The sequence below is a fragment of the Gorilla gorilla genome, chromosome 10, assembly GCF_029281585.2.
Source record: "Gorilla gorilla gorilla isolate KB3781 chromosome 10, NHGRI_mGorGor1-v2.1_pri, whole genome shotgun sequence".
In the NCBI taxonomy this organism is placed as follows: Eukaryota; Metazoa; Chordata; class Mammalia; order Primates; family Hominidae; genus Gorilla; species Gorilla gorilla.
In genome coordinates this window covers 47979988-48101077 of record NC_073234.2, presented here as the reverse complement: position 1 = coordinate 48101077, position 121090 = coordinate 47979988, and the positions used below count along the sequence as shown (strand labels likewise).

Genomic DNA, 121090 nt, shown 5'->3' with positions numbered 1-121090 from the left:
CTACTTTCCGCTAGTTTGCCAGCTAGGGATGAAAGCACTTTGGAACTTGTAGGGTGTAAATCAGCTGTTTTATCATAAGAAAGTACTTCCTCCAGGCTGGACGCGGTGGCTCATGCCTGTAATCCCAGCACTTTGGGAGGCCAAGGAGGGTGGATCCCTTAAGGCCAGAAGTTCAAGACTTTTTTGGGACAGGGTCTTACTCTGTCCCCCAGGCTGGAGTGCAGTGGCGTGATCTCGGCTCACTGCAACCTCTGCCTCCTGAGTTCAAGAGATTCTCCTGCCTCAGCCTCCCAAGTAGCTGGGATTACAGGTGTGTGCCACTATCGCCCAGCTTTTTGTATTTTTAGTAGTGATGGGGTTTCACCATGTTGGCCAGGCTGGTCTGGAACTCCTGACTTCAAATAATCCACCCACGTTGGCCTCCCAAAGTGCTCGGATTACAGGCGTAAGCCACCATGCCTGGCCAAAAGAAAGTATTTCTCCAGATGTAATCCCAAACCCTCCTACCCTATCTCTAAGCTTTAGTATTAAAAAAAAAAAAAACCAACAGGCCGGGCGCGGATCCCCTAAGGTTGGGAGTTCGAGACCCCCCTGACCAACATGGAGAAACCCTGTCTCTAAAAAATACAAAATTAGCCGGGGGTGGTGGCGCATGCCTGTAATCCCAGCTACTTGGGAGGCTGAGACAGGAGAATCGCTTGAACCCGGGAGCCGGAGGTTGCAGTGAGCTGAGATCATGCCATTGCACTCCAGCCTGGGCAACAAGAGTGAAACTCCGTCTCAAATAAAAAAAAAAAAAAAAGACTGATCTGCTGCGCAGGTAGGTGAACTAGTATAATTGCAGAAACTATGTGAGCTTGGAACTGGAAAGATTGGGTCCTGCTTCTGTCTTTTACTATGTAACTCTAAACATGTTAACTAACCTTTCCAACTCTGGTTAGTACCTACTGTATGGATTGTTTTCAGTCAGATGAGATAATTCACCTACAGCAGTTGGACTAAACCTTCTTAAAACTCCTTAGGTACATAATAACTGATAAGTGTTATTATGTTAATATGGGCCAGTACTTTTGATAGTAATTTACATAACTTATTCATTTATTCATAGACTACTTATGGAATATTTATGATTAATACTTATCAATGACTGCTTTAAGTATTGGGAATACAGGTGAACAAAACAGATAAAAATCTGTAGGGAAAAGAGATAGTAAATATTTACTTATTTACTTAGAGACAAAGTCTTGCTCTGTCCCCCAGGCTGGAGTGCAGTGGTGTAATCTTGGCTCACTGCAGCCTCCGCTTCCCAGGTTCAAGCAATTCTCGTCCCTCAGCCTCCTGAGTAGGTGGGATTACAAGCGCGCACTACCAGGCCCAGCTAATTTTTTTGTTTGTTTTGAGACGGAGTCCTGCTCTGTTGCCCAGGCTGGAGTGCAGTGGTGCGATCTCGGCTTACCGCAACCTCTGCCTCCCAGGTTGAAGCAATTCTCCTGCCTCAGCCTCCAAAGTAGCTGGAATTACAGGTGCACGCCACCATGCCCAGCAAATTTTTTTGTATTTTTAGTAGAGACGGGGTTTCGCCATATTGGCCAGGCTAGTCTTGAACTCCTGACCTCATGATACGCCCGCCTCAGCTTCCCAAAGTGCTGGGATTACAGGTGTGAGCCACTGCGCCCAGCAATTTTTTGTATTATTAGTAGTCATGGGGTTTCGACACGTTTGGCCAGACTGGTCTTAAATTCCCGGCCTCACGTGATTCACCCACCTTGGCCTCTCAAAGTGTTGAGATTACAGGTGTGAGCCACCACACCTGGCCAAGATAGTAAATAAATAAACAAGGAAAATACATAGTGTACCGTAGAGTAAAAGCAGCAGAGAGAATAGAAAATTGGAAGGAAAGTAGGTAGATTGCTGTGCTGGAGGTGGTGGTGTTGCTATTTTAAACAGGAGGGCCATGGAAGGCCCCTCTGATCAAGTGACATTTTTTAAAATTTTATTTTATTTTTTATTTTTTTGTGAGACAGAGTCTCGCTCTGTCACCCAGGCTGGAGTGCAGTGGCGTGATCTTGGCTCACTGCAACCTCTGCCTCCCTGGTTCAAGCTATTCTCCTGCCTCAGCCTCCCGAGTAGGTGGGATTACAGGTGCCCACCACCATGCCTGGCTAATTTTTATATTTTTTTAGTAGCGACGGGGTTTCACCATGTTGGCCAGGCTGATCTTGAACTCCTGACCTCAACTGATCGGCCTGTCTCGGCCTCCTAAACTGCTGGGATTACAGGCATGAGCCACCAGGCCCAGCCAAGATCAGGTGACATTTGAACAGAGAACTGGAGGAGGTGGGGGGGAACCACGTGGATATCTTGGAGAAGAACTGTACAGGGAACAGTGTGCAAAAGCCCTGGTGGTAGCCAACATAGATGGGAGGGAGAGGAGCAGGGGATGAAGTCAGAGGAGTGGCAGAGGGTCAGAGGACAGAGGGTCTTGTAGGCCATTATAAATATTTCGGCTTTTACCCTTAGTGAGATGGGAAGTCATTGGAGGCTCTTGAGGAGATAATACGGAAGCTGTAGAGAGGTTAAATAGTTTTTCCAAGGTAAAACAGCTTGTAAGTGGCAGAAGGTAGGGAGTTAAGCTCCAAGGCTGAAGTTCTTAACCCCATGCTGCCACTGAACTTTAGCCTTCTTTATTTGGGCATTGCTCTCCTGTGACTTCAAAGAAACTGGGACACTGGGAAGTTATGCGGCTTGCCCAAGGCCACACAGCTGGTAAGTGACAGGGGCAGGACTGCGCCTTAGTCTGTCTGCAGCCCGACTCCAAGTTCTTTACACCACACCGCCTCCCTCAGGTGTCTGGACCATACTGGCTTCTCTTGCATGGAGGTCACTGCAGTGGGAGAGGAGGCAAACCGAGGAGACCGTCTCGGCTTCGGGCAGCGGTGCTGTTCCTTAAGAAGCTCCAACCCTTGGCTCTACCGGACTGCGGGCATCTTTCCCGAGCACTGCACGGAAGAAAAGAAAATTGGCCCTTATTTCAGGGTGGCCCCTCAGGCATCCAAGAGCCAGAGGAGCAGGTGTCACGGGAGGGCAGCGAGCGAGGCCAGGCCAGGAGAAGCAACCGCAGCCGCCTATGGTCGCCCCTTCCCGACCCACCCCAGGCGTCAGGAGTTCCGCGCCCGGGTAAGGGAAGGAGGGCGGGCGGGCGGGGCGGGGTTTTGGCGCCGCGCCCCCGTCACGTGACGAAGCCATCATGGCGGCGGCCAGGGGCCTGCCCGGCTCCCGGAAGCAGGCTGTGAGGGGCGGGAGCGCTGCTGGAACCCGAGCCGGAGCCGGAGCCACAGCGGGGAGGGTGGCCTGGCGGCCTGGAGCCGGACGTGTCCGGGGCGTCCCCGCAGACCGGGGCAGCAGGTGAGGCGGAGTCTGGGCGAGGTGCAAGTGGATGTGGCAGGGCTGGGCAGGGGCTAGGGGGCGCAGTGGGGTGCCAGTGACCTGGAGGAGTGGGCATCTGAGATGCACACGCATGACCCTGAAGCAACTCGAGAGGCCTGCGCGGGTGGGAGGGATGCCCGGGACAGAGGATGAGACACTGAGGGCAAAAAGAGGCTCCGCAGCGAGGATGGGAGGTAATAGAAGGAAGTGTGCGGGAGCTGCTGTGGGAAAGGGCAGTAGAATTTGCAGGAGCGGGATTATTGAAAGGGACTCCCTCTTCACAGGCAAGGATGGGGTGAGTGTCCAGCCCTCTCCCCTGTCTTCTTACCCCTCCCTGCCCCACAGTGTCCTAGGAGACAGCTTTGGCGTGGCCACTCCTCCCACCCACCCAACTGGTCCCTCCGGTCTGAGATCTTGGGGAGTGGAGTTGGCAGCGGGGTTGGGTGGAGCTGCCATCTGCTTAAGACAGTCAGCCCCTTGACCGTGCTGCCCGAAGGATGGATATGGCTCTGACTCCCACCTCTCTTCCCAGGTCGTCCGGGGGCCCACCATGCTGGTGACTGCCTACCTTGCTTTTGTAGGCCTCCTGGCCTCCTGCCTGGGGCTGGAACTGTCAAGATGCCGGGCTAAACCCCCTGGAAGGGCCTGCAGCAATCCCTCCTTCCTTCGGTTTCAACTGGACTTCTATCAGGTCTACTTCCTGGCCCTGGCAGCTGATTGGCTCCAGGCCCCCTACCTCTATAAACTCTACCAGCATTACTACTTCCTGGAAGGTCAAATTGCCATCCTCTATGTCTGTGGCCTTGCCTCTACAGTCCTCTTTGGCCTAGTGGCCTCCTCCCTTGTGGATTGGCTGGGTCGCAAGAATTCTTGTGTCCTCTTCTCCCTGACTTACTCACTATGCTGCTTAACCAAACTCTCTCAAGACTACTTTGTGCTGCTAGTGGGGCGAGCACTTGGTGGGCTGTCCACAGCCCTGCTCTTCTCAGCCTTCGAGGCCTGGTATATCCATGAGCACGTGGAACGGCATGACTTCCCTGCTGAGTGGATCCCAGCTACCTTTGCTCGAGCTGCCTTCTGGAACCATGTGCTGGCTGTAGTGGCAGGTGTGGCAGCTGAGGCTGTAGCCAGCTGGATAGGGCTGGGGCCTGTAGCGCCCTTTGTGGCTGCCATCCCTCTCCTGGCTCTGGCAGGGGCCTTGGCCCTTCGAAACTGGGGGGAGAACTATGACCGGCAGCGTGCCTTCTCAAGGACCTGTGCTGGAGGCCTGCGCTGCCTCCTGTCGGACCGCCGCGTGCTGCTGTTGGGCACCATACAAGCTCTATTTGAGAGTGTCATCTTCATCTTTGTCTTCCTCTGGACACCTGTGCTGGACCCACACGGGGCCCCTCTGGGCATTATCTTCTCCAGCTTCATGGCAGCCAGCCTGCTTGGCTCTTCCCTGTACCGTATCGCCACCTCCAAGAGGTACCACCTTCAGCCCATGCACCTGCTGTCCCTTGCTGTGCTCATCGTCGTCTTCTCTCTCTTCATGTTGACTTTCTCTACCAGCCCAGGCCAGGAGAGTCCGGTGGAGTCCTTCATAGCCTTTCTACTTATTGAGTTGGCTTGTGGATTATACTTTCCCAGCATGAGCTTCCTACGGAGAAAGGTGATCCCTGAGACAGAGCAGGCTGGTGTACTCAACTGGTTCCGGGTACCTCTGCACTTACTGGCTTGCCTAGGGCTCCTTGTCCTCCATGACAGTGATCGAAAAACAGGCACTCGGAATATGTTCAGCATTTGCTCTGCTGTCATGGTGATGGCTCTGCTGGCAGTGGTGGGACTCTTCACCGTGGTAAGGCATGATGCTGAGCTGCGGGTACCCTCACCTACTGAGGAGCCCTATGCCCCTGAGCTGTAACCCCACTCCAGGACAAGATAGCTGGGACAGACTCTTGAATTCCAGCTATCCAGGATTGTACAGATCTCTCTGTGACTGACTTTGTGACTTTCCTGTGGTTTCTCCTGCCATTGCTTTGTGTTTGGGAGGACATGATGGGGGTGATGGACTGGAAAGAAGGTGCCAAAAGTTCCCTCTGTGTTACTCCCATTTAGAAAATAAACACTTTTAAATGATCATTGATTTGATTTACTCATCCTTACCTGTAGCCTTATCAGTAGTTTCTGGTGAGTGGGCAGCTAGAGGTTTTTTTTTTAGTTTTTTTTTGTTTTGTTTTTGTTTTGAGACGGAGTCTTGCTCTGTCGCCCAGGCTGGAGTGCAATGGCGCGATCTTGGCTCACTGCAACCTCCGCCTCCCGGATTCAAGTAATTCTCCTGCTTCAGCCTCCCAAGTAGCTGGGATTACATGTGCCTGCTACCACGCCCAGCTAATTTTTGTATTTTTAATAGAGATGGGGTTTCACCATGTTGACCAGGCTGGTCTCGAACTCCTCACTTCAGGTGATCCACCCACCTCGGCCTCCCAAAGTGTTGGGATTACAGGCATGAGCCACCACGCCCAGCCCAGCTAGAGGTTTTGAGGTGGGATTATCAGCAAAAGTTTTGTTTCTAACTTCTCCAAGGCTGTCTCCAGTTCAAACTGAGAACTATGGAATTGCTCTCAGCAGAGCTGTGTGGGAAGGGCCTGAGGCTTCTAGGTCCTCCACATTCCTCTGTTGTGGGACAGGCACTCCCCCCAGTTGTCAAGCAGAACCCTTGCTTACATGCAGGGTAAGATGATCTCCAGAGCACATGGAGTAGATGCCCAATATGCCAGGCCACTGAGCAAAGATTCCAGGGGCTTGGGCTGCTGCTGTGACCACTCCTTGGGCAAAGCCAGGGCCCTTCCTACCAAAGTAAGCTTGCAGCGCAGCACAGGCCTGCTGCCTCCCTTTTGCCTCTGTGGCTATGAATGCACCATTTGTCCAACATCATCTGGGTCTACCAGATCCTGTATCTCTGTGTGAAACCGAAGTGAAAGGCTGCCAAGGGGACAGAGTGGTGCATGGCTGAGGGACTAGGATGTCTTATCTGTACCTGACTCTCCCCAACCCAGCCTGAATGAGGGTGAGGGAGCCATCAGGGCAGGAAACAGTACTAGTGAGCCAGTTCTATGGGTGCCTCCCTGCCTCACCTCTGATTGTATCTGCCTTTCCTCCTCCCACCAAAACCTGGGCTTCTCAGGGGAAGCACAGCCAGCTTTAAGAAGGGAGGGGAGGGAAGGAGGGTAGGCTCAAGGATGTGTCCTGGAATGTGCTTGAGATGGGCATGGGGGACACGTACCCTTTCTGGAAAGGGGTTAATGACCTTTCCTTGGGTCCCAGACTACTCAGAAAGATGCAGGATGTTCCAAGACCTGCAGGTCCCAACCTGTGTGGAGAGATAGCATCAGCAGGTGCTGGTGGAATGCAGGGTGGAAGGGCTTCTGCAGGGTGAGGCCAAGGGGAGGAATGGGTGGTGGTCTCAGGTCCCTACTCAGACTAGGAAAAAACATATTACCCCACCCAGGCTTCAGGGAATAGAGGTTGAGGTTAAGTAAGAAAAACACGTATCAGCCAGGTGTGGTGGCTTACACCTGTAATCCCAGCACTTTGGGAGGCCCAGGAGTTTGAGACCAGCCTGGGCAACACGGCAAAACCCCGTCTTTACAAAAAATACAAAAATTAGCTGTGCGTAGTGGCATGTGCCCATGGTCTGAGTTACCTGGGAGGCTGAGGTGGGAGGATCAATTGAGCCTGGGAGATCGAGGCTGCAGTGAGTGATGATTGAGACACGCCACTGCACTCCAGCCTAGGCAACAGAATGAGACTGTCTCAAAAAACAAAAAAAAAGAAAAGGCATCTTTTCTACTACCCCCCTACTCCTGCCACCCATCATCTCAAGACTAAAGACAGTCTTGCAATAACTCCACTTCCTCTTTCTGCCCTGTTGGGCTAGACCTAGATATACTTTATAGTTATTTGTAGATGTTCCGTCTCTTTCTATCATGCTATGATCTTGAGGGGAAGAGGAAACAGTCTTACTCACCTTTATCTCCTGCATATATACACACAATCGGATGCTTTCCCCATGGCTGTGCTCAGTACATATCTGGAGAGGAGACAGGCTAGCTCACGCCTGGCTTTTCAGGAGACACTTGGTGATTTGTTGTTTTGGATGACAATATCATTATTATCGGTTTATGTTTTATTTTGTTTTTGAGATAGGGTCTTGCTCTGTCGCCTAGGCCAGAGTGTAGTGGCAGGATCATGGCTCACTGCAGCCTCGACCTCCTGGGCTCAAGCGATCCTCCCACCTTAGCCTCCCAAGTAGTAGGGACTACAGGCAGCACCACCATACCCAGCTAATTTTTTAAAAATTTTTGTAGAGACAAGGGTCTATGTTGCCCAGGCTCATCTGAAACTCCTGGGTTCAAGCCATCCTCCCTTCTCAGCCTCCCAAAGTGCTGGGATTACAGGTGTGAGCCACCACAACTGGCCTGACAGTAATTATTAGTGGCCCTCACATTCCTAAGTGATATGGAAATAGAGGGGTAGGGGAGACTAATGAGATTCCTTTAGCTTTGTCCCTGATGAGCTTGCTTCAAAGGGGCTGGTGGCAAATAGAGTGGAGAGTGTTCTTTCCTGTCAGACTCACAGCGTGTTAACAGCTGGAAGGCATCTTAGAGATTATCTATTTGGCCTTAAACATTTTTTATTGAGCACCTGCTATGCCATGTGTTTTACCGCTAGGTACTGGTGATATTTTTATTTATTATTTATTTTATTTTATTTTATTTTTTAAGATGGAGTTTCGCTCTTGTCACCCAGGCTGGAGTGCAGTGGCACAATCTCGGCTCACCACAACCTCTACCTCCCAGGTTCAAGCAATTCTCCTGCCTCAGCCTCCCAAGTAGGTGGGACTACAGGCGTGCACCACCACGCCTAGCTAATTTTTGTATTTTTAGTAGAGACAGGGTTTCACCATCTTGGCCAGGCTGGTCTCAAACTCCTGACCTCATGATCCACCCGCCTTGGCCTCCCAAAGTGCTGGGATTACAGGCATGAGCAACCGTGCCCGGCCTATTTATTTTTTTGAGATGGAGTCTCGCTGTATTGCCAGGCTGGAGTGCAGTGGCACCATCTCGGCTCCGAGGTTCAAGTGATTCTCCTGCCTCAGCCTCCCGAGTAGCTGGGACTACAGGCACACCCCACCACACCCAGTTAATTTTTAGTAGAGACGAGATTTCACCATGTTGGCCAGAATGGTCTTGATTTCTTGACCTTGTGATCCACCCGCCTCAGGCTCCCAAAGTGCTGGGATTACAGGCGTGAGCCACCACACCTGGCCTTATTTATTTATTCATTCATTTATTTATTTATTTATTTATTTATTTATTTATTTATTTATTTATTTTACCCAAGAGGAAAATCCACTTAAAGAAAGCAAATAACTTGCCTAAGGGCATGTAGCAAGTGAGTGATAAAACTAAGACTAAACCTTGCCTCTTGTTGCCAACCCAGTGCCCCCTCTATGACACATGCTGCCTCTGTCCCATGGGCCTTCACTAACCTGTTTTTTTAGCCTCCGGCCCTGCTTCCCCACCCAAAGCTCTGTCCCTGGAGAACAGCAAGAGAGTAGGAGCATTTGGCTGTCTGATCCACTTAGGGGTATCTATCCAGATTATTCAAATGAGGGACTGGTTCACCAGGTGCATACTCCCTGCGAAATGCTGCTCATGATGCTCCACCAAGAGGCCCCATAGGAAAGTGATTAAAAATGTGGATCTGAGGGCTGGGTGCGGTGGCTCACGCCTGTAATCCCAGCACTTTGGGAGGCCAAGGCGGGCGGATCATGAGGTCAGGAGATCAAGACTATCCTGGCTAACACGGTGAAACCCTGTCTTTACTAAAAATACAAAAAATTAGCCGGGAGTGGTGGTGGGCGCCTGTAGTCCCAGCTACTCGGGAGGCTGAGGGAGAAGAATGGCATGAACCCGGGAGGTGGAGCTTGCAGTGAGCCAAGGTCGCACCACTGCACTCCAGCCTGGGCGACAGAGGGAGACTCCATCTGGAAAAAAAAAATGTGGATCTGGCCGGGCACAGTGGCTCACTCCTGTAATCCCAGCACTCTGGGAGGCCAAGGCAGGTGGATCACCAGAGGTCAGGAGTCGAGACCAGCCTGGCCAACATGGTGAAACCCGTCTCTATGATAATACAAAAATTAGCCAGGCATGGTGGTGGGCGCCTGTAATCCCAGCTACTCGGGAGGCTGAAGCAGGATAATCGCTTGAATCCTGGAGGCGAAGGTTGCAGTGAGCCGAGATCATGCCATCATGCCATTCATTGCACTCCAGCCTGGGCAACAAGAGTGAAACTCCATCTCAAAAAAAAAAAAAAAAAAAAGCCCAACTGCCTGGTTTGAATCTGGCTCCACAACTCTGTGCCTCAGTTTCCTCATCTGTGAAATGGGGAGGATAGTATAGTTTCAACCCCTAAGGGTTCTTGTGAGGATTAAATGCATCATTGTACTTAAGTGCTTAGAACAGTATTTGGCCCACAGTATAAGCACTACATAAGTGTTTGCTTTTATATTTTATTTTTTAACTTCTCCAATCCAGCTGAGCCTATCTAGATTTGAGTGTGGGAATGAGTGGACAGGACTGTAATGGGGTGTAGAACTTTCCAATGCATCTTAGTGATTGGGGGATTCCCAGCAGCGTTTATCCTCAGTACTGGCCCAGATGGAATTATCGAGCTATTTGAGAAGGCTTCTACTCTGGGATATGTGAGCATCTGAGCTGGGTGTCAATGTGTTCCACTTGAACTCATTTCCTCTTCCTCTAGTGGGAAGGTCAGCTTGGGGTTAGACTGGATACAACCACCATCCTTCACTAAGAGGCTCCTGATTTTCTGAATTTCCATCCAGCTGGAAACATGATTATTTGATCTGGAGCTTTTAAGCGATCCTGAGGAGAAAAGAGAAACATCCCGGGGACCCAGGAGCCAATGAACGAGGAGGCAGGAGGACTGGGGCAGGAAGACAGTACAGGGTTCTGAGGCCTGGAGGATGACCTCTTCCTGGAAATTCAGTCCCTGCCCTGGGAGGGGAGGGGGCTGTTCCCAGCTAATGGTCAGCTGAGTCTAGGTCCTCTCCTCATTGCTCTTCTCCTAACCCCAATCCTGTGGTTCTCCCTGCCCTTTTTATTATTTGCTGCCACTACCTCCCCATAGAACCACAGATTGGAAATGTAACACAAACAAATGTCGTGCTTGAGATCAGATCTGATGTTATAAAAATACCTCACATTTACTTTAGCTGTTTTTTTCATAAAGTTATATGGTCTCATTGTAAAATGGTCAAATGCAAATACAGAAATCCATATTTTATATACATATGTGAATATCAGTATGTGCTAATTACGTTATAGTATATTAAAATACATATATTTGTATTGCTATATAAATATATAGTTGACGCTTGAACAACAGCAAGCCACTGACCCATGGCGCAGTTCAAAATCTGAGTATGGCTTTTTCTTTTTTTTTTTTTTTTTTGGGACACGGCCTCCCTCTTTCACCCAGGCTGGAGGGCAGTGGCACAATTTTGGCTCACTGCAGCCTCAGCCTCCTGGATTCAAGCAATTCTCCTACCTCTGCCTCCCCAGTAGCTGGGACTACAAGGTGTGCGCCATCATGCCTGACTAATTTTTGCATTTTTAGTACAGACGGTGTTTCACCATGTTGGCCAGGCTGGTCTCAAACTCCTGATCTCAAGTGAGCCGCCTGCCTTGGCCTCCCAAAGTGCTGGGGTTACGGGAGTGAGCCACCATGCCCGGCTTTTTCTTGAGACTGAATCTTGCTATGTCACCCAGGCTGGCCTCCAACTCCTGAGCTCAAGTGATCCTCCCACCTCCACCTCAGCCTCCAGACTAGCTGGGACTACTCAAACACCACCGTGCTTGTCATTTTTTTTTTTTTTTTTTTGCCTTCTGTTGCTGCCTCTGAAAATAATTCATTTTTTTTCTTTTTCTTTTTAAGACAAGGTCTTATGTCACCCAGGCTAGAGTGCAGTGGCACGATAACAGTTCACTGCAGCCTCAACCTCCTGGGCTCAAGCAGTCCTCCCACCTCTGAGTAGTTGGGACTACAGGTGCACACCACCACACCTAGCTAATTTTTTTTTTTTGTAGAGAAGATGGTCTCTCTATGTGGCCCAGGCTAGTCTCAAACCCTTGAGCTCAAGCAGTCCTCCCACCTCAGCCTCACAAAATGTTGGAATTACAGGTGTGAGCCACTGTGCCTGGCCTGAAGATAATTCTTTAAACTTACTTTAATTTTTCACTTTTTTTTTTTTTTTTTTTTTTTTGAGATGGAGTCTTGCTCTGTCGCCCAGGCTGGAGTACAGTGGCCCGATCTTGGCTCACTGCAAGCTCCGCCTCCTGGGTTCACACCATTCTCCTGCCTCAGCCTCCCAAGTAGCTGGGACTAAAGGCGCCCGCCACCATGCCCGGCTAATTTTTTATATTTTTAGTAGAGACGGGGTTTCACCGTATTAGCCAGGATGGTCTCGATCTCCTGACCTCATGATTCACCCGCCTCAGCCTCCCAAAGTGCTGGGATTACAGGCTAATTTTTACATTTAAAAAATTTATTTATTTATTTTTTTTTTTGAGACAGTCTCAACCTGTCACCCAGGCTGGAGTGCAATGGCATGATCTCAGCTCACTGCAACCTTCGCCTCCTGTGTTCAAGCAATTCTTCTGTCTCATCCTACCAAGTAGCTGGGACTACAGGTGCACACCACCATGCCCAGCAAAATTTTTGTATTTTTAGTAGAGATGGGGTTTCACCATGTTGGTCAGGCTGGTCTCGAACTCCTGACCTCAGGTGATCTACCTGCCTCAGCCTCCCAAAGTGCTGGGATTACAGGTGCGAGCCACCGTGCTCAGCCACTTTAATTTTTTTAGAGATGGAGTCTCATTCTGTTGCCCAGACTGGAGTGCAGTGGCAAGGTCATAGCTCATGGGAGTCTTAAACTCCTGGGCTCAAGCAATCCTCCCACCTCAGCCTCCTGAGTAGCTATGACTACAGGCATTGGAGCAACCATGCCTAGCTAAGTTTTAAATTTTTTATAGAGATGGAGTCTTGCTATGTTGCTTAGGTCTAACTTCTGGCCTCAAGTGATCCTCCTGCCTCTGCTTCCCAGGTAGCTGGGATTATAGATGCAAGCCACCATGCCCAGTGATTGTGTATAACTTTTTTTTTTCTAAGACACAATCTCTCTCTGTTGCCCAGCTGGAGTGCAACGGTGTGATCCTGACTCACTACAACCTCCACCTCCCAGGTTCAAGCGATTCTTCTGCCTCAGCCTCCCGAGTAGCTGGGATTACAGGTGTGTGCCACCACGCCCGGCTAATTTTTGTATTTTTAGTAGAGACGGGGTTTTGGCAAGTTGGCCAAGTGATCCACCTGCCTCAGTCTCCAAAGAGCTGGGCTTACAGGCGTGAGCCACCGTGCCTGGCCTTTTTTTTTTTTTTTTTTTTTTTTGAGAGGGAGTTTCACTCTGTCGTCCAGTGGCACAATCTTGGCTCACTGCAACCTCCGCCTCCTGGGTTCAAGCGATTCTCCTGCCTCAGCCTCCCGAGTAGCTGGGATTACAGGCATGCACCACCACACCTGGCTATTTTTGTATTTTTAGTAGAGATGGGGTTTCAGCATGTTGGCCAGGCTAGTCATGAACCCCTGACCTCAGGTGATATGCCCACCTCGGCCTCCCAAAGTACTGGGATTACAGGCGTGAGCCACCATGAGCCTGACCACGTATAACTTTTGACTTCCCAAAAACCTAGCTACTAATAGCCTACTGTTGACCTGAAGCCTTACCAATAAATCATATAAACAGCCAATTAATACATATTCCGTAATATGTATGATATTCTATATCCTTACAATATATATTTTTTTCTTTTTTTGAGACGGAGTCTTGCTCTGTCGCCCAGGCTGGAGTGCAGTGGCGCGACCTCGGCTCTCTGCAAGCTCCGCCTCCCGGGTTCATGCCATTCTCCTGCCTCAGCCTCCCGAGTAGCTGGGACTACAGGCCCCTGCCACCATGCCCGGCTATTTTTTTTGTATTTTTTAGTAGAGATGGGGTTTCACCATGTTAGCCAGGATGGTCTCGATCTCCTGACCTCGTGATCCGCCTGCCTCGACCTCCCAAAGTGCTGGGATTACAGGCGTGAGCCACCGCGCCCGGCCTTATATATATATTTTCGAGACGGAGTCTTGCTGTCACCCAGGCTGGAGGGCAGTGGTGTGATCTCGGCTCACTACAACCTCCGCCTCCCAGGTTCAAGCAATTCTCCTGCCTCAGCCTGCCGAGTAGCTGGGATTACAGGTGCCCACCACCAAGCCTGGCTAATTTTTGTATTTTTAGTAGAGACAGGTTTCACCATGTTGGCCAGGCTGGTCTTGCACTCCTAACCTCGTGATCCGTCCACCTCAGCCTCCCAACGTGCTGGGATTACAGGCGTGAGCCACTGCACCTGGCCAAGAACATGTTATTAAGAAAATCATATGCCAGGCAAGGTGGCTCATGCCTGCAATCCCAGCTCTTTGGGAGGCCAAGGTGAGCGGATCACTCAAGGGCAGGAGTTCGAGACTGGCCAACGTGACAAAACTCCATCTCTATAAAAAATACCAAAAAAATTAGCTGGGCATGGTGGCTGATGCCTGTAATCCCAACTACTTGGGAGGCTGAGGCAGCTGAATTGCTTGAGCCCAGGAGGCAGAGGTTACAGTGTGCCGAGATCGTGTGTGCCACTGCCCTCGAGCCTAGAAAAAAGAGTGAGACTCTGTCTCAAAAAAGAAAAAAGAAAATCATAAGGACTCTTATCATAAGGAAAATATGTTTACTACTCATTAAGTGGAAGCAGATCATCTTCGTTGCCTTCACATTGAGTAGAATGAGGAGGAGGAAGAGGAAGGGTTGGTCTTATTATCGCAGCAGTGGCAGAAGTGGAAGAAAATCCTCACATAAGTTCACCTGTGCAGTTCAAGCCCATATTGTTCAAGAGTCAACTGTACTTTAAATATACATATATGCATGTAGAAATATAAAACGTAAAAAATGACAGGCTCCCTTAATCCTGCTCATCAGAGATTACTACTATTAAATGTTTTGGGTCTAGACCAGCAGCAGATTTAATATCAAAGCTTTTTTTTTAGACAGAATCTCATTCTACTCACTCTATCACTCAGGCGGAGTGCAGTGGTGTGTTCTCGGCTCACTGCAACCTCTGCCTCCCGGGATGAAGAAATTCTTGTGCCTCAGCCTCCCAAGTAGCTGGGATTATAGGCATAAGCTACTACACCCAGTTCATTTTTGTATTTTTAGTAGAGATAGGGTTTTGCCATGATGGCCAGGCTGGTCTTGAACTCCTGACTTCCAGTGATCCGCCTGCCTTGGCCTCCCAAAGTCCTGAGATTACAGGTGCGAGCCACTACACCTGGCTAGTCTTTTTTCTTTTTTCTTTCTTTTTTTTTTTTAACAAAAATTGGATCATACCATTCATATTTTTCTGCAACTTGTTTTTTATATATCTTATTTTTCTTTCCTTAAAAGTCCACAGGAAGACTGTAACAGTCATTCATGCATCTCTGACATCTTTATATGATGATATGCTTGATATAGGACATGCTTTTTTATTTTATTATTATTTTATTATACTTTAAGTTCTGGGATACACGTGCAGAACGTGCAGGTTTGTTACATAGGTATACACGTAACATGGTGGTTTGCTGCACCCATCAACCCGTCATTTACATTAGGTATTTCTCCTAATGCTATCCCTTCCCTAGCCACCCATCCCTCAACAGGACCCTGCGTGCGATGCTCTCCTCCCTGTGTCCATGTGTTCATTGTTCAACTCCCACTATGAGTGAGAACATGCGGTGTTTGGTTTTCTGTTCTTGTGTTAGTTTACTAAGAATGATCGTTTCCAGCTTCATCCATGTCCCTGCAAAGGATGTGAACTCATCCTTTCTTATGGCTGCATAGTAGTCCATGGTGTATATTTGCTATTATTTATTTATTTATTTATTTATTTATTTATTTATTTATTTTTGAGATGGAGTCTTGCTCTGTCGCCCAGGCTGGAGTGCAGTGGCACGATGGCCCTTGGCTCACTGCAAGCTCCGCCTCCCAGGTTCACGCCATTCTCCTGCCTCAGCCTCCCAAGTAGCTGGGACCACAGGCGCCCGCCACCATGTCCGGCTAATTTTTTGTATTTTTAGTAGAGATGGGATTTCACCGTGTTAGCCAGGATGGTCTCAATCTCCTGACCTCGTGATCCACCCACCTTGGCCTCCCAAAGTGCTGGGATTACAGGCGTGACCCACCGCGCCTGGCCAATTTTTTTTTTTTTTTGAGATGGAGTCTCGCTCTTGTCACACAGGCTAGAGTGTAATGGCACAATCGCAACTCATTGCAACCTCCCCCTCTGGGTTCAAGCGATTCTCCTGCCTCAACCTCCCAAGTAGCTGGGATTACAGGCGCCCACCACCATGCCTGGCTAATTTTTTTTTTTTTGAGACGGGGTCTCACTCTGTTGCCCAGGCTGGAGTACAATGGCATGATCTCGGCTCACTGCAACCTCTGCCTCCCGGGTTCAAGCGATTCTCCTGCCTCAGCCTCTGAAGTAGCTGGGATTATAGGTGCCCACCACTACACCCGGCTAATTTTTTTGTATTTTTATTAGAGACGGGGTTTCACCATGTTAGTCAGGCAGGTCTCAAACTCCTGACCTCAGGTGATCCACCCGCCTCGGCCTCCCAAAGTGCTGGGATTACAGGCATGAGCCACCGCGCTTGGCCTCATGCTTTATTTTTTTTGAGCTGGGTTCCTGCTATGTTGGCCAGCCTGGAGTGCAGTGGCTATTCTCAAGTGAGATCATAGCTCACTACATCCTTGAAGTCCTGGGCTCAAGCAATCCTCCTGCCTCAGCCTCCTCGCAGCCTCAGCCTCCTGAGTAGCTGGGATGTTAGGCATGCACCATCACATCCAGCTATTATTTATTTATTTATTTATTTTTGGTAGAGACAGGGTCTCACTATGTTGCCCAGGCTGGTCTCAAACTCCTGGGCTCAAAGGATCCTCTCACCTCGGCCTCCCAAAGCGTTGGGATTATAGGTGTAAGCCACTATTCCTGGCCAAAACATGTTTTTTTTTGTTTTTTTGTTTTTTTTTTAAGACGGAGTCTCGGTCTATCGCCCAGGCTGGAGTGCAGTGGCACAATCTCAGTTCACTGCAAACTCTGCCTCCCAGGTTCACGCCATTCTCCTGCCTCAGCCTCCCAAGTAGCTGGGACTACAGGCGCCCACCACTGCGCCCGGCTAATTTTTTTGTATTTTTAGTAGAGACGGGGTTTCACCGTGTTAGCCAGGATGGTCTCAATCTTCTGACCTCGTGATCCACCCGCCTCAGTCTCCCAAAGTGCTGGGATTACAGACCTGAGTCACCGCGCCACACGTTTTTTAATGACTGCCATGCATTGTTAGGGTCTTCAAGCCTATCTGAGGCCTTCTTCTATTTGAGGCTAAAAGAACTCCTGGAGGTAGTGAGGCTTGATGTTACTGTCCCCATTTCACTGAGAAGGAACAAATTAGAACTGGCACTGGAACCCGGCTCCTCTGTCCTGTCTCATTTTCAAAGCTCTTTCCATCATCCTGTGCTGCCTCTATAAGTTTGTGATTCACATGAGGAAATAATGTGACTCGAGTTCGTATTAGTCAGCATTTATTGATCTGTTGATACTTAAAGTACTTCTTGTAAGAAGTAGAAAATAAAAAAGAAAAAAGAAAACAAAAGCAAAACAAAAAACAAACAAAAAAGAAATAAAAAATAATAAGCTCTCTGCCCTTGAGGAGTTTAGAATTAAGTAGGTATGATAGGCTGGGCATGGCCAGGCACGGTGGCTCATGCTTGTAATCCCGGCATTTTGGGAGGCTGAGGCAGGTAGATCACTCGAGGTCAGGAGTTTGAGACCAGCCTGGCCAACATGGTGAAACTCCGTCCCTACTAAAAACACAAAACATTAGCTGGGCGTGGTGATGGGTGCCTGTAATCCCAGCTACTTGGGAGGCTGAGGCAGGAGAATCACTTGAACCCGGGAGGCAGAGGTTGCAGTGAGCCGAGATCACGCCATTGCACTCTAGCCTGGGTGACAAGAGCGAAACTCCGTCTCAAAAAAAAAAAAAAAAAAAAAAGGCTGGGCATAGTGGCTCACGCCTGTAATTGTAGCACATTGAGAGGCTAAGGCCGGAGGATCACTTGAGCTCAGGAGTTCGAGATCAACCTGGGCTTCATAGTGAGACCTCGTTTCTATCTTAAAAAAAGAAGAAAAAAAGTAGGTATAATAAAATACGTTGGGAAAAAGTCCTAGAATGCTTGCTAAACAATAGGTAAATGAACACTGATAGCTAAGGTGTAAGCAAGAGGAATTGAGTACTGTGATGAATAATTTTCTTTTGGGTTTTTGTTTGTTTGTTTGTTTTTTGAGACAGAGTCGTCTCGCTCTGTAGCCCAGGCTGGAGTGCAGTGGCGCGATCTTGGCTCACTGCAAGCTCCGCTTCCCGGGTTCACGCCGTTCTCCTGGCGCAGCCTCCCGAGTAGCTGGGACTACAGGAGCCTGCAACCACGCCCGGCTAATTTTTTGTATGTTTAGTAGAGACGGGGTTTCACCATGCTGGCCAGGATTGTCTCGATCTCCTGACCTCGTGATCCGCCCGCCTCGGCCTCTCAAAGTGCTAGGATTACAGGCGTGAGCCACCGCACCTGGCCTTTTTTTTGGTTTTCTTTTTTGAGACAGTCTTGCTCTGTCACCCAGACTGCAGTACAGTGGCGGGATCTCAGCTCACTGCAACCTCCGCTTCCCGGGTTCAAGCGATCCTCCCAAGTAGCTGGGACTACAGGCCCCCGATGCCACAGCAGCTAATTTTTGTATTTTTAGTAGAGATGGGGTTTCACCATGTTGGTCAGGCTGGTTCTCAAGTGATCCACCCACCTCGGCCTCCTAAAGTGCTGGGATTATAGGCGTGAGCCACCGCGCCCGGCCTTCTTTTCTTTCTTTTTACAAAAATAATCTTCCCTGCTAGATTCTCAACTCATAAAAGAGCTCTGTGATGATGGAGAAGGATGAGTTATCCAGTAGAGTTCATCAGTGACAAGATGATAACCATTTTTGAGCTGAATTCTTTGGTGGAGGAAGGAAAGAGACAGCTGAATCTGTGTTTGGGGAAGTGGTTAGTACTTAAAAACATAAGCCACTAAAGACTGAAATATCCCAGGGAATGAATTTCCATAGTTCTTCCTGCTACTCACAACTCCCACCCCACCCCACTACCCGCTCTCCCCCATCGAAGAGCACCAGATCTTGTCTTTCTCATACAACCAATAGAAGGAGTAAGGCTGGAAGGCAGAGAGAGAGCTGGAGGTCACTACGGGTACTCATTTTAGTTCCCCTAGAAAACCATCTTTAAAATAATTTCGTAGGAAGTTGGGCGTGGCGGTGCACGCCCGTAGTCAGCACTTTGGGAGGCTGAGGTGGGAGGATCACTTAAGCCCGGGAGTTTGAGGCTGCAGTGAGCTGTGATCGCGCCACCGCACTCCAGCCTGTGTGTCAGAGCAAGACCCTACCAAAAAAAAAAAAATTCGTAGAAGTCTAAGCCCTTTTTTTCTAGTAACCCAAACCGCGTGAGTTCCTAAGTTCTTTTTGTTATTTCTCTTCTCTTGAAACTTAAACTCTTGCCTGAGCTCTGAAGATAAAGGAGGAAAAGGGGTGGCATTACCGATAGCGACTAAGCTACAGGTAGCTGAGAAACTGAGCTCTGACTGGAAAAAAGGGGAAAACCCGCACCCCCAAGAGGCCTTAACGCGCAGAGCAGCAAGACCCTCAGGGGCGCCGCGGGAGCGCGCAGCGCGGCGGGTAAACTACAACTCCCAGCGTGCCGCGCGCCCGGCGTTGCGCCGCGCCCGCTGATTGGCAGCCGCGGATATTTGAAAGGAGGGTCTGGCGCGGAAAACGAAGGTTACATTTTGGACCCTCGCGGAGTACTGGTCAGGCGGTTAAGTCTTGTACCTAGGAAAGAGGGCGAGCTCTGGGGCGGTAAGGCCGGAAGGGACTCGTGAGCGTGGGTACGTGCCGAAGTGAAGGGGATCCCCAGCGCTGACGCGAGGAGAGGCGTGGGTGGCTCCTGGAGGGAGTGTCGGGAGGCCTTGGGACGGCCCCGGGCCGCTGAAGGGCTGGGCCGAGGCCTCTGGGGTAGCGCGGCGAGTGGTGTGGTAGTGCGGTCGGGGATCTGCCCGGAGGAAGGAAGAGCGGAATCGTCCTTTTATAACGGGAGCACGGCGTCCTGGCGTGGGTTTTCTCCCCGATGAAATTTCTGATGTGATTCTTTGCCTCCTTCCACGACCTTCAGCCCTCTTCCCTTCCTCCAGTTAGCTTCATTAACAATCTTCTCTAATTGGTCTCCTTTTCCCTAGCTCTCCGGTGTCATGAGGAGCTTCAAAAGAGTCAACTTTGGGACTCTGCTAAGCAGCCAGAAGGAGGCTGAAGAGTTGCTGCCCGACTTGAAGGTGGGGGTGCTGCCTGGCTCGGGATACACCTGGCTTTCCAAACTGAGCTGTTTTGTGTTTGCCTTTTGAAGAGATGGATAAGTAGGCGACCCTCTCTGAGTAACCCTATTTCTAGTTACTTCCTCTACCTCTTTCCTGCCTTTGCTAGCCCCATTCATATCTTTCTCTACTCCTAGGAGTTCCTGTCCAACCCTCCAGCTGGTTTTCCCAGCAGCCGATCTGATGCTGAGAGGAGACAAGCTTGTGATGCCATCCTGAGGGCTTGCAACCAGCAGCTGACTGCTAAGCTAGCTTGCCCTAGGCATCTGGGGAGCCTGCTGGAGCTGGCAGAGCTGGCCTGTGATGGCTACTTAGTGTCTACCCCACAGCGTCCTCCCCTCTACCTGGAAAGAATTCTCTTCGTCTTACTGCGGAATGCTGCTGCACAAGGAAGCCCAGAGGCCACACTCCGCCTTGCTCAGCCCCTCCATGCCTGCTTGGTGCAGTGCTCTCGCGAGGCTGCTCCCCAGGACTATGAGGCCGTGGCTCGGGGCAGCTTTTCTCTGCTTTGGAAGGGGGCAGAAGCCCTGTTGGAACGGCGAGCTGCATTTGCAGCTCGGCTGAAGGCCTTGAGCTTCCTAGTACTCTTGGAGGATGAAAGTACCCCTTGTGAGGTTCCTCACTTTGCTTCTCCAACAGCCTGTCGAGCGGTAGCTGCCCATCAGCTATTTGATGCCAGTGGCCATGGTCTAAATGAAGCAGATGCTGATTTCCTAGATGACCTGCTCTCCAGGCATGTGATCAGAGCCTTGGTGGGTGAGAGAGGGAGCTCTTCTGGGCTTCTTTCTCCCCAGAGGGCCCTCTGCCTCTTGGAGCTCACCTTGGAACACTGCCGTCGCTTTTGCTGGAGCCGCCACCATGACAAAGCCATCAGCGCAGTGGAGAAGGCTCACAGTTACCTAAGGAACACCAATCTAGCCCCTAGCCTTCAGCTATGTCAGCTGGGGGTTAAGCTGCTGCAGGTTGGGGAGGAAGGACCTCAGGCAGTGGCCAAGCTTCTGATCAAGGCATCAGCTGTCCTGAGCAAGAGTATGGAGGCACCATCACCCCCACTTCGGGCATTGTATGAGAGCTGCCAGTTCTTCCTTTCAGGCCTGGAACGAGGCACCAAGAGGCACTATAGACTTGATGCCATTCTGAGCCTCTTTGCTTTTCTTGGAGGGTACTGCTCTCTTCTGCAGCAGCTGCGGGATGATGGTGTGAGTTAAGGACCTGGAGGTAGGGTGGGGACGTGGTCTGTGGACTCACTACCAGCCTAGGGTATTTGGCAAGATCTGGAGGTCCTGGCTCCCTCCTTGTTAAGCTGCTCTCTGGACGGTGCCTAGCGAGCCAGCAAACAGCCTAGTCTATCCTCAGAGGGCAGTGGCCCTTCTGGATGTCCTTCCTCGTGCTCCCTGGGCTCTGTCAGCTCTCCAGGACTCTGGGTCAGTCTTCAGCTTGGAGCCCTCTTTATCTCTATTCCTCATACCAACTTTCCGCTTCCTTCCTCAGGTGTATGGGGGCTCCTCCAAGCAACAGCAGTCTTTTCTTCAGATGTACTTTCAGGGACTTCACCTCTATACTGTGGTGGTTTATGACTTTGCCCAAGGCTGTCAGGTACTGTCTGGGAATCAAGGTACCTGGACTAGGCTCATAGGGTTTGGGGTTGCTCCACTGCCCTCAAACAGCTTTGGGGTTGCTTGGCTTTGGGTGTGGAGTGCGGTGGAGGTCATCTTGGACCCAGCATGACTCCTCACTCTCAAACCCTTCTTGTCCCTTCAGACAGTTGATTTGGCTGACCTGACCCAACTAGTGGACAGTTGTAAATCTACCGTTGTCTGGATGCTGGAGGCCTTAGAGGGCCTGTCGGGCCAAGAGCTGACGGACCACATGGGGATGACCGGTTAGTGCCCTGGGTCCCAGGCACAGAGTTTGTGGGAGGGTCATCACCCATTAGGCAGGTGAATAGTACTTGCTGCGTGGTTCTGACCACTGTGAGGGTTCCTTATGGTTCAAGGAGGCACTGAGAGAAATGTTTATAAGTACCAGCTACTCTGTGTTTAACACCAGTAGAGAAGTGATGAGGCTAACTTACAACAGCAGCCACTATTTCCTCGACTGGAATCTAACTTGGCATTAACAGTTGCACCTAATATGCAACCTTATGACCTTTCAACATTTTTTTATTTCTATATTTTTTAATGTTTTTTTTTCCTTTTCTTCACTTATCAGAATCCAGAAATCATTACAAATGACCTTTCTGTATATTTAAGTGGTTTTTTTTTTTTTTTTTTTTTTTTTGAGACAAGGTCTTGTTCTGTCACCTAGGCTGGAGTGCACTGGCACAATCACGGCTCAACACAGTCTCAACCTCCTAGGCTCAAGCTATCCTCCCACCTCAGCCCCCCAACGAGCTCACCTTGCAGGTTCAAGCGACTCTCCTGCCTCAGCCTCCCAAGTAGCTGGGACTGCAGGCACGCACCACTATGCCTGGCTAATTTTTGTATTTTTTGTAGAGATGATGTCTGGCCATATTGTCCAGGCTGGTCTTGAACTCCTGGACTCGAGTGATCTGCCCGCCTTGGCCTCCCTGAAACGCTGTCTCTACTAAAAATAGAAAATTAGCCAGGCAAGGTGGTGCATGCCTGTAATCCCAGCTACTTGGTAGGCTGAGGCAGGAGAGTCGCTTGAACCTGCAAGGCGGAGGTTGCAGTGAGCCAAGATTGCACCACTGCACTCCAGCCTGGGCAAGAGGGCGCTCCAGCCTGGGCAACAAGAGCGAAACTCCATCTCAAAAAAAAAGGAGAATTCTTCCCACAGAGTACTGAAGACTGACTTTATTTTCTCCCAGTCATCTATGTTGATGGCCAAGAAGCTGCATACATAAGTTATTATCATTTATTCAGCAAATATTTGTTGCCAGGTGCAGTGGCTCACGCCTGTAATCCCAGCACTTTGGGAGGCCGAGGCGGGCGGATCACGAGGTCAGGAGATCGAGACCATCCTGGCTAACAGTGAAACCCCGTCTCTACTAAAAATACAAAAAATTAGCCGGGCGTGGTGGCAGGCGCCTGTACTCCCAGCTACTCAGGAGGCTGAGGCAGGAGAATGGTGTGAACCCGGGAGGTGGAGCTTGCAGTGAGCCAAGATCGCGCCACTGCTCTCCAGTCTGAGCGACAGAGCAAGACTCTGTCTCAAAAAAAAAAAAAAAAAAATTTGTTGAGTACTCACTGTGTGCAACGCACTATTTGGAGTACTTGGATGTGTCGGTAAGCAAAACAAAGATTCCTTCCCTCATGGAGCCACGTTCTAGTTTGGGGGGAAAAGATAAACAGATTCAGTAAATAAGTGAATTATCAACATATTAGAACGTGATAAGAAATGTTGGGGAAAGGAAAAGTAGAGCAGGATAAGAAAGGGAATTGGGAATCTAAGGTGCATGACGGGGGGCAAGTTACCACCTTAAATCAGGTGGTCAGGGTAGACCTCATTGAGAGGGTGACATGAGCAAAGGCTTGGAGGATGTGAGGGAGTCAGCCATGTGGGTTCCTGGAAAAGAACATCCCTGGCAGAAGAAACAGCCAGTGCTGAGGCAGGAGGGGGTCTCGTTTGTAAAATGAGTGCAGATGGGCTGAGTAGTGTGAAGGGCATGGGCCTATTTGGGGCAGGAAGGGGAGAGCCGCCCCTTCCCCATTCCTAGCAGTAGGGGTTCCTGTCTGATCTGGAAGCTGCTGAACTGACCACAGATCCAGCTGATCTCTGCTGCCTCTCCAGGAGGAGAGGGTGGTGGGAGCCTTTCCTATGGTCAATTGTGCCTTTTCTCCCCTGCAGCTTCTTACACCAGTAATTTGGCCTACAGCTTCTATAGTCACAAGCTCTATGCCGAGGCCTGTGCCATCTCCGAGCCGCTCTGTCAGCACCTGGGTTTGGTGAAGCCAGGCACTTATCCCGAGGTGCCTCCTGGGAAGGTACAAGGGAATGAGAGATGCAGGAAAGGAGCTTATGTGGTTGGGGAGCGGGGGGAGCAGGGAAGGGCCTCACCAGCACCCTGCCTTGGAGTGGGAGGTTAATAGCAGCTTGTTGGCACCAGTATCTGGAGCAGTGTTTCCCAAACCTCACTGTACTCTTACTTACTGTTGACTCATTTTTTTTTTTTTTTTTTGAGACGAGTCTCGCTCTGTCGCCCAGGCTGGAGTGCAGTGGCACAATCTTGGCTCACTGCAACCTTTGCCTCCCAGGTTCAAGCAATTCTCCTGCCTCAGCCTCCCAAGTAGCTGGGATTACAGGTGCCCACCACCAAGCCCAGCTAATTTTTGTATTTTTTGTAGAGACGGGGTTTCACCATGTTGGTTGGCCAGGCTGGTCTCGAACTCCAGACCTCAGGTGATCCGCCTGCCTCAGCCTCCTAAAGTGCTGGGATTACAGGTGTGAGCCACCGCACCCGGCCTGACTCACTTTTTATATTTAGCCTGGTCCTAAGCTACTGGTTTCCAGCCAAGCTGCACATTAGAATCACCTGAGTGACCTTTAAGAAAATTCTAATGTCTGCCCCAAGTTAATTGCATCAGAATCTCTAGTGTTTGCTGGGCGTGATGGCTCACGCCTATAATTCCAGCACTTTGGGAGGCTGAGGCAGGTGGATCACCTGAGGTCCGGAGTTTGAGACCAGCCTGTCCAACATGGTGAAACCCTGTCTCTACTGAAAATACAAACATTAGCCAGGCGTGGTGGCATGTGCCTGTAATCCCGGCTACTTTGGAGGCTGAGGCAGGAGAAATGCCTGAACCCAGGAGGTGGAGTTTGCAGTGAGCCGAGATTGTGCTACTGTACTCCAGCCTGGGCTACAGAGCAAGACTCCATCTCATATCTGAATATTTTCAAAGATCCCCTAGATGGTCCTTTGAGCAAGGAGAGTGAGAACCTGGGTTCTTGGTTTTTTTTTTTTTTTTTTTTTTTTTTGGAGACTGAGTCTTGCTCTTGCTTTGTCACCCAGGCTGGAGTGCAGTGGCACGATCTCGGCTCACTGCAACCTCCGCCTCCTGGGTTCAAGCAATTCTCTGCCTCAGCCTCCTGAGTAGCTGGGATTATAGGCATGCGCCACCATGCCCGGCTAATTTTTGTATTTTTAGTAGAGATGGGGTTTCATCATCTTGGCCGGGCTGGTCTTGAACTCCTGACCTCATGATCCACCCGCCTCGGCCTCCCAAAGTGCTGGGATTACCGGCGCAAGCCACCGCGCTGGGCAAGAACCAGTGTTCTTAAGCAAGAATACCTGTGAACTGATGCATTGGCGGGATTGGCAAGCAAGATGGGTCATAGAGGGGCTTGGGTTTCATCTTAACTGAGATGATAAGCCTCTAAAGGGTTTAAGTGGAGGCATGACAGCAGACAGGCATTTTGGATTTCCCTGACTTCACTGTGATGAATGGAGTGCAGGAGAAAAGACTGGGTAATCAGGCTGCTATAGTATTCTAGGCAGGGAAGGGTGGGCTGAACTGAAGCAGCTGCACGAGGGATGGAATGCAGTGGATGGATGCGAGAAGCCAAGGATTAACCTGGTAGGTGACTGGCGGGAGGGAGAGCGAGAGAAGGGAACATCAGAGATGGCCCCACATTTCTTACTCAGGAGAAGGCAGTGCCATTTGCTGAGAAGGATTACAGGAGAAGCAGGTTTTCAAGGGTGTGGATGATGAACATAGGGGTGGAGTGGATTGCAGCCTCTGAGTTGAAGGCACTCAGAGTATTTCATTCTTAGGTGTCTCCTGCCTTGGGTGGGTGTGGCTCAGGAGGCCCACCTGCCAACCCCGCCCCCTCATGTGGTGTATGTACCTATTGCATGCATATCCCCTTCCACCATACACACTCACTGGTTCCTCTCCAGTTTGGTCTGTTCCCTTTCTCTGGTCAGTTGCACAGGTGCTTCCGGCTACAAGTAGAGAGTTTGAAGAAACTGGGTAAACAGGCCCAGGGCTGCAAGATGGTGATTTTGTGGCTGGCAGCCCTGCAACCCTGTAGCCCTGAACACATGGCTGAGCCAGTCACTTTCTGGGTTCGGGTCAAGATGGATGCGGCCAGGGCTGGAGACAAGGAGCTACAGCTAAAGTGAGTTGAGGGCCAGATGCAGTGGCTCATGCTTGTAATCCCAGCACTTTGGGAAGCCGAGGCGGGTGGATCACTTGAGGTCAGGAGTTTGAGACCATGGCCAACATGGTGAAACCCTGTCTCTACTACAAATACAAAAATTAGCTGGGCATTGGCCGTGCACGGTGGCTCACACATATAATCCCAGCACTTTGGGAGGCCGAGGCGGGCAGATCATGAGGTCAGGAGATTGAGACCATCCTGGCTAATACGGTGAAACCCCATCTCTACTAAAAATACAAAAATTAGCTGGGCGTGGTGGCAGGTGCCTGTGGTCCCAGCTACTCGGGAGGCTGAGGCAGGAGAATGGCGTGAACCCGGGAGACGGAGGTTGCAGTGAGCCGAGATAGTGCCACTGCACTCCAGCCTGGGTGACAGAGGGAGACTCCGTCTCAAAAAAAAAGTGAGTTGGGGAGGGGGTCAACCATGTTTCTCCCATGGATAGGGTGGCTTTTGGTACTCATGGTCATGTCCTTTCATCTTTATGTCTGAAAAAGACTAATTCCTTCATTCATTAGTTATTCATTGAGTGCCCACTGTATGCTAGCCACTGTGCTACTTGGGGGGTATAGTGGTGACAGTGGTCTTGCTTTCATGGAGCTTATATTCTACTTGGGGAGATATTTTTAAAAAGTACATTTTGCATTTTGTGTCTGTTTTTATTTATTTATTTATTTATTTTTAATAGAGACAAGGTCTCACTATGTTGCCTAGGCTGGTCTTGAACTCCTGAGCTCAAGTGATCCTTCCACCTTGGCCTCCCAAAGTGCTAGGATTACAGGCATGAGCCAGTGCGCCCAGCCTTCATGTATGCTCTATGAAGACAATTAAACTGATTTGCTAAAAGAGGGAGCAACTTGAGGTGGGTTATTTAGGAAAGCCCTTTTTGAAGAAGTGATAGATGAGACCTGAGGATGTGAAGGAATCTACTTTGTAAAGATCTCAGGGAGCCTGGGCAACAAAGCGAGACCTTGTCTCTACTTAAAAAATATTAGCCGAATGTGGTGGCATGAACCTATAGTCTATTTACACTTGGTTAGGAGGCTGAAGTGGGAGGATCACATGAGCCTGGAAGATCAAGGCTGTAGTGAACCGTGATCACGCTATTGCACTCCAGCCTGGGCAACAGAGTGAGACTGTCTAAGAAAAAACAAACAACTCAGGGAAGAGAATTCCTTGCAGAGAGAGTAGTAAATACAAAGGTTGCAAAGTGGGAACAAACTTGGGACCATGCTTGAGAAAGCCAGCATGCTGGGGGTAGTAGAATAGCGGTATAGGATGGGGAACCATATGGAATGAAGGTGGTCAAAGTGGGAAGCGGCCAGATCACACAGGGCCTTTAGGCCATGGTCAGGGCTTTGGAAATGATTCCTAGTGGGAGCCCACTGCCGTTTGTTAAACAGAGGAGCAATGCAATCTGATTTAAATTTTTAAAGCCATGACTGGAAACCTACTGAGCAAGCCAAGGCTGGGGCTCCTCAGCATGGGAGCAGGGAGCAGAGGCTTTATGCCTCCTGGGTTCCACCCTGGTGCTGAGCATGCCCTCTCTCAGGACTCTGCGAGACAGCCTCAGTGGCTGGGACCCGGAGACCCTGGCCCTCCTGCTGAGGGAGGAGCTGCAGGCCTACAAGGCGGTGCGGGCCGACACTGGACAGGAACGCTTCAACATCATCTGTGACCTCCTGGAGCTGAGCCCCGAGGAGACACCAGCCGGGGCCTGGGCACGAGCCACCCACCTGGTAGAACTGGCTCAGGTGCTCTGCTACCACGACTTTACACAGCAGACCAACTGGTAAGGAGTAGTAGCTGCGGAGGCCACTCTTGCTCCTTGCCCTAGGTCCTCTCACCCTCTTGAGAACCAGTTTCCCTCTCCACAGCCCTGAGCGCTCCCTTCATCTTGTGGCCATGGGAGCGCATGCAAAGGGCGAGGCCAGCTGTTCTACAGCTAGCCCTTCCCAGGGCGCTGTGGCAGATACTCATAGTAGGCCCAGCTTAAGCACATCTTCTCCCTGCAGCTCTGCTTTGGATGCTATCCGGGAAGCCCTGCAGCTTCTGGAGTCTGTGAGGCCTGAGGCCCAGGCCAGAGATCAGCTTCTGGACGATAAAGCACAGGCCTTGCTGTGGCTTTACATCTGTACTCTGGAAGCCAAAATGCAGGAAGTGAGTGTGGCTGCTGTGGGGCTCACCAGAACTGGGTGTAGGAATTACTGTCCCTGGGCCCCCAACAAGTTGGTATCAGCCCTTTTTTTGTTCGTTTTTATTTTTAGAGATGGGGTCTCTCTGTTGCCCAGGCTGGTCTTGAACTCCTGGGCTCCAACAATCCTCCCACCTCAGCCTGCCGAGTAGTCAGGACGATAGGCCCACACCACTGTGCCCTGTTTTATACCCCGATCTTCCCATCCAGGGTATCGAGCGGGATCGGAGAGCCCAGGCCCCTGGTAACTTGGAGGAATTTGAAGTCAATGACCTGAACTATGAAGATAAACTCCAGGAAGATCGTTTCCTATACAGTAACATTGCCTTCAACCTGGCTGCAGATGCTGGTGAGGGGTAAATGGAGTGTGGCATGGGCATCTCCATGGCTTCCTAAGAGTGGAACAGGGACCCCTGGTGAGGGAAACCCTGACCTTGTAGGGTAGGAGGTTGTGGAAGCAGTGGGAGGTTGGCGTAAAGGGCAGAGGATGTTATGGAGGAAGGGAAGTTCTCTCCAAATGGCCCATGCTGAGACAGCAGTCATTTTCTTCTGGCTTAACAGCTCAGTCCAAATGCCTGGACCAAGCCCTGGCCCTGTGGAAGGAGCTGCTTACAAAGGGGCAGGCCCCAGCTGTACGGTGTCTCCAGCAGACAGCAGCCTCACTGCAGATCCTAGCAGCCCTCTACCAGCTGGTGGCAAAGGTAATGGGGTGGGGCATTGAGGGGGACCCATATAAACAAGGACTAAACCAGAAACAGCTCCCTCGCCTTCTTTGGCCTGTGATCCTCCTGAGAAGCGATGAAAGCCAATGATGGAAGTGCAGGGCTGTATCACCAGTCTTATTTTAAATCCAAGCTCCCTCATTCATTAGTGTATGGCCTTGGGCAAGTTGCTTAACCTAAGCCCAAGTTTCCTTATCTCTAAAATAGGGGCCATGCTACTGCCTCGTGGCGTTATTATTCAGTGCAGCAGTGCATGGAAGAGGTATTGTGTAAATGGTGTGCTCAAATGTTAGCTTTAGTCTGGGCAACACGGCGAAACCCCATCTCTACAAGAAATAAAAAAAATATAGCCCGGTGCGGTGGCATGTGCGTGTAATCCCAGGTACTCAGGTGGCTGAGGCAGGAGAATCCCTTGAGCCAGGAAGTAGAGGTTGCAGTGAACCAAGATCACGCCACTGCACTCCATCCTGGGGGACGGAGCAAGATGCTGTTTCACGCTGTTTCATTAAAAAAAAAAGTTAGCTTTAATTATTAGATGATTTGTTACCTATCAGAAAAATACATAGATGCCTTTAGACACAATTTTACATTCTTACATTCTTATGTGTGCCTTCTTTTTTTCTTCAAGATGGAGTCTCGCTCTGTCGCCCAGGCTGGAGTGCAGTGGCGCAATCTGGGCTAACTGCAGCTTCTGCCACCTGGGTTCAAGTGATTCTCCTGCCTCAGCCTCCTGAGTAGCTGGGACTACAGGCGCACAACCACGCCTGGCTACTTTTTTGTATTTTTAGTATAGACAGGGTTTCACCATATTGGCCAGGCTGGTCTCGATCTCCTCAGGTGATCCACCCGCCTCAGCCTCCCAAAGTGCTCGGATTACAGGTGTGAGCCACCGCACCCAGCTTTCCACCCCGCCCCCCCGCCGAGGTAGAGTCTTGCTCTGTCACCCAGGCTGGAGTGCAGTGGCGTGATCTCAGCTCACTGCAACCTCCACCTCCTGGGTTCAAGCGATTCTCCTGGCTCACTCAGCCTCCTGAGTAGCTGGGACTACAGGCGCATACCACCACACCCTGCTAATTTTGTATTATTGGTAGAGATGGGGTTTCACTATGTTGGCCAGGCTGGTCTCGAACTCCTAATCTCAGGTGACCCGTCTGCCTCAGCCTTTCAAAGTGCTGGGGTTACAGGCATGAGCCACTGTGCCTGGCCTATAAGGCCATGTACATTCTTATTTCAGGGAGTTTCACAAAATTCCTGAAGCTCTACCCTAGACTCCACATTAGGAAACAAACAAACAAAAAGCCTTTATACATGCTGTTAACTATGAGCTATTAAACCATATTTCTAGCAGGGGAAGCTACCTCAGCCCTAGATTTGAGACTTGGTTCTGCCACATACCTGTTATGTGAACTTAGACAAGCAACTTAACCCATGTGAGTCTTAGCTTCCTGTACTGTAAAATTGGGATTAGACTTGTTATGAAGGTTAAATGCACTGATGCATGTAAGCCTGGGCACAGTGCCTGGCACATAGTAAGAACTCAGAAAATCCTGGCTATTGATGATGAATGGCATCTAGGCTTTAAAACAGTAGGGGCAGGGTGATGATTGCTTCATCTGGGTAACTACATTCCACCCAGGCCCTGAGGTCAAACTACAGTCCAAGGTCCCAAAGGGCTGGGGAGCAGAGGGTAGAAATAGAGGCTTAAGCAGGGGTGGAGTAAACTTGGCTGCTTCTGCTGACCAGCCCATGCAGGCTCTGGAAGTCCTCCTGCTGCTACGGATTGTCTCTGAGAGACTGAAGGACCACTCGAAGGCAGCTGGCTCCTCCTGCCACATCACCCAGCTCCTCCTGACCCTCGGCTGTCCCAGCTATGCGCAGGTGAGTGCCCAACCAGCCTAGTCTGGGGACTGCAGGGGCCCGTAGCTTTAGAGGCCCGCCTCTTCTCTGAGAAGACAGGATATCAAAGGGGCAGCTTCTCGGCCTTTTACCACCACAACTGACTGGAGAATTGTGGAGTGTGGAGCAGTTGGAGGCAGCTGTAAGAAGGGGAGTCATCTTTGTCCTTCCTGCAAAACCAGTTGTTCATTAAGTTTACAGACTGCTGCAGGAAACTACCGCCAGTCTTGTATTTCCTAACTGGTTCTGTTGCCCTAGTTGATGCTTCATTGCTCATGTAAAGCTATCACAGTGTCTCCTGGTTGGTCTCCTTGCCTCCAGTTTCTCCCTTTTCTACTTCGTCTTCTTAACGACCACTGGTAGGCACAGGTGTGATGTAATCTCTTTCCTGCTTAACCCTGTTCCCTTTTGCCCCAATAATACTTGCCAGCGCTTACGGCTGCAGTGTTTACCCCTGGATACTTTGCCACAAAATATCTCACTCTTACTATTTTTGCATCACTCTAGTATATTGACTTTGGAAACAGAAGACATCATTCTGTTTATAGCATTCTGTTTTTAGTGGTGTCATTTCCATTTACAAAATATAGTAATTCTTTTCTTTTTTTTTTTTTTGAGATGGAGTTTCGCTCTTGTTGCCCAGGCTGGAGTGCAATGGCGCGATCTCAGCTCACTGCAACTTCCACCTCCTGAGTTCAAGCAATTCTCCTGCCTCAGCCTCCTGAGTAGTAGCTGGGATTACAAGCATCTGCCACCATGCCTGGCTAATTTTTGTATTTTTAGTAGAGATGCAGTTTCACTACGTTGGCCAGGCTGGTCTCGAACCTCTGAGCTCAGGTGATCTGCCCGCCTTGGCCTCCCAAAGTGCTGGGATTACAGGCGTGAGCCACCGCATCCGGCCAAAATATAGTAATTCTTTTTTTTTTTTTTTTTTTTTGTGATGGACTCTCGCTCTGTCGCCCAGGCTGGAGTGCAGTGGCTCAATCTCGGCTCACTGCAACCTCCGCCTCCCGGGTTCAAGCAATTCTCTTGCCTCAGCCTCCCTAGTAGCTGGGATTACAGGCGCGTGCCACCACACCTGGCTAATTTTTGTATTTTTAGTAGAGATGGGGGTGTCACCATGTTGGCCAGGCTGGTCTTGAACTCCTGACCTCAGGTGATCCACCCACCTTGGCCTCCCAAAGTGCTGGGATTACAGGTGTGAGCCACATGGCCACCCTTATTTACTGCAGTTTTGTGTGAAGAGCCTGGCTGCCTTTCCTCATGTACCCTCTGATTGCTTCCTTAGTTACACCTGGAAGAGGCAGCATCGAGCCTGAAGCACCTTGATCAGACCACTGACACATACCTGCTCCTTTCCCTGACCTGTGATCTGCTTCGAAGTCAACTCTACTGGACTCACCAGAAGGTATTTCTCACTTTCTTAATCTCCGAAGGCCCTGGGTATTAGAAAGAATTTAGGACTTTCTTGATATTTGCCTGGCTTTTGAGATTTCCCTGGAGCTAGGCAGTATGTTCCTGACCCTGAGAGGCAGGCATATTTCCTAGCCTTGCCCTCGCCAGCGATTTGCTCACCAGTCCTCCTCTGGTAGAGATACAGTCCTTTTCCTTCTTCAGGGGCAAGGGGGAAAGTCTGTCCTGTGACGAAAAGCTGGGACAACAGTGATCCTGGGAAGGCATGGGAGCTCTGGACTAGAAATCCAGGGGATGGCAAAGACTTGAGTTTTCTCCCAAACTAGTTGTGTGACTTGGGCACGTCTTCTACCCTCTCATGCTCTAGTTTCTTCTCTACGTTTTTATCATTCCTAAATTGGGGGACAAGTCACTGGTGAGGGCAAAGCTAGGAACTGTTACTGCTTCTCAGGGTCAGGAACATTCTGCCTAGGTCCAGGGAGATCTCGAAAGCCAGGCAAATATTCAGAAAATTCTAAAATCTTTCTAATACCCAGGGCCTTCAGGGATGGGGCCACGTAATCTCCAGGGCCTCTCAAGCTCTGGAGTGCCTGACTGCCTTACTGCCTCCTCTGGCTCCTTCTCTCCTTCAGGTGACCGAGGGTGTCTCTCTGCTGCTGTCTGTGCTTCGGGATCCTGCCCTCCAGAAGTCCTCCAAGGCTTGGTACTTGCTGCGTGTCCAGGTCCTGCAGCTGGTGGCAGCTTACCTTAGCCTCCCGTCAAACAACCTCTCACACTCCCTGTGGGAGCAGCTCTGTGCCCAAGGTGAAAGAATAGGGTGGATGGCCAACCTTGGATGACATGTATGGTCTGTCTGCTGTCAGCTCTTCTCAAACCTCATCCCCTCTGCCGGCTATGTGGCCCAGCCTACCTAGAACCTGCACAGAGTAGGCCTGGGATAGCAGATGGGTTTCAGTTTGCCTGCTGACTCTAAACAATTGGTGACTGCCTGGAATACTAGGCTGAAAGGATTTTTTTTTTCTTTTTTTTTTTTTTTTCTAAGACGGAGTTTCGCTGTTGTCACCCAGGCTGGAGTGCAATGGTGCAATCTCAGCTCACTGCAACCTCTGCCTCCTGGGCTCAAACGATTCTCCTGCCTCAACCTCCTGACTAGCTGGGATTACTGGCATGCGCCACTACGCCCGGCTAATTTTTGTATTATTAGTAGAGATGGGGTTTCACCATGTTGGCCAGGCTGGTCTCAAACTCCTGACCTCCGGTGATCCGTCTGCCTCAGCCTCCCAAAATGCTGGGATTACAGGCTTGGGCCACTGCGCCCAGCCAGCTGAAAGGATTCTGAGACCCCAGGGGATCTCAGAGGGAAGGAGTTATGAGATTGATTAGCTCTGCCTGCCTTAATGCAGAAGGAAGCATGGGAAGCAGGCTTTGCTGCCTTAGTAGATGAAAGTGGTGAAGTTCTGGCTGCATCTGCTCCCTTTTTCACCCCACCCACCACAGGCTGGCAGACACCTGAGATAGCTCTCATAGACTCCCATAAGCTCCTCCGAAGCATCATCCTCCTGCTGATGGGCAGTGACATTCTCTCGACTCAGAAAGCAGCTGTGGAGACATCGTTTTTGGACTATGGTGAGTCTGGGGAGGACAGCAGGGCCCTGTTGGAATGGACAGGCTATATGAGAGGGCTGCGGTTTTTTCTCCAGAGGATCCACACTGTGGCTGAGTGATGGTGGTCTTGTCTCTTTTGCTACAGGTGAAAATCTGGTACAAAAATGGCAGGTTCTTTCAGAGGTGCTGAGCTGCTCAGAGAAGCTGGTCTGCCACCTGGGCCGCCTGGGAAGTGTGAGTGAAGCCAAGGCCTTTTGCTTGGAGGCCCTAAAACTTACAACAAAGCTGCAGATACCACGCCAGTGAGTACAGGGCCAGAGGATATGGCAATGATGGCACCAAAGTGCCATGCACCCTTGAACATGGATTCCAAACTGTTCCACAGATTACATGCTATGTTTAGATGCATTCGTGGAAAAAGGCATTCCACGGCTAAATAAGTGGGAAATGCTAAGTTAATCAAGGTTAGATGTTTTTATTTCCTGTAGGACTCTCGTGTCCTTCAGTATGCGGATGTGCCTTGCAAATCTCCAAAAGGGAGATCTAGTGTACAGTGTTTCCCTAAGAATGTTTTCCCACACGATCCTTTTGTTGAGGAATGCAGTTTGGGAAATCCTGTCCCAAGGCACAAGGAGAGTTGGGATTAGAGAGAAGTGTAGAGGGTTTTCCCCAGGGAGTCTTTAAGTCAGCTTAAGGGAGTGAATGCCTTTTGGAGGCAGGGAGGGACTCAGGTAGCTTGGCCTGGGAAAGAGGCAAAGAGAAAGACTCTCCAGGAAAACAAAGGATTCCTCTGATTGGTTCTCCTCTCCTCTCTCAACAAGGTGTGCCCTGTTCCTGGTGCTGAAGGGCGAGCTGGAGCTGGCCCGCAATGACATTGATCTCTGTCAGTCGGACCTGCAGCAGGTTCTGTTCTTGCTTGAGTCTTGCACAGGTGAGCAGCCATGTCCCCATGACCATAGGCGGTGCTGAAATGACACACACTACAGCACATCTTTCTACGTAAAGGTTTCGTTGCCTTTTTTTATTTTTGAGACAGAGTCTCACTTTATTACCCAGGCTGGAGTGCAGTGGCGTGATCTTGGCTCACTGCAACCTCTGCCTCCTGCCTCCTAGGTTCAGGTGATTCTCCTGCTTCAGCCTCCCAAGTAGCTGGGACTACAGGCATGCGCCACCACACCTGGATAATTTTTTTTATTTGTAGTAGAGACGAGGTTTCACTATGTTGGCCAGGCTGGTCTCGAACTCCTGACCTCAGGTGATCCACCCGCCTCGGCCTCCTAAAGTGCTGGGATTACAGGCATGAGCCATCGCGCCCAGCCTTTGTTCCCTTTTTAATCAGATACTGACTTCTGGTCCCAGGGCAACATTCCCTTGACTTTAGTCCAACCATTGGTCTCCCTCTTTCAGAGAGCCTGTCCCAGACTTACCCTAGTTCTAGTTTTCAGTGCTTCCTAACACATTTTGGCTATTTAAATTTGATTTAGATAATATTTAGGGCCGGGCTCGGTGGCTCATGCCTGTAATACTAGCACTTTGGGAGGCTGAGGCAGGCGGATCATGGGGTCAGGAGTTCAAGACCAGCCTGGCCAACATAGTGAAACCCCATCTCTACTAATAATACAAAAATTAGCCAGGCATGGTGGTGGGCACCTGTAATCCCAGCTACTCAGAAGGCTGAGGCAGGAGAATCGCTTGAACCTGGGAGGCGGAGGTTGCAGTGCGCAAGATCTCACCATTGCACTCCAGCCCGGGCGACAGTGTGAGACTCTGACTCAAAAAAAAAAAAAGAAAGAAAGAAAGATAATATTTAGAATTCAGTCCTCAGTCACACTAGCCACACTTCATGTGCTCAATAGCCACATGGCTAGTGGCTACTGTATTGAGTAGCACAAACATATCCTCAGGAGGGCTGAAGCTAATAATAAAACGTTGCATTGATGGCACATTTTGTCTCCCCAATCACATATACTTCTAGTACTTCATTTGCCCCACACTAGACCCCATAAAGCTGAGTGGGAGCATAGATTATTTTCATTTGTTAAATGAGAAAGTTGAGAAGTCTATGTTTGGGGCCAGCATCACAGGGTAGGAGGCAGGATTCAGGTGTGGGCCTGCTGGGGCCAGCCTGCTTTTCTCAGCCATGTGGCCTTTGAGCTGCAGGTGTGAGGGCTTTGTGGCCTGCATTTGATCCACTGTTGGATGGAAAGAAAACAAAGATTTTACCTCCAAGGCGGGCGGATCACGAGGTCAGGAGATCGAGACCATTCTGGCTAACACAGTGAAACCCCGTCTCCACTAAAAAATACAAAAAATTAGCCGGGCGTGGTGGCGGGCGCCTGTAGTCCCAGCTACTCGGGAGGCTGAGGCAGGAGAATGGCGTGAACCCGGGAGGCGGATCTTGCAGTGAGCCAAGATCGCGCCACTGCACTCCAGCCTGGGCGACAGAGAGAGACTCTGTCTCAAAAAAAAAAAGAAAAAAAGAAAAAGATTTTACCTAAAAAATAATAAGCCATACTAATATTTGATATGTTATACAGTAATACATATATATACACATATATATATACACGTACGTATATAAAACACGTATATTAGAGAATTGGGCCCCAAGGTCGCTCAGGAAGTGCTTGATGCCATTTCTCCCCGTTTTGTAATTCTTGTTCTGCCTTCTCCCCAGAGTTTGGTGGGGTGACTCAGCACCTGGACTCTGTGAAGAAGGTCCACCTGCAGAAGGGGAAGCAGCAGGCCCAGGTCCCCTGTCCTCCACAGCTCCCAGAGGAGGAGCTCTTCCTAAGAGGCCCTGCTCTAGAGCTGGTGGCCACTGTGGCCAAGGAGCCTGGCCCCATAGCACCTTCTACAAACTCCTCCCCCGTCTTGAAAACCAAGCCCCAGCCCATACCCAACTTCCTGTCCCATTCACCCACCTGTGACTGCTCGCTCTGCGCCAGCCCTGTCCTCACAGCAGTCTGTCTGCGCTGGGTATTGGTCACGGCAGGGGTGAGGCTGGCCATGGGCCACCAGGCCCAGGGTCTGGATCTGCTGCAGGTTGTGCTGAAGGGCTGTCCTGAAGCCGCTGAGCGCCTCACCCAAGCTCTCCAAGCTTCCCTGAATCATAAAACACCCCCCTCCTTGGTTCCAAGCCTCTTGGATGAGATCTTGGCTCAAGCATACACACTATTGGCACTGGAGGGCCTGAACCAGCCATCAAACGAGAGCCTGCAGAAGGTTCTACAGTCAGGGCTGAAGTTTGTAGCAGCACGGATACCCCACCTAGAGCCCTGGCGAGCCAGCCTGCTCTTGATTTGGGCCCTCACAAAACTAGGTGGCCTCAGCTGCTGTACTACCCAACTTTTTGCAAGCTCCTGGGGCTGGCAGCCACCATTAATAAAAAGTGTCCCTGGCTCAGAGCCCTCTAAGACTCAGGGCCAAAAACGTTCTGGACGAGGGCGCCAAAAGGTAGCCTCTGCTCCCCTGCGCCTCAATAATACCTCTCAGAAAGGTCTGGAAGGTAGAGGACTGCCCTGCACACCTAAACCCCCAGACCGGATCAGGCAAGCTGGCCCTCATGTCCCCTTCACGGTGTTTGAGGAAGTCTGCCCTACAGAGAGCAAGCCTGAAGTTCCCCAGGCCCCCAGGGTACAACAGAGAGTCCAGACGCGCCTCAAGGTGAGGTGGGACTGTTGCTAGGTGGTGGTGATGGTGTTGGATGGGGTTAGTCCTGGAGGAGAGTGTTTTATAGAGCAGGTGTCCCTGTGGAATAGCTCCCCAGGGCCTAGTGGAACTTTAATCTCCTGCTATCTGCAGTACCCCAATATCTTGCTTTTTTGTTTTTTGTTGTTTTTTTTGTTTTTTTGAGAAGGAGTCTCGCTCTGTCGCCCAGGTTGGAGTGCAGTGGCGCAATCTCAGCTCACTGCAAGCTCCGCCTCTTGGGTTCACGCCATTCGCATGCCTCAGCTTCCTGAGTAGCTGGGACTACAAGCGCCTGCCACCATGCCCAGCTAATTTTTTGTATTTTCAGTAGAGACGGGGTTTCACTGTGTTAACCAGGATGGTCTTGATCTCCTGACTTCGTGATCCGCCCGCCTCGGCCTCCCAAAGTGCTGGGGATTATAGGCATGAGCCACCATGCTCAGCCTCTTTTTTTTTTTTTGAGACAGAGACTCACTCTGTCGCCCAGGCTGGAGTACAATGGTGCGATCTCGGCTCACTGCAACCTCCACCTCCCGGGTTCAAGCAATTTTGCCTCAGCCTCCCGAGTAGCTGGGATTACAGGCGGGTGCCGCCACACCCAGCTTATTTATGTATTTTTAGTAAAGATGGGGTTTTACCATGATGGCCAGGCTGGTCTCGAACTCCTGACCTCAGGTGATCCGCCTGCCTCAGCCTCCCAAAGTGCTGGGATTACAGACGTGAGCCACTGCGCCAGGCCAACATCTTTCACAGCAAGACCTAGTTCCAAGTCTCCCTTTGTTTCAGACAATTTTCCTTAACTCTAATGTTTCTTTTACCTTTTCATCCCACCTTCTGTTCCCTCATTTTCTCCCTCCTTCCACACCCAAGAGTCGCTGCCCCTGATCTAGAGTGTTGGCTGTCATGTGAGAAGTTAGTTCTGAAATCTTCCAGGGTCCTGTGTGATGGTGCCTGATGGTGCCTCCACTACGCCACCTGCTGTCACAAGGTGTCTTGTCACTGAAGACCTCTTAGCCCTTCACCCTTTCACTCTGATCTCAGGTGAACTTCAGTGATGACAGTGACTTGGAAGACCCTGTCTCAGCTGAGGCCTGGCTGGCAGAGGAGCCTAAGAGACGGGGCACTGCTTCCCGGGGCCGGGGGCGAGCAAGGAAGGGCCTGAGCCTAAAGACGGATGCCGTGGTTGCCCCAGGTAGTGCCCCTGGGAACCCTGGCCTGAATGGCAGGAGCCGGAGGGCCAAGAAGGTGGCATCAAGACATTGTGAGGAGCGGCGTCCCCAGAGGGCCAGTGACCAGGCCAGGCCTCGCCCTGAGATCATGAGGACCATCCCTGAGGAAGAACTGACTGACAACTGGAGAAAAATGAGCTTTGAGATCCTCAGGGGCTCTGACGGGGAAGACTCAGCCTCAGGTAGGACAGCAAGGGTGAGGTGGAAGGTGCATGTTTTGGGGGTTTGTTCTGGGGCAAAGCACAAGCAGTAAGTGCTGCCAAGGAAGTACAGGAAGAATGTTCTTTTGCTGACTCTAAGGGAGTGGATTACAGAAAGAAGAACAAAGAGAATGGCAGGGGGAGGGAGCACTGTGAAAAAGGCCTGCTCTCTCCCCAGGTGGGAAGACTCCAGCTCCGGGCCCTGAGGCAGCTTCTGGAGAATGGGAGCTGCTGAGGCTGGATTCCAGCAAGAAGGAGCTGCCCAGCCCATGCCCAGACAAGGAGAGTGACAAAGACCTTGGTCCTCGGCTCCGGCTCCCCTCAGCCCCCGTAGCCACTGGTGAATATGCGACCCCTGATGTTGGTCACTTGGAGAGGGCTGAGCCTCTAGGGCTTTTGACCCCTCTGTCTTTCCAGGCTGGATTCGGATCTGGATCCAGTAGCCTCTGAACCTGTGTTTGAACCCCAGCACTCTGTCTGTGAGCTGTGTGCAGGTCACTTAACCTCTCCAAGCTTCTATTCCTTCTGTAAAAATGGGGTTTAGGGAGCATGGTGGAATAAGTTGATGCCTGTTAGTTGCATGGCACCCCACTTGGCACATTGCCCTTCATAAATGGTAGTTGCTGTTTGCCATGTGGGAGATGAGATAGGGACTCTTCCTTCTTGGAAAGTTCCTATCAACTGTGAAATAAGGAATTCAGCTGTACCAAGTGTCCTGACGTTCCTCTAGGTCTCTCTACCCTGGACTCCATCTGTGACTCCCTGAGTGTTGCTTTCCGGGGCATTAGTCACTGTCCTCCTAGTGGGCTCTATGCCCACCTCTGCCGCTTCCTGGCCTTGTGCCTGGGCCACCGGGATCCTTATGCCACTGCTTTCCTTGTCACCGAGTCTGTCTCCATCACCTGTCGCCACCAGCTGCTCACCCACCTCCACAGACAGCTCAGGTGGGTGCTGACCATCCCCAAGACTCCTGCTGGGGCAGACTAGAGAGAAGGTCCAGAACTTTGAAGGAATGGGACCTCACCCCTCCCCGTGTTGCTTGCAGCAAGGCCCAGAAGCACCGAGGATCACTTGAAATAGCAGACCGGCTGCAGGGGCTGAGCCTTCAGGAGACGCCTGGAGATGTCCCCCTGGCCCGCATCCAGCGCCTCTTTTCCTTCAGGGCTTTGGAATCTGGCCACTTCCCCCAGCCTGAAAAGGAGAGTTTCCAGGAGCGCCTGGCTCTGATCCCCAGTGGTACGCGGGCAGGCTTCTGGCCGGCTCCTCTGTCCTCTTCTGCATCTTCTTACTTGGGAGCTGGGTGAAGGAGTTTTAGGCATTGGTTACTTTACATAGATTTATGACCCTTATGTCATACCTTTTCACCTGTTAGCATCTTATATCAGGAAGGTTTGTTGTTTTTTTTAAACCTCAACTTTGAATTACCAGCAAATTCAGTGTCTTTCCTCAGAGGTGAGTTCAGATGACTGGGGTCTTCTGTGCTAACATGAAACATATTCACATGATTTGAGTGCCTCACTTTGTTAGTTGCTGTGAGGGACACAAAGTACAAGTCATGGTCTCTGTGCACAGGGAGCTATTAGAGCAAGGGAGAGCACCTTGACCTCTAGTGACCAGGGAAGGCTTCTTGATGCTGTCTTGAGTGATGGATAGGAATTGAGCGCCCAAGACAGGGAAGGGAATTCCTTTAACAGCTGAATGATTCTGGCTGTATCCTGTGTGTCAGGGGTGACTGTGTGTGTGTTGGCCCTGGCCACCCTCCAGCCCGGAACCGTGGGCAACACCCTCCTGCTGACCCGGCTGGAAAAGGACAGTCCCCCAGTCAGTGTGCAGATTCCCACTGGCCAGAACAAGGTAGGATTCCTGGGCCATGGAGCAAAGTTGGGCTGGATTGGGCTTCGGGTCAAGCTGCTCACATTCTGTGTTGAGGGAGGGAGAGATGGTGATCACGTGGACAAGCAGAGCTCTCACAGCCCCATCTCCCAAAGCTTCATCTGCGTTCAGTCCTGAATGAGTTCGATGCCATCCAGAAGGCACAGAAAGAGAACAGCAGCTGTACTGACAAGCGAGAATGGTGGACAGGGCGGCTGGCACTGGACCACAGGATGGAGGTGTGTGCTTCTGGGGTGGGGTCAGGCCTGCTCTAGGAATGACCTGGGGGGTCCCAGTGTCTTCTCTACCAGACGGCCTGGGTCAGTGCTAAAGCCACTTCAAATCCCTTCTGGAAGTGTAGACCTAAATTTAAAAATATGTCACCTGGGGAGAACTTCAGAGCCCAGAACTTGAACAATATATGGGAATGGATATATAAAGATACACAGAAAAAAAACGACTTAAACCCAACTATCAGCTTCCCAGTTTTAGCTTTCATTGCCACCTGTTCATATTTGTCACAACAGAGGGATAGATAATAGTCTATACTCTCCCAGTCTCAGAAAATGAAAAAAGTTTCTAGATTCTTGCCTTCTATTAGTCATAACTTCTGTTAGTCATAACTAACAGAAAGATATGTAAGACAGACATGCACATTGGAAAACACATTTTCTCATCTCCAAAATGTCAGTGCCTGTGAGAAAGAAGCTTGGTTTCCTCTCTGACTGAAGGGTCTGCCCTCTGCATTCAGGTTCTCATCGCTTCCCTAGAGAAGTCTGTGCTGGGCTGCTGGAAGGGGCTGCTGCTGCCGTCCAGTGAGGAGCCCGGCCCTGCCCAGGAGGCCTCCCGCCTACAGGAGCTGCTACAGGACTGTGGCTGGAAATATCCTGACCGCACTCTGCTGAAAGTGAGTGAGGAAAGCAGGGAAGGGGGCCAGGCCCAGTGGCTTGCACCTGTAATCCCAGCACTTTGGGAGGCCAAGGCAGGTGGATTGCTTGAGCTCAGGAGCTCGAGACCAGCCTGGCCAACATGGTGAAACCCTGTCTCTACGAAAATACAAAAATTAGCTGGGCGTGGTGGCAGGCACCTGTAATTCCAGCTTCTCGGGAGTCTGTAGCAGGAGAATTGCTTGAACCTGGGAGGCGGAGGTTGCAGTGAGCTGAGATCGCCGCACTCCAGCCTGGGTGACAGAGTGAGACTCCATCTCAAAAAAAAAAAAAAAAAAAAAAAAAGGATAGGCGCCATGGCTTACGCCTATAATCCCAGCACTTTGGGAGGCCGAGGCAGGTGGATCACAAGGTCAAGAGGTGAAGATCATCCTGGCCAACAGGGTAAAACCCCATCTCTACTAAAAATACAAAAATTAGCTGGGCTTGGTGGCACATGCCTGTAGTCCGAGCTACTCAGGAGGCTGAGGCAGGAGAATCGCTTGAACCCGGGAGTTGGAGGTTGCAGTGAGCCGAGATTGCGCCACTGCACTCCAGCCTGGGCGACAGAGCAAGACTCTGTCAAAAAAAAAGAAAGCAGGGAAAGGGAAGACAGTGGACTTAATCCTTTCCCAGCAGCCATCATGAATGAAGATGGTGCTCACCACCACTGTTTCCCTGCAGATCATGCTCAGTGGTGCCGGTGCCCTCACCCCTCAGGACATTCAGGCCCTGGCCTACGGGCTGTGCCCAACCCAGCCAGAGCGAGCCCAGGAGCTCCTGAATGAGGCAGTAGGACGTCTACAGGGCCTGACAGTACCAAGCAATAGCCACCTTGTCTTGGTCCTAGACAAGGTAAGGAGCTGGGGCAGAGGGGCAGTGTCTAGTGGGGAGTGAATACCAACTCATCCCCATGCCCCTTCTGACTTCTGCATATACCTGGCTGGGGACAGTAACCTCTTAGTGCTTTTTGCCCAGGACTTGCAGAAGCTGCCGTGGGAAAGCATGCCCAGCCTCCAGGCACTGCCTGTCACCCGGCTGCCCTCCTTCCGCTTCCTACTCAGCTACTCCATCATCAAAGAGGTGAGGTTCAGGGCGTAGTGTCTGGGGATGACTGGCGATTGGGGAAGACGTCAACAAAGAAGGGCAGAGAAACCTGAGAAGATAGGAGAGGGTCCTAGGAATGGCTCAGACATGGAAAGGGGCTGAGATTGTTAGAGCTTGGGCCTCTTGGTGAGACAAGCATCCTAATCGCCAGTGTCTCCTCCTCAGTATGGGGCCTCGCCAGTGCTGAGTCAAGGGGTGGATCCGCGAAGTACCTTCTATGTCCTGAACCCTCACAATAACTTGTCAAGCACAGAGGAGCAATTTCGAGCCAATTTCAGCAGGTCAGGGGCGCGAAGACAAGAAGACGAGTGGGGAAGGGTAGACAACATACAGGGGCAACAAGCCTTTTCTCCAGAAACAGCTGTTGCAGCCCACCTTCTATCTAATGATCCCTCTGCTGTCTTTGCCACCTGACCCCTGCCATGCATTTCCCTATTCTCACACCTGCCTTTTCCCTGCAGTGAAGCTGGCTGGAGAGGAGTGGTTGGGGAGGTGCCAAGACCTGAACAGGTGCAGGAAGCCCTGACAAAGCATGATTTGTATATGTGAGTGCTTAAGGCAGGGATGTGGGGAGAGGGGCAGTCCTGAGGATGGTATCACCATGGGTTGCTTTGGGACTTGAGAGCCTCTGGAGACACAGGCAGAGGCCAGGTACTACTAGCTCAAGACTCATCTCACCTCCTTCTGCCTTAGCTATGCAGGGCATGGGGCTGGTGCCCGCTTCCTTGACGGGCAGGCTGTCCTGCGGCTGAGCTGTCGGGCAGTGGCCCTGCTGTTTGGCTGTAGCAGTGCGGCCCTGGCTGTGCATGGAAACCTGGAGGGGGCTGGCATCGTGCTCAAGTACATCATGGCTGGTTGGTGAGTCTCCAAGGGCAAGACCCATCCTAGGGCATTAGGACTCCTGCCCTCACCCCAGGTTCTTTCCCAGGTCTGAATCTTGCCTCTCTTGTGCCCCATTTTCCTCCTATCCTAGTTCCCTGGTATGCCTGGACCATTAACTCTTAGCTCCCTTCTGTTCTTCTCTTGTAACCAAGGGCCAAAGGAGTTTCTCATTGGTTCAATCCTCTCCACTCACCCACCACCACCACCAATGGTGTTTTCCTATGTATTCTGTTTTAGAGCCCTTACTTTGTATTTCCTCCTTTTCTTTTCCCAGCCCTTTGTTTCTGGGTAATCTCTGGGATGTGACTGACCGTGACATTGACCGCTACACGGAAGCTCTGCTGCAAGGCTGGCTTGGAGCAGGCCCAGGGGCCCCCCTTCTCTACTATGTAAACCAGGCCCGCCAAGCTCCCCGACTCAAGTATCTTATTGGGGCTGCACCTATAGCCTATGGCTTGCCTGTCTCTCTGCGGTAACCCCATGGAGCTGTCTTATTGATGCTAGAAGCCTCATAACTGTTCTACCTCCAAGGTTAGATTTAATCCTTAGGATAACTCTTTTAAAGTGATTTTCCCCAGTGTTTTATATGAAACATTTCCTTTTGATTTAACCTCAGTATAATAAAGATACATTATTTAAACCCTGTTTTGCGTAGTTTATCTGAGAACATTTAAAGACACGGCATGACTGCCCCCTTCCTACTATGTGGTACTGTAAGCTGACAGGAACAGGTTACAGCAGATCAAGTTTGAGTGTCTGGGGAAGAAAGGCAAAGACACAGGACAAAGCCTGCTGGGCCTGGCTGGGCCTCAGCAGACAAATCTGGAGGAGAAAGGGGCATCAAAATGCTAAGTAGAGACAGGCCCAAGGAAGGGTAGTGATAGACCCTTTGAGAGTGTTTTGGCCAGGTACCATCCGTCCGTCCTGTCTTCCTGCCGCAGGTATCTTTGGAGTGGCACTAGTGTTTTGTTTTTTGTTTTTGTTTTTTTTTTTGAGACAGAGTCTTGCTCTGTTGCCCAGGCTGGAGTGCAGTGGCGCAATCTCGGCTCACTGCAACCTCTGCCTGCTGGGTTCAAGCGATTCTCCTGCCTCAGCCTCCTGAGTAGCTGGAACTACAGGCACATGCCGCCACGTCCCACTAATTTTTGCATTTTTAGTAGAGAGGGTTTCACCATATTGGCCAGGCTGGTCTCGAACTCCTGACCTTGTGATCCACCCTCCTCAGCCTCCCAAAGTGCTGGGATTACAGGAGTGAGCCACTGCGCCCAGCCATGGCACTAGTTTTAATGCCTCAGTTGCCCTGCCTGCCTCCTAAGTAGATGTTAAAGGCTACTGCTGTCTGCCCATGTACACCTGTTACACTTACCAATGTGTAACTTTAGCAGTAGAGTCTGTGGATCTGTGGAGTTCTAGTGTGGTTTTTCTCTCCAATTGTTAAGCTCAAGGGAAGCAAGTACCTTACACTCTCACGTATCCCTCACATACAGCACATGGTAAAACCTTTTTTTTTTTTTAAGAGACAGTCTAGCTCTGTTGCTAGTGTGCACAATCACAGCCTACTGCAGCCTCCAACTCTCCAGCTCAAGCGATCCTCCCACCTCAGCCTCCCATGTAGCTGGGACTACAGGCGTGTGCCACCAGCCCGGCTAATTTTTGTATTTTTTGTAGAGACGGGGTGTCGCCGTGTTGCCCAGGCTGGTCTCAAACTCCTGGGCTCAAGCAATCTGTCCTTCTCGGCCTCCCAAAGTGCTGGGATTGCAGGCGTGAGCCACCATGCCCGGCCAAAATATTTTATTGATTAATTTGTGCTGTACTTGGTTGACAATGGCGCTTCCTTGCTGTTCTCCCACCACCTCACTGGCAGCGGGTGATAAACCCTTTTTCAGATCCTACTACGTGTCAGCCTACTTCCTGCTGGGGGAAGATGGTTATAGCGAGCGGGGAAGAATTGGTTCAGTGATGAGAACATGGTTGGTTCCTGCCTTCGACAAGCTTTCAATCTAATGCCTGTTTTTTTCAAGGACAATTCAGAACGGTCTGACAAGGGATTTTTTTTTATTTTTTTATTTTTCCTGCCTTTCGGCCTCAGAGGCCATCTGGGAAAAAGAGTTTAGAATTTCCCTGCCATTTCCATGCCGTGCGGGGAGGAACATTTGAAATCGGGCCTGGCGGGGTACCAGCAGGCAGCAATAGCAAGCGGGGTGGAGAGGAGCAGGGCCAGGCCCCCGAGCCGTCACCATGGCAATCCAGCCTGCTTTCCAGTAGCTTATACCACCCACGTGGAGTAGCATACACTACTTTGTAATATCGTGGTTGTGTCGTGAGAACTTTAAGATTTTGCAGTTCCTTGTAGGCAGGAGTCCTGTTTGCTGCTAGTTTACAGTACTAGGCTTAAGACATTTTATGAAATGAACTCACAGAACAGTCTCTGAGAGGCTCAAGCCCCTCCTTCCCTTCCGGGACGGAGGATCATAGAGCTGTCTCTGGCGCAGCGAGGCCTCCCGGCGCCACCGAGACGCGCAGAGGACGGCTAGAGCGTTGCTCGCCGAGAGACTTCCTCTTCGTTAAGTCGTCCTTCCCAACATGGCGCAGTCTATTAACATCACGGAGCTGAATCTGCCGCAGCTAGAAATGCTCAAGAACCAGCTGGACCAGGTGGGGACGGGCCCCAGAGGCACCTCTTTCTTGCTCTACATCCCCCTTGCCCACGCGTACTTCTCGCGCCCGGTTCCAAGTTGGCAGCCTACCTTTCCCAGGCGAAACCTCTATCCGGTCCCAGGACCCGCCCCCTCCCCGGCCGCGCTCCTTTCTCCCCTTAGCCCTCTCATTGACCCGCTATTCCCGTCCTCTGTAGGAAGTGGAGTTCTTGTCCACGTCCATTGCTCAGCTCAAAGTGGTACAGACCAAGTATGTGGAAGCCAAGGACTGTCTGAACGTGCTGAACAAGAGCAACGAGGGTATGGGGTAGGCGGGTGAGGGTAACCTAAAGTGGCGAACCTGCTTCTCTCGTCCCACCTCCTAACCCAGTTTTTCTTACCTGAAACGAGAAAATCCATTACATATCGTATACCGCTTCATGAACCCTTTGCATGTTGCCTGCGTAGAATTGAAATGTACAGGACATTCCTCTGCTCCTATTGCCCCTGTTTCCGTTCTTTTCACACTGTCTGTGGGTGCTGTGCCCTGTTGGAACTCTCTTTAACGTCTTACGTTGGAGCCGCTAACCTTCCCCAGGTGTTTGTCTTCATTGCTTTCACAGGGAAAGAATTACTCGTCCCACTGACGAGTTCTGTATCCTTTCCACAGGAACGGCTACCTGCTGCCTTCTCCCTTTCTCCTTCACTCCCCCAAAAAGCGGGGAGGGGGATTGTTTTGATTATTTCAGATTACCCTCTCCCCGCAATGATTTTGAGGATACCTTTTTTTTTTTCTTTCATTTTTGAGACGGAATTTCGCTCTGTCGCCCAGGCTGGAGCGCAGTGGTGAGATCTTGGCTTACTGCAACCTCCGCCTCCCGAGTTCAAGAGATTCTTCTGCCTCAGTGTCCCGAGTAGCTGGGACTTTAGGTACGCGCCACCACGACCGGCTAATTTTTGTATTAATAGTAGAGTTGGGGGTTTCACCGTATTGGCCAGGCTAGTCTCGAACTCCTGACCTCGTGATCCGCCTGCCTCGGTCTCCCAAAGTGCTAGGATTACATTACAGGTGTGAGCCACTGCCCCCGGCCAAGAATACTCTTATTACACACTTTGTAGCTCTTTTATCTAACTTCACACCAACATCCAGCTAATGTCTTGTGAACACCAAGGAGTATGTATGGCTGAGATGTAATATTTCCCTTTGCTGTTTGAGAACATTAATATGGAGATAAAGCTGGTGGTTTACACTTTGCTAATATCTTAGAAAATACAGGCAATAGACAAAAATAGGAGGATATAGAAACAGGGAGCTTGGCTCTGTTAATTAATCTTCACCTTCAGCTTAATTGTGGCTCATTTCTAAACTGTCACTAAGAAACCTGGATTGTGTTCACTTGTTCAATGTTTTATTTGAATGAGCAAGTTATGGCAGTAGGGCATCTTTAATCTGTAGTCTCAGAACTGACAGGCTAAAAGGAACACAGGAATAGTAGTGTGTAGTAGGGAATGGTTTAAAAAAAAAAAAAAATTAGCCAGGCACAGTAGTTCACGCCTGTAATCCCAGCACTTTGGGAGGCCAAGGCTGGCAGATCACCTGAGGTCAGGAGTTAGAGATCGGTCTGGCCAACATGGTGAAACCCTGTCTCTACTAAATATACAAAAATTAGCCAGGCGTGGTGGCGCATGCTTGTAATCCCAGCTACTCCGGCGACTGAGACAGGAGAATCGCTTTAACCTGGGAGGCAGAGGTTGCAGTGAGCCGATAGCGGGCCATTGCACTCCAACCTGGGCGATAGAGCGAGACTCTGTCTCAGAAAACAAAAAACAAACAAAACATTGACTTTGTCAGGAATTAGCTACTTCATGATTGAGGGCATTAAGGGAAATGAGGCTGGCTTTTTACTTGTAGTACTCTACAACAGTAGGAAAACATTATATCTAGTCTTTCTGGAGGGGCTAATGGGAAGAATTGCAAGAACTGCTTAGAGAGTGAGAGATGGGATGAGGCAGGACAAGAGGGTGTTCCAGCATACATCATTTTCTCCTTAAAGAACCAACTTCTCTGTCTTCTTTCCATTTGGAGTTATAGGTATTGTTCTAAGGCCTCCAGATTATTCAGTCCTTATGCCTTGTAGCTTTTTGGAAAAGGAGGGTCTTTGGAGGCCAAGCAGGCTGGCTGGCGGAATCATGGCTCATGCTGGGCTAGTTTTTCCCTTAATTCTTGCTTCTCAGATGTATGTCCCTGGGAAGCTGCATGATGTGGAACACGTGCTCATTGATGTGGGAACTGGGTACTATGTAGAGAAGGTGAGTGAGAGCATGTGGATGCCCCTCTGAACAGGGAAGGGAAATTCAGGGGAAGCTCTAGAGTGCAGCATGGCCAGAGGGAGTCTCCTTTTAGCCCCTTATTCACCTCTGATCTTGTAGACAGCTGAGGATGCCAAGGACTTCTTCAAGAGGAAGATAGATTTTCTAACCAAGCAGATGGAGAAAATCCAACCAGCTCTTCAGGAGAAGCACGCCATGAAACAGGGTAAGTTTTTCCTGGGGCACCTCTTGACCCTATCTCCATAATAAAGAACATGGATTGCAGTGTGAACCACGGGGGTGTCCCCTTTGCTGGAGTAAAACTATGTCTTAGTTTCTCTTTGGCATCTTTAGAATCTGTGTATTGCATAATCACTATCTGTAGATTCCTGGGTTGAGCGTTTGAGAAATTTAGAGGAAGGAAATCATGTTTGTGCTTTGGTGGAGCTCCTATTTAATGACGATGGAATGGGGGAATGAGATGAACACACAGGAAGGAATCATGATCCAAACGAACTAAATACCCGACTGCACATGAGAATCACTCAGGAAGTTTAAAAAGAAAGCTTGGGCCCATTCCAGATTGACTAAATCAACTTGGAAGTCAAAGGAGGGGAAGTTGTACCAAGGTCTGTTTTTTTTTAAAAAAGCTCCCCTCTGTTATAATCAGGATTCAGAACCAGTGTTCCAAAGGTAAAAATCTTTCCCCATCATAGTTTTCTGATTATGTCAGACTCATTTAATACCATATTGTGTTCGTTTTTGTATCTTTGGTTAGCAGGTTTCTTTTTTTCCGAGAAGAGTCTCATTCTCACCACACCCAGCTGTGTTAGCATATTGACTGATGCATTGTAGACCCTAAATTTGTGTTAGTGACCCCACAGTGGATCACTGAGTTAAAGTTTTATTAACAATGCCAGGCGCAGTGGCTGACGCCTGTAATCCCAGCACTTTGGGAGGCCAAGGCAGGTGGATCACCTGAGGTTAGGAGTTCAAGACCAGCCTGGCCACCATGGTGAAACCCCATCTCTACTAAAAATACAAAGTTAGCCCGGGCATGGTGGTGCATGCCTGTAATCCCAGCTGTTCGGGAGGATGAGGCAGGAGAATCGCTTGAACCCGGGAGACGGAGGTTGCAGTGAGCCAAGATCGTGCCACTGCACTCCAGCCTCGGTGACAAGAGCAAGATTCTGTCTCAAAAGAAAAAAAAAAGGTTATTAACAAACTGTAGTTAGTTGGTCGCCTGTCCTTAAACTTGCCTGTCACTTCTCCTTAACTCTAGGTTCTCCTTTTTGCTTCTAACCTTTGACTCTTATTTTTTTCCACAGCCGTCATGGAAATGATGAGTCAGAAGATTCAGCAGCTCACAGCCCTGGGGGCAGCTCAGGCTACTGCTAAGGCCTGAGTTTTTTTGCAGAAATGGAGCAGAGGGACACCCTTTGGGCGTGGCTTCCTGGTGATGGGAAGGGTCTTGTGTTTTAATGCCAATAAATGTGCCAGCTGGGCAGAATGTTGGTCTTTTCTTGGATTAAGCAAGGGACTGGTGATGAGATGGGGGTGTGGTCGAGAGTGTGGGCCCCGTCTCAGAGCCTGATGCGCAGGGGTGATGCGATGCGCCTCTTGGAGGCTCCACCGCAGGGCCCTTTGACCAGCTGGAAGAAATCCTAGGCTGGGAGTGTGCTGCTGCTCACTCTGCGGAGCTGGTTGCCAAGGGAACGGTTGGCAAGCGGAAGTGGAGCTGCGCTGGCGCTTCCTCTTCCGGGTCGGCGCTCCTGCTTCCCTGCGGGGAGCTGCTTATGGGACACCGCTTCCTGCGCAGCCTCTTAATGCTGCTGCTGCCGCCGCCACCGCTGTATACCCGGCACCGCATGCTCGGTCCAGACCCCGTCCCGCCCCCAAAACGACCCCGCAGCAAACTCATGGCACCGCCCCGAATCGGGACGCACAATGGCACCTTCCACTGCGACGAGGCACTGGCATGCGCACTGCTTCGCCTCCTGCCGGAGTACCGGGTACGGTCCGCGAAAAGTGACCCTGGGACTGCGTGCATGCATGCCTCCGGGGTGGATGGCATTCCGCCAACAGGGTCCCTCCGATAGCGCCCGGCAGCCCAAGCACCCTTCCTACCCTTCCTGCCTCCCTGAAGTCCAGCATTAATCCCCTACCTGGCGACACCCGGCAGCCCCTTCACCCCTGTGTACCTCGCAGGATGCAGAGATTGTGCGGACCCGGGATCCCGAAAAACTCGCTTCCTGTGACATCGTGGTGGACGTGGGGGGCGAGTACGACCCTCGGAGACACCGATATGACCATCACCAGAGGTAGGTTCTCAGATACCGTTTATTTAACTTTCTTGACCTCAGCTTTCCTCTGTGCTCCAATTCAGCCATCCACTGCCGTAGTCCGCGTCAGCGAAAAGAACTGCGTCATCACTGAAATCAAACTCCCACTAGGACTACACCATCCTTCCGGCCCTGCCTGTTCTTCACCCATCTCCCTAGCCTGGGACCTCCTTTGGTTCCCAGGGAGTCCCTCAGGCCCCTTATCTCATCTCCTTCCTTAGCCAAGGCTTTTTTTCCATCAGCAACTTCATCACCCCAACTAAATAAACCCATCTGTGATTAATCCATTCTGGTGCCCTTGCTGCTGCACCTAACTGCTGGGCCCACATGATTGTGGCAGTTGGTGACAGTTCAGATGTGTGAAGTTTTCTGCTTCATTTACACCCTTCCAAAGGGAAATCCTTCTTGCTCAAGGGTAGCCCATTCCAATCCTTTTCTTCTCCTTCAAGCCTCTACCGCATCAAACTGAGTGTCCCTGCCTCTTCTCAAAAGAAGTTGAGCATTTCCTCAGTCTCCCACCTCAAACATCCTCAGCTCCCTCCTACCAACTAAGGGAAATTTCTTCCCTTCTATTGGAGGTTAATCCTCTGTCCTGTTTCCAGTCTATTACTTTCTTCTCTGGGATTTTTTCTTTTTTTTTTTTTGAGACGGAGTCTCCCTCTGTTGCCCAAGCTGGAGTGTAGTGGCACGATCTCGGCTCACTGCAACCTCTGTCTCCCAGGTTCAAGCGATTCTCCTGTCTCAGCCTCCCGAGTAGCTGGGACTACAGGCACCCACCACCACACCCGGCTAATTTTTGTATTTTTAGTTGGCCAGAGTGGTCTCGAACTCCTGGCCTTGTGATCTGCCCCGCCTTGGCCTCCCAAAGTGCTGGGATTACAGGTGTGAGCCACTGTCGGCCTATCCTCTGGGATTTCATGTCACAGTTCCACTAGTGTCTCTGCCTCTCCTTCCCTACAGCCTAAAACCCTTCTCAAGTATCTTCCATCTTGAAAAGAAACAAAGGTATAAAAACAAAACCCTCTAATGCTAGATGACGAGTTAGTGGGTGCAGCGCACCAGCATGGCACATGTATACATATGTAACTAACCTGCACAATGTGCACATGTACCCTAAAACTTAAAGTATAATTAAAAAATAAATAAATAAATAAATAACCCTCCCTCAATTATACCACACCACGAGAAGTAATTATCTTGGAGAGAGGGATTATGATGTTTTAAGTCTCTCTCCTTTTTTCTTTTTTTAGCACACATATTATAAATGATGTCAGGAAGAAACCCTCCCAATATTTACAGCCTAAGCTCTCACCTTGCTTCTCAGCCACCCTTCAAAAAACAGCTGACCGTGGCTTCACCTGTTTCTTTCCAGTTCATTCCCCTCAAGCCCACTGTCCCAGTGTCTTCTCTGGAACTGCTCGGCAGAAGGGCACCGGTTACCTCAGCACCAAACCAGGGAGCTGGTAAAGAGTCTCAACTGATCTCTTTAGCACTTGGCATTATTGACCACTTCCTTTTATCAAATTGTTTTTAAGATGGAGTCTCGTCTGTCACCCAGGCTGGAGTGCAGTGATGTGATCTCGGCTCACTGCAACCTCCGTCTGCTGGGTTCAAGTGATTCTCCTGCCTCAGCCTCCCAAGTAGCTGAGACTACAGGTGCCTGCCACCACGCCCAGCTAATTTTTGTATTTTTAGGAGAGACAGTGTTTCACTATGTTGGCCAGTCTGGTCTTGAACTCCTAACCTCAGGTGATCCACCCGCCTCAGTCTCCCAAAGTGCTAGGATTACAGGTGTGAGCCACCATGCCCAGCCTCATTTTTTTTTATTTTTACTTTTTTTGAGATGGAGTTTCGCTCTTGTTGCCCAGGCTGGAGTGCAGTGGCACTCAGCTCACTTCAACCTCCACCTCCCAGATTCAAGTAATTCTCCTGCCTCAGCTTCCCAAGAAGCTGGGACTACGGGCGTGTGCCACCACATCTGGCTAATTTTTGCATTCTTAGTAGAAACAGAGTTTCACCATGTTGGCCAGGCTGGTCTCAAACTACTGACCTCAAGTGATCATGCCTTGGCCTCCCAAAGTGTTGGGATTAGAGGTGTGAGCCACTGAGCCCAGCCTGTATTTACTCAATATTTAATAATAAAAGTCAGTTAACAAATGGAGCTCCCTAGGTAATTCTGAGATGGACTGGTATTTAGAAATCATGGCTGTAGTTTCTGCTTCCCTAACATCTGTTATATCTTTTCTCTATTTTCTGCCCCACTGCTGTTCAAATTCTTGCCTTCTTTATTCACCTGAACCATTGCAGGTAATCTCCTTGCATCTGTTCTCCATGCTGGCTGGTGCAGTGCTGTAACATGCATCTGCCTGCTTAAAATCCCCCAATGACTTCGATTACCCACAGATAAAGTCCGATGGTCTGGCCCTGCCTGCCCTTCCAGCTTTTTCTTTTGCCATTCACTTCTCACACCTGAGCTGCCTTTCCTGAAGTTCCATCAAGACACTTGTCTCTCAGCCATCATTCATGTTGTTCTCTCTGCTTGGAATGCTTTTTCTCTTTCACCCCTTGTCTATCTGGTGGACACCCACTAATTCATCTTTCAGAACTGACCTGAAGGCTCTCCTCTGAACCCTTTCCTCATCCCTTCCTTCCTTTCCCTTGTCTCGTCTAGTGAGAGTACTCAGGGGGTTGTGTTTGTCGGCCTCCGGCAGATGAATCTGAAAGCGAGGACAGTGTCTTGGTTTTTTATCCTTAATGTCTAATAAAACATAAAATGTGGCAGATAGGAAGCATTGAGTTAACCATTGAATGAATGCATGGAGACTCTAGCCAAGGTCCCTCACCTCAGCCCCACCTCCCTATGCTCCTCAGGTCTTTCACAGAGACCATGAGCTCCCTGTCCCCTGGGAAGCCGTGGCAGACCAAGCTGAGCAGTGCGGGACTCATCTATCTGCACTTCGGGCACAAGCTACTGGCCCAGTTGCTGGGCACTAGTGAAGAGGACAGCATGGTGGGCACCCTCTATGACAAGGTGGGGACCTGAGGACAGAGATGCCCCCCACATGCATTTCCAGCAGGCCGCCTGGGAGCAGTGCTCACACAGCACTCAGCACTGGGCCTCGGGTCAGGGTTCCTGGCCTATAGCAGGCCCAACACTCATCCTCTCCCTCAGTCAGGCTCATCTCACAAGGGAATGGTGATACCTCCCCTGTCTACATCCTGGGGTGGTTGTGAGAAGTGGATGCTGTAATATATGGGGAAGGGCTTTGAAAACCATAAAGCAGCATGGCCCCATCTTTTTATTGACACACACAAACAGCAATTGCTCAGCACCTTTGGGTAAACAGAGGGGAGGCTGCTTATGTGTGGAAGCAGATGGCTCAGAGGTTCTGGCTGCCCTGAAGGTTGAGGGGAGTGTATGTTAGGCACCACTGTAGTTCACTAGTGGCACATAAATTGGGAAGCTCAGCTGAGAAGAGTTTTATTATGAAACTGTCTTTGGATTCCACCAGTGTCCCCTGCAAGCAGCTTCCTGCTCTTAGGGAAGGAATATGGCTAGTGGCCCTGGCATGCAAGTCAGCTCGCACAGTACTGAGGACACTTACTTGTTTACAAGTCAAAGCCCAGGTTCAGTCAGCTGTATTTCTTGCAGGTAGGCTGTTGAATTCAGTTCTCAGTTTTTTTTTTGTTTTTTTTTTTTGAGACGGAGTCTTGCTCTGTCGCCCAGGCTGGAGTGCAGTGGCGCAATCTTGGCTCACTGCAAGCTCCGCCTCCCGGGTTCAAGCGATTCTCCTGCCTCAGCCTCCCGAGTAGCTGGGACTACAGGCGCCCACCAGCATGCCCGGCTAATTTTTTGTATTTTTAGTAGAGGTGGGGTTTCACCGTGTTAGCCAGGATGGTCTTGATCTCCTGACCTCGTGATCTGCCCACCTCAGCCTCCCAAAGTGCTGGGATTACAGGTGTGAGCCACTGCGCCCGGCCCATCAGTTCTCAGTTTTAGCTTGCCCATTTTCTGCCCTCTGTAACTATAGAGTTTTTGGAATATCAAGATTTTAGACTGCCTGGGTCAGTTTTCCCTTCCACTGCTGAAGGGTTTCTAAACAACTGACTAAATTTTTGTTGTTGTTTTTTTTGTTTTTTTTGAGACGGGGTCTTGCTCTGTCATCCAGGCTGGAGTGCAGTGGCACGATCTCAGCTCACTGCTACCTCCGCCTCCTGGGTTCAAGCGATTCTCCTGCCTCAGCCTCCCGAGTAGGTGAGATTACAGGCGCCTGCCACCACGCCTGGCTAATTTTTTATTTTTAGTAGAAACGGGGTTTCACCATGTTAGCCAGGCTGGTCTCAAACTCCTGACCTCAAGTAACGCACCCACCTTGGCCTCCCAAAGTGCTGGGATTACAGGCGTGAGCCACTAATCCCAGCAACAATTGACTAAATTTAACCCGTATTTTTTTTTTTGAGAGACTGTTGCCCAGGTTGGAGTCCAGTGGTGCCATCATGGCTTGCTGCTGCTTTGAACTCCTGGGCTCAAGCAGTCTTCCCACCTCAGCCCCCCAAGTAGCTGAGACTACAGGTGCATGCCACCATGCCTGGCTAATTATATATCTTAATTTTTTTGTAGAGAGGGTCTTGCTATGCTGCCCAGGCTGGATTCAAACTCCTGGGCTCAAGTGATCCTCCCACCTCAGCCTAAACCCATGTTTTAACTGAGCATCAGGTTGGGGTCCAAACCAAGAAGAGCTGGGCATAGGAGTTACTTTCTCAGTGCTCTGAGAGTAGCACTTTTCTACATACCACAGGTGTACTGTTATGGAGGCCTATTTTGTAGGGTAATTTTGCATAAAGTTTCTGCCCTGAGACTCTTGAGGCATTATCCTACCATTTATTCAGACCCAGGAGACAACTGCTGATGTCATGAGGCACATTATGGGCTTCCCTGGAACCCTAACCCAGCAACCAGCTTTTGGTGTCTAGTCTCACACTCATTTTCTCCCACTTGACTTGTGTTCTCAACCAGAGCCCCTCCTGCACCTCATTAACCGTGTCACTGAATACCTACTCACCCCACCTGGAGATTTACCAGCCTTCAGCCACAGGGACCCACTCCCACAGAGAGCCTCTAGCACCTAGAGACCTTCCTTGTTCAAAAGTTAGCAGTCCCCTCCCTACACGTATTGGCTTTGGTTTGGGCTTTGTGCAGCAGAATAAGCATGGATTAGAAATCAGGTGATCTGAATTCCAGTCACAGCACAACGAGCTGTCTGAGCTTCAGCGAGCTGCTGAACTTGCCAATTCTCCCTTTTCTCATCCAGTTAATGTTGAGAGATCCTCACAGGGCTGATAGAGTGTGTATGAACATACTTTGAATCATGTAAGATTTCACATAAGTAGCAGGTAGCCTCAAGAAGGTTTCCCCTGCTGCTGCCTTAGATGTATGAGAACTTTGTGGAGGAGGTGGATGCCGTGGACAATGGGATCTCCCAGTGGGCAGAGGGGGAGCCTCGATATGCACTGACCACTACCCTGAGTGCACGAGTTGCTCGACTTAATCCTACCTGGAACCACCCCGACCAAGACACTGAGGTAAGGTGGCCTGGGAGGAGACCCGGAGACCTGTAAGAACCTTGGGTGGGGGGAAAATGGGAGCATTTGCTCCTCCTAAGCCCTAGCAAATTCCAAGTTTGGGCCAGCATCATGGTTCTAATTCTCATCATTCCCAGGCAGGGTTCAAGCGTGCAATGGATCTGGTTCAAGAGGAGTTTCTGCAGAGATTAGATTTCTACCAACACAGCTGGCTGCCAGCCCGGGCCTTGGTGGAAGAGGCCCTTGCCCAGCGATTCCAGGTATAGGCCTTGGAGGAGGCATTATGGCTTGAGGATTACTGACTGCCGATCAACAGGAACTCCTGCTTCTTCTACCCTAAAGCCTGGAGTGCAGTGGCAGACAACCTCAACCTCTTGGGCTCAAGCAGTCCTCCCACCTCAGCCTCCTGAGTAGCTGGGACTACAGGCACACACCACCTCACCCAGCTAATTTTTGTATTTTTTGTAGAGACAGGGTCTTACTTTGTTGCCTAGGCTAGTCTCAAATTCCTGGGCTCAATTGATCCTCCCACCTCAGCCTCCCAAAATGTTGTGACTACAAACATGATCACCGTGCCCAGCCTACCTTAAACCTTCTAGCTATGCTCTCCCTCTTTCAGGTGGACCCAAGTGGGGAGATTGTGGAACTGGCGAAAGGTGCATGTCCCTGGAAGGAGCATCTCTACCACCTGGAATCTGGGCTGTCCCCTCCAGTGGCCATCTTCTTTGTTATCTACACTGACCAGGCTGGACAGTGGCGAATACAGTGTGTGCCCAAGGAGCCCCACTCATTCCAAAGCCGGTGAGGCCCTAGGGAACCACTCTGCAGACCTTCAGGCTTGTCTCAGCCTTGTTAAGAGAAGGCTGCCAACTCTGACCCCTGCTGTACTCCCTCTTTCTGCCCACTTATAGGCTGCCCCTGCCAGAGCCATGGCGGGGTCTTCGGGACGAGGCCCTGGACCAGGTCAGTGGGATCCCTGGCTGCATCTTCGTCCATGCAAGCGGCTTCATTGGCGGTCACCGCACCCGAGAGGGTGCCTTGAGCATGGCCCGTGCCACCTTGGCCCAGCGCTCATACCTCCCACAAATCTCCTAGTCTAATAAAACCTTCCATCTCATACTGACCCAGTCCTTGACTTATTCTTGCCCTACGCCATTCCAGAAACTTGTGAAAAGTGAAACAACTATTTATGTGTAAGACCCTGTGCTAGATATATTTTCTTCACAGTAACCTCTCAGCCTTGCTTCCCAAATCATTTGAAACCATAGTTTCTAGGATTAAATAACGTGACCAAATTCACAAGTGGCTAAAAAGTGACAGAACAGGGCCTTAACCCAAAGTCCATGCTTTTTTCCCCTACTGTACCCCACTGCAACTCCCTGGAAAAGACAGACTGGTAACTGAGTGGAAAACAAAAGGAAAACTTATTTATTATTAGAGGTGGGAATGTGGGGAGTGGGGCAGAACAGGTGGTGGCCCTGGGAGAGGGTCCCAAGGGGCAGAGGTTGGGGATGTCTCAGTAAAGAGGGGCAGGTCATGAATAGAGCCTCCACCCCCAGCGGGGGGTTCCTGGGCCCGCCCAAGCACTGGGCTAAAACGTGGAAACTGGGCATTGACAAAGTACAGCGGGATGTGGGCAATTCGGCCTGTGGACCAGCCCTGCAGAGAAGGGAAAGAAAAGGATCACAGTCTGGGCCCAAAGAAGGGCCACCTGGCAGAGCCATATAGCAGCCAAGCCCCTCAGCTTCTCCATCCAACTCCTGGAAGCCCCAGCAGCCTGGCGCACTCACCACACTGAGCAGGGCCCCTTTGTTGAAGGAAGGATGGAAAGTGATGAGCTGGGGCTGGGCTCCTGGCTCCCCCTGGATAATGCCACTAGAAGAAAAGGTGAGCAGGCAACCGGAGGCGAGAAGGGAGGGGAATGTAGTGGGATGTGGGTTTGTGCAGGAAGGCTGGTGAGAAGTCCAGACCTAAGGGCCCACATGGCACTTACCAGGGAAGGAGCTCAAACACAGGGCTGTTTCGAGTGCGAAAAAGGAGGATGACTGGTTTACCATCCTGTACCCTTGGGTTTCCTGTAAGAAATGGATCCAGGGATAGGGGAGGAACTCTGAAGGCAGAGTCCCAGGACAGGGGCAGAGGAGGACTCCAGGCCAGGGCATGGCCTCATAAGATTAACTGGGAAGATGGCTGTGGGCTGAGCCCTTCATCCTTCCCTCTTACCTTTCATAAGCACAGCCAGACGTTCCCCACTGGGGTCCCAGACCATGGAGTGAGCCTCTCCCCCAAGCCTGTGGGTAAGGACAGGTTAGGAGAGTTTCAGTGTGGTCCCTCCCACCTGCTTTTCACTGCCACTCCCTCAACCACTCAGCTCACCTCTCCTCACCATCTGGTGTCTGTATTGTTGTCTCAGACAGATCTGCCACAATCGTTGCTGACTTTGCACCTCCAACGCACCCCTTTCCCTCACCTGTGGACAAATAAGAGCAGAGAGGTTCTTGCAAGAAACAGGCCTCTCACTGGTCCCCCGCCAGCTCACCAAAGGCATCAATACCTCGAAATCTCCTAAGCTTCTATATTTCCCTTTATCCCTCAGAGCTGCATCTTACCAAAGGTTGCTGCCTCCCTCTGACCACCCCAAATACTGAAGTGTTGCCCTAACTCACCACAACGTTCTGGAAAAGACAGGGAGTAAATCAGTGGCTCTCCCAATACAGTGAACAGCAGTCGGCTGCCATCTGGGCTCCAGCAGCCAGTCTGGGGTCAGGGAGCAAAAGGCAGGAGAAGGTATGTCTATAGTAGAATGAGGATGGAAAGTAGAGGTGGCCAGGTTTGGGAGCATCAGGGGCCCATTGGAATCATCTCCTCCCCAGTGTCTGTGAATCAGAGTCCCCTCTTACCTGACAGCGCCCTGATAGAGTAGGCCACCTCTCACAAGTCCACATCTGGGCCTCCCAGACTCTGAGCCAGAGAAAAGCAAATTACAGCTCAGGACCTCTAAGTTCTAAAAGTTGGACCTACCTCCCTTGACAGAGCTTCCAGGAGCTAAGTGCCTTTCTCTAGGTCCTTGCCCTCCCTCCATCCTTCTCCCACTCACCGAAAGACAGCTGAAGGAGTGGTAGCCAGGATTTTGCTGCCGTCTGGGGACCAGAGCAGGTTGGTCACCCCACCTCCTCGAAACCAGGGAAGGGGGACACAGGTCTCTGTTGAGACATCCCATACCTAGGAGAGTGGGGCAGGAGATAAGGGAAAACTCAAGCACCCCATCATCTCACAGTGGGCTGGCCTCTCTAATGTACAAAGAGCCAGAAACGAGAGGAAGCGGGAGAGGGACTGTGAAACATGAGGCACGGGTTCATGCTGACAATTACAGACAGCGGAATTTTAAACCTCATGAGTCTGATGGCAAAGCTCCTCTCGGGGTAAGTTTAAGACTGAATGGACCAAGGTCCCTCCTCCTTCCCCGAAGATGTTTCCACCACCGAGTGAGGAACACTTTTGCCAGGACTGAAATGTGCATGAGGGGCAGGGACCCACTCACCCGGATAGCAGCATCCACAGGTGAAGCTGAGAGCAGCCGCCCCCCACTGGGGGCCCAGGCCAAGCTGGTAACAGGTGTATGCCCAGGGTGAGACAGCACTTGGGCACAGCCAGAAGAGGGTCTGGAGGGGAACACAGAGGATGTGGAGTCAGAAGATGACAAGAAGCCATCCCCAAAATTCTATTTCTTTGCCTCCTGCTAAAACCTCCTATCCTGATGGCCCACTCTGGGCTCAAATCCAGGTTGTGAAAAAGGAATAAGGATTGTGAAAGTTAAAAGAAAAAAACAGCGAAGGGGAAAAACGACCAAGTCACCACGAGCAGGTCAACAGAGAAGAGGTAATCTGCAAGGTCTCAGGCCAGGGTGAAAGAGAGTGCTTTCACGAGATAGGCCATGAGGCAAAACCTAACCAGTAACCTAGAAGGTACTGCCCTGGGGCGATATCAGGCCCTACCCCAGAACACAGCTCTCCGCCCACAGGCCATCCAGCCTGGCCATCCATCCATCCAGGATTAATAATCTATGACATTACTTCAAGGTTCCAACCTTTTCTCTCCAGTTATCTAACACTTCTCAGAACACATCCTGTGCTCCCAAACAGCCCTCCTGCCTTGCCTTATCAAAGTACCTCCCAACTCTGCAGCTCCCGCGTTTGCTGCTTATCATAAAGATGCTGCAGGCCGGGCGCAGTGGCTCACGCCTGTAATCCCAGCACTTTGGGAGGCCGAGGTGGGTGGATCACGAGGTCAAGAGATCGAGACCATTCTGGCCAACATGGTGAAACCCCGTCTCTACTAAAAGTACAAAAAAATTAGCTGGGCGTGGTGGTGCTCACCTGTAGTCCCAGCTACTTGGGAGGCTGAGGCAGGAGAATTGCTTGAACCCGGGAGGCGGAGGTTGCAGTGAGCCGAGATCGCACCACTGCACTCCAGCCTGGCGACAGAGCGAGACTCCATCTCAAAAAAAAAAAAAAAAGATGCGGCATGTGGCTCGGCCTCCATCACCAGCAGGGAACTACCTGAGGGCACCTGCCATGTGTCTGCAGCTGTGTATTTCCAGAGCCATGTGCCTGGCCTGACAGACGAAGGCTACTACCTGAATTAATGCCACCTTCTCTTTCCACCTAACTATAACCACCTTCAGCTCCAGTGAAGTCTTAGTCATGGATGTACAATTTAATTCTCTTGAACTTTATGATAAATCACAGCTGCCTTTGCAGGTGGGTTCAGATTCATCTCATTCTTTTCAGTGGCTCCATTGTATACCACTCAATAGATGAACTATAATTTATTCAGTCATGCCTCTACAAATGGACATTTGACTTGTTTGTAATTTTTTATTATACATAATGCTGTAAAAAATATTTCCTGGGCCAGGCATGGTGGTTCACACTCCAGGCTGGAGTGCAGTGACACAGTCATAGCACACTGCAGCCTCAAAGTCCTGAGGCTCCTGCCTCAGCCTCTAAAGTAGCTAGGACTACAGGCGTACACCCCACGCCCAGCTAGTTTTTTTATTTTTATTTTTTGTATAGACAGCATCTATGTTGACCAAGCTAGTCTCAAACTGCTAGGCTCAAGTGATCCATCTGCCTCAGCCTCCCAAAGTGCTGGAATTACATGCATGAGCCATCACGCCTGGCCTTGTTTTTTGTTCATTTATTTTAAAAAAATTTTTCAAATCGAGTTTCGCTCTTGTCACCCAGGCTAGAGTACAATGGCATTATCTCAGCTCACTGAAACTTCCACCTCCTGGGTTCAAGTGAATTCTCCTGCCTCAGCCTCCTGAGTAGCTGGGATTATAGGCACACGCCACCACACCCAGCTAATTTTTGTATTTTTAGTAGAAACAAAAACAAAAAACCAACAATCTTCCAGGCGTGGTGTACGCACCTATAGTCCCAGCTACTTGGCAAGGGGCTCACTTGAGCCCAGGTGTTCAAGGCTGTAGTGTGCAATGACTGAGTCTGTGAAGAGCCACTGTATTCCAGCCTGGGCAACATAACGAAACCCCATATCTAAAAAAACCAAAAAACAGGCCAGTTGCAGTGGCTCATGCCTGTAATCTCAGCACTTCGGGAGGCCGAGGCAGGCGGATCACCTGAGGTCAAGAGTTTGAGACCAGCCTGGCCAATATGGTGAAACCCGTCTCTACTAAAAATAAAAAATTAGCCGATGTGGTGGCACACACCTGTAGTCCCACCTACTTGGGAGGCTGAGGCAGGAGAATCGCTTGAACCCAGGAGGCAGAGGTTGTTGCAGTGAGCTGAGATGGCGCCACTGCACTCCAGCCTGGGCGACAGAGTGAGATTCCATCACAAAAAAAAAAAAAATCTGTGATCACGTGTTTTTTTCTTATAGTACCTATTGTCAAGGTTTAGGTATCAGGGTTACATTAGCTTTATAAAAATAAATCAGGAAGATCCTGCAACAAAAGAAAGGGAGGACAGGCCGGGCGTGGTGGCTCACGCCTGTAATCCCAGCACTCTGGGATGCTGAGGCGGGCGGATCACGAGGTCAAGAGGAGAATCACTTGAACCCGGGAGGCAGAGGTTGCAGTGAGCCGAGATTGCACCACTGCACTCCATCCAGCCTGGGCAACAAGAGTGGAACTCCATCTCAAAAAAAAAAAAAAAAAAACTCATTATTTTCTTCTACAATCCACTTTGGTAACTTATATTTTGCTAGAAAAACAAACATTTCTACAGGGCACGGTGGCTCACTTCTATAATCCCAGCACTTTGGGAAGCCAAGGCGGGCGGATCACAAGGTCAGGAGTTCAAGACCAGCCTGGCCAATATGGTGAAACCCTATCTCTACTAAAAATACAAAAATTAGCTAGTACGTGCCTGTAGTCCCAGCTACTTGGGAGGCTGAGGCAGAAGAATCACTTGAACCCGGGAGGCTGAGGTTGCAGTGAGTTGAGATCGTGCCACTGCACTCCAGCCTGGGCAACAAGAGTGAAATTCCTTCTCAAAAAAAAAAAAGAAATCAAACATTTCCTTCAGATTTTCAAATCTGTTGGCCTAAACAAGTCCACAATATTCTTTTATAATTCTTCTATTTTCTCCCGTATCTATATCTTTCCACTTCTGAAAATAGTATACTTTGGTTTTCTTTTTCTCCTTAATTAGGCTGACCAAGAGGTTTTCTTCTTTATTCATATATATACGTATATACATGTATACATACACGTATATATACATATATATACGTGTATATATGTATATATATATAACGTGTGTGTGTGTGTGTGTGTGTGTGTGTGTGTGTGTGTGTATATATGTTTTTTTTTTTTTTTTTGAGACAGAGTCTTGCTTTGTCGCCCAGGCTGGAGTACAGTGGCGTGATCTCAGCTCACTGCAACCTCCGCCTCCCAGGTTCAAGTGACTCTCCTGCCTCAGCCTGCCGAGTAGCTGAGACTACAGGCGAGCACCACCGCGCCCAGCTGATTTTTTGTATTTTTAGTAAAGATGGGGTTTCACCGTGTTAGCCAGGATGGTCTCTATCTCCTGACCTCATGATCCACCCGCCTCAGCCTCCCAAAGTGCTGGGATTACAGGCGTGAGCCACCGCGCCTGGCCTTTTTTTTTTTTTTTTTGAGACAGGGTCTCACTCTGTTGCCCAGACCAGAGTACAGCTGTAGTGGCATGATGTCAACTCACTGCAACCTCTGCTTCCCGGGTTCAAGTGATTCTTGTGTCTCAGCCTCCCAAGTAGCTGGGATCACAGGCACGCACCACCACGTCCAGCTAATTTTTTTGTATTTTTAGTAGAGATGGGGTTTCGCCATGTTGGCCAGGCTGGTTTCGAACTCCTGGCCTCAAGAAATCCACCCACCTTGGTCTCCCAAAGTGCTGAGATTACAGGCATGTGCCACCAAGCCTGGCCTAATTTTTGTATTTTTAGCAGAGATGGGTTTTACCATGTTGGCCAGGCTGGTCTCAAACTCCTGACCTCAGGTGATCCTCATGCCTTGGCCTCCCAAAATGCTGGGATTACAGGTGTGAGCCACTGTCCCCAGCCTTTATTCACTTTTTTTTTTTTTTTTGAGACAGAGTCTGGCTCTGTTGCCCAGGCTGGAGTACAGTGGCATGATCTTGGCTCACTGCAACCTCCGCCTCCCAGATTCAAGCGATTCTCCTGCCTCAGCTTCCCAAGTAGCTGGGACTACAGGTGTGTACCACCATGCCCAGCTAATTTTCATATTTTTAGTAGAGACAAGGTTTTGCTATGTTGGCCAGGCTGGTCTCGAACTCCTGACCTCAGGTGATCCAACCGCCTCCACATCCCAAAGTGTTGGAATTACAGGCATGAGCCACCGCGCCCAGCTTATTCATAATTTAAAGAACCAGTTTCTGGTTTTATTTTTAGTTAGTTCTCACAGGTATTCTTTTTCTAATTTTATTAGTTTCTGATCTTATTAGTACTAATTTTCTTTACACTTCCTTTAGTCTTTCCACCCCGTAACCCACAGACACATTGTCCCCACAATCCAAAAAGCCCCTAGTTCTCTTTCTCCAGATTAGAGTATTCTCAGCAACCCACCTTGATCTTACATCTGCTTTTCCCATAGCCCTGGGAAGTGCTGTGAGGACAAAGAACTTCTCCTTTCAGACCTCCTCACCACCCACCATGCCTAGCATTGCACAACTTTCAGGCCAAGGTAAGGCAGGCTACTAGGACTTACCGGGTAGACAAGGAGGTAGGGTCCAGGGTCCAGATAAGAATGCAGCTCTGGCAGGCCACAGCCAAGACAGAGGCACTAAGGGGCTTCCAGGCCAGAGCCGCCACATTTCGCTGCAGCCGGTGCTTCAGGGAGGGGACTATGGTGCTAGGGTGAAGGGGCAGGAAACTGAGTCAAGGCAGGAACACTAAGGCTCCAGGGACCAGAGTGCAGTTAAGGAGGGAAAGCCACAAAGAAGGATGATCCGTCCAGGGGCCAGGGGCACCATAGGACAGGAGGGGATAAAGGTTAGGTCTAGAAGAAGCACACATCCAGTTATGGAGCTTCCCTGACCCCAGTTCTGGAAGGAGCCCCATGAATCAGGTTCAAGAACTACAGGACTCCCCGGAACCAAGGCTGGCAAGCGAAGGTGATATTGACAAGTCAGAGCCCACCTGGTGTCCCCACACACACCTGCTGGCATTATACACACGGACTGAGTCATCTAGCAGGGCCACTGCAAACTTGTTGGTGTGGGGGTGCCATGCAAAGACACGCAAGCAGCAGCTGGACCTAAGGAAGGAGTTAACATGAAGAGTTCCTGCACCTATCCCTACCCTAGCCCAGAAGCTCACATTCATTTCCAGTAAGGACATGGTTTTTTCCTACTTTTTCTTGTATTCTTTTTTGGGGGAACAGGAGGAATGAGAATATGGTGAGCAATCAGAAAAGGAGTAGGAGTCTTTGCCTTCTCCCCAAAGGGAGTTTCGAGGTTCAGGACTTCCTTTCCACAAAGCTCCAGGGCTTGTGCACTCACCAATTTGTGACTTGGGCAAATTCAGCGATCAGATCTTCACTCCTGAGCTGTAAGAACAAGATAGACACAGGACACACTGGGGCAAAAGGAGCTCATCTCCTCAATATTCCAACAGGGGAGCTGGACCACTCCTACCCTCTGAAGTCATCACACCCAACCCTGACGTGCAAGGATAGGAATGAGGGCAGAGTAGGATGGGGACACAGCAAATGCAGAGGGCTGGGGAGGAAGCCAAACTTACAGACAGATGGGGGAACAGGGACCCATGGAGAGAAGAGGCCCATCGACAGAGTGCCAGGGCCCAGCCAGATGCCGTCTTCACCCACTCAAACACTGTAGGGTTGAGGAAGCAGCTCTGATTAAACCATTCACAGGCCTCTTACCAGGTACCTTCTAGGTGAAAGACAAGGAAGGACAGGCACTCCCCAGGTCCTTCTGCCCAGTAAGTGCTCTCAACACCACACTCTGGACACCCACTCTGGACACCCACTCTGGGTTATTTGGGTAGGTAGAGGAGAGGACAGGAAAAATAGGGCTAAAAGAGGCTGAGCCAACAGGTGTCGGGTGAGTTCAAGAATATGGAGAGAAGATAACCACAAAACTAGGGAAGGCTGGAGGGAAAAATACTTACCCTCTTCTTCTGAGTTTGCAATTTCATTTAGCACCCCAAAAAGGCCCACATCACGCCTGATAAGGGAGGAAAATGTGGGTCAGCTTACTCTGATCCCCTCTGTCCCTCTCTACCAGTTTCATTCATTCATTCAATATACATGTATTAAAAATATGGGCACTCACATTTAATGAGTGCCAACTATGTACCAGGCACTCTACATGCTGTCCTTTCATTTACATATCTCACAAATCTGAATGAGATTCTACCCATTTACGGATGAGACAACCAAGGCTCAGAGGACTTTTGGGGCTTTGTGAGCAGGTTAAGGAGTTGGGACTTGCTCTAAGACAATGAATGGAAAGCCATGGAAGGGTTCTAAGGAGAAGAATAAACAGATCACACAGCACCATTTTAGAAAGAGCAGTCTGGCTGCAGATTAGAGAGTGATAAGAATAGAAAAGGCCAGGCTGGCTGCGGTGGCTCACGCCTATAATCCCAGCACGTTGGGAGGCCGAGGTGGGCGGATCATGAGGTCAGGAAACTGAGACCATCCTGGCCAACATGGTAAAACCCCGTCTCTACTAAAAATGCAGAAATTAGCCAGGCGTGGTGGTGCGTACCTGTAGTCCCAGCTACTCAGGAGGCTGAGGCAGGGCAGGAGAATCACTTGAACCCAGGAGGCGGAGGCTGCAGTAAGCCGAGATCGTGCCACTGCACTCCAGCCTGGGCGACAGAGTGAGACTCTGCCTCAAAAAAGAAGAAAAAAAAAAAAAAAGAATAGAAAAGGCCAGGCGCGGTGGCTCACACCCGTAATCACAGCACTTTGGGAGGCCAAGGTGGGCGGATCACGAGGTCAGGAGATCAAGACCATCCTGGCCAACATGGTGAAACATGTTGAAAAATATGAAAATTAGCCAGGTGTGGTGGTCCATGCCTATAATCCCAGCTACTCCGTAGGCTGAGGCAGGAGAATCGCCTGAACCCGGGAGGCAGGGGTTGCAGTGAGCCGACATCGCGCCACCACACTCCAGCCTGGGCAACAGAGCAAGACTCCATCTCAGACAAAAAAAAAAAAAAAGAAGAAGAGAAAAAATAGAAAAAGTCCAGGTGCAGTGGCTCAACCCTAGCACTTTGGGAGGCCAAGGCAGGTGGATCGCCTGAGCTCAAGAGCTTGAGACCAGCCTAGGCAACATAGGGAAATGCTGTCTCTACAAAAAAAATACAAAACTTAGGCAGGTGTGGTGGCACATGCCTGTAGTCCCAGCTACTTGGGAGGCTGAGGAAGGAGCATCACTTGAGCCCTGGGGGCTGACAATGCAGTGAGCCGTGTTCCATGTTTGCGCCACTGCACTCCACACTGGCCAACAGAGCAAGATACTGTCTCAAAAAATAATAATAATAATAGAGAAAAATAAATCAGTTAAGAATCTACTTCAGGGCCGGGCGCGGTGGCTCACACCTGTAATCCCAGCACGCTGGGAGGCCAAGGCAGGTGGATCACGAGGTCAGGAGTTCGAGACCAGCCTGGTCAAGATGGTGAAACCCCATCTCTATTAAAAATACAAAAATTGGCCAGGTGCGGTGGCTCACACCTGTAATCCCAGCACTTTGGGAGGCTGAGGCGGGCGGATCACAAGTTCAAGAGATCAAGACCATCCTGGCTAACACGGTGAAACCCCGTCTCTACTAAAAATACAAAAAATTAGCCAGGTGTGGCAGTGGGCGCCTGTAGTCCCAGCTACTCAGGAGGCTGAGGCAGGAGAATGGAGTGAACTCGGGAGGCGAAGCTTGCAGTGAGCCGAGATCGTGCCACTGCACTCCAGCCTGGGCAACAGAGCGAGACTCTGTCTCAAAAAAAAAAACCAAAAAAATAAAACAAAACAAAAATTAACCAGGCGTGGTGGTGTGCACCTGTAGTCCCAGCTACTCAGAGGCTGAGGCAGAAGAATTGCTTGAACCCAGGAGGCGGAGGTTGCAGCGAGCTGAGATCACGCCACTGCACTCCAGCCTTGGTGACAAAGTGAGACTCTGTCTCAAAAAAAAAAAAAAAAAGAATCTACTTCAGGAACCTAGGAAAAAGGTGAAAGTGGCCTGAACTGGTGGGGATGAAGAAAAAGAGACAGATTTGAGAGATTTAGGAATTAGCATAAACAAGATGTGAAGACTAATCAGACATTAGTAAAGGAAAGAGCAATACAACAGAAACACCTAGGTAATAATTACATCAGCTAATATGCTTACAATGTGCCAGCTCTGGACTAGGTGCCTCACATTAACTAATCAAGCCATTATGACAATCCTACAAGATAGGTATTGTTATCACTGCATTTATTTTTATTTTATTGAGACAGGGTCTTGCTCTGTGACCCAGGCTGGAGTGCAATATCACCATCACGGCTCACTGCAGCCTCAATCTCCTGAGCTCAGGTATTCTTGCCTCGGCCTCCCGAGGAGCTGAGACTACGGGCGCACACCATCATGCCCAGCTAATTTTTAAATTTTTTGTAGAGATGGGGTTTCAGAGTGTGTGTGTGTGTGTGTGTGTGTGTGTGTGTGTGTGTGTGTGTGTGTGTGTGTTTTAAGACGGAGTCTCACTCTGTCACCCAGGCTGGAGTGCAGTGGTGTGAACTCGGCTCACTGCAACCTCTACCTCCTGGGTGCAAACAATTCTTGCGCCTCAGCCTCCTGAGTAATTAGGATTACACACGGAGTTTCACCACATTGGCCAGGCTGGTCTCGAACTCCTGACCTCAAGTGATACACCCGCCTTGGCCTCCCAAAGTGCTGGGATTACAGGCATGAGCTTCCGCGCCCAGACTATCACTGCATTTTTAGATGAGAGAACAAAGGTGTGAAGAGGCTAATTAATATGAACAAGGTAATCTAAGTAGAAAGTAGCAGTCAGGATTCAACCATCTATCTACCCCAGAACCTATACTCAAACCACTTTTTCCTGAATGAGTAATATGATCATTCCTTAAAGTGAACCATCCAGAGAAGCAGATTTGGAGAGAGAAATAAAGAGACTGGATTTGAGCATGCTGAATATATGAAGTCTGCGAAATATTCAAGCAGGATAATTTGGCAAACACGTGAACACCAGGTCTGATGCATCGGCTGGAAATCTAGCCCCAAGAACACCAACATTTAAGGGACACCAGGAAGAGGAGCCACCAAAAAGCCTGAGAAGCAGCAGCCACAGAAGTAGGAGACAAGGAGCCTGGGAATGAATGGCTTTTCAACAAACTGATATTCAACTTCACACACACAGGCATGCCCATTAAACTGTACTGAAGTACCAAAGATCAAAGCTTGACAGCACATGTGTTGGAAAACAGGCACTCCCATACACTGCTGGTGGGACCATATACATGTACGACTTTGACAGAGGGCTATTTGGAACAGCTCACAAAATTACAGATGAACATACCCTCTGAGCCAACAACTTAATTTCTAGGAATTTATCCTACAAATGGTAATGGTATTAATAAAAATATTAAGTAACCCTTTTTTTTTTTTTGAGACAAGGTCTCACTCAGTGCCACTGCACTGGCACAATCTTGGCTCACTACAACCTCCACCTCCCAGGCTCAAGTGATCCTCCTATACATAAGCCTCCCAAGTAGCTGGGAATAAAGGTGCATGCCACCATACCCAGCTAATTTTTGTACTTTTCTTGTAGAGAAAAGAACATGGTTACGCCATGTTCCCCAGGCTAGTCTCGAACTACTAAGCTCAAGCAATCTGCCGGCCTCAGCCTACCAAAGCGCTGGGATTATAGGCGTGAGTCACTGTGCCTGGCATAAATAACCCTTAAAGGAATTAATATGTGCCATTAATAGGTCCAGGTGCAGTAGCTGTAATCTCAGCACTTTGGGAGGCCAAGGCAGGCAGATTACCTGAGGTCAGGAGGCCAGACCACCCTGGCCAACATGGTGAAATCTCATCTCTACTAAAATACGAAAAGTTAGCTGGGCGTGGTGGCACATGCCTATAGTACCAGCTACTCGGGAGGCTGAGTCAGGGGAACTGCTTGAACCCGAGAGGCGGAGGCTGCAGTGAGCCGAGATCGCACCTCTGCACTCCAGCCTGGCAACACAGCAAGACTCTGTCTCCAAAAAAAAAAAAAAGAAAGAAAATGAGCCGGGCGCGGTGGCTCACACCTGTAATCCCAGCACTTTGGGAGGCCAAGGCGGGCACATCATCTGAGGTCGGAAGTTCAAGACCAGCCTGACCAACATGGAGAAACCCTGTCTCTACTAAAAATACAAAATTAGCTGGGCGTGGTGGCGCATGCCTGTAATCCTAGCTACTCGGGAGACTGAGGCAGAAGAATCGCTTGAACCTGGGAGGTGGAAGTTGCAGTGAGCTGAGCACGCCACTGCACTCCAGCCTGGGCGACAAGAGTGAAACTCCATCTCAAAAAAAAAAAAAAAAGAAAATGAAACCAGGTAGTGTAGCTCCACTCCTACAAGTGCAAAGTGGATGACCTATGTAGGAGATTATTCAGTGCAACCTTATATCTGATCTTGCTGAGCTTTAGGTAAAAGCTCAGAAGTGGTAATGACATGAGGTGGGGGCAGGGAACAGGTTCACCTAATCAAGCCAGAAAGCAAGGCAAGTTAGTAGAGATGAAATGGAAGTACTTTTTCCATAGTGTTCCTGGGAAGGGCAAGGAAGGGAACCTGACATTTATTGAGCATTTGAGTTCTATAATAAGGACTAAAAATTTCATATGATTTAGGATATACAGCTCTCATGGAGACAGCCTGAATAAAAGTCTTTTGAAGAACACCCCAAGGTAAAGGGGTGGTGACTCATTTTCCAGGATCTGCAGACTGCGACCCAGGAAACCCTTTGCCATGCCTCACCAAATGTTGATGCATCTCTTCCACACTTGCTCCCGGTGATGGATGAAGGCAGTTCTTGTGCCATGGTCCAGCCTTCCAGGGGTCTTTAGGGGATCCTTGGTCAGTTGTAGGACAGGAAGATTGATCCACTATAGCACAAAAGTGAGGGGTGTGACGGTGAGTCAGTCTCTTCCCAAATCTTTAATTCCGTGCCATCTCCAACCCACCGCTGGGCTAAGTATAAGAGATTCCAGAGGTCTGTTTCCCATTTCCACAAAGCTAACACTTGTGAGAATGGGAAACAAGTCTTAGCTCCCGTATCTGTGTAACTAGAATAATATTTCATAGGGTTGCTCTGATTATGAAACCATATAACATTTTTAGAAAACACCTGACTCAGCCTCTTTCTTACATAGCAAACGCTCAATAAATGTCAGTTTCCCTTCCTTGTCCTTCCCAGGAACACCATGGAAAAAAGTTCCATGTTGTATCCTTCTGATCCTCCCCAGATACTGTCCCCACCTTTTAGATAGTTCTCCCGCATCCTCACACTCCCTAGATTCTCCCTCATTCTCTCCATTCCCTCTAGGCCTCCTCCACAGCTCCTTAACCGTTCCCCCATTATACTCCAATCCCAGTCCTAAAACAGATTCCAGCCCTTCTAGTCTCCTGCCGGGGCCAAGCTGTTTCCACTCCGCCAGATTCTGTGACCCTGCCCCTGTCACACTGCCTCCCTTCCCCAGTAGTCCCCGACTCCGCCCCCATGCCTGTAGGTCCCCTCCCTCCTCGCCCTGGCCACCTGGCCCCGGAAGTCGGGGGGCGGGCTCTCATATCTACCGCCCGTCACCAGCTCGTTATTGTGCTCATATAGGGTGACTTGATCCCGAGGCGGTGGAGGAGGGAACAACCCCAGAGAGCACATCTTGCCGGTTCGCAGGACGTCTGCAGTCGGCAAACTCCTGGCCGGAACGGCACAGACCGCACTCCCGCAACTCGGTTCCCGGGCTAGATTCGTATGCGGACGGGTAGCCGCAAGGGACAAACGGCGAGGCGGAACTCAACGGAAGTGAAGAAAAGACTAACGGGAAAGAAGGACGAGTACGCGGTCCCGGGACAGACCTCCAAAGCTTCTTCTTGCGCCCCCTGGCGGCCGGAGGGGGAGCAGCGCGGACACGTCTCCCGGCCAACCGTTGGTTACCAGGCTGGAGTGGGGTTTTTTTCTGTTGTTTTCCATGAGACTACTGTTTTTCCCAGCTCCGAATTCCCGAACACCTTCTCCCACTCACTATCTTAGCGCTTAGAAAGCCCGAAATAAGCCACATTCAGGGAAGTACCAAATTAACCCTCCCAGGCCTGTGGATCACCCAGAGGAAAATACAGGCTATGTCACAGGCAGCTGGCTGGAAAGCTGAGGGAAAAGCCTCAGAGAGGAGGAACAGTGCTGCACCCACACGGTTAGGCGTCCTGGAAAGGGAGGTGGGGACGGTTGGAAAACTAACATTTCCTGCCAGGTGCGGTGGCTCACGCCTGTAATCCCAGCACTTTGGGAGGCCGAGGTAGGTGGATCATCTGAAAGTCAGGAGTTCGCAGACCAGCCTGGCCAACATGCTGAAAACCCCATCTATACTAAAAATACAAAAATTAGTCGGGCGTGGTGGCGGGCACCTGTAATCCCAGCTAATCGGGAGGCTGAGGCAGGAGAATCTCTTGAACTCCGGAGGGGGAGGTTGCAGTGAGCCAAGATCGCACCATTGCACTCCAGCCTGGGTAACAAGAGGGAAACTTCGTCTCAAAAAGGAAAACTTTATTTATTTATTTATTTTTTGAGAGACAGGGTCTCGCTCTATTGCCCAGGATGAAGGCAGTGGTGCTATCTCAGCTCACTGCAACCTCTGCCTCCCCGGTTCAAGCAATTATCCTGCCTCAACCTCTGGAGTAGCTGGGATTACAGGCATGCTTCACCACGCCCAGCTAAGTTTGTATTTTTAGTAGAGACGAGGTTTTACCATGTTGGCCAGGCTGGTCTCAAACTCCTGACCTCAAGTGATCTGCCTGCTTTGGCCTCCCAAAGTGCTGGGATTACAGGCCTGAGCCACCTTGCCGGGCTGCAAAACTATTTCCTGAGCACTTGTTACGATAAGTGCTTTTATAATCTTTACAACCCCGTAAGGTGAGTGCTGTTCTGTCACCATGAGGAAAGTGAGTCACAGAGAGATTGGACCTAGATACACCCAAACCAGTTATTCTCACTTAAGAATAAAAGTGAGGCTGGGTGTGGTAGCTCACACCTGTAATCCCAGCACTTTGGGAGGCCGAGGCTGATCTCTTGAACCCAGGAGTTCAAGACCAGCTTGGGCAAAATAGCAAGACCCTGTATCTACAAAAAATTCAAAAGTTAGCCAGCGTGGTGGTGGCAAGCGTCTTTAGTCCAGCTACTCAGAAGGCTGAGATAGGAGAATCCAGACTACAATGATCCAAGATAGCACCACTGCACTCCAGCCTGGGTCAAAGAGCGAGACCCTGTCAAGCAAGCGAGAGAGAAAGAGCCGGGCGCGGTGGCTCACGCCTGTAATCCCAGCACTTTGGGAAGCTGAGGTGGGCTGATCCCCTGAGGTCGGGATTTCGAGACCAGCCTGACCAACATGGAGAAACCCCATCTCTATTAAAAAATACAAAACTAGCCGGGCATTGTGGTGCATGCCTGTAATCCCAGCTACTCAGGAGGCTGAGGCAGAATCCCTTGAACCTGGAAGGCGGAGGTTGCAGTGAGCAGAGATCGCGCCACTGCACTCCATCCAACCTGGGCAACAAGAGCGAAACTCTGTCTCAAAAAAAAAAACAAAAAACAAAACAAAACAAAACAAAAAAAACGGGAGGGAAGGGAGAGGGAGAAAGGAAAGAAAGAGAATGGGGGCCCCTCTTACAGACTTTGGAAAAAACATTGAATTCTTTGAGTCTCACTTTTCTCATTTGCAGTGTCCTAATTATTTCATATGGTTGTTTTCCATACAAAATAATAAAATGAAGCTATTTAATAAATTTTAAAGTGCTAAACAAATGTCAGAGGTTAATAGCTATAACTGTGCCATCAACTAGGTGACCTTGGTCAGAGTTCATTAACAAATGTTAAGTGATTTGAAGATGTAGAAGGCTGCCCCCACTCCCAAGAGCTACCAGTCTCATTGAATAATCTAGGGGGCATTTAGTTCTAGTATTCTGGATTCCGTGTCTGCCCTTCTTTTTCACCTGAAAAATTCCCCCCAAGAGAGTTATTACCAGGTCAGAAAACAAAGGGCTCCAGAGTCTCCTGAAAATGCACTTCACCTGAGAAGGCAAGTGGATCTCCTCTAATCTACTTCTCAACTGTTAAGGGACATAGGAATCACCTGAGCATCTCCTAAGGTGGCGCTCAGAGGCTATAGTTCCAAAGAAACCCCAGCTGATACTGCACAGACCACATTTTAAGTAGCAAGGCTCTAACCTAGCGGTCCCCAACTTTTTGGCACCAGGTTTAGTGGAAGACAGTTTTTCCAGGGGGAGCGGGGGAGGGAATGGTTTTGGGATGAAACTGTTACACCTGAGATCATCAGGCATTAGTTGGATTCTCATAAAAAGCGGGCAACCTAGGTCCTCCACGTGCGCAGTTCACAACAGAGTTCGCGCTACTATGAGAATCTAATGCCGCTGATCTGACAGGAGGCGGAGCTCAGCTTGCTCAGCTCGTCTCCGGCTGTGCGGTTCCTTTACAGGCCACCGACACGACGGGCCGTGGCACGACCCCTGCTCTAACCTTTTGCCATAGCCCCATTTAATTTCCTATGTGAGTTCACCGTCACCTGGGAAGTCACAGAAAGCTTGAAGAACATAAGGTATACACTGGGGATGGTTTGGGGAACCTGGCTGGGAAAGCCTCCCTGAGAAGGGGAAGTGGGCAGGTTTGAGGGAGAGGAAGTCGGTGACTGACAGATTAGTGGAGAGCACTGAGGACCCACGATAGTTTCCGTTTGTACCTTAGTCGTAACACCATCCAAACCCAGATACCCCTAGGAAAAATCACTCCGGCCTGCAACTTGCATCCTTCGATGAAACCTCGATTTTCACCAACAGGTTATAATGATCGGTTAGGTGCCTGCATCTTACCCTGTAAGGTGAACTGGAGAGAAGGAACAGTGCTGTTCCGCCCGCTGCCCCCGCCCTGGCCTGGCACAAGTACTGTCCCCTCCTCCATACTGCATATTTAACGTTTGTGGAACGCTTTTCACCATTTGCGGGTTCTAGAAAGGCCCAAGTCCAGGCCCAGCGCGCTCACCCAGTAACTTCACCAGGGGGCGCGGCTAGCCCGGCAACGCAGCGACCGTGACCCACGCCCTATGGGCTCCGAGCGCTTAGCGGGCGGTCTCCGCCGGCCCCTCCCTACGACCTGGGCGGGAACCGAGAGAGCGCGCAGGCCGCTTCTAAAAGGGGCCCCCTACTTTGGGAGTCGTCACCGGAGCCTGGGTGCCCGGAGCTCCGCCCGCTGCCCCTTCCCGGGCCCGCTGGAGCCCGGCGTCCCGACCCGGGGCCGGTAACCAGGCGCACATGGCCCGCCCGGCCCTGTTTGTCCTGGCAGCGCGCCTCCGCTATTTGAAGCGGTTTTTATCTCCCAGAAACCAGCAAAACCCCAAGCGGAGTCTAGGGAAGATGAAAGGGGCCGAAGGGTTGGGGAGGGGAGGACCGCGAGGCTGCGGCGGGCGGGAACTGGCACCGGACAGGCGGAGACCGGGAGGCGAGAGGGCCAGACTCTGGGGGGTCCGGAGGAGCCCGCCCGGCGGGGTTGAGGCGGGATCCCGGGGGTCCACTCCAGGCCGCCGCCTCGCTCAGACCAGCTCCAAGGCGCCCCCCGCCTTTCCTCTGCCCCAGCCCCCTCTCCCGGGTCTCTTCCGTCACAGCCCCCAGCCCACTAAAGAAGTCTTCGGAACTCGGATTTCTTCAAAGCGCCTTTGAAGTCGCGCTCCCAGCCGGAGGGCAGGAGATTTCGCACCTGGGCGGGGGCGGGAGTGGCGTCAGGGTGGGGAAGGGGCTCGTAACCCGAGCCCCCCCAGGATCGCCGGCCCCCTCCCACCCGTAGCAGCTCCTCTTGCGACCCGTGCGGTGGACAGTCCGACGCGGGGCGCAGCTGGGAGTCGGGCCCAGGCCGGGGGGAGCGGCCTGTGAGCCCCCTCAGCCCAGCGGGGTAACCTTGGGGGGCGGGGGCCGCACAAAGCCCTATTGTGGCTCGGGGATGCTGCCACAGAGTGGTTTTTGTTCTTCGGCTAACTCCGTGGCGGGCACGACTGATTGCAGACCCAGGGCAGGGGGCGGGTTACGTGCCAGGCCCAGTCTGCCCGCCGGGAGCCGCACCACCGCCCGACTGGGGCCGCGCAGGAGTCCGCACTGCAACCGCGGTGCCCGCGCTCGGGTCGCGTCACTGCCCTGACCAGGGTCAGTTGGTGCAGTCCAGAAAGGGCCAGGGTAGAAACCAGTGAGTCTTCCCAACTCTGCAGAAAGCACTGCACGCCCAAAAACTGAACACCGCTGGAGGATTTGACCGAGAAACAATTTTGTTTTGTGTTTTGTTTTGAGACGGAGTCTTGCTCTGCCGCCCACGCTGGAGTGCAGTGGCGCGATCTCAGCTCACTGCAACCTCCACCTCCCAGGTTCCACGATTCTTCTGCCTCAGCCTCCCAAGCAGCTGGCATTACAGGCACCTGCCACCACGCCCGGCTGATTTTTGTATTTTTTAGTACAGACAGGGTTTCATCATGTTAGCGAGGATGGTCTCGAACTCCTGACCTCAGGTGATCCGCCCTTCTGGGCCTCCCGAAGTGCTGGGATTACATGTGTGAGCTACCACGCCCGGCCAATAAACTATTTTACCGCGAGCATAGGTGAGCAAACGTGCACAATAGAATATTCGCCCATGAGTAGTCCCCAATTTGCTAAGGAAAAAAAACCATTGGCCCTCGCTTCACCCTTCCTCTTCTCCTTTTCTCACCAGGACAAAATTTCAAATCCAACTTTTATTTATTAAATTAAAAAAAAAAGACTCCACAAAGGGCATGATCCCTTCCATTCCACAATGTTCTCTCCCCAAGCTCCAGCGGCTTTAACCCTTTAACTTGGGGCCTTGAGACAGCAGGGGACAGAAAAGGAGGATCCAACGTTACAGGAAAGGCACGAAGCGGCTTTAAAAGTCACTGGAGGTGGAGATGGGAGCATCCAAAGTCCCAGGGTGGGGGTGCGTGGATGCACCACCAGATCAGCTTGGGGGCCTCTGTCCTCCTAGCTCTTTAAGTTCTTTCTCAGGGCTTCTAGGCACCAGATCTAGCATAGTGCCTTGCACAGAGTAGGCACTCAATACATACTTGATTTATTTGAATCTGATCCTAGAGAAAGCCTTCCCCACCCATTCTTCAGGAGGTGCACCCCCAAACCAATGTCCTCCTGTTAGATGGGCTTCCCCAAAGAGCACATCTAAGATGGCAGCTGCAAGCTCTCCATAACCATGGCAACAGGGGATTAACCTGATAGGGTCATGGTGTCTAAGGGGAGGGGCAGTGGAGGAACCTGCTCTGTGGTCAAGGGAGATGGGGTACATTCCAGTCCTTCTCCCCTCCATAGGACTTGAGGTTTCACAGCTTCTGGCTGGGGCTGGGGATATTAGGGATCCCCCTAATCAAGAGATACCCCATCAACTGTTTAGCAGAGATGTAGCTAACCCAATTTGTAGAGACTTCATTACAAGAGAAACCCTATCAACTGAGATTCTGATGATAGACATTCTATTAACAAGATCTTCTCCACTAACATTTTGTCTATACAGAGATGCATTTGACTAGAATTTCCTTAGCAGAAATGGATCCACTTCCCTCCCCAGCTCACTCTACCTGACCCGTCATCATAACTTACATAAATAGAATTATTACTATTCATTACTACTGGTACATAGGGGTTAAATATACAGGCCTGGGGGCAGCCTCCCTGACCCTGGGGTCACCCCATCTTTGGGATCAGATCCCCACTGGTCTGCCCCCCTCTTGGCACCCTCTGGCCAGGTCACTAACCCCAATACCCCTAACCATGGTCCCTGATGAAGAGGCCACCAGGGGGCAATAAATTATCATTATCATTGTGTTTGTAAAAAGGAAAAAGAGTTCTGCAGAATGGAAAGCAATGGTGTAAGAAGTTGGGAAGACTGAAGCCTGGAGGCTGAGGGACAGCAGGAAATAAGCTTGAGAAGCAGAAAGGGTACATGTCAAGGAGTGAGATGGAGAAATAGTGTTGGGAGCCCAAATAGAAAGTGTGTTGGTGTGGCAGGGCCAGAGTCTAGGAAGCCGGAGTGCAGGTATCAGGCAAAAGGGCAGGGCCTGAGATGAGAGTTTGTGGAAAGCCAGTCTCCTGGTGAAGAGAGAAGGTGAGCTGAGGAGGCATGCAAGGAGATACCCAAGCCCAGAATGGCCAGGAGGGAGACAGAGGGAGAGAGCCCTGAAGGATGGCATGCATGGGGTAAAGAGAGTGATAGGCAAGCAGTGGTCTAGAGAGCCAAGAGAGACTGTCAGGGCAGCCCTGGGGTGGGAGACCTTCCACCCGGCTCAGATCTCCAGCAAGTTGCTCTGCTCAGGGCTGCCTCCAGGGGCTTTCTCTGGGGTTGCTGGTGAGGCAGAAGGTCTGGGCGTCTGACTGGCCTCCTCTTCCCCCGTGCTGCGGCCCTCCCCCAGCTCCTTGGGGCCACTGGGAGGGGGACCCGGGCCTGGTTCTCCGTGGGTGCGCTGGTGTTTGCTCAGGTGGTCGCTTCGGGTAAAGCGCTTGGAGCAGAGCAGGCAGGTGAACTTCTTCTCCCGGGTGTGAGTGCGCACATGACGCTCCAGCTCATCCGAACGAGTGAACCTCTTGCCGCAGAAGAGCCAGTTGCAGACGAAGGGCCTCTCGCCTGTGTGCCAGCGCAAGTGGGCCTTCAGGTGCGAAGCCTTGCCATACACCTTGCCGCAGCCGGGGATGTGGCAGCTGTGGATGGGCTTCTTCCGCAGCCCAGCCGCTGCTGCTCCCAGCCGCTCTAGCTCCTGGCAATTAGGGCAGTCGCAGGAGGAGCGCCCTGCCCCACTGCCCCCATATCCACCACTGCCCCCGGTGCTTGCACCCCGTGGGGGTTTGGCTCCACCACTCCCCTCTAGCTGCCCACTATTTCCCACTGCCTTGGGTTTATAGACATCTTGGGGCAAGACATGCTGGGGCCCTGGTTGCAAGAGGTGGGGAGCTGGGTAGGGGGCTGGATTAAGGGGAGCAAAGTCGGATGGGTAGGTGGGCAGCTGGGGGTTCAGTGGAGGCTGAGCTGGACCTGTGGGCAGTGTCCCTTGCAGCCCATCACCCTGGCCCTGCCCACCACCTAGCCAGTTGCCTCCAGGGTGCATATCCCACCATGGAGTAGGAGTGTTGCCTGGGCCTGGTGAAATGCCTGCATGGATGCCTGCCTTGTACCAGGAGCCATAGGGGTGTGTCATGTCCAGAGAGGTGTAGACACTGGGCAGACAGTCAGAAGAGCTGTGCCCCTTGGGCACTAGTAGCCCAGGGTCCTGGGTGCCCGTGGGCCCAGGGAATGAGTGGGAAAAGGGAGGGTAGTCATTAGCATAGCCTGAGGTGGGTGCTGGAGGACTGCCTGCAGGTGAAAGGAGCCCATTAGTGCTTGTAAAGGGGGCTGGATAAGCATCCCCCATGGTTTTGGAGGCTGAAAGGTCACTGCCCACAGAGTACGGCTTCTTTGTGCCTGCTTTGCCCAGAGTTGTTGAGTCCCGCAGAGGGCTAGAGCCACCAAATTTGCTGCACGCTGCCGTCAGCATGGCCAGGGGACTGGAGCCATAGTGAACTTCCTCCTGTGGAAAGAGGGACGCACTGCTTAGGGAGAGGGGAGGAGAGGTACAAAATGAAGGGCAACACTTTAGGACTGAGACCTAGAGACATCCACAACAGAACAGAGGGGTCAGGGAAGAGTTGAAGAGGGTGGAGAATTACAGGTAAAAGAGGTTAGCCAGTGAGAGCTGGACCTCAGGGCAGACTCTCATGGAGTCGTGGGAAGAAGAACAGAGGCCCAAAACTGCAGCTCAGTATCCCAACCCAGGAGGCAGGAAGCAGAGCTCATTCTGGAGTTGCTAGGGGTGTACTAGGGGCCTCCAAGGAACAGGAGGTTCTTTTTCTTTTTTTTTGAGATGGAGTCTCGCTGTTGTCGCCCAGGTTGGAGTGCAATGGTGTGACCTCGGCTCACTGCAACCTCCGCCTCCCGGGTTCAAGAGATTCCCCTGCCTCAGCCTCCAGAGTAGTTGGGATTACAGGCACCCACCGCCACACCTGGCTAATTTTTTTGTATTTTTAGTAGAAACAGGGTTTTGCCATGTTGACCAGACTGGTCTCAAACTCCTGACCTCAGGTGATCCACCCACCTCGGCCTCCCAAAGTGCTGGAATTACAGGCATGAGCCACTGCGCCCGGCCTTTTCTTTTTATTTAAAAAAAAAAAAAAAATTATTTTTTGAGACAAAGTCTTGTTCTGTCACCCAGGCTGGAATGCAGTGGCCCAATCTCGGCTCACTGCAAACTTTGCCTCCCAGGTTCAAGCAATTCTCCTGCCTCAGCCTCCCACATAGCTGGGATTACAGCCGCACGCCACCACATTGAGCTATTTTGTATTTTTAGTACAGACGCGGTTTCACCATGTTGGCCAGGCTGGTCTTGAACTGATGACCTCAAGTGACCCAAAACTCCTGACCTCAACCTCCCAAAGTGTTGAGATTACAGGTGTGAGCCACCGCACCCAGCCAAAAAAATATTTTTAGAGACAGGGTCTCACTCTGTCTCCCAAGCTAGATGGAGTGCAGTAGCACCATCACAGCTCACTGTAGCCTCAAACTTCTTTCTGGGCTCCAAGCGATCCTCCACCCTCAGCCTCCAGAGTAGTTAGGACTACAGGCACACGCCAGGGGCTCTTTTTAAATGGCTGTGAGAGAACTGGGGATAGAGACAGCAGCTAGGTGAAGTGAGAACTGGGGATCCTGACCCTTGGAAGTAGGTTTGGAGCAGACCGAGGCCATGGGCAGGGCCTTGGAGAGGAAAGATGAGGCTCAAAGTGCAGTGTAGGGAGAAGGTCAAAGTATTAGGGGACTATATTTGCTCCCATGACAGATTTTCCCAGCTTCATCCCATACCCCATATTCCATTTCCTGTCGCTGCTTCAGCTCCTGACTAAGGCAGTGGTCTTGTCTCCCTGAGGTCCAATCCTCATGTCCCTGCTAAGGAATCTCTTGGCAGAGACTCCGGCTGGAGAGCAAGAGGAAGTGATGGTGGAGACACTGGGACATTGAGAGGGAACAGGGCTGCCGCCAAGCCTGAACTGTGGCTGAGACAAGAATGCCTTTCAAGCAGGCAGTGAGCACCTCCTGCTTTGTGGTGCCAGCTGGTACCCCTTTGAGAGGGCTGTAAGAGCCCAAAGTCGTCATGCCCTTCCAAGGCAAGGAATGGGGTAACTAAGATACTTGCCCACAGCCACACTGCTTCATGCCTCAGTGTCCCCTAACATGTAGTCCTTCTAGCACTGTGAATGAAGGAAGACATGGATGTAGTGTATGGGAGTCTTTTAGAAATGCAAGGGTATCTTCTAGCCAGGCGCGGTGGCTCATGCCTGTAATCCCAGCACTTTGGGAAGCTAAGGTGGGTGGATCACTAGATCAGGAGTTCAAAACCAGCCTGGCCAAGATGGTGAAACCCCATCTCTACTAAAAATATAAAAAAATTATCTGGGTGTGGTGGCGGGCGCCTGTAATCCCAGCTATTCGGGAGGCTGAGGCAGAGAATTGCTTGAACCTGGGAAGTGGAGGTTGCAGTGAGCCAAGATGGTGCCACTGCACTCCAGCCTAGGCTACAGAGCAAGACTCCATCTCAAAAAAAAAAAAAAAAAAGAAATGCAAAGGTATCTTCTTAATGCCCACCATGCTGCTGCTACCAGGCCAAACCACTCTCAAGATCTTCACCTCTCAGGAACCCATGGTTCCTGATGGTGCCTCTCCCTGGGTGAGGCATCCAAGGAGGAAATGCCCTACAGCATCCCTGGCTGGCATAGATGGTCATTCATTGCTGGGAATCCCACCAAAAAAGATGCCCTCAAAATCTACCCCTATACAGTTATATGGGTATGAAAGGGCTAGAAGAACAATTTTGAGGATTGGGTTCTTCATAAACTCATATGGGCCTGATCCTTTCCCAGTAAGGCTGAGAAAAGAACTCAAGAATCCAGAGTTCTCACACCTGTCTGGTAGCTCTTAGCATGTAGTATGTGTACGATGCCAATCCAAGAGGTGGGCCTGGGGCCCTGGGGTTGCCATGCGGCATGTGTGCAGTCCCCACTCCTGCGCTGCACCCCAAGTGCAAACCTGCTGCTCTTCCTGCACAGTTGCCTCTCTCTAAGGTCCCGTTGACTCCCAAACTGAGCCACCAAAAGTTTTCTCCAGTCTAACCACAGTGAACACTCACGGTTCCCCCAGTCAGGGTTTCCCGGGAACCCCTGATCTTCCAAGCAGCGGGTGAGCTATGGCAGGGTAGCTGATGGGGAGGAGTCAAATCCTAGCAGAAAGAAGAGGTAGAAACATGGAGTTCAAAGCAGAGAGGCAGATATCCAGAGATATGGGGCACAAAGGACCTGCGTAGGGTAAGGGATTGACAAAAAAGACCCATAGCAATGGGGGAAGGAGGACCTGAGAGGAAAAATTGGCATTGAATAGCAGAAATAGCTATAATTCCAGCACTTTGGGAGGCCAAGTGGGGGAGGGTTGCTTGAGGCCAGGAGTTTGAGACCAGCCTGGGCAACATAGTGAGACCCCATTTCTATAACAGATTCTAAAATTAGCTGGGCTTGGTGGTGCATGCCTGTAGTCCTAGCTCCTCAGGAGGCTGAGATGGGAAGATCACTTGAGCTCAGTAGTTAGAGGCTGCAGTGAGCTATGATTGTGCCACTGCACTCCAGCCTGGGCAACACAGCAAGACCCTATCTCAAAAACAACAGCAACAACAAAAAAGAGGCAGAAATAGGCAGGGACCTAAAAGACCAGAAAGGTAAAAAGACACAAACTAAGAAGGAGAGATGATGGAAAAGAGACTGGGCTAGAAAAGCAAAGGAAAGCAGAGAAGAAAAGAAAGGAGTGGAAAAAAGAAAAGGGGGAGGAGGAGGAAGAAGGCGGCCTTCCTACCTAAGAGAAAACCACCATGGTGCTGGGCCCCAGAAAACCCCCAGACCAGGCCACTCCTCCCTTCTTCTCCCCCCTGACCGCCCCCTCTCCCTCTGCCCAGCCCGGCTCCGATGGTTTCCCTGCGGTCGGTTTATTTTTAAAAACGCCGACGCCGTCCCCCGCCCGGCCCTCACACTGCGGCCACAGGGGCCTCAGCCAAGCCCAGGGACCCCACCCAGCTGTGGGGAGGGAAGGAGGGGTGAAAGAAGGCAGCCAGCCCCAGGCCAACAGGAGACCCCAGCCCTGGGGAGTGGAGGCCCAGAGGGCCCTCGAGGGCAGGGAAGGGGGAGCGAGGAACCAGACCCACTCAGAATGCTCTGGGGGCTACAGGCTGAGCACGTGGCTGTTTCACCACAGCCTCAGTTTCCTTCTCTTGCTGATTGTTCTCTCCTGAGAACTTGGGGAAAGAGCACTGGTTAAGAGTTCTAAACATGTGTCCCCATACCTGATCAAATGTGTTCCCTTTCCAGGGCCCAGCAGTCCCACCTTCGAATTGTTCCCTCCCGATCTCCACCCCACCACCCTTAAAACAAGACAAACAGAATTAAAGTATTGAAGTGGGAGTGTTTGGAAAAAGAACAAGATAGGAGCTGTCCCAACTCTCCCACCCAGATGTGGAGCAGGGGAGGGGGATCCCCTCCTCCCAGGGAGCTTGTGGTGCAGTGCCCAGCCTGGCCTCCCAGTGGAAGTGCTCACTAGACATCTCAGGGCTGACTGGCCTTAGGTTTGGAGCAGTCAAGGTCCCATTTTCCAGTTCTCAACTTTCTCAGTCTTCTCCCAAGTTTCTTTGTTCTCCCAGCTTCCCAATTCTCCTTTCCCACCTAGGCCCCCAACAATTTCTTCCCCTTCCCTGTTCCCCTGAATCTCACTTGGCCGAGGTGAGCCCCGCATCAAGCAGCAGCTGCTTCCCTCTCTGAACCCCACGTTCTTCCCACTGCCAGAGAGCCCACCCATACAAGGCAGAGGGCTTCCTGGGGAGGTGGGGAGGAAGTTGAGGGCCCAGGTACTCAAAAACTAGGTGCAAGTGGTCGAGGGACAGGAGGGACTGGTGTGCCTTCGTGTTGCAGGCATCTCCAGCTCACAGGAGTGAGGGGACATGAAAGTCTAGCTTCCACAACACTCTCCTTTCGCCATGCACTATCCCAATCCCATGTCTTTCCAGCAGGCCTCTGGGCCAGTCCCTCCCAAGCCACCAGCGCCACGTTGGCAACACTGGCATGATGCCCACGCCCACTGACACTGTCCCTGCCCTGGGTGGACCCAGGATTTCCATGCATCTTATTCCTCAAGACCACAGTGTTTCAATGATGGCTCAAAATAGAGTCTGTTGGGGAGGTGGCAGGACGACAGTCTGCTCCCATTGCAGCTACGGGTAGACCCCTGGCTGGATACAGAGTGTGACAAGGGACGTGGTGTCCATCTAGTTGGCTTGCATGCTATTCCCCCAAACTCAGCCACAAACTCACTATCTCACAGCCTTGTGCACACACCATTTATCACTTGGACTCACAGCACTCAGATGGCCCAACTTACACACACACACACACACACACATATACACACACATACACACTCTCAGGGCCCGTGGCACCCTCGACTGCACCCTAACGATTACACGCAGGCCAATGAACACAGGTGTTAAAAGACTCCTGCCCCATCTCACAAACACACACCTCTCCCACAGGTTGAGTGAGTTGGCTTCCTGTTTGGCCCAGCACCCCTGGGCCTGAGCTAGGGCACTGGGAAGAGAGATGTGGGACCCAAGAATAGGGAAGAGTCAAGGCTACTGAAGGGGACTGACTTCCAGGGAGGGCCCTCTGGCCCTAAATTCCTGCAGAGAGACCCAGAAAGCAGGACAGAGATGGTGACAGAGGAACAGTGTCAGAGACCCAGAAGCAGGGAGGAATCTGGCCCTGAGTGGCTGTGAGCCCTGCCTTCCCAACTCTGTGCCTTGGGTCCCCCAGAAGCCAGAGTAGAGTCAGAAATTTCTCAAGACCCCAAACCCTGACCCCAGTGGTACCCCAATTCCCTTTGTCCCCAGCGCCAGAGGCAAGGGATGCTGGGGTCCCAGCCCGGAGGGGAAGTGGCCCAGTCCGCCCTGGAGCCTCCCACTCCCAAAATAGAGCTGAGTTTGTCTTTGGCTGAAAGCTAAATATTTGTAAGCCGGGCAAGCGGCCTCAGACCCCGTCCCTCCTCCTTGGTTCCCTCACAGGCCTGGGCTCAGTTCCCCTGGTCAGCTCCCCCACAGGCACAGGCTGGCCTCCTCCTTTCTCTCATAGCCTACCTCCTCTCCTCCACACACCAGCTCACAGGCCCAGCCCCCTCCCCACAAAACCAGGCAAGATCCTGCCTGGGCTACGAGTCCCAGGAGACAGGACCCCTAAAGAGCTATACCCAGTTGCTGCTCTGTGCCCACTCAGCCAGTCCTCTCTGCCTTCTAGCTCTTCTGCCAGCTTATGTATTTCCCACCCCTCTCTCCTCACTCCCCCTCGCCCCCCTCCCCCCTCCCCCCTCCCCCTCCCCCTCCCCCTCCTTTCTCCATCGCTTTTCCACTCCTCACAGTCAGTGTGCTTAGCTGACCTTAGGTAGGGGTCCATGCCTTCTGACCTAATCCCCTCTCACCCTCTTTCCACTGCCCTCTGACCCCTGGCCCTATTCTTCCCTCCCTTTTCTCCTGCCCTCTGCTTCCCCTTTCTTGGACCCCACTCCTCTCTCCTCATCAGAAGGACCCCTGGAATTGACAAGCACCACAGCTACTATCTATGTGAGTTGGAGGAGGTGGGTGGACAAGGACTAGGACCATTAAGGTTGTGGCTGGTTTCCTGGGGGGAAGAGGGGACAGTTACCTCAAGCAGGGAGGACGCCATCCTGAGGCTGGGGAACGGATCCCAAGGAGCCAGGCAGATGGAGAGAGCTGAGCCGGGGGGGTGGGGGGGGGGAGAGAGAGAAAAGGGAGAGGGAGGGAGAATGGGAGAATGGGAGAGAAGAGATCTAAAGTTAGAAGGGACCAGGGTGGGGGGTGGGGGGTGGGGGGCTGCTCTCTGTCTGTAGGGATCCACCCTCTAATTACAGCTTTCCCAGCGGAGAAGGCTCCAGATCCAATGAGGAGGGCGAGAGAGGGAGGCAGAGGGTCCAAATTTCCTGCTCCATTTGCTGAGCTCCCCAAAGAAGGGATCAGGGAGGGAGAGGAGAAAAAGGGGCGCCCATGGAAGGGGTGGGAAGCAGGAAGAGGGGAGAGCAGCATGGGCAAGTTGTCAGGGCTTCCTCGGGGGGCTGCTGAGGGGAGAGGTTAAAGGGATGGCAGACCCCGGTGTCCTACACGCGGCAGCAGTCCCATAGGCATCTGTGGGCACCCCTCCCAGAGCTCCCCAGTGTCATGTACCTGGGGGAACCTGGGGCTGGCTGTCCCGAGTCTCTCCTCTCTGGAGGTCTGGCAGGGAGAGTGCAGGCAACGGGTGGCCTGAGGGTGCTGGGAGGGATCCGCTCTCTCCCAGGCCAGCTCCACTCCTGTTCCACTCAGGCTCCGGTCCTACAGTCCTACTCTGACTCCAGAGTCCTTGCTGCTGCTCGGCGGCTGCTGCTTCTGCTACTGCTGCTGCCTAGGCTGCTGCCGCCCGCCGCTGCTGAGGGAAGGAACAGGAGGGAAAAGGAACAAACCCCAAACCACTAATTAGAGATCCAGGGGGGGGATGGGGGGTTGGGGACGACACTCACACAGAGAGACTGGAACGCACTGACATACACACTCATGGCCAAACACAGGGGTGATGCATGCACACGTACACACAGTACCACTCACACGGGTACAGCCACTATCATGAATGAACACAGACGGACACACACAAATGCACACAGTGACGCACTGGAGGCACACGCACCACACCCGCCCCAGCTGACCATGGAGAGGCTTGCTTCCCCAGTCACCCACCTGCCTCTAGATCAGGAGAGCAGTGTGTACATGCCCCTGTGTGTGTGTACATGCCCGTGTGTGTGTGTGTGTATGTTGTGTGAAGAGGCACGGAAGGTTCTGAGGTGGAGGTTTCTGCTGCCTAAACTTTTAGTGTCACTGAGGTTGGTTCCAGAGCAAGGCCTGGAGGAAGGGTTGAAGAGTTGGGGAAGGCTTGGTATTGGCTTGGGGGTCCCTCAGTCTTCCTCCCAGTGCCTCAGTTGCACTGTTTGGAGGTGATACCTAGGCCTACCTCACTTTGTGGGGCAGAACCTGGATCTTCTGATGAAGAGAAAATTTAAGACAAGCAGGAGTGAGGGTGGCGGTAGAAGGTCATTGGGTCAACTCATTCATGCCGACACCTAACCTCTTTGGATTATTTCCCCCAAAAAGAAATGCCCTAACCTCCATATTCCTTGTCAGTTACCATCCCTGGGTAACCAAGTTACCATCTCTTAGAGACCATGGGTTTAATCTCCATCCTTTGGTGGACAGTTCTCCAGAGTGATCTGACTTTCCTGGGAACTCCTGGTTCCCTTTCTCATTGCCATGCATCAATTCCCTCTTCCACAGAAAGAACTGAAGTTAGAACTTAATAAGGACTTCCCAACAAAATAGGAAGTAAGAGAAGGAAGGTCAGCCAGGTTAGGAGGGAAACCCAAAAAGTCTATTACCTGAAACCTGGGCCATGGGCCCTGAGGTGTTTATGGGAGAGAGGACTGGGCAGCTAAGTGGTGGAACCGGCGGCTCTCCCACAGGGGGGCTTAGCCCGCTGGGGTTGTTTTACAGGTTATTCCTTAACACACACCTCTCCCCCTCCCAGCTCTCCCTGTCGGGAATAAAGCCCCGTCCTTTCCACTCTCCTCACTCTGCAACACCATCCCCTCACTTTCTCGGAGTGCCCAATTCCTTGCTCCTTTTGCTCTCCCAGATCTCCAAAGAAAAAGCTGGGAGGTGGCAGGAGCAGATGGAGGTCCACAAAGGGTTGCACAACAGTTTCGCCAGCAGGCAGGCACCAATTTCAGGGTAAGGCCCAGGAGTTCTGGATTCTAGCCCCAAGATTTGATTTACCCCAAGGAACTCTGGGAACCCAAGGTTTAGGGGAAGGGTTTGGGAACCAGGTGGCTGACAGACAAAGAGAAAGCAGCAAAAGAAGAAACAGAGCAAATGAAAGAGTCCAAGACAATCAGAAGAGATATCACCAGGTATAAGAGAGAGGAAACAGGAAAACAGAAGACCAGATGTGTGGCTTTAAACAACAACAACAACAACAACAAAAAAAACAAAGCAGGAAAGAAACTAAAAAGATAAAGAAACAGGCCCAGAGGAACAAAGATGGGGAGACAATGGCTTGGGAAGGACAGAGAAAATAGCCTGAGGCATAGCCAGGTCCAGAGGAGGAGGAGGAGGAGGAGGAGGGTTGTGTTGCCAGGCAGGTGGGGGGGCGGGGAAGGAGTATAAATAGCACATAATTGTGTCCGCTGATTACACGGGCCACCCCACCCGTCTGCCTGAGAGGAAGTGCCCGTGGTGGGGTGTCCCTGTGACCTCGCGGTCTCCCCCTTTGGGGGGGGAGTCTGAGACTGAGGTGCCAGATGGATTTCCGGGGCCCCCGAACTCAGAAGGTGAGAAAGAGAAGCTTTAGGGAAATTCCTGTATCACCAGCAGAAAAGCCCCACCCAGTTAGATCAGGCAGGAAACTGAGGCAGAGGAGGAGAAAGTCTAGATTCTAAAGAAGAGATAGCAGGTGAGGAGGGGGTTGGGACTCAGATTAGATGAGAGAAGAAAGGAAGAAACTGAAGGGGAAAAGGAGGAAGGATGGAAAGATAAATGGACAGACAGGGCTGGGGAGAGGAGTTGGAAGGAAGGGTCACCTTCTCACTCCCCGTGTGGGCTTTAATCCCTAACCCTACCCGGGAAGGGGCAGACGTATTCAAACCCTACTATTCTCTATTCAAACCCTACTATTCTCGGAGAAATAAAAAGGAGGAGCAGAGTCCCAGGAAGATGTGAGCCAGTGCCCCGATGTGTCAACATAGGACACCCTCCGGACACAGAGCCTCTTCCCCACCAGAGATCAGCGCCAAAGATAGGCAGAGGGGCTGCCTGAATCCCCCAGCTGCTGCCCTCAGGACCCCCTGGGTTCTGACTTCTCCATGTCCTTTTTAAAAATAGCCCTGCAGCCCAGCTGAGGCTCTGGTGTTCCTGGGTCCAGCTCCCCAGTCTCCTTCCCAGTGCCCTGAGGGGCTGGGGGCAGCAATTGGAAGCCCTAACCAAGGACCTACCTCCACCCTCTCAGGCCTCCCTCAGCCCAGCCTCCCAGGGGGTGGGGCAGCCCAGGCAGAGGCGCCATGTGGCAGGGGCGGGTAGAGGCTGCGGCTCTGGTCCTTCCAGTATAAACCCCCTAGGCATCTGGTTTCTATCCACCACCCCCCACCACCCTGGGGGCCCCTCAGCCTCCGCCCATGGCCACCCAGACGCTGAGCTCCAAGGGATGGATGCCCCAGACGGAAGGGGTGGGATGATGCCTTTCTGATACCCCAATGCCAGGACTGGGCTGAACCACAGGAACCATTCCCTTCCCACCCTCCCCTAGGAGAATCAGGGTGGGCTTTGTAGGTTAGAGGGGGTTGAATCTGGCACCTGCCTCAGTTCTCCAAATGATTTTGGATCTTTTTGGAAAGATCAGTGGGGTGAAAACAGAATGAAAACTGGGGAGAGTGGGGCCGGGTGCGGTGGCTCACGCCGGTAATCCCAGCGCTTTGGGAGGCCAAGGTGGGTGGATCACCTGAGGTCAGGAGTTTGAGACAGCCTGGCCAATATGGTGAAACCCCGTTTCTACTAAAAATACAAAAATTAGCTGAGTGTGGTGATGGGTGCCTGTAATCCCAGCTACTTGGGAGGCTGAGGCAGTAGAATCACTTGAACCCAGGAGGTGGAGATTGCAGTGAGCTGAGATCACGCCATTGCACTCCAGCCTGGGCAACAAGAACAAAACTCTGTCTCAAAAAGAAAGAAAGAAAAAAAAAACTGGGGAGAGTGGGAGACCTGTACCCCCTATTCCCAAGGGATGCTACTTCCGTCGTCCACACCATCACCCTCTACCACCTTTCTAGGCTGGGCTGTCTCTAAGAGCCTCATCCAAAGGGACTCCCAACTCTTCATTGTTGCTGTTTTAGAAGGTTTGACTACCCTAGGGAGAATCACCAGAGAATAGTGAGCAGAGCCCCTGAAATAGAGACTGACACATGCCCTAATACATACCTGATGAGGGACACATTCAGATCTGCATACTTGCACACACACAAGGTGACACATAATTCATACACATTTGTACTGTGCAGGCATCCATATTGACACACACTGATATATACATATACAGATAATGCTTACCCCAAGACACCCTAACCCCCAATCATAAAAATGCACACACCGGTATATATATACATGCATACAGACTCACAGCCACCTAGAATACTCCCCACATGGACTCACAGACTCCCATCAACACACGTATCTACACATGTGGCAAATGTCACATACATATACCCAGGGCTACCATTACAACTTTACAGCCCTGGAGATCTCTGTGGTCTCCTAAAGGGCATTTGGGAACCCCTCTCCCTATAAGGATCTGGGGATAAGGGTGATATGGAGGCCACTGCCAGTCCTGCAAATTGCTGCCTCCAACTCCTACTAGTATAAGAAGTTCCAGTGTACCTTTAGGTACTTTTGATTCAATACTCCACACACACACCAGAGTTCAGAGACCCAGATGGCCCCAGCGAACTCCCTGGCCCTGGGGAACCCCAGCATCCCTACCCCCACCCAGGCCCCCGCTGCTCTGCGGCCCTGCTGACTCATCTCTCCCTCTGTGGAGCTCCCCAACCACAGGGGCCTGGAAGAGAAGCTTGGAAAGTTGCGCTCATGTCCCGGGCCCCTGGTCTGGCCACTACCCGCCCATGCACCCAGCCCAGCCCTTGTCTCCAGTGGATACTCCAGCGACAGAGAACATAGAGGGGACAGGAAAGAAGAAGGCACGCAGAGACAGGGAAACAGAAAGACACAGGAGAGACAAAGAGGAAACAACAAATGGTGGGCATACAGATGAGAGACCCTGAGGATCAGCTACTAGTCTGTTGGGTCCTCTAAGAGCAATGGGGCTGATGACCAGGAAAGCTTGCTCCTTGGGTTGAAGGAACATCCATTCCTGGCCTCAGGATTTAGAGACTGCCGAGTGCCTTGACCCAGCATTTCTGACACTAGGCTCAGGGTACTTGGGGAAGAGGATCCAATTTTAGGAGGCAAAGCTGAGGACACAGGGTAGAAAGGAAGCTTTTAAGAGGCTGGCAACGTTTGTATAGGACAGCTTGGAAAAGGAGTTCCTCACCCCAACAAATATGTACACAAATTTACAGGTACAGACAGACTACAACTTCCCTCCCTCTCTGCTAGGTCTCCCCATCCCCTCTTCCAGCACCAGGGCTACAAGGCAGGACTTCTGGGACTGACTCTGGCTCCCCTCTTCCCTGAGCCTTGGGTTCCTTCATTGACATTGAGCCCTGATATAATTCAGCAGCTTTAGGAGAGGCAGATCAGAATCAGAAACAGAAGTGCCATGGAAGGAGCAGGAAGGAGTCTGGATGGCAGGGGACAAAGCGAAAAATGAAGAGGAAGACTGGGGTCTGATTCTGAAACAAGGGGACCTGTCCTGGATGCCCGTGCCTAAAATGGGACAACATTGAATTAAGTAAGAACCTGGTCATCTCTAGAAAATGACCCTTTGTAAAAACGATACCCTAGAATCTGATCCATGAAATATACTAGTGTCTTTCATAAGAAGAAGTTGGGGTGATGGAGTTCTGATCACATCATCCCTAGGAGTGAGGCTGAGCAACTCAAGGGGATGGTCCTTCAAAATCCTAAATACAGGCCAGGTGAGGTGGCTCACACCTGTAATCCCAGCACTTTGGGAGGCCGAGGTGGGTGGATCACCTGAGGTCAGAAGTTCGAGACTAGCGTGGCCAACATGGCAAAACCCTGTCTCAGGCTGGGCACGGTGGCTCACGCCTGTAATCCCAGCACTTTGAGAGGCTGAGGAGGGCAGAACACGAGGTCAGGAGATCGAGACCATCCTGGCTAATATGGTGAAACCTTGTCTCTACTAAAAATACAAAAAATTAGCCGGGCGTGGTGGCGGGCGCCTGTAGTCCCAGCTACTCGGTAGGCTGAGGCAGAAGAATGGCGTGAACCCGGGAGGTGGAGCTTGCAGTGAGCCGAGATCGCGCCACTGCACCCCAGCCTGGGCGACAGAGCGAGACTCCCTCTCAAAAAAAAAAAAACAAAAAACAAACAAACAAACCCTGTCTCTACTAAAAATACAAAAATTAGCTGGGTGTGGTGGCGCGTGCCTGTAATCCCAGCTACTCTGGAGGCTGAGGTAGGAGAATCGCTTGAACCCGGAAGGCAGAGATTGCAGTGAGCCGAGATTGTGCCACTGCACTCCAGCCTGGAAGACAAGCAAGACTCCATTTAAAAAAAAAAAAAAATTCCTAAATACACACGTCTCCCCGCTTTCTCTGGCCTGCTGCATTCTTCCTCGGAGCCCGGATTTTTGAAATGTGGAATGAACCTAAAGAACATTCTTTCATTCAACAAATGTTCAGAAAGCACCTACTTTGTGCCAAGCACACTGGGCTAGACTTAGGCATGCAATAACAAGCAAGACAGACTCATCCCTTCACCTCACAAACTAACCAGCAACTAATACAAAAGAGTAGGAAGTATCTCGATAGAATAAGTACTGGAGGGCCAGGCGTGGTGGCTCACGCCTGTAATTCCAGCACTGTAGGAGGCCAAGGTGGGTGGATCATAAGGTCAGGAGTTCGAGACTAGCCTGGCCAAGATGGTGAAACCCCATCTCTACTAAAAATACAAAAAAATTAGCCGGATGTGGTGGCAGATGCCTGTAATCCCAGCTACTTGGGAGGCTGAGGCAGAGAATTGCTTGAACCTGGGAGGCGGGGGTTGCAGTGAGCCAAGACTGTGCCACTGCACCCCAGCCTAGGTGACAGAGAGAGACTCCGTCTCAAAAAAATAAATAAATAATAAAAATAAAATAAAATAAAAAATAAGTACTGGATGTTATAGGAGACAAAAGAGTAAATCTAAGCCAGTGTTGGGGGGGCATTAAGGAAGGCTTTCTGGAAGACAGCATGACTAAGTAAAGAAACTGAAGGACAAATAAGAGTTATCAAGTAAAAAAAGGAAGAGTGGTGCCAGTGCAGTGGCTCATGCCTGTAATCCCAGCACTTTGGGAGGCTGAGGTGGGTGGATCACTTGAGTCTAGGAGTTTGAGACCAGCCTGGGCAACATGACGAAACCCCATCTCTACAAAAAATACACACACAAAAAAACATAGTCTGGGTGACAGAATGAGACCTTGTCTAAAAGAAAAAACAAAAGGAAGAGTGTTGTAGGCAGGGGGAAGAGTATATGCAAAGGCTCAGAGGTATGAGGGATTAACAACTTTTGAGATGCTGAAAATTGAGTGTGAGTGCAACACAGAGTGGAGGCTGATGGAGAAGGTCTAATCAGCTATGCAAGGGGCCTAGACTTGATCCAAAGGCAACATATGAGAATACTCGTATATTAGAGAAATGACTGACTTCAGAGAGGAGAATTAAATAAGGGCTTAGAGCCAGGCGGTTCTGGGTAAATCAGGCATTTACAATGGTGCAAGCTTGGGTGAGCTATTTAACCTTTGAGGCCTAAGATTCCTCTCCTGTTGAAAGGGGCAACCTAATATGGTAACCTCCCAGGGTTGTTACAAGGATTAGCAATAATACGTGTTGAGTTCTTAGCACAGTGTCTGGCACTTAGTAATTGCTCCATAAATGGTGCCTAGCAGTATTGTCACAGTTGGGAGAAGGGCAAAATTGGAGGCAAGGAAACAATCTGTTGTAGTAGTCCAAGCAAGATGTGGGAAGGTGTGGCCTGCAGTAGCAGAGAGGATGAGCAGAAGTCAATGGAGAGGGCCAGCACGGTGGCTCATACCAGCACTTTGAAAGGCCAAGGCGGGCAGATCACTTGAGCCCAGGAGTTTGAGACCAGCCTGGCCAACATGGTGAAACCCCTTCTCTACTAAAAATACAAAAATTGGCTGTGCCAATTTTTGGCACATGCTTGTAATCCCGCTACTTGGGAGGCTGAGACATGAGAATCGCTTGAGCCTGGGAGGCGGAGGTTGCAGTGAGCTGAGATTGTGCCACTGCTCTGCAGCCTGGGCGACAGAGCCAGACTCTGTCTCCAGAAAATAAAAATAAAAAAATAAGTCAATGGAGGGGTGATATTGAGGATGTGAGGTGGAGAGGATTTGGTGTCCAATCAGATGTGAGGGGTGAGTAGTCACACATGACTTCCCTTGATCTGTGTGTTGATGTGTGCACTTGCACACAGGATATGCAAGCATTTTAGAGGTATCTATTCAGTTCTGAGAATGGCTCTTGACAGTTGCTGGATCCGGCCAACAGTGAAGGGCCAGGGCAGTATCTGAGGACCTGGCCCTCAGTCTCCCAGAAGAACCCCCGCCTCTGCCCTCTGCCCCAATCCCTCCTGAACTATTTCCTTTCCCCCTTTTCACCCATTTCTCCCTCTCCCCACCTTCCATCACCTCCCCTACATAGGAACCCGCTGTAAGTTATAAGCCTACCTAGGCCCACTTTCCACCGCCTCAGTTAATGAGGGTCCTTGGGACTCAGCTACCAACATTACCACCTCGTCCCCACACAGCTTCAATGGGACGCCCCCCTCTGGATTTCAAATTGCTGTTCAATGCCCCCATCCACCCCCACCTCGCGTGGACGTGTGAGGCAAGAAGGACAGTTGAAGCTGAGGCAGGACTGGGGGGGTCTTAGCCCCCAGCCACAGCTGTGGGGGAGATAGGCACCCTCAGACGGACAGGACAGGTCGTGAGCTCCGGGGCTGCTGGGAGGTCTCTCGCGGCCTAGGCCAGGCTCAGGGCCGCCGGGGATCTAGCCTCCCTCCCGTGCCTCAGTGTCCCGGCGCGGCCGAGGGGCGGGCGGCAGGGGGCGGGGCGCGGGCGGGGCCGGCCGGGCCAGGCGCCCGGGCAGGAGGCAGCTGCATATCTGCGGTCCCGACCACAATTGCTGGGAGTCGCGTCCCGGAGACTGGCGGCGCTGACTCTGCCCGCTGCGGCCGCCGCGCCGATTAGAGCCCGAGAGGGAGCGCCAGCCCGGGGGAGGGGGCGGCGGCGGGGGAACTCCGGATGCCCCTTCGCCTCCGCCCAGCCAGCGCCCCCCGCTGCCCGGCCCAGTCCTTTCTCAGCCGCCCGAACCCAGGACCGGAGTCCTGCCTCTTCCGCCGTAGCTTTCTCGAGGCTGCATCCAAGCTTCTTCCTCCGGATCTTGCAATGCCCGAGGTCCCGACGATGCCAACATCCCGTTGACCCCCAGCCTGCCAGTCTCTCATGCCCTTTCTCTTCCCCATCACCCCACACAGAGAGGAGTAGGGATCTCAGAGCTGCCCCATTCTCTTATCCTCCGCTCCCCAATGCACTCTCTAGGCAAAAGCCGTTCCAAGCGAAGAAGGGGATCGGAGACTCAGAGGACGGGCTTTCCAGGGCCAGAGCACCCCCTGCTGGCTGGCCCGAAGCCCCTCCCCCTCCCCCTCCAGCTGTGACCTCCAGCTGTGGTGGCTGGGAAGAGCTGGCCCCTTTGATCTAGGAGCGTGGCAACCCCCTCCAGGCGCCCCATTAACCTCCATTATCCCAATTAGGCAGCCCTCCCAGTCCTGGATCCAAGCTTCAAAGCCCCCTCAGTTGGGAGAAAAGGGAGCTGAATCGTATGCCCCCTACCTCCCCACCAAGCCACACCACTTTCAGACAAGACCCAGGTGCTCTGGTCTCCAGCTTGTGTACATGATAGCAGGGCCAGAAGAGGGACCCTCAGGGGCCACCCTCGTCCCAATACTGAAACTGCATTAAAAAGAGAAGCAGATAGGCAAGGGGACCCTCTTTTGCTGGCCCATTTTCCTGCATTCAGTGATTTCAGTGGCAGCATCCAGGTTCCTGGCTGACCTGAGCTTCCCATCAACTTATCCAGCTTTATCCTGTGGAAAGGGGAGCCAAGAGCCAACCCCCTCCTCCCTTAATCCTATCTCAACACTCCCTTCTTCCCTCCCTCCTGGAACAATTTCCGCTGGGGGAGCCAGAGCAGGGCCCAGCACAGTGGCCGCTTCCTGGAACATTTTCCTGTATCCGAAACCGCGGCTCCCTCCCTAGGGACCGGCTGATCAAGGCCAGATGGGAGAAGGGATGGGGGAGGAGGAGAGGGAGCCAGGCTCTCACCATCACCCCCTCCCAACACATAGGCACACCACAAGAGACCCTGCCCTGACACACAGAGGCTGACACAGGCACACACCACATGTCGTAGTCACACCATGGGCATTCATGGGGACACATGAACCACAGAGGCCAGGTCTTAGAAGAAGTTAACACACCCGTAGATGATCACACTCTCTCTACCTGGCCCTCTAAAGGACCCTAAGGCCTTCCTTGCCAGATAAGGAGACCTTAGGAATCCAAGAACATTGGCACAGGATAGCAGAAGGACCTCAATTAACAGAGGAGACAGACAGAGACATCTAATGTGCCCTACCAGACAACACCCACCAACCATCCCATTCCAATTCTAGATGGTGCTCAGGCCTGCCTAACCCATCTCTCCAGGATCCTGGGAACTGGGGTAGAGGAAGGCTGTGGGAGCTTCTTCTCAAGTGCTACCTTCAGAGCACTTTCTAGTTGCTTCCAGATTCTTGGAGAAGATGCATACGATGTCTAGTGGGCTCACTCATGGCAGCCAAGGGACAAAGAAAGGGGAAGAATGTGTGCAGCTGCAGGGAGCTCTAGGAGCCTAGAGGAGGAAGGAGAACACCAGAGTAACTCCTGGAGACAGAGAGTAACCCTGGGGATTTTGTGGCCTTACTGGTGACATACTGCCCCAGCACTGCTCCTCCTGATCTCTTCTATCTCAGTCTTGGTGATTGAGAAGAAGAGGGTAGGGATTATGCCCCCAGCTTAGCCCATTCTTCAACCATATTATCTTCTGCCCATCACATTTCCAGTACAACACCCTACTTTTTTTTTTTTTTAGACGGAGTCTTGCTCTGTCACCCAGGCTGGAGTGCAGTGGCATGATCTCAGCTCACTGCAACCTCTGCCTTCTGGGTTCAAGCGATCCTCCTGCTTCAGCCTCCCGAGTAGGTGGGACTACAGGCGTGCGCCACCACTCCTGGCTAATTTTTGTATTTTTAGTAGAGATGGGGTTTCACTATGTTGGCCAGGCTGGTGTCGAACTCCTGACCTCAGGTTATCCACCCACCTTGGCCTCCCAAAGTGCTGGGATTACAGGTGTGAGCCACCACGCCTGGCCCTGAAGACCCTAATTTTTTTTTTTTTTTAGACAGAGTCTCGCTCTGTCGCCCAGGCTGGAGTGCAGTGGCGCGATCTTGGCTCACTGCAAGATCCGCCTCCCGGGTTCACGCCATTCTCCTGCCTCAGCCTCCCGAGTAGCTGGGACTACAGGCGCCCGCCAGCAGGCCCGGCTAATTTTTTGTATTTGTATTATTATTTTTATTATTTATTTATTTTTTGAGACGGAGTCTCGCTCTGTCACCCAGGCTGGAGTGCAGTGGCACGATCTCGGCTCACTGCAAGCTCCACCTCCCAGGTTCATGCCATTCTCCTGCCTCAGCCTCCCGAGTAGCTGGGACTACAGGCGCCCACCACCACTCCCGGCTAATTTTTTTTTTTTTTGTATTTTTACCAGAGATGGGGTTTCACCATGTTAACCAGGATGGTCTCCATCTCCTGACCTCGTGATCTGCCCGCCTGGGCCTCCCAAAATGCTGGGATTACAGGTCTGAGCCACCACGACCGGCCTGAAGACCCTAATTTTTACATCCCTCATTTGTCTTTTGCTAGAAAGGGCACAGATTTGTGCATGGATACACTATGGGACAGAACTATGGAAAAGCTGAGGATGGAGATACATAGTCTTCTCTTTCCTGGAACATATTACTGGTTTAGGGAAATATTTGAAATTGGAAAGTTCCAGAAAATCTGGGATGCATGGTTACCATAAACGGATGAGGGACTGACTATATAATCATAAGAACCAAAGCTAATCAGGATGGCCAAAAGTCCTTGTGTTCTTTCTTCAGTTTTGTGGCCCAGTTAGAAGGTACATCTTCCTTTCCCAAGCTCACCTGGGGTGGCAACACGTCAAGCCATCTTTACTCACATGTTTAATGGTTTGCCTCCAACTATCCAGAAGTTATTTATTTATTTATTTATTTATTTATTTATTTATTTATATTTTTATAGAGACAGGGTCTCCCTGTGTTCTCCAGCTGGTCTTGAACTCCTGGGCTCAAGCCATCCTCCCACCTCGGCCTCCCAAAGTGCTGGGATTACAAGCATAACCCACCATGCCTTGCCCAGAAGTCCTTTATGTGGTTGGTATAACCATCATCGTCTATCTTCCTTTTAGCTTGTAACTTTTTGCTCTAGCTCCAATACAAAAGACTAATTCGTCAATTTGGTAGTCAATGGCATTTATTGAGTGGCCTCTTGGGTGAAACACTGTAGAGAAAATGCTGTATACAACCCTCAGTCCTTGCTCTTTAGGAATTTAGTAGTGTGGTTAGGGAAAAGAGATACAGGAGAAAACTAGGGGCCAGGCACAATGGCTCCCGCCTGTAATCCCAGCACTTTGGAAAGCCAAGTTGGGCAGATTACCTGAGGTCAGGAGTTTGAGACCAGCCTGGCCAACATGGTGAAACCCCATCTCTACTAAAAATACAAAATAATTAGCCAGGCTTGGTGGTGAGTGCCTGTAATCCCAGCTACTCAGGAACCTGAGGCAGGACACTTGCTTGAACTCAGGAAGCAGAGGTTGAAGTGAGCCAAGATCGCGCCATTGCACTCCAGCCTCCAGCCTGGATGACAAGAGAAAGACTCCGTCTCAAACACACACACACACACACACACACACACAAAGAAAGAAAGAAAAGAAAAAAGAAAAAACTAGGGACCATATTTGAAGGCATAGATGACTCACTTTACTTCTCAATGCCTCTATTTCCTCATTCAAAAATGAAGGAATTTGCCGGGCATGGTGGCATGTACGTGTAATCCCAGCTACTCAGGAGGTTGAGTTACGAGGATGGCTTGAGGCCAGGAGTTCTAGACCAGCCTGTACAACATGACATTTTTTTTTTTTTTTTTGAGACAGATCACCCAGGCTGGGGTGCAGTGGCGCAATCTTAGCTTACTGCAACCTCTGAGAAGGCCATCTCTTAAAAAAAAAAAAAAAAAGAAATAGTAATTTGGCTATGTCTAGTTGAGAACCACTAGTCTCCATGATCTCTAAGGTCCCTTTCTGATTTACCACAGGAATGAATGGAATTAGTTAATAAAGAACACATCGGCCGGGCACGGTGGCTGACGCCTGTAATCCCAGCACTTTGGGAGGCTGAGGTGGGCAGATGACCTGAGGTCAGGAGTTCGAGAACAGCCTCAACATGGAGAAACCCCGTCTCTACTAAAAATACAAAATTAGCCGGGCATGGTGGTGCATGCCTGTAATCCCAGCTACTCGGGAGGCTGAGGCAGGAGAATTGCTTGAACCTGGGAGGTGGAGGTGGAGGTGAGCCGAGATCCCGCCATTGCACTCCAGCCTGGGCAACAAGAGCGAAACTCCATCTCAAAAAAAAAAAAAAAAACAACAACAAAAAAGAACACATTAGGCCAGGTGTGGTGGCTCACGGCTGTAATCCCAGCACTTTAGGAGGCCGAGGTGGGTGGATCACCTGAGTTCAGAAGTTCGAGACCAGCCTGGCCAACATAGTGAAACCCTGTCTCTAATAAAAATACAAAAATTATTCAGGCATGTTAGCACACACCTGTAGTCCCAGCTACTCAAGAGGCTGAGGTAGGCCAGGTGCGGTGGCTCATGCCTTTAATCCCAGCGCTTTGGGAGGCCAAGACGGGCGGATCACGAGGTCAGGAGATCGAGACCATCCTGGCTAACATGGTGAAATACCGTCTCTACTAAAAAAAATAAAAAAAATTAGCCGGGCGTGGTGATGGGCACCTGTAGTCCCAGCTACTAGGGAGGCTGAGGCAGGAGAATGGCGTGAACCCGGGAGGCAGAGCTTGCAGTGAGCGGAGATGGCGCCACTGCACTCCAGCCTGGGAGACAGAGCAAGACTCCATCTCAAAAAAAAAAGAGGCTGAGGCAGGAGAATCGCTCGAACCCAGGAGGCGAAGGGTGCAGTGAGCCAAGATTGCACCGCTGCACTCCAGCCTGGGTGACACAGTAAGACTCTGTCTTAAAAAATAAAAATAGGGCTGGATGCGGTGGCTCATGCCTGTAATCCCAGCACTTTAGGAGGCCGAGACGGGCGGATCACGAGGTCAGGAGATCGAGACCATCCTGGCTAACACAGTGAAGCCCTGTCTGTACTAAAAATACAAAAAAATTAGCCAGGCATGGCAGTGGGCGCCTGTAGTCCCAGCTACTCGGGAGGCTGAGGCAGGAGAATGGCGTGAACCCGGGAGGCGGGGCTTGCAGTGAGCCGAGATTGCGCCACTGCACTCCCAGTCTGGGCGACAGAGCGAGACTCCGTTTCAAAATAAATACATAAATAAAAATAAAAATAGGCCGGGCACGGTGGCTCAGGCCTATGATCCCAGCACTTTGGGAGGCCCAGGCGGGCGGATCACTTGAGGTCAGGAGTTCGAGACCAGCCTGGCCAACATGGTGAAACCCCATCTCTACCAAAAGTACAAAAATTAGCCAGGCTTGGTGGTGAGCACCTGTAATCCCAGCTACTCAGGAGGCTGAGGCAGGAGAATTGTTTGAACCCAGGAGGTGAAGGTTGCGGTGAGCCCAGATCACACCACTGCACTCCAGCCTGGGTGACAAGAGTGATACTCCATCTCAAAATAAATACATAAATAAATAAAAAAATAAAAAGAACACATTAATATGTTAAACAAGAAAAATCAATCAGGCGTGATGGCTCATGCCTGTAATCCTAGCACTTCAGGAGGCTGAGGCAGGTGGATCACCTGAGGTCAGGAGTTCGAGACCAGCCCGGCCAACATTGCAAAACCCCATCTCTACTAAAAACACAAAAATTAGCTGGGCATGGTGGCAGGCACCTGTAATCCCAGCTAATCTTCTCAAGGAGAATCGCTTGAACCTGGGAGGCAGAGGTTGCAGTGAGCTGAGATCACACCACTGCACTCCAGCCTGGGGGATAGAGCGAGACTCCATCTCCAAAAAAAATAAATAAATAAAAGAAAAGAAAAATCACATCATCAATTCAATGGATGCTAAGAAGACATTTGACAAAAGTCAAGATGGCTATTCTTAATGAAACTCATTTAAAAAAACAGTATTCAACAAATGAGAGAGATTACCATTTTAGGATCCTTCTTTGAAGGTGAAATATGTTTTCTTTTCTTTTCTTTTCTTTTCTTTTTTTTTTTTTTTTTTTTTGAGACGGAGTTTCACTCTTTTTGCCCAGGCTGGAGTGCAATGGCGTGATCTCGGCTCACCACAACCTCCACCTCCTGGGTTCAAGCGATTCTTCTGCCTCAGCCTCCTGAGTAGCTGGGATTACAGGCATGTGCCACCACGCCTGGCTAATTTTGTATTTTTAGTAGAGATGGGGTTTCTCCATGTAGGTCAGGCTAGACTCAAACTCCCCACCTCAGGTGATTCACCCGCCTCGGCCTCCCAAAGCGTTGGGATTACAGGCGTGAGCCACGGCGCCCAGCCTGAAATGTGTTTTCTTAGAGTTGGTGGGAGCGAGGGATAAGAAGGTGGGCAGGGAGGCCGGGCGTGGTGGTTCACGCCTGTAATCCCAGCAGTTTGGGAGGCCGAGGCGGGCGGATCACGAGGTCAGGAGATCGAGACCATCCTGGCTAACACGGAGAAACCCCGTCTCTACTAAAAGTACAAAAAAATTAGCCGGGTGTGGTGGCGGGCGCCTGTAGTCCCAGCGACCCGGGAGGCTGAGGCAGGAGAATGGCGTGAACCCAGGAGGCGGAGCTTGCAGTGGGTAGGGGCCTGATTCTTTTTTTTTTTTTTTTTTTTTTTTGAGACGGAGTCTCTCTCTGTCGCCCAGGCTGGAGTGCAGTGGCGGAATCTCTGCTAACTGCAAATTCCGCCTCCCGGGTTCAAGCAATTCTCCTGCCTCAGCCTCCCGAGTAGCTGGGACTACAGCCGCGCGCCACCACGCCCAGCTAATTTTTGTATTTTTTTTAGTAGAGATGAGGTTTCACCATGTTGGCCAGGATGGTCTCGATTTCTTGACCTCGTGATACGCCCGCCTCGGCCTCCCAAAATGCTGGGATTACAGGCATGAGCCATCGCGCCCGGCCCTTTTTTGTTTTGTTTTGTTTTTCTTTGAGAGGGAGTTTTGCTCTCGTTGCCCAGGCTGGAATGCAGTAGCACCATCTCAGCTCACTGCAACCTCCACCTCCCGGGTTCAAGCTATTCTCCTGCCTCAGCCTCCTGAATAGCTGAGATTACAGGCGCGCGCCACCATGCCCAGCTAATTTTTTTCTGTATTTTTAGTAGAGACGTGGGTTTCGCCATGTTGGTCTCGAACTCTTGGCCTCAGATGATCCGCCCGCCTCGGGCTCCCAAAGTGCTGGGATTACAGTCGTAAGCCACCGCGCTGGGACAGCTTTTTGTATTGTTTCTGTCTTGAAGCCCTCATGGTAGAGGTGTGCACCACAATCTTTTCCGAGCTTAGGATCTTTAATGGTCTTAACTCTATCCAATTCAGCATATTGGAAAACAGGAATGTCAAGACATGCTGCAAATGAGAGGATTCCACAAAAAGAAAACCCTCAGGGGAAAGGGCAGTGTGCAAAGAGCTTCTTCTACTCTTTTCTAGACAAGACCTTCCCTTGGGTCCACTGCCCTGGAGAATAAGAAAGGCTTATTACTACCACCAGGTGGCAGAAGTGAGCCGCTCAACACCTATCACGGACTGCTTGGGGCTCATGGCTGGAGGCAGAGTTTTGGTACCTTTTTTGCAGGGGACAGTGGCAGAGTTGTCAGCGCTTGAGGCAAGGGCTGAGGTGGGAAAAAGTCTCAGAGTTATGGTACTTATTCTATCGTTCCCTACAGTCTTGGTACAAAGAGGGCAAACACAAGGTATCCTGACTCCTAGTTAAGAGTTCAGCAAGTGCTGGTCTATTTCTTGCCCCACTAGCCTACCTGATTGCTTTTCACAGACATTTCCTAAGCATTTACTGTGTGCCAGGTATGTGCTAGAAGTGTACAATATAACATTTAACAAGAAGTGTGCAACCTAGTGGAAGAGAGCTTGGTAAACACTACACTTGTATGATACTGAGAGGCAGTTTGAGTAGTGCTTAAGTACACTCCCTTGGAAGTCAGAGTAGGGTGTGAATTAAAGTACCAACGCTTGCTAGTTGCACTATCTATCTGAGCCTCAGTCTCCTTGTGTATAAAATGGGGGTAGAAGACCTTCATAGTAGACTAAGATGATATATAGAAATTCACTGCGTAAGGAGAAATACATAAAGGTCATTGCCTGCCACATGGCAGTTATTACAAAGGCCAATGCTGAGGTAGCAGTCCCCAGCTCAGTCTTGAGGAGACTTCCCAGAGAAGGGAACCACAGTGTAGAACTGTGAAGGATGAGTCCGGGTGCGGTAGCTCACGCCTGTAATCCCAACACTTTTAGAGGCCAAGGTGGGCGGATTGTTTGAGGTCCGGAGTTTGAGACCAGCCTGATCAACATGGAGAAACCCCATCTCTACTAAAACCACAAAATTAGGCTAGGCATGGTGGCTCATGCCAGTAATCCCAGCACGTTGGGAGGCTGAGGTGGGGGGATTGCCTGAGGTCAGGAGTTCGAGACCAGCCTGGCTAACATGGTAAAACCCCGTCTCTACTAAAAATACAAAAATTGGCCGGATGTGGTGCCTCACGCCTGTAATCCCGGCACTTTGGGAGGCCGAGGCAGGGTGGATCACGAGGTCAAGAAATCGAGACCATCCTGGCCAACATGATAAAACCCCTTCTCTACTAAAAATACAAAAATTAGCTGGGTGTGGTGGCGCGCACCGGTAGTCCCAGCTACTCGGGAGGCTGAGGCAGGAGAATCTCTTGAACCAGGGAGGCAGAGGATGCAGTGAGCCGAGATCGCGCCACTGCACTCCAGCCTGGGCAACAGAGCAAGACTCTGTCTCCAAAAAAAAAATAAGAAGAAATACAAAATTAGCTGGGCGTGGTGGTGCATGCCTGTAATTGCACCTACTTGGGAGACTGAGGCAGGAGAATCTCTGGAACCAGGGAAGCGGAGGGTGCGGTGAGCTGCGATTGTGCCATTGCACTCCAGCCTGGGTAACAAGAGCGAAACTCCATCTCAAAAAAAAAGAACTGTGAAGGATGAATGGCAGATGCATACAGTACGGTGGGGAAAAGGTGGCAGTAGGGGAAAGTGGGCCAGGAGGAGTAAGACAGACAATCTCCGGAGAACATGAATGTACACGCCCTGCTTCACCAGCACAGGGACAGGACAGGCCTAGCTTCCCGCAGTGGAGGCTAGCATGGTCTGGATTCTCTCCTCAAATCAACATGCATTTGGTGAATACTTGTCAGGAACTTATTTCAAGAGTTATAAGAGTTGGCCGGGCACAATGGCTCATGCTTGTAATCCCAGCATTTTTGGGAGGCTGAGGGGGCAGATTACCTGAGGTCAGGAGTTCGAGACCAGCCTGACCAACATGGTAAAACCCCATCTCTACTAAGAATACAAAATTAGCCAGGTATGATGGCACATGACTGTAATCCCAGCTACTCGGGAGGCTGAGGCAGGAGGATCACTTGAACCCGGGGTGCAGAGGTTGCAGTGAGCCGAGATTGCACTATTGCTCTCCAGCCTGGGCAACAAGACCAAAACTCTGTCTCAGAAAAAAAAGAAAAAAAAAGAAAGTTATAAGAGTTAATGAAGATAAGGCTGGGCGCAGTGGCTCATGCCTATAATGCCTCCACTTTGGGAGGCTGAGGTAGGTGGTTCACCTGAGGTCAGGAGTTTGAGACCAGCCTGGCCAACAAGATGAAACCCCCGTTTCTACTAAAAACATAGAAAAAATTAGCTGGGCATGGTGGCACGTGCCTGTAATCCCAGCTACTCGGGAGGCTGAGGCAGGAGAGTCGCTTGAACCCAGGAGGCGGAGGTTGCAGTGAGCCGAGATCGCGGCACTGCACTCCAGCCTGGGCAACAAGAGCAAAAACTCCATCTCAAAAAGAAAAAAAAAGAGTTAGTGAAGATAAATAAAGAGCCGGGAACTAAGCACAGTGGTGCACACCTATAGTCCCAGCTACTCTGGAGGCAGAGGCAGGGGGAGACCTTGGGCCCAGGAGTTCAAACATGCAGTGATCTATGATAATGTCATTGCACTCCAGCCTGGGTGACAGAGCAAGATGGATGGAAGGAAGGGAGGGAGGGAGGAAGGCAGGAAGGAAGGCAGTGGGGAGGGAGGGAGAAAGGAAAGAAAATAAAATAAAATAAAAAACAAAAGAAAAGAAGGGCTGGATGTACTGGCACATGCCTATAGTCCCACAGGAGGGTCGCTGGAGTCCAGTTTGAGCCCAGTTCCAGATCAGCTACATGATGAGACCTTTTTTTTTTTTTTTTGAGATGGGGTCTCATTCTGTCACTGAGGGTGGAGTATAATGGCGTAATCCTGACTCACTGCAACCTCTGCCTCCCAGGCTCAAACAGTCCTCCTACCTCAGCCTCCTGAGTAGCTGAGATCACAGGCGAGCACCACAACACCCGGCTAATTTTTTTGTATTTTTGGTAGAGACTGGGTTTCGCCATGTTGCCCAGGCTAGTCTTAAACTCCTAAAAACCAGGTGGTCCACCCACCTCAGCCTCCCAAAGTGCTGGGATTACAGGCGTGAATCACTGCGCCCGATGAGACCCTGTCTTAAGAAAAAAGAAAGAAAAAAAAAAGAGGCTGGGCACAGTGGCTCATGCCTGTAATCCCAGCACTTTGGGAGGCTGAGGCGGGTGGATTGCTTGAGTCCAGGAGTTCCAGACCAGCCTTGGCCTCTGGAAGGCTTTGTGAAACCACACCTCAGGTAAAAATACACACAGACACACAAAATTAGCCAGGCGTGATGGCATCCGCCTGTAGTCCCAGCTACTTGGGAAGCTGAGGTGGGAGAGTCACCTGAGCTCGGGGAGACTGAGGTTGCAGTGAGCTGCCGTCCTACCACTGCACTCAAGGTCTAATCTTTGTTCTCAGAAAGCCCACAGAAACTTAAAAGAAAAAGGAATGAAGAGTTATTGAAGGATGTGGAGTAAGGAGGTGAAATGACCAGGCTTTTATATTAGAATCTTCACCATGAGAAAGTATTACACAGAACTATAAGGTAACATGTTTGAGAATATTCATGACAGCTTTCTGGTTCAAGAAGCTAGTTCTTGGCCAGGCGTGGTGGCTTCACACCAGTAATCTCAGCACTTTGGGAGGCTGAGGTGGGTGGATCACCTGAGAACAGGAGTTTGAGACCAGCCTGGCCAACATGGTGAAACACCGTCTCTACTAAAAATATAAAAACTAGCTGGGCTTGGTGGTGGGTGCCTGTAATCCCAGCTACTTGGGAGGCTGAGGCAGGAGAACTGCTTGAACCCAGGAGATGGAGGTTGCAGTGAGCCAACACGGTGCCACTGAACTCCAGCCTGGGCAACAGAGTAAGACTATGTCTCAAAAAGTAATAATAATAATAAAAAAATTAAAAAGAAGCTAGTTCTCCATCTTGCAGGGAATACTATGCAAAAGTTAGAAGTGATAAACTAGGCCATGTGCAGTGGCTCACACCTGCAATTCCAGCATTCCAGCATTTTGGGAGGCTGAGGCAGGAGGATTGCTTGAAGCCAGTAGTTAGAGACCAGCCTGCTCAACATAGCGGGACCCCATCTCTACGATAAAAAATAAAATAAATGGGCCGGGCGCAGTGGCTCATGACTGTAATCCCAGCACTTTGGGAGGCTGAGGGAGGCAGATCACCTGAGGTCAGGAGTTTGAGACCAGCCTGGCCAACATGGCGAAACCCCATCTCTACTAAAAATACAAAAATCAGCCGGGTGTGGTGATGGGTGCCTGTAATCCCAGCTACTTGGGGGGCTGAGACAGGAGAATCGCTTGAACCTGGGAGGTGGAGGTTGCAATGAGCTGAGATCGTGCCATTACACTCCAGCCTGGGCGAGAAGAGCAAGATGCCGTCTCAAAAAAACAAAACAAAAACAAAAACAAACAAAAATAAAATAAATGAAGTGATAAACTAGATATACCTATAGAAACATGGATAAATCTTTTTTTTGCTGGATGAAACTTTTTTTTTTGAGACGGAGTCAAGTCTTGCTCTGTCACCAGGCTGGAGTGCAGTGGCGCGATCTCAGCTCACTGCAACCTCTGCCTCCCGGGTTCAAGTTATTCTCCTACCTCAGCCTCTCGAGTAGCTGGGACTATAGGCAGCACATGCCACCACGCCCAGCTAATTTTTGTATTTTTAGTAGAGACAAGGTTTCACCATGTTAGCCAGGATGGTCTCAATCTCTTGACCTCATGATCGGCCCCCCTCAGCCTCCCAAAGTGCTGGGATTACAGGCATGAGCCCCCACAACCAACTGAAACATTTTATTTTATTTTTAATTTAATTTAATTTTTATTTTTGTATTTTTAGTAGAGAAGGGGTTTCACCATGGTCTCGATCTCCTGACCTCGTGATCCGCCCGCCTCAGCCTCCCAAAGTGCTGGGATTACAAGCGTGAGCCACCGCGCCCGGCCTTTATTTTTATTTTTTTGAGACGGAGTCTCACTCTGTCACCCAGGCTGGAATACGGTGGCCCAATCTCGGCTCACTGCAAGCTCCGCCTCCTGGGTTCACGCCATTCTCCTGCCTCAGCCTCCAAAGTAGCTGGGACTACAGGCATCAGCCACCTCGCCCCTCTAATGACCAGCATTAAAACAGAGATCTTGGCCAGGCACAGTGGTTCACGAACGTAATCCCAGCACTTTGGGAGGCCGAGGCGGGTGGATCACCTGAGGTCAGGAGTTGGAGACCAGCCTGACCAAGATGGAGAAACCTCGTCTCTACTAAAAATATAAAATTAGCCGAGTGAGGTGGCACATGCCTGTAATCTCAGCTACTCAGCAGGTTGAGGCAGGAGAATTGCTGGAACCTGGGAGACTGAGGTTGTGTAGGCCAGGCACAGTGGCTCACGCCTATAATCCCATCACTTTGGGAGGCTGAGGCAGGCAGATCACCTGAGGTCAGGAGTTCAAGACCAGCCTGGCCAACATGGTGACCCCATTCTCTACAAAAATACAAAAATTAGCCAGGCATGATGGCAGGTGCCTGTAATCCCAGCTACATGGGTGGCTGAGGCAGGAGAATCGCGTGAACCCGGGAGACAGAGGCTGCCTCGAGCCGAGATCAAGCCATTGTACTCTAGCCTGAGTGACAAAGTGAGACTCTGTCTCAAAAAACAGAAAAAGGCAGGGCGTGGTGGTTCACGCCTGTTTAATCCCAGCACTTTGGGAGGCCGAGGTGGGTGAATTACCTGAGGTCGGGAGTTCAAGACTAGCCTGACCAACATGCAAAAACCCTGTCTCTACTAAAAATATAAAATTAGCCACGTGAGGTGGTACATGCCTGTAATCCCAGCTACTCGGCCGCTTGAGGCAGGAGAATCGCTTGAACCTGGGAGGCGGAGGTTGCGGTGAGCCAAGATCATGCCACTGCACTCCAGCCTGGGCAACAAGAGCGAAACTCCGTCAAAAAAAAAAAAAAAATTAGCTGTGTGTGGTGTCACCTGCCTATGGTCCCAGCTACTGGGGAGGCTGAGGCAGGAAGATCACTTGAGTCTGGGAGGTTGAGGCTGCAGTGAATCATGATTGCACCACTGCACTCCAGCCTGGGCAACAGAGCAAGACCATCTCAAAAAAAGAAAGAAACATTTAACAGGGACTTACAAACAGAAGCCATGTTTGTATCTCTGGCAGTGGTGAGACAAGACAGTGTATCCCTGTGCCATTAATCTCCAGATCCAGAATTTATATACCATAGGGAAGGAATGTGTAGGACAATTGAAGTTGACCTCTATGGGAAAGGCAAGAATGTTCTGTGAATCTGCCTAAGGGCAAGATTCATGGTCAAGGTGGTCTTGACCTAAGGGCAGGATTTATGATAAGTACATGCTCTTACCCGAGGATCAGTAGATAAAATAAAAATTTTAGAGGCATTCCTGGAGCTGGGGTTATTCAGAAGTCAACATAGCAGATTAACATCCAAGATGGAGTTGCTTCAGCCTCCATTCTGTAAAACTCTAGAAAAAAATAAATCTAGGGGCCAGGCACAGTGGCTCAGGCTTATAATCTCAGCATTTTAGTAGGCCGAGGCGGGTGGATCATGATGTAAAGAGATTGAGACCATCCTGGACTCCATCTCAATTAAAAAAAAAAAAAATTAGCTGAGCGTGGTGGCAGGCAACAAGAACAAAACTCCTGTCAAAAAACAAAACAAAACAACAACAACACCTGCAGCGTGTGTAGAATTTAAAAAAAGACAATCCATAGGGAGAAAATATTTGTCATATTTTAAACAAATAATTAATATCTAATACACATAACAAGCTTCTTTAAGTCAAACAATTCAATACAAAAATATAGCCTGAGCCAGGCGCGGTGGCTCACGCCTGTAATTCCAGCACTTTGGGAGGCCGAGGCAGGTTGATCACTTGAGGTCGGTAGTTCAAGACCAGCCTGATCAGCATGGAGAAACCCTGTCTCTACTAAAAAATATAAAATTAGCCGGGCATGGTGGCACATGCCTCTAATCCCAGATGCTCGGGAGGCTGAGGCAGGAGAATCACTTGAACCTGTGAGGCAGAGGTTGCTGAGCCGAGATTGCACCATTGCACTCCAGCCTGGGCAACAAGAGTGAAACTCCATCTCAAAAAAAAAAATGTAGGCTGAGCATAGACCCTGTCTCTACAAAAAATAAAAACAGTTGGCTGGGCACTCACAGTGGCTCATGTCTGTAATCTCAGCACTTTGGGAGGCCAAGGCAGAAATATCACGTGAGTCCAGGAGTTTGAGTCCAGCTTGGGCAACGTATTGGGACTCCATCTCAAGAAAAAAATTTTAAAAATTAGCTGGGTGTGGTAGTCTGCGCCTGTAGTCCCAGCTACTTAGGAAGTTGAGACAGAAAGATCACTTGAGCCCAGGAGGTCGAGGCTGCAGTGAACCATGATTGTACCACTGCATTCCAGCCTGGATGACACCTAAGACCCTGTCTCAAAAATTTATTTTAAGGTTGGGCAAGGTGGCTTATGCCTATAATCCCAGCACGTTGGGAGGCCAAGGCAGGAAGATCCCTTCAGCCCAGGAGTTCAAAACCAGCCTGGAAAACATAGTGGGACCTTTTCTCTACAAAAAAAAAAAAAAAAATTAGCGTGGTATGGTAACAGGCACTCATGATCCCAGCTACTTGGGAGGCTGAGGCAAGAGGATTGCTTGAGCCCAGGAGGTGGAGGCTGCAATGAGCTGAGATCCCGCGACTGCACTCCAGGCTGGGTGACAGTGAGACCCTATCTCAAAAACAAAAACAAACAAATTATTTATTTTTGTTTGTTTTTGTTTTTATTTATTTTTTGTTTTGTTTCTGTTTTAAGACAAAAGCCCTGTCGCCCATGCTAAAGTACAGTGGTACAATCTGGGCTCACTGCAACCTCTGTCTCCCGAATTCAAGCGACCCTTCCACATCAGCCTCTGGAGTGGCTTGGGACTTCAGGTGTGCACCACCATGCCCAGTTAAAAAAAAAAATTTTTTTTTTAATAAAAATAAAAATATGGCCGGGCTCAGTGGCTCATGTTTGTAAGCCTAGCACTTTGGAAGGCCAAGGCAGGTGGAATGATTGAGCCCAGGAGTTCAAGACCAGCCTGGTAACATGGCAAAACCTCTTCTCTACAAAAAATACCGATGATTGAGCCACTGCACTCCAGCCTGGGCGACAGAGTGAGACCCTGTCACAGAAATAAGTGAAATTCACGCCTGTAATCCCAGCACTTTGGGAGGTCGAGGCGGGCGGATCATGAGGTCAAGAGATCAAGATCATCCTGGCCAACATGGTGAAACCCCGTCTCTCCTAAAAATACAAAAATTAGCTGGGCATGGTGGTGCACGCCTGTAATCCCAGCTACTTGGGAGGCTGAGGCAGGAGAATTGCTTGAACCCGGGAGGTGGAGATTGCAGTGAGCCAAGATCATGCCACTGCATTCCAACCTGGTGACAGAGCAAGACTCTGTTTCAAAAAGAAAAAAAAAAAGAAAAGAATTGGTTGGGCACGGGGGCTCATGCCTATAATCCCAGCACTTTGGGAGGCCGTCCAGGCAGATCACAAGGTCAGGAGTTTGAGACCAGCCTGGCCAATATGGTAAAACCCCGTCTCTACTAAAAATACAAAAATTAGCCAGGTGTGGTGGTGAACGCCTGTAGTCCCAGCTACTCGGGAGTCTGAGGCAGAAGAATCGCTTGAACCCGGGAGGGGGAGGTTGCAGTGAGGCGAGATCATGCCACTGCACTCTAGCCTGGGCAACAGAGCTAGACATTGTCTTAAAAAAATAAATAAATAGGCTGGGTGTGGTGGCTCATGCCTGTAATCCCAGCACTTTGGGAGGCCAAGGCGGGCGGATCACGAGGTCAAGAGATTGAGACCATCCTGGCCAATGTGGCGAAACCCCGTCTCTACTAAAAACACAAAAATTAGCTGGGCATGGTGGCGCACGCCTATAGTCCCAGCTACTCAGGAGGTTGAAGCAGGAGAATTACTTGAACCCGGGAGGCGGAGATTGCAGTGAGCCGAGATCACATCATTGCACTCCAGCCTGGCGACAGAGCGAGACTCCGTCTCAAAATAAATAAATAAATAAATAAATAAATAAATAAATAAGCTTGGATGTGAACCTTGACCTGTGGCTCCACCACCCAGATTCACTTCACTCCACTGTGTGTTTTTTATTTTTTTATTTTTTTGAGACGGAGTCTCACTCTGTCGCCAGGTTGGAGTGCAGTGGCACGATCTCAGCTCACTGAAACCTCCGCCTCCCATGTTCAATCGATTCTCTTGACTCAGCCTCCCAAGTAGCTGGGATTACAGGTACCCACCACCACTCCCAGCTAATTTTTGTATTTTTAATGGAGATGGGGTTTCGCCATGTTGGCCAGGCTGGTCTCGAACTCCTGACCTCAGGTGATCCACCCACCTCGGCCTCTCAAAGTGCTGGGATTACAGGCATGAGCCACCTTGTCAAGCCTCCACTGTGTGTATAAAGGTACAGACTAGTAAGTGCAACAAAGTGTTAACAGCTGCATGCTTAAAGACAGTAGAGGTTGCAATGGGGGCTCCTGGAGTAGTGTGGCCAATTCAAAAAGAAAAGGGATGTTTTTGGAAAGGACTCCAGAGCTGAAGCTTAATCTAAGACTTGAAAGGTGAGTTCTTCCCAGCACTTTGGGAGGCTGAGGTGGGCAGATCACCTGAGGTCGGGAGTTCGAGACTAGCCTGACCAACATGGAGAAACCCCATCTCTACTAAAAATACAAAATTTATCAGCTGGGTGCAGTGGCTTACGCCTGTAATCCCAGCACTTTGGGAGGCTGAGGCAGGTGGATCACGAGGTCAGAAGATCGAGACTATCCTGGCTAACACGATGAAACCCCGTCTCTACTAAAAATACAAAAAAATTAGCCGGGTGTGGTGGCAGGCGCCTGTAGTCCCAGCTACTCGGGAGGCTGAGGCAGGAGAATGGCACAAACCCAGGAGGTGGAGCTTGCAGTGAGCTGAGATCGCGCCACTGCACTCCAGCCTGGGCTACGAGCGAAAACTCCACCTCAAAGAAAAAAAAAAAAGAACAAAAAGAAAGGTGAGTTCTTGACCTACAGGAGAAGGGCACTCCAGAAGGGCAACCTGTGTGTGTATCAGTGCAATGTCACAGAGGAAGGTACTTGGTCTTTTTTTTTTTTTTTTTTTTTAAGAGATGGAGTCTCACTCTGTTGCCAGGCTCGAGTGCGGTGGTGCTATCTCAGCTCACTGCAACCTCTGCCTTTCGGGTTCAAGCAATTCCCCTGCCTCAGCCTCCCGAGTAGCTGGGACTACAGGTGTGTACCACCATGCCCGGCTAATTTTTTGTATATTTAGTAGAGACAGGGTTTCACCATGTTGGCCAGGATGGTCTCGACCTCCTGACTTCATGATCCACCCGCCTTGGCCTCTCAAAGTGCTAGGATTACAGGCGTGAGCCACCGCACCCGGCTGGCACTTGGCCTATTTTGTGACTGATAAGTAGTTGAGTGGGCATGAATAAGAATTCTTCTCACACCTCTAGGTGACAGGTAGGGCCTGGAAAGACTTTTATTTTTATTTATTTATTTTTGAGACCAGAGTCTTGCTCTGTTGCCCAGGCTGGAGTGCAGTGGTGCAATCTCAGCTCACTGCAACCTCCGCCTCCCAGGTTCAAGCAATTCTCCTGCCTCGGCCTCCTGAGTAGCTGGGACTACAGGTTCCTGCCACCACGCCTGGCTAATTTTTGTATTTTTAGTAGAGACGGGGTTTCACCATATTGGCTAGGCTGGTCTCAAACTCTTGACCTTGTGATCTGCCTGCCTCAGCCTCCCAAAGTGCTGGGATTACAGGCGTGAGCCACGGCACCCAGCCGAAAGATTTTATTTCATTTGTTTGTTTGTTTGTTTTGTTTTGAAGACAGAGTCTAGCTCTATCCCCCAGGGTGGAGTGCAGTGGCACAATCTCACCTCACTGCAACCACCGCCCCCTGGGTTCAAGGGAGTCTCCTGCCTCAGCCTCCCCAGTAGCTGGGATTACAGGCACCCGCCACCACGCCCGGCTGATTTTTGTATTTTTAGCAGAGACAGGGTTTCACCATGTTGACTGGGCTGGTCTCGAACTCCTGACCTCAAGTGATCTGCCCGCCCTGGTCTCACAAAGTGTTGGGATTACAGGTGTCAGCCACTGCGCCCAGTCTTGATTTCATGTATACCATATGATGAAGTCTATGTTCAGGTGTTCAGTAAGAGTCCCTGAGGCCACAATGTGGTGCCTATTTTGATGAAGATCAACCGGGAGACAAGGAATCTGTTAAATGCATGTACAGTAGCAATGCAAGTAAGCAATGAGGGGGTTGGGGCTTGTGGATAACTAAAGCAGTGACTAGAGGTACGGAGAGAGTAGAAGAGTTGGGTCTGAAAGATATTCGTGGAATGAAATTGATGGAACTTTTTTTTCTTTTTTTTTTTTTTTTGAGACGGAGTCTCACTCTGTCACCCAGGCTGGAGTGCAGTGGCACGATCTTGGCTCACTGCAAGCTCTGCCTCCCCGGTTCCTGCCATTCTCCTGCCTCAGCCTCCCGAATAGCTGGGACTACAGGTGCCTGCCACCACACCCAGCTAATTTTTTTTTTTTTTTTTTAAGACAGAGTCTCAGTCTGTCACCCAGGCTTGAGTGCAATGGCGTGATCTCGGCTGACTGCAACCTCTGCTGCCCAGGTTCAAGCGATTCTCCTGCCTCAGTCTCCTGAGTAGCTGAGATTACGGGCAACTGCCACTGCATCCGGCTAATTTTTGTATTTTTAGTAGAGACGGGGTTTTACCATATTGGTCAGGCTAGTCTTGAACTCCTGACCTCATGTTCCACCCGCCTCGGCCTCCCAAATTGCTGGGATTACAGGCGTGAGCCACCGCGCCTGGCCGCCGGCTAAATTTTTTGTATTTTTAGTAGAGACAGGGTTTCACTGCGTTAGCCAGGATGGTCTCGATCTGACCTCGTGATCCGCCTGCCTCGGCCTCCCAAAGTGCTGGGATTACAGGCATGAGCCACCGCGCCTGGCTTCCTTTTTCTTTTTTAGACAAAGTCTCACTCACTGTTGCCCAGGCTGGAGTGCAGGGGCGCCATCTCAGCTCACTGCAACCTCCACCTCCCCGTTCAGTGATTCTCCTGCCTCAGCCTCCTGAGTAGCTGGAACTACGGGTACATGCCACCATGCCTTGCTAATTTTTGTATTTTTATTATGGACAAGGTTTCACCATGTTGCCCAGGCTAGTCTCCAACCCCTTGGCTCAAGTGATCTGCCTGCCTCGGCCTCTCAAAGTGCTGGAATTACAGGCATGAGCCACCACGCCCAGCCTTCTTTTATTTTCTTATTTTGTTTTATTTTAAATTGATGAGATTTGATGACTAATTACATATCAAATCTCATTCCATATCCCCCTGTGACAGGGGATGATGAAAGTTTGAGAGGGAGAGAGTAGAAGTTTGTTGGGGAGTAAACTAGACAGAAGTTCCCTGAAAAAGGGATAACTTGTGTATGTATGTCCTTCATTGCAAGTAGGACAGTATATTATAATAACCTGTGTATGCATCTGCTTCCTCTAGCAGGCCATGAGTCAGGGCCATGTCTCATCCCCCTCATCTTTCTCAGTGTCTAGCACACTGTCTTGCACACAGCATGTTCAACACTGATGAAAGAACATCAGTAAAGAGTGGCCTTAGTCTGGGGTGGGAGTAAGAAGAGCAGAGAATGGTGGGGGTGTAAATAATCACACAAGTTGGAAGATAGGAAGTTCTCCAGGCTACTCCCTCCCTCCTCAGCCTTAGTCAAAAGTCTGACCCATGGAGGATTGCTCAATTTTCTCTGAGTCCTTTCCTTCTCTGGACTAGCCACACAGTGTGATAGATGCTGACTAGCTGGGACATGGATGTCTTCGGTATGAGGGAGAAGGTCTCACCCAAATTCTACTACTACTGCCCAGAAACCATCCTTTTTTTTTTTTTTTTTTTTTTTTTGAGACGTAGTTTCACCATTGTTGCCCAGGCTGGAGTGCAATGGCACAATCTCGGCTCACCGCAACCTCTGCCTCCCGGGTTCAAGTGATTCTCCTGCCTCAGCCTCCTGTGTAGCTGGGATTACAGGTGCCTGACACCATGCCCAGCTAACTTTTTGTGTTTTTAGTAGAGGCGGGGTGTCACCATGTTGGTCAGGCTGGTTTCAAACTCCTGACCTCAGATGATCCACCTGCCTTGGCCTCCCAAAGTGCTGGGATTACAGGCGTGAGCCACCGCGCCCAGGCCAGAAACTGATTCTAAAAAGGCACTGTGTGGGAGAAGCTCGGACTTCTACTTCCCTTCTCTAAACCACTAAGCCTTGAGATATATGGCAAAAGGTGACATGTCCTTGGCCCTGTGCCACAGGCTCATTTGGCAAGGGGAAAAGAGAAAAAAGCAGCTGAGAAAGTGCTGAACTCCAGCAAAAAGGAAAGGAGGCCATGGGCCTGAGGTTTGTGATGTGAAAGGAGAAAGAAGCCAGTGGGGATTTGTACTGTTACGATTATTATTATTTAATTTATAAATTCTGGGCCGGGCACGGTGGCTCACGCTTGTAATCCCAGCACTTTGGGAGGCCGAAGCAGGTGGATCACGAGGTCAGGAGATCCAGACCATCCTGGCTAACACGGTGAAACCCGGTCTCTACAAAAAATACAAAAAATTAGCCGGGCACGACGGCGGGCGCCTGTAGTCCCAGCTACTCCGGAGGCTGAGGCAGGAGAATGGCGTGAACCCGGGAGGCGGAGCTTGCAGTGAGCCGAGATCACGCCACTGCACTCCAGCCTGGGCTAAAGAGAGAGATTCCGTCTCAAAAAAAAAAAAAAAAAAAAATTTGGATAGGCGTGGTGGCTCAGACCTGTAATCCCAGCACTTTGGGAGGCTGAGGCAGAAGGATGGCTTGAGCCCAGGAGTGCATGGCTGTAGTGAGCTATGATCATGACTCTGCACTCTGGCCTGGGTGACAGAACGAGACTGTCTTAAAAATTTTTTTAAATGGGTTGGGCGCGGTAGCCGACGCCTGTAATCCTAGCACTCTGGGAGGCCGAGGCCAGCAGACTGCCTGCGCTCAGGAGTTCAAGACCAGCCTGGGCAACACAGTGAAACCCTATCTCTACTAAAATACAAAAAATTAGCGGGGCGTGGCGGCATGCACATGTAGTCCCAGCTACTAGGGAGGCTGAGGCACAAGAATTGCTTGAACCCAGGAGATGGAGGTTGCAGTGAGCTGAGATCGTGCCACTGCACTCCAGCCTGGGCGACAGAGCAAGACTCATCTCCAAAAACAGAAAAAAAAAAATTAAAAATGGCTGGGTGCAATAGCTCATACCTGTAATCCCAGTACTTTGGGAGGCTGAGGTGGGCGGATTACCTGAGGTCAGGAGTTTGAGACCAGCCTGGTCAACATGGTGAAACCCTATCTCTACAAAAAAATACAAAAATTCACCCAGCATGGTGGTATGCACCTGTAGTTCCAGCTACTCAGGAAGCTGAGGTAGGAGAATGCCTTGAACCTGTGAGGTGGAGGTTGCAGTGAACCGAGATGGTGCCAGCCTGGGTGACAGAGTGAAACACTGCCTCAAAAAATAAAAATTGGCCGGGCGCGGTGGCTCACGCCTGTAATCCCAGCACTTTGGGAGGCCAAGGCGGGCGGATCACGAGGTCAGGAGATCGAGACCATCCTGGCTAACAAGGTGAAACCCCGTCTCTACTAAAAATACAGAAAATTAGCCGGGCTTGGTAGCAGGCGCCTGTAGTCCCAGCTACTTGGGAGGCTGAGGCAGGAGAATGGCGTGAACCTGGGAGGCGGAGCTTGCAGTGAGCTGAGATCGCGCCACCCCACTCCAGCCTGGGTGACAGAGTGAGACTCCGTCTCAAAAAAAAAAAAAGAAAAAGAAAAAGAAAAATTAGCTGAGTGCAGGGGCGAGTGCCTGTAGTCTCAGCTAGTTAGGAGACTGAGGTGTGAGGATCACTTGAGCCCAGAAGTTGGAGGCTGCAGTGAGCTATGATCATGCAACTGCACTCCAGCCTGAGTGACAAAGTGAGATCCTGTCTCAGAAAAAAAAAAAAATTGAAAAATTTAACCATTTGTACTGTTAAAAAATCATTTAGGGCTGGCTGGGCGCAGTGGCTCACGCTTGTAATCCCAGCACTTTGGGAGGCCGAGGCAGGTGGATCTCGAGGTCAGGAGTGTGAGACCAGCCTGACCAACATGGAGAAACCCGTCTCTACTAAAAGTACAAAATTAGTCAGGTGTGGTGGCACATGCCTGTAATCCCAGCTACTCGGGAGGCTGAGGCAGAAGAATCACTTGAACCCGGGAAGCAGAGGATGCAGTTAACCCAAGGTTGCGCCATTGCACTCCAGCCTGGGCAACAAGAGTGAAACTCCATCTCAAAAAAAAAAAAGGTGAGTTTTGTTTTGTTTTGCTTTGTTTTTTGTTTGTTTGTTTGTTTTTGAGATAGAGTCTGGCTCTGTCGCCCAGACTGGAGTGCAGTGGCGCGATCTTGGCTCATTGCAAACTCCGCCTCCCGGGTTCACGCCATTATCCTGCCTCAGCCTCCCAAGTAGCTGGAACCACGCCCAGCTAACTTTTTTTTGTATTTTTAGTAGAGATGGGGTTTCACCGTGTTAGCCAGGATGGTCTTGATCTCCTGACCTCGTGATCTGCCCGCCTTGGCCTCCCAAAGTGCTGGGATTACAAGTGTGAGCCACCGCAACCGGCTGGTGAGTTCTTGACCTGTGGCAGAAGGGCATTCTAGAAGGCCACAACTGTGTGTGTATTAGTGCAATGTCACAGAGGAAGACACTTGGCTTTTTTTTTTTTAAGACGGAGTTTCACTCTGTCGCCAGGCTTGAGTTCAGTGGCGTGATCTCAGCTCATGCAGCCTACACCTCCTTGGTTCAAGCGATTCCCCTGCCTCAGCCTGCTGAATAGCTGGGACTACAGGTGTACACCACCACACCCGGCTAATGTTTCGTATTTTCAGTAGAGACGGGGAAACTCCGTCTAAAAAAATAAATAAATAAATCATTTAAGGCCGGGCGCGGTGGCCCACGCCTGTAATCCCAGCACTTTGGGAGGCTGAGGCAGGCAGATCATGAGGTCAAGAGATGGAGACCATCCTGGCCAACATGGTGAAACACCGTCTCTAGCATGGCAACAGAGGGAGACTCCGTCTCAAAAAAAAATTATAATAATAATCATTTAGGCCGGGCACAGTGGCTCACGCCTGTAATCCCAGCACTTTGGGAGGCCGAGGCAGGCGGATCACGAGGTCAGGAGATCAAGACCATCCTGGCTAACATGGTGAAACCCCGTCTCTACTAAAAATACAAAAAAATTAGCCGCGCCTGCTGGCAGGCGCCTGTAGTCCCAGCTACTGGGAGGCTGAGGCAGGAGAATGGCGTGAATCCGGGAGGCGGAGCTTGCAGTGAGCCGAGATCGCGCCACTGCACTCCAGCCTGGGCGACAGAGCCAGACTCCATCTCAAAATAAATAAATAAATAAAATAATAATAATAATAATTTAAATCAGAAGAGAAGAAAATGAACCTAGAACACCCATCATCTGAACTTAGCAATTATTATTATTATTATTATTATTATTATTATTATTATTATTATTATTTTGAGACGGAGTTTCACTCTTGTTGCCCAGGCTGGAGTGCAATGGCGAGACCTCGGCTTACCGCAAACTCCGCCTTCTGGACTCAAGCGATTCTCCTGCCTCAGTCTCCAGAGTAGCTGGGACTACAGGCACGTGCCACCTCACCCGGCTAATTTATTTTAGTAGAGAGGGGGTTTTGTCCTGTCAAGCGTGGTGGCTCACTCCTGTAACCTCAGCACTTTGGGAGCCCAAGGTGGGCGGATCACTTGAGGTCAGGAGTTCAAGACTAGCCTGGCCAACTTGGTGAAACCCCATCTCTATTAAAGATACAACAATTAGCAGGGCATGGTGCCTCACGCCTGTAATCCCAGCTACTCCAGAGGCTGAGACAGGAGAATTGCTTGAGCCCGGGAGGCAGAGGTAGCAAGGAGCCAAGATCGTGTCACTGCACTCCAGCCTGGTCAACAGGGCAAGACTCTGTCTCAAAATAAATAAATAAGTAAATAAATTCCATCAGTGGTCACTGCACACTTAGGGAAATGCTAAAGAAGTAGAATTGTAGCCGGTTGCGGTGGCTCACGCCTGTAATCCCAGCACTTTGGGAGGCCGAGGCGGGCGGATCACGAGGTCAGGAGATCGAGACCATCCTGGCTAACACGGTGAAACCCCGTCTCTACTAAAAATACAAAAAATTAGCCGGGCGTGGTAGTGGGCGCCTGTAGTCCCAGCTACTCGGGAGGCTGAGGCAGGAGAATGGCGTGAACCCGGGAGGTGGAGCTTGCAGTGAGCCGAGATCGCGCCACTGCACTCCAGCCTGGGCGACAAAGCAAGACTCCGTCTCAAAAAAAAAAAAAAAAAAAAAAAAAGAAGTAGAATTGTAGTCAGGGAGTCCTGCCTGACCTGCCTTGAGACCTTGGTCGGGCACACTTCTCAAGC

The 121090-nt window shown here is 50.7% G+C and overlaps 6 protein-coding genes across 11 annotated transcripts; 4 read left to right on the top strand and 2 right to left on the bottom strand.

Annotated features, from left to right (window-relative positions):
• The first annotated feature begins 2352 nt into the window (after positions 1 to 2352).
• On the top strand, positions 2353 to 5547 carry MFSD5 (major facilitator superfamily domain containing 5). Of its 3 annotated transcripts, XM_055357138.1 has the most exons (3): positions 2353 to 2766; positions 2847 to 3177; positions 3959 to 5547. In XM_055357138.1, the coding sequence occupies exons 2-3, from the start codon at positions 2875 to 2877 to the stop codon at positions 5327 to 5329; spliced, it is 1674 nt and encodes a 557-aa protein (XP_055213113.1). In that variant the 5' UTR covers positions 2353 to 2766; positions 2847 to 2874; the 3' UTR covers positions 5330 to 5547. The 3 variants fall into 3 exon arrangements, with proteins under 3 accessions (XP_055213113.1, XP_004053265.1, XP_004053267.1); XM_004053217.4 differs by lacking the exons at positions 2353 to 2766; positions 2847 to 3177 and adding an exon at positions 3229 to 3405; XM_004053219.4 differs by lacking the exons at positions 2353 to 2766; positions 2847 to 3177 and adding an exon at positions 3508 to 3620.
• Positions 5548 to 19420: 13873 nt separating this feature from the next.
• Positions 19421 to 44555, top strand: ESPL1 (extra spindle pole bodies like 1, separase). Of its 2 annotated transcripts, none has more exons than XM_055357136.1 (31): positions 19421 to 19550; positions 19928 to 20020; positions 20197 to 21258; positions 21551 to 21655; positions 21821 to 21941; positions 23870 to 24006; positions 25947 to 26140; positions 27732 to 27971; positions 28195 to 28339; positions 28584 to 28722; positions 28935 to 29074; positions 30839 to 30973; positions 32280 to 32399; positions 33037 to 33208; positions 33902 to 34030; positions 34155 to 34311; positions 34831 to 34940; positions 36687 to 37675; positions 38741 to 39110; positions 39307 to 39468; positions 39859 to 40072; positions 40174 to 40364; positions 40855 to 40982; positions 41117 to 41239; positions 41752 to 41907; positions 42611 to 42781; positions 42905 to 43009; positions 43199 to 43314; positions 43495 to 43578; positions 43727 to 43891; positions 44190 to 44555. In XM_055357136.1, exons 2-31 carry the CDS (start codon positions 19940 to 19942, stop codon positions 44389 to 44391), a joined length of 6363 nt encoding a protein of 2120 aa, XP_055213111.1. In that variant the 5' UTR covers positions 19421 to 19550; positions 19928 to 19939; the 3' UTR covers positions 44392 to 44555. The 2 variants fall into 2 exon arrangements, with proteins under 2 accessions (XP_055213111.1, XP_055213112.1); XM_055357137.1 differs by having other exon boundaries at positions 19430 to 19579.
• A 1661-nt stretch (positions 44556 to 46216) lies between these two features.
• PFDN5 (prefoldin subunit 5) lies at positions 46217 to 50371 on the top strand. Of its 2 annotated transcripts, XM_055357134.2 has the most exons (6): positions 46217 to 46570; positions 46770 to 46872; positions 47175 to 47206; positions 48787 to 48861; positions 48982 to 49087; positions 50190 to 50371. In XM_055357134.2, the coding sequence occupies exons 1-6, from the start codon at positions 46499 to 46501 to the stop codon at positions 50264 to 50266; spliced, it is 465 nt and encodes a 154-aa protein (XP_055213109.1). In that variant the 5' UTR covers positions 46217 to 46498; the 3' UTR covers positions 50267 to 50371. The 2 variants fall into 2 exon arrangements, with proteins under 2 accessions (XP_055213109.1, XP_055213110.1); XM_055357135.2 differs by lacking the exons at positions 46770 to 46872; positions 47175 to 47206 and having other exon boundaries at positions 46446 to 46570.
• A 75-nt stretch (positions 50372 to 50446) lies between these two features.
• On the top strand, positions 50447 to 57909 carry MYG1 (MYG1 exonuclease). Its single transcript, XM_055357133.2, has 7 exons — positions 50447 to 50873; positions 51070 to 51182; positions 54075 to 54234; positions 56634 to 56786; positions 56924 to 57046; positions 57406 to 57587; positions 57698 to 57909. Exons 1-7 carry the CDS (start codon positions 50658 to 50660, stop codon positions 57879 to 57881), a joined length of 1131 nt encoding a protein of 376 aa, XP_055213108.1. The 5' UTR covers positions 50447 to 50657; the 3' UTR covers positions 57882 to 57909.
• Positions 57910 to 58187: 278 nt separating this feature from the next.
• AAAS (aladin WD repeat nucleoporin) lies at positions 58188 to 72358 on the bottom strand. Of its 2 annotated transcripts, XM_055357130.2 has the most exons (16): positions 72072 to 72358; positions 71294 to 71421; positions 66441 to 66496; positions 66051 to 66142; positions 65810 to 65856; positions 65467 to 65565; positions 65017 to 65160; positions 60328 to 60448; positions 59884 to 60008; positions 59687 to 59747; positions 59453 to 59543; positions 59163 to 59256; positions 59010 to 59077; positions 58780 to 58861; positions 58577 to 58661; positions 58188 to 58445 (listed from the first exon to the last, which is right to left on the bottom strand). In XM_055357130.2, exons 1-16 carry the CDS (start codon positions 72192 to 72194, stop codon positions 58221 to 58223), a joined length of 1641 nt encoding a protein of 546 aa, XP_055213105.1. In that variant the 5' UTR covers positions 72195 to 72358; the 3' UTR covers positions 58188 to 58220. The 2 variants fall into 2 exon arrangements, with proteins under 2 accessions (XP_055213105.1, XP_055213106.1); XM_055357131.2 differs by lacking the exon at positions 65467 to 65565 and having other exon boundaries at positions 72072 to 72335.
• Positions 72359 to 77295: 4937 nt separating this feature from the next.
• On the bottom strand, positions 77296 to 80157 carry SP7 (Sp7 transcription factor). The gene has a single exon (XM_004053224.5). The coding sequence runs from the start codon at positions 80122 to 80124 to the stop codon at positions 78883 to 78885; it is 1242 nt and encodes a 413-aa protein (XP_004053272.2). The 5' UTR covers positions 80125 to 80157; the 3' UTR covers positions 77296 to 78882.
• Between the last annotated feature and the right edge of the window lie 40933 nt (positions 80158 to 121090).

Bases quoted from the DNA above. Each gene is read 5' to 3' on its own strand.
- AAAS (XM_055357130.2), bottom strand. From the start codon at position 72,194: ATGTGCTCTCTGGGGTTGTTCCCTCCTCCACCGCCTCGGGATCAAGTC. The intron at 59,078-59,162 runs GTGAGCTGAGTG...CCTTACCCACAG, and splicing joins ACACCAGATGGTGAGGAGAG to GCTTGGGGGAGAGGCTCACT. The intron at 58,446-58,576 runs GTGAGTGCGCCA...CCTTCTCTGCAG, and splicing joins AAGGGGCCCTGCTCAGTGTG to GGCTGGTCCACAGGCCGAAT.
- ESPL1 (XM_055357136.1), top strand. From the start codon at position 19,940: ATGAGGAGCTTCAAAAGAGTCAACTTTGGGACTCTGCTAAGCAGCCAG. The intron at 30,974-32,279 runs GTGAGTGCCCAA...TTGCTTCCTTAG, and splicing joins GCTGTCCCAGCTATGCGCAG to TTACACCTGGAAGAGGCAGC. The intron at 43,010-43,198 runs GTGAGGTTCAGG...TCTCCTCCTCAG, and splicing joins GCTACTCCATCATCAAAGAG to TATGGGGCCTCGCCAGTGCT.
- SP7 (XM_004053224.5), bottom strand. From the start codon at position 80,124: ATGCTGACGGCAGCGTGCAGCAAATTTGGTGGCTCTAGCCCTCTGCGG.
- MFSD5 (XM_055357138.1), top strand. From the start codon at position 2,875: ATGGAGGTCACTGCAGTGGGAGAGGAGGCAAACCGAGGAGACCGTCTC. The intron at 3,178-3,958 runs GTAAGGGAAGGA...CTCTCTTCCCAG, and splicing joins GTCAGGAGTTCCGCGCCCGG to GTCGTCCGGGGGCCCACCAT.
- MYG1 (XM_055357133.2), top strand. From the start codon at position 50,658: ATGGGACACCGCTTCCTGCGCAGCCTCTTAATGCTGCTGCTGCCGCCG. The intron at 56,787-56,923 runs GTAAGGTGGCCT...CATCATTCCCAG, and splicing joins ACCCCGACCAAGACACTGAG to GCAGGGTTCAAGCGTGCAAT. The intron at 57,047-57,405 runs GTATAGGCCTTG...TCCCTCTTTCAG, and splicing joins CCCTTGCCCAGCGATTCCAG to GTGGACCCAAGTGGGGAGAT.
- PFDN5 (XM_055357134.2), top strand. From the start codon at position 46,499: ATGGCGCAGTCTATTAACATCACGGAGCTGAATCTGCCGCAGCTAGAA. The intron at 46,873-47,174 runs GTATGGGGTAGG...TTGCTTTCACAG, and splicing joins GCTGAACAAGAGCAACGAGG to GGAAAGAATTACTCGTCCCA. The intron at 48,862-48,981 runs GTGAGTGAGAGC...CTGATCTTGTAG, and splicing joins CTGGGTACTATGTAGAGAAG to ACAGCTGAGGATGCCAAGGA.